This window comes from Loxodonta africana, chromosome 15 (assembly GCF_030014295.1).
Source record: "Loxodonta africana isolate mLoxAfr1 chromosome 15, mLoxAfr1.hap2, whole genome shotgun sequence".
Classification (NCBI taxonomy): domain Eukaryota; kingdom Metazoa; phylum Chordata; class Mammalia; order Proboscidea; family Elephantidae; genus Loxodonta; species Loxodonta africana.
In genome coordinates, this window is record NC_087356.1 from 43,737,237 (window position 1) to 43,881,415 (window position 144,179).

Genomic DNA, 144,179 nt, shown 5'->3' on the forward strand with positions numbered 1-144,179 from the left:
CTGTTATCTACTTCTTGGGGGAAAAGGTGAAAAATGAGTCACCTGGTGGCAGCCACCTTAGTTGCAGGGATAGACTCTCCCCAGGGGGAAGCGTCTAAGCAAATCCGGGTCAGCGATAGCATTGTCTCCTTCCATGTGAGCCTGGGGATCGACTTGCGGCCCAGGCACCTAATGTGCAGCCACCACCCATCTGCCAGGGGAGGACTGCATGCTGCTATGATGCCAAATAGGTTCAGCAGAGCTTCCAGACTAAGGCAGACTAGGAAGAAAGGCCTGACAATCTATTGTTGAAAATCAGCCAGTGAAAACCCTATGGAGCACAACGGCCCGATCCACAACAAATCATGGACTTAGTGCAGGACCAGGCAGCATTCCTTTCCATTGCATGTGGAGTCGCCATGAGTTGGAGAGCTGACCCAATTGCAGCTAGCGATGGGAAGAACAAATGTCCCCCGAGGTGGTCCAGAAAACATCCAGAGTTCCTGCTTAGTTCTGGATTTCTCCAGGAGTAAGACTGAGTGACTCCAGGGGCCGTGGTTGCCTTGGAAACTTGTCTGTCTCCACTTCCTTGGAGAAAAATGGCACAGAAATGGGTTTTGTTATAAATGCATCCAGAGAAAAGCACCAGCGAGAAACAATGTGAAGACAATCCCTTCCTCACATCTTGTCAGCTCCTGTCTGCTACTGAGGCTAAGGGAGAGTAGACAGTTTCATCTTCAGAATTCCTGTCTCCTCACCTCTGGACCAGCCGCTGTCCTCCTGAGAGACGAAGAACCTTGAACAGGGACCCAAACGGAACCATGATGTGGGTGTGTGTCATAGGCTCCTGGGATGTGTCAACAGGCCCATCTATATCCTCCCAGGTGGCAGTGCTGGAGGTGACGGATGTTCCACTCTCCAGTGTGCAGAGGGAACCAGGGAGCTAGACTGAAAGAGATTGTTACCAGGCAGAGCCATAGGGCTCTAAGCAGTCGCCCAGCACATTCCTCCTTCATTTATAGCGTAAGGTCCATGTCTTTTAGACTTCCAGAATTTGACTTACCTGTTTTTAACATCAAGATTGTTAAACCATCTTTTCCCTTCACTTTTGCCAAACTTTTACTGCAGTGATTGGTACATTTGTTTTCTTCTCATTTTGGGTATTTATTTCCTGAGGGCTGCAGCTACATCGAGCATACACATTATATTTCCCAAATCCAATTCTTCAAATATTTAATCAAGTATCAAGCTTTACGGTAGATGCTACTGGGATTACAAGAAGCAGTTTCTCTGGTAGTGTGGCCATGAACAAGGGAAACTGACCTGGCCCGACTATGGTGTTAAGTACAGAGCTAAAAACTGAGGCAGTGTGGAGGGAGGGGCTTGGAGAGAAGCAAGAAGAGCAACAGCTCTTGGTGAGGAGGTGGGGCTTCAAGTCCCTAAACAAGGCTTTGGGTGAGCGTGCAAAAGACTCCGTTCTGGTTACCTTTGCAGACTTGGGTACTGCTGGCCCAGCCAGATAACCTCCCCACACCTGTTTTCTAGCAACGACATGTTGTCGTTAGGTGCCATGGGGTCACTCAGTTACTAACAGAAAGGTTGGCAGTTTGAACCACCTGCAGCTTTGTGGGAGAAAGACCTGGTGATCAGTTTCCATAAAGACTACAGCCTAGGAAACTCCATGGGGCAGTTCTACTCTGTCACATGGGGTTGCTATAAGCAATGACACACCCAGGATTAAAACGAAAGAAAGCAGGATTATATCATGTAAGAATTTATAAACTCCTAAATAACCTGGTACAAGGGAGTAGAAAAATACTGCATTGGAATCAAAATATCTGCTACTTGCTCACTTTGTGATCCTGGGCAAACCACAGCACGTTTTGGGATCTTGCTTTCATTCTAAGTAGAACGATCATGATAACTAACGCCTGCTAAGGCTACCTGCCAGGGTCGCTGTGAGGGTCAAAAGCTCTGCAGCTGGGATTGAGTGGGGTAGGAGCTAGGAAGAAATCAAAAGCACAAATGTGTAGAGGAAGTAGCGGTTTGCAAGTGAAGTAGGCAGACCAAGAGATGAAGGAGACAGGGATGGATGACCAGGAGCCAAGCAGGACTTGGGAAGACGCACACCGGTCAGCAGCACTATTAATGTGAGAGTCTGGATAGAGTGCAGACACTTGTGAAGTGTTTATCCAGCTTACACATTGCTCATATGTTTGTGGGGCAGGTCAATGGACACCGTCTGTAAAACAGAAGTAATCACACATTTTGGCACTGGTCTTCATGGCTCCATACAGTCCATCTCAGACGCACGTGCAAAGGCAGGTGGGCCTCTGAGATCGGTGCAACTTGCATGTGCACAGTCCTTTAGTGCAGGGTCCCTTCTGTGTTTCCAGATCCCTGGCACAGAGTAGCCACCAAAAAAATGTCTCTTGGTTATGAGTCCTGTGAATTTTTAATAGGACTTGGCTCTGCCAAGTCTCTGGGAAATAACAGAGAAGCCACCTGTCTGGAATAGGTTAGAATAAATTTTCTTTTCTTTTGGATTGTTGATGAGTTGAGTTGAATTTTATTATTGTAAATAATATCACAGAAGAGTCTTCTCAATGAGTGTGTAAATATAGGATTATTTCCTCCACATATGTTCTTTACGAATAAGTTAGCCCCCATTTGGGGGCTAATTCCACAAAGTAAGAGTCAACCATACGTAATTTAAAAAAGTTTTATTAAATCATTTAGACTTGAAAGAAGTCATGATAGTTAACACACGTAAGTGCGTTCTGTACACCACCAACCCAAATGGATTGATTTCAGGAATTTTATAAATAAAAAGTAAACATATTTACAGCAAAAAATAAAAACATGTTAGTCAAGTTAGATGATTAAACTGTTATCTAGAATCAGTCTGGGGGAAGAACCAACCTAGAGGATTACATATAAGACAGTGAAGATTTCATTAGGTTTAAAAAGGCCATACTTGACGAAGTTAGTTGTAATACATGATTCATTTCCTACTACAGCTTTTTCCTCCCCAAGCCAGAACTTTTGACCAATTTACATAAAAAGCTTCATTTTCCCTTTATTGGCGGAAAAAGTACAAAAAGCTCTTACGCTCTCCCTAGAACCATCTAAGGAATAAAGCTATTTAATATCACTGTAAAACTAGCTACGGACATAAACCATTTATACAATTTGTGCTATTTGTCCTCCAAAAGAGTGCAGACTCCTAATTTCCCCACCAGGGACAAAATGGAGTCAGCTTTTTTGGGAACCAGTTTCAAAATCATCATATCTCTAGAAAGCATATTTCTAGAATAATATAGTTACCACATGTGGGCACTGCTAAACTTCTGTACTATAAAAATATTTCTGTTTTAACTCTATCTTTTTTTTTTTTCCTTCAGTTTTTATATATTTTAGAGATCGAGTCTACTTCCCTAGCCAAAAGATGAGGGCTATGGAGTTGGCCAGCCAGTTTCAAGAGACCAATGAAGAAAAAGGACCACACGTGAAAAAGCTTAGTGACAGTCTTCTGCTGGAATGTAGCAAAAACCATAAGTTGGCTCAAATTAGGCTATGCCCCCGAATCCAGTTTAAATATGACTTCGAAAAGGTAGTCCAAAATAAAACTGAGCAAAGAACAAAATCTTCAAGTCCTCAATTTTGGAAAGCCACATTCCTGAGAGGTGGGATATTCTGTGTCAGCTGTTTGGGCTGCCAGCACAACTTAAGGCAAATTACTTGGCAAAGGGCTATGGGAGGTACTTGGCTGTCTTGAATGCTTTGTTCCTGATGAGCTCATGGAGCGAGACCTCTGTCTGAGCACTGTTTTCCCTGGAAGTTCCAAATCTTCAAACACAGCATTTTCAATGATGTCTGTAGCTTCAGGTCGTTCCACAGGGGACGGAGAGAGCATGTGCTGAACCATCACATACTGAAATATAAAAATTGTTTCATGATGACGGGGCTAGGTCTAGACCACAGCACAGTCCTCTAAACTTTTTCTGTAAATATTTTAAGCTTTGCAAGCCATACAGTCTCCGTCACAACTACTCAACTCTGCCACTAAAGCATTAAGGCAGTCATAGGCAATATGTAAATAAATGGGCATGGCTATGTTCCAATAAAACTTTATTCACAAAAAGCAGCAGCAGGCTGGATTTGGCCCATGGACAAACCCTGATGAAAGCGGACATGGATGATTTTTGTGTAGCTGGTTGTTTCCTAACATATAATAAAGGGTCATACAGTAAAGAATATGATTCTTAAACAGTGAAAAAATCGCACTTTAAAAATAACTTCATCTTACAATTATATGTAACTCTACAATTGTCTCAATAAAATTTCAATTAGAAAATAATCATGCCAAAGATCCACATTTAACACTCCTTGAAGACTTTTTTTTGAGCCCCTTTTAATGTAATATATACTCTCATGAGCCACGCTGAGAATCAATTCACCAACTTTGCAAAATACGTGGTAACATAATGATTTTTAGTAAAAACGTATTTCATTTTAGGTTAGTGTATTTCTAAATATATCATTACAAAGTTCATTTTTAAGGTAATCCTTGATTCTATCTATAATGTTGAAGGATAAATTTTGACTTTTTCCAGTTTGACCATTGACACACATAATTTGCTTCAACTTAGTTATTTAAGAAAATTCACGATTTATCAATGTATAAATTTTAAAATGACATGTGTCTGTGGATGAAACATATTAAAAATAACCATAAGCTGTCGGGGGAAAAAAATTCGCCATCAAAATCAGTTTACTTTTTCCCTTCCCACTCTTCTGAACCATTTACTGTGTTACTTTGAGTGGTATAACTCCAACGCACGTGAGCAATGGAAACTAATGCTTTTTTTTCTTTTTTTAAGAAATAAGCCAGTACTTAAGACTCATCTCCAATCTCTATGATAAAGAGGTGAATGGCACTATTATATTACAACTCTTTTCTTGTGAGGGGTGTTACTGTTCTAGGTATTCAGCCTTATTTAAGAGCCTCTCTTTCAAGTAAAGGTTGCTAAAAATTTGTGCACAGGACGTCATACAGTATGGAGCAGAGAGTGTGGACTGGCGAAGCCAGGGTCCAAAGTGCCCGTCTTTGACTTCAACAAGTTGTGTGTTCTTAGGGCGGGTTCCCTTCCTCTAGAGACCTTTGATTTCCTCATCAGTAAAATGCGAAAACTGACAAGTTGACAGCTAAGGACCTCTTATGTTCTAAATACGATTCTAAAAGCAATTAAAGATGAGAATTATACGTACCTCCTGAGGGTATTTCTGAGTAAACAGTGGTGGAAATTTGAGATTTCTAACATCACTTAAGGTCTAAAGAGAAAGAAAAGTGTTACTATCTTTAAATTGATTTTGATATATAAAGCTATTTAAACAAATATATTTTCTGATACAGAAACACTAAGAAGAAAGCTTAGATATTAAACTGGTGGGAAATTTATCAATAGCTTTTCCTGATGTGATACTCTATACATAAGTGCTTCCTGAACACAGATGTACACTATCATATAATCGAAATCTAGAAAATAATTCAGATAAAATTATGTCTGAGCTGTGTATATGGTACTGACAACATATTCCTGTTCTCTAGTGGACAATAATCTTTTCTACTAGCCTCTAATCCCTGTGTATTTGATACGGAAATAGCATATTCTTTAATCCATTCTTTATTTTATTATTTCTATAGTGAAGAAAACCAAGTCAATTGTGCTAAATACAGTATAAAACTATACTTTTGAAAGTTCATTGGGAAACATATAAATCATCACTCTCTTTGTGTTCTGGTTTCCTTATTTATAAGAAATCTAGAATATTAAAATTGGATTATCAAATAAAAAAGTAATCAGGAAAATTGGAATAACAAGTTGAGGAACTTCTGCAGAGAATAATACAAAAAGAGATGGAAAATGGAAGGAAAAAAAGAAGGCCTTTATAGGATTAAGGCAGGAGCACCAGGAAAAGGAAACAGAAAAATGAGAGAATTTATCAAAGATATAAGAAAATTTGCTAGAACCAAAGGCTTCACATCTAACTGAAAGGACTTACTGTTAAGTGTAAGTGAGGGAGGAAAAAAGTCCTATCAATGAAAGGACAAAATTTCAGAACACTATCGATAAAGTCAAAGCCCTAAAAGTATCCAGAAAGGAAAATAAAACAGGTCAAAGAGATCCCATATAAAGAATCAGGTATCACAATGGTGTCAGCTTTTCAACAGCAATACTGGAAGTTACAAGGCAACGAGGCAATGTCATCAAAATTCTGAAGGAAAATTATTTCCGATCTACAATTCTATCCTCACCCAAACTATCAATTAATTGTGAGGATGTAATTAAATACATTTTCAGATACCTAAAGACTCTAAAACTTTATTTTCCACACATCCTTTCTTAGGAACCTACTAGAGAATGTGCTCCCACAAAATAAGAGAGTAATGCAAGAAAAAAGGAAAACATGGAACTCAGGAAACAAAACAGGGAGCGAACCAAGAGTAGGGAGTGTATGTCTGAATGACAACTTATAGAAAATCTAGACAGTAACCAGTCCAGACTGGATAAAAGGGCAGAAGGCTTGAGAAGAAAGACTCCAGAAAAAAAAAAAAAAAAAAAGGCTTTAATTGAGGATCGAGAAAATACTGCTTGACGTGTGACATTACTTAAAAGTTAACAACAAAGGTTCACAGAAAACTAAGCAATTGAGAAAAGGCACTTCTGGGGAGAAAAGGGTTGCATAAGAAAGAAAAGAAGTCAGAGTACATTATTTGACCTTACACAGAACAATCTTTGCGAGGGTCAAGATAAATCCTATTAATCTAACCATAAATATTTTTATATAACTACATAAATTTTTAAACTTTTTTTTATTGAAATAAAATTCACATAACATAAAATCCACCATTTTAACCACATTAAAGTGTATGTCTCAGTGGTTTTTAGTACACTTACAGCGTTGTGCCACTATCTGATTGCAGAATATTTTCATCACTCAAAAGGAACCCTATATCTATTAAGCGGTCACTCCCCATGTTCCCCTTTCCCAGTCCCTGGCAACCACTAATCTCCTGTCTGTCATATAATATGTAGCCTTTTGTGTCTGGCTTCTTTCACTTGGCACAATGGTTTCAAGGTTCATCTATGTTGTGGCATGTATCAGTACTTCACTCCTTTATATTGCCAAATAATATTCCATTGTATGAATATACCACATTTTGTTTATCCATTCATTGATGGACATCTGTGTTGTTTCTACTTTTTGCCTATTATGAACTATGCTGCTATGAACATTTGTGTATAAGTTTTCATAGGGACATACGTTTTCAATTCTCTTGAGTATATGCCTAGGAGTGCAACTCTTGGGTGATAAGGCAACTCTATGTTTAACATTTTAAGAAACTGCCAAACTGGCTGTATCATTTTATAATGCCACCAGCAATGTATGAAGGTTCCAATTTCTCCGCATCCTTACCAACATTATTGCTGGCTATTTGAGTATAGCCAACCTCTAGAGGGTATGAAAGGAGCCCTGGTAGTAAGCCGGTTAAGTGCTCAGCTGCTAAGTGAAGGGTTGGTGGTTCAGACCCTGCCAGCAGCTCCACAGGAGAAAGACCTGGTGATCTGTTCCCGTAAAGATTACAGCCTAGAAAACCCTTTGGGGCAGTTCTACTCTGCCATGTGGGGTCACTGTGAGTTGAAATCGACTCAAGGGCACCCAACAAGAGTAATAACAAGGGGATGTGAAGTGGTAACTCAATGTGATTTGCATTTCCCTAATAACTAACGATATTAAGCATCTTTTCATGTATTTCTCGGACATCTGAATATTTTCTTTGGAGAAATATCTATTCACGTCCTTTGCTCATTTTTAAATTGGGTTATTTGTATTTTTATTGTTGAATTATAAGCATGTTTTATATATTCTGGATACTAGACCCTTATCAAATATATGATTTGAAAATTTTTCTTCCATCCAGTGGATTGCCTTTTCATTTCCTCAATAGTGTCTTCTGATGTACTTATAACTACATGCATTTTGATGTCATTCTGATTCCCAATCCTTTATATATGTTGGACCTGTTTTATTTTCCTTTTTGGATACTTTTAGGGCCTTTATCTCTAGGATTCTGAAATCTAGCCATTTTTGTTTTTTCCCCCCACTTATTGTACAAAACACTTTTCAGGCCCTTTCAATTAGAAGATGTGTCTTTTGGTTCTATGGGAGAACTACATCCTGTTCTACCATGGCCAGAAGTCAATAGACAAGGTCTAAAACGGACAAATTAAGAAACGGTGGTGGTGCAGCCAACATGGTACCCTAGAAAGCCGCACCATGCTGTCCCTCTGAAGCAAAGACCTGAAAAACTAAGGAAAACAGATATAAAATGTCAATCCTGGAATCCTAAGCATCAAATGAAGGAATAAAGAACTAGATCAAACACCAAATGGAAGAAGAATCTGACAGAAAATTGAACGAAGAGAGATACAGAGTGGAGGTCCCCTGCCAATTAAGACGATACAGCATCACCATTTTGGAAAACAGCCAGCTACAACCCTGGACAGGGAGTTTGGGAAGGCAACTTCACAGAGCTCCCAACAGGAGAAAGTGTGCCCAGTAAACAGAGAAACATGCTCTCCCACCTCTCAACACTTCTGGTGAGTAACAGCAAGAACCATTCCAGTCTAGCAGTTCCCACTGCTGGGGCCCATAACATGAACCCACCTCCTTGGCCTGCCATGCACCTCTCACCATGTGGCTTTTTCCCCCTTCTTTTTTCCTTTCCTTTCTTTTTTCCACCTAACCCTATACACCACCTTCCCCTATTTCCACAGGCCCCCACTGCACCACTGTGGCCAGAGAGCCACCAGCCCGCTCCTGTGCCAGGCCCTCCCCACCCCTACCTGCCTGCTGCCATGCCATTTTTGTTTGTTTTCTTTTTTCCCCTTTCTCATTTTTCTTTCTCCCCACCTAGTCCCGTATGCCCCGACTACCTGCCCTGATATATCAAAACAAAGGATGAAAAAGATGCATATACAATCACAGTAAATAAAGAAAATAATGTCACAGAGACAGCAGACAATATCAAAACATATAAAAAAGCAGGACAAGATGGCTCCAGCAAGTGACCAAAACAAAGACTCAGATACCCGTCTGGTAGGAGGAAAAAGCAGTGGAACTACCTGATACAGAATTCAAAAGACTAATGTTTAGGGTTCTCCAAGAGATTAGGAAAGAGACCAATGCTAAAATCAAGGAACAAATAGATAAAATGATGGAAAACACAGACAAAACTGAGGAAAACAGAGCCAAAATCAAGGAAAACACAGAAAAACAATAGAAGAATTGAGAAAAATAATACAAGAACAAAATGTCAAAATAAATAATTAGAAATCATAAAAAAACAGCAACTAGAAATCCAAAAAATAAATAACAAAATTTCAGAAACGGGCACTCAATAGAAGGTTCTAAGAGCAAATTTGAAATAATGGGAGAGAGAATCAGTGAGATTGAAGACATATCCTTGAATGCCACTTTGTTTGAAGAAAAATCAGAGAAAAGAATGAAGAAAAAGGAAGAAAATCTCTTGATTGTACGTATGATCAGAGTTATGGAATGGGGGATAAAATGGAAAACACAGAGAAGACTATTGAAGATTTGCTAGCAGAAAACTCACCAAATATGAAAGATGAAAAGCTGACTATCCAAGAAGCTCAACAAACCCCATCTAGGATAGACCTCAAAAGAAAGTTACCAAGAAATATAATCACACTTGCCAAAAGCAAAGACAAAGAAAGAACCCTGAGAGCAGCTTGAAAAAACACAAAAAGTCACATACAAAGGGAAAACAATAATAAGCTCTCATTACTCAGCAGAAATTATGCAGGCAAGAAGGCAATAACATATATATGACCTTGAAAGGAATAATAATAAAAAAAAAACTGCCAACCAAGAATAATATATCCTGCAAAACTCTCTCTCTCAAATATGATGGTAAAATTAGGACATTACCAGATAGAAATAAAGGCAATTCATAAAAACCAAATCAAACTAACATGAAATATTAAAGGGAGGCCTTCAGTTAGAGAACCAACAACATTAGGCAACAGCTTGAGTCTAGAACACAGGGCAGCATCAGCCAGATACCAACTTAAGTAAAGACCTCTCGATAATAAAGCGAAAAGAGTTAAAACAGGGAAATAGAGGCACCAACCTGTAAATGACAATGTCAAAATATCAAAAGGGGAACAAACGATGTAGGGATAGAACTTTCAAATGGAGAGGAAGTCAAGGCGAAATCAAGTAATAAAAGATTGGTTCAAAATTCGGAAGATAAGGGTAAATTTCAAGGTAACCACAAAAAAAGTTAACGAACCTACTCATCAGAATATAAAAGGACAAAAGCATAAAGACTCCATAAACATAACAACCATAATAATGAAAGGAAAGAAAATTCACCAATGGAACTCAGAACAGGAAAGAGGAACAAAGAAAACATCAGCACCACACACACAAAAAAAGTACAACAATATGACTGCAATAAACTTGTATCTATTGGTAATCATACTGAACGTAAATGGCTTAAACACAGCCATAAGGAGACAGAGAGCAACAGAATGGATAAAAAACAGGACCCATCAATATGCAGTCTCCAAGAGACACACCTTAGAAATAAAGACATAAATTTATTAAAATTCAAAGGATGGAAAATTGACAGTTCCACAATAATAGTAGGAGACTTCAACATACCACTCTCAGTAAAGGACAGAACATCTAGAACGAAACTCAACAAAGATACAGAAGATCTAAAGGCCATAATCAAACCAACTTGACCTCACAGACATATACTGAACACTCCACCAAAAAGCAGGAAAGTATACATTCTTTTACAATGCACATGGAACATTCTCCAGAACAGACCAAAATTTAGGCCACAAAGCAAATGTCAATAAAATCCAAAACAATGAAATAATACAAAGCATTCTCTCTGATCAAAAAGCCATAAAAGTAGAAATAAATAACAGGAAGAGCAAGGGAAAAAATCAAATACATTAAAACTGAATTAACACCCTGCTTAAAAACAACTAAGTAATAGAAGAAATCAAAGAGGGAATCAACAAATTCCTATAATCATATGAAAATGAAAACACATCACACCAAAACCTTTGGGACACAGCAAAAGCAGTACTTAAAGGGCAATTCATAGCAATAAACACACAAATAAATAGCCAAAATTGAAATGTTAGTCCTACACCTCAAACAAATAGAAAGAGAACAGAGAGAAGCCCATGGCCACCAGAAGAATGGAAACAATAAAGATCAGAGCAGAAAGAAATGAAATCAAGAACAGAAAAACAATAGAAAGAATCAACAAAAGTTGGTTCTTTGGAAAGATCAACAAAATCGACAAACCACTGTCCAAAGTGACAAAAGCAAAACAGGAGAGGAAGCAAATAACCCAAAACAAAAAATGAGATGGGGGACATTACAACAGACCCAACTGAAATAAAAAGGATCATAACAGAATACTATGAAAAACTGTACTTCAACAAATTTGAGAACCTAGAAAAAATTTCTAAAAACACACTACCTACCTAAACTAACACACACTGAGGTTGAAAATCTGAAGAGACCCATAACAAGAAAAGAGATTGAAGAAGTAAAAAAACAACTTCCAACCAAAAAAGGCCCTGGCTCAGATGGCTTCACTGGAAAATTTTACCAAACATTCAGAGAAGAGCTCACACCAATACTGCTCAAACTACTTAAGACCATAGAAAAGGTAGGAATACTCCTGGATTAATTCTCCAAAGCCAGCATAATCCTGATACCAAAGTCAGACAATGACACCAGGCAAAAAAGAAAATTACAGAGCAATATCTCTCATGAATGTAGATGCAAGAATTTTCAACAAAATTCTAGCCAATACATTAAGAAAATCTATTAAGAAAATGTTCTGCATCCCACTTTGGTGAGTAGCATCTGGGGTCTTCAATGCTAGCAACCAGCCATCTAAGATGCATCAATTGGTCACAACTCACTTGGGGCAAAGGAGAATGAAGAACACCAAGACATAAGGTACAGATGACCTCAAGAGACAGAAAGGGCCACATAAACCACACACTACATCAGACTGAGTTCAGAAGAACTAGATGGTGCCGACCTACCACCGATGACTGCCCTGAAAGGGAATGCAACAGTGAATCCCTGATGCAGCAGGAGAACAGTGGGATGCAGATCTCAAATTCTTGTAAAAAGACCAAACTTAATGGTCTGAATGAGACTGGAGGGACCCCCGAGGTCACAGTTCCCAGACCCTCTGTTAGCCCAAGACTGGAACCATGCCTGAAGCCAACTCTTCAGACAGGGATTAGAGTGCACTATAAGACAGAAAATGATACTGGTGAGGAATGGGCTTCTCAGTTCAAGTAGACACATGAGACTATGTGGCAGCTCCTGTCTGCAGGCTAGATGAGAAGCCAGAGGAGGACAAGAGTTGGTTGAATGGACATGGGGAATACAGGGTGGAGAGGAGGAGTGTGTTGTCTTATTAGGGGGAGAGAAGTTAGAGGAGAATATAGCAAAATGTGGATAAGGACTTGATTTGTAAACTTTCAATTAAAACACACACACACACAAAAATTCTAGCCAACAGAATTCAGCATCATATTCAAAAAAATAATACACCACAAACAAGTGGGATTCATACCAGGTATTCAAGGATGGTTCAACATTAGAAAATCAATCAATGCAATCCACTACATACAGTAAAAGAAAAGAATCACATGATCATCTCAATCGATGTACAAAAGGTATTCGGCAAAGTCTAACACCCATTCCTGATAAATACACTCAATAGAACAGGAATAGAAGGGAAACTCCTCAACATAATAAAAGACATCTATACAAAACTAACAGCCAACATCATTCTCAAGGGAGAGAGGTTGAAAGCATTCACCCGAGAACGGGAAAAAGACAAGGATGCCCTTTATCACAACTTCTATTTAATATTGTCCTGGAAGTCCCAGCTAAAGCAAAAAGAGATAAGGACATCCAAATGGGAAAGGAAGAAGTAAAACTATCCCTATTTGAGGATGATATGATCCTACACATAGAGAACCTTAAAGATTCCACAAGAAAACTAATGGAACTAATAGAAAGATTCAGCAGAATATAAGATCGACATACAAAAAGCAGTTGGATTCTCAGTTATCTAGAGCTGCTGTAACAGAAATACCACAAGAGGATGGCTTCAACAAACAGAAGTTTATTCTCTCACAGTCTACTAGGCTAGAAGTTCAAATTCAGGGCATCAGCTCCAGGGTAAGGTTTTCTCTCTCTGTCAGCTCTGGAGCAAGGTCCTTGTCTTCAATCTTTCCCTGGACTAGGAGCTTCTCAGCACAGGGACCCTGAGCCCAAAGGACGTGATATTCTCCTGGCTCTTATTTCTTGGTTGTGTGAGGTCCCCATGTCTTTCTGCTCGCTTCTCTCTTTTATATCTCAAAAGAGATTGGCTTAAAACACAATCTTTTTTTTTTTAATCTTGTAGATTGAGTTATGCCTTATCAACATAACTGCCACTAATCCCATCTCATTAACATTGTTGCAGCCACAGTATCAATCCATCTCATTGAGGGTCTTCCTCTTTTTTGCTGACCCTCTACTTTACCAAGCATGATGTCCTTCTCCAGGGATTGATCCCTCCTGATAACATGTTTAAAGTATGTAAGGCGTAGTCTCGCCATCCTTGCCTCTAAGGAGCATTCTGGAATACTACACAATGATAAATAACAATAATGAATTTCTGAAACATTTCACAACATGGATGAATTTGGAGGGCATTATGCTCAGTGGAATAAGTCACAAAAGAACAAATACTGTATGAGAGTACTATTATAAAAAACCAAGGAAAGGTTTACATACAGAACAAACTTAACTTTGATGGTTATGAGGGAGGGGAGGGATGGGAGGAGAAATCACTAACTAGAATGTAGACAAGTGGTAACTTTGGTGAAGAGAAAGACAACACACAATATAAAGAAAGCCAGTACAACTTGACCAAGGCAAAGTCATAGAAAATGTCCTATATCCTACTTCGGTGAGTAGCGTCTGGGTTCTTAAAAGCTTGTGAATGGCCATCTAAGATACATCTACTAGTCCAATCCAAGGAGAATGAAGAAAACCAAAGACACAAGGAAAATATTAGTTCAAAGGACTAACGGACCACATGACCCACAGCCTCCACCAGCCTGAGCCCAGAAGAATTAGATGGTGTCTGGCTACCATGACCTACTGCTCTGACAGAGATTGAAATAGAGAGTTCTGGACAGAACGGAAAAATAATTAGAACAAAATGCAAATTCCCCCTCACAAAAAAAAGAAAAAAAAAAATAGACCAGACTTATTGGTCTAAAAGAGACTGGAGGAACCCGAGACTATGGCCCTCAGACATACTTCTAACTCGGAGATGAAGCCACTCCCAAGTTCACCTTTCAGCCAAAGATTAGGCAGTCCTATAAAACAAACAATAACACACGTGAAGAATGTGCATCTTAGTTCCATCAAGTATACCAGACCAGTGGGCAACACTTGCCCAAAATCCAAGCGTAGAAGACAAGAAGGGACAGGAAAACTGGATGAAAGGAGAGGAGGAACCTGGGGAGGAAGGGGAAAGGGGGAGAGTGCTGACACAGTGCGGGGATTGCAACCAATGTCATAAAACAGTTTGTGTATAAATTTCTTAATGAGAAACTAATTTGCGCTGTAAACTTTCACTTAAAGCACAAAAAAATTAAAGAAATAAATGGTGAAAAAGGCATAAGCTTTGGAAATATGGAAGTACCAGGGACAACAGCTAGGAAAGTTGATAGTGACGACTTTCAGAGGATGTGGAAGAAGATGACAAAGGATGACTTTTAAAAGACATTTAGTACTATCTGCATCAAAAGATAAGGTTATGGTTTATTTCTAATGGAAAAAGAAAGTTAATTATGCTTAATTTGGCAGCTTTTAATTCTTCTCTGACGAAGCACCGCCATCATCACTGTCGCCCCCCACTATATTACTCCATGTTTCCCCAGGTTTGCATTTATTACAAATTTTTTGAGGGCAAAGCATTGTTTTACTGATGAATTTAAGCAAACAGAAGAAAGAATTACACTAAATAATTTCTGAAGATCAAAGCTTTAAATAGAAGCAAATAGTCTTCAAATCCTGCCTATACTGCAGCCTCTTTCACTTCCATGTAATTAGTCTGCTGGTATTAAGAATAACTTAACCTTATTTTAAATCTCTTTCTTTTGCAAATTTTAGACTCCTTTCTTTTTCCATCTTTTTTTTGGTGTGTGTGTGGGGGGGGGGTGGTGGTGGCGGTACTTACCCTGACCCTTTCCATCTGAGTGCTGAATGGGTACAGCAATTCAAACAGAATCAGGCCTAAAGAAAAGATATCCACTTTGTGAGAGTAGTTGTTTCCATGAATCTGAAATGCCATGCAAAGAAGAAATATAAAAAACAATTAATACAGTTAAAGTATAACTGATACCATGCCATTGGTGTAATCCCAAGATTTACTCAGTCACTCCTTGATTTTAATGTAATTGTCTCTATAAAAATGTTAGTAGAGTTAATAAATCTCCCCGGTCTCTTTTCTTCAACCCACCACACCAACAGTAATTAAGCTACTCAGCATTACAGAAGGAAAGCCTGGGTACAGCTCAGAGATATGCATCAGTAAAATAGGCCAGCAGAAACCTGGAGCCTTGCAATGCAAAAAAAAAGTTTGTGGGAGCCAGTAAAAGCTGCTCATCTGCCCCGGAGGTGAAGTTTTTCAAAGCAAGCCCTATCTGATGCAAATCTCTCATTTCTAATCATCTTAGTCCTTACCCATTTTTATGAGAAAATCTTCATTACTCCAAACCACTAATCAACTGTGCTTAGCCCTCATTATGGCACCTAATTATGGACTGCTTTGCATTCTTACTTGTATTTTTCATGTGCGTATTTCTTATTCTTCACAACTAGATTATAAAGTCCTAGAGGGAAGGGAACTGCTGCTTTTGTGTTCCCACCAGCCAGCACTGGGCTAAGTAAAGAGAAGGCCCTCAATAAATACTTATTTGTTAAAATGAACAAATGAATTACAGCTCAACTACTCTATTAAACAAAGCCTTATTCAAATTAAAAGTGACCTCCTGGGGGCTCAGGAGAACCCTTTTATTCGTGACTGTTAGTTTCAGGCACATAACTTGACATTCTACAAACAGCCAAGGAAAGGTGTCGCTTTGGAAATCTCTACGCAACCATTTCTCAAGGGGTGGGGGGTGGTTACAAGATGGGTTGCCAAGGTACAATTATGCCTTTCACAAACTCCTCTCTAAAATTCACTAGGTATCTGTCCCTCTGGGCTGACTGGCTTCCTTTCAAGCAGCCAGCCTACTTGTACGCCTTTATAACACCAGGTGGGAGTTTTAGTGATCACCTTAGCTGCATCAGCCTCCTCCCTCCTAAGTGACTGACTGTAGCTATTTGCATCCTCTCTGACCTCTTAGCCCTGAGGTTTGGGAAGTACTCAAAGAAAATATGTTCAAAAACAATGCTTACAGGGATTCGAACTGCTGACCTTTTGGTTAGCAGCCTATCTCTTAACTACTACGCCACCAGGGTGTCTTTACAGGGACAGAATATAAATTGACACAATTTCATGAAGTGTAACTTGACAATATATATCTCACACATATTGACTCCCACTTAATGATCCCACTTTAGTTCGACTACCCTAGGGTACATGGAACTGTGGACAGTTATCCAAGTGATATTTCCAACAGTAAAATTTAGAGTAACTAAAGGGTCCAGAAGACGTACTGAATAAATTGCTTAACAGAGAGAATACTATTGCAGCCAAAAATGTTTCCTAAGAACATTTAATAACATGGGAAATGCTTGTATTTAATATTGTACACAAAATTTTACAAAGAATCCCAATGTCATTTTCAAAGTAAGATATGTATATAAATATGTTATGATATAAAATATAAATATAAAACTAACCACTGTTAATGTCTTAGGGTCTTTTAGTAAGTGATTATTTTTTCTTTATACCTTCCTGTATTTTCCGCATTCCCTACAGAGATGACAAATTAATATACGAGAAAAAAAGTATCACTAAATATGTTTTAAAAAAGTATAGCCTCATGGATACATGAAAAGTGACCTTTACAAAATATCTAAAAAAAATAATGATATCAAGCACAAAAACCCAAGAGGGGGCTATAACACACCTTTTAGGAGTTCACATTGATTGTTTTGGAGTTTACATTGATTGTTTTATCACTGTGTAATACTGGAATCTGGCCTGTATTTCTTGATATTACAACCAAGAATAAAGTAACTGTGAGATGTTTACTCTAAGAAGGACAAGGTCATTTAGTCCAAGAAAGATAACAAAATTAAACAATGTCTTAGTATAACTTCTAAGACTTTGGTAAGACAATTCAAACAGCCAAAGTATTTGGAAAGGCTTTTGCTCGTCCCCCTTTTATTTCTTATTGTTGTAAAAATATAGGTAACATTGAAAGGCGTTTTAAAGGGACATTTTTATAAAGTGACAGTTTCTGTAGTTAAAGAAGGTTATTAAGAAGGGGGAGTCCTTGGGTGGTGTAAGCAGCTAATGTGCTCAGCGGCTAACTGAAAGGTTGGAGTTGTTTCGAGTTCACCAAAGGCACCTCGAAAGAAAGGCCTGGGGATTTACTTCCAAAAATTAGCAACTGAAAACCCTATGGAGCACAGTTCTACTCTGACACACATGGTGTCGGTAACAGGAGTGTTAAGCCTTTCCGTTTTCCGTTCCATATTTAACTATTGTACATCTCCACGACGAGATTCCTGCAGCTATCCTTGGTTTTCCAGTACCTTCGACACCACCAAACGTAGCATCATTTGTCATCAATCTCTTCCTTTGTCAAATGGCAACCTGTGCCTCCAACAAACACACGCACATGCCTCTATGGGTATACACACATCTACGGGCATACACAATGCAACCCCAAACCAAAGGAGAGCGAACACAGCAGTGCGTATAAGAAGGCCAAGACTATCTGGTATTGACCTTCTCACTGAAACTCATGGTCACTCAACCATCAAATATTAATGAGTACATGCTATATGCTGGGCAACTGTTTTAGGTGTTGGGGATAGAGTAAAAAAAAAAGATAAACTAGGTCCCTATTTTGACAGCAAGGTATCCAGGTGGCACAAACGGTTTGCACTAGACTACTAACATAAAAGAAGCCTGGGAGGTGCAGTGGTTAAGCACTTGGCTGCTAACCTAAAGGTTAGCTGTTCTAACCTACCAGCTGCTCTGCGGAAGAAAGGTGTGGCAGTCTGTTTCTGTAAAGATTACAGCCTTGGAAACCCTATGGGGCAGTTCTACTCTGTTCTACTGGGTCATTATGAGTCGGAATCAACTCAACAGCAATACATAGTAGTAGCGGTAGTACTACCCAAAAGGTTGTCAGTTCAAAGCCACCCAGTGGTACTGCAGAAGAAAGACCCGGTGATCTGTTTCTGTAAAGATTACAGCCCAGAAAACTCCATGGAGCACAGTTCTATTCAGTAATACATGGAGTCACCATGAGTAGGAATCAACTCAAGGGCAATGAATTTGGTTATTCTGATAGCTTATATTTTAGGGAGGAAGATTAGAACAATATCAGAGAATTATAAATGCTATGAAAAGAATAAACAGAATAATGGGATAGACCCAGAGGGACGACTGCCTAAACAGGGTGGCCAGGGGCGCCTCTCCATCTGCTGAGGCTTCCATTAATAAGCAGGCAGATAGAATTTCTTTTTATTTAGTCATTCCTACTTTGGTTTTTACAATACTTAAAATGAGAAGGTATTATTTCCAGCCTCTTGAATAATGATGAATTCTTAAACACTTAAATTTTTTATTATGGTAAAAAATATATATAACAAAACATCTGCCATTCTAACAATGTTTTAAGTGTAAGTGCAGTTACCATGTTGCAATCCTCACCACTATCCGGTTTCACAAATTTCCATCCTCCTAAACAGAAACTCATCCCTTTATGTAATAACTCCCAATCTCCCTTCTCCGCAGCCCCTGGTAACCACTAATAAACTTCTGTCTCTATGCATCTTATTAGAAACTTTCTAACATCAATTCTGATACATGTTTATGTAGAAAGATGAGGAAATATAGAAAAGTCCAAAATAGATTAAAAATCATTTAAGTGCAGCGATTCTGCCTATGGCTATAAATATGTATGCAGAGTGTTTCAATCATATTGAACACAGTTTTAATTTTTCTGTCACCAAGTCCTGGCCGCCTCATTTGACTGGGATGATTCAACGACATGGGCCAACGGATTTCTTTTTCTACATGAGTCTTTATGGTTACTTGGGTTGCAAATAACCAACTGTGTAAGACGAATGGTCTCTTAGAAATTAAAATCGCTACTGTAACTTTTTCTAATTTCTAAATTTATGTATCTTTTTTCCCTTAAGTAGATTTGCTATAGAGAATTATCTGTTCTATTTAAAACCTTAAAAACAAACCGTAATTTTTTTTACTCGGTTTTACCAATATCAGTTCTTTCCTTGTTTTTCCCTTCTTTTTGCTGATCCCTCCTGCCCCACCCAAGGTACTGAGCAGAATGCGAAAATTGTAATGTGCTTTTGCAACGAAGGACTGCAAATAAATTTATCTCTAAGTAGAACTTTGATAGCTTCCTAAAAAATTTCAATATTTTTAATTTTTTCATTATTTTTCTCAATACTTTGTATGAGTATTTTTACTTCATTATTGACCTAATGGTCACTTAGGAGGGTTTTTAAATTTCCAGCTAACCAACAAAAGCAAAAACAAAACAAAAAACAGTTCCTATGTTTGCAAATATATCTGCTTCCTCATGGCCTAGAGGTTTGAAATAAAAATATATCCATTTTAAATCATTCATCAATAAGTGTTCAAACAACAAATGTTAAATAAGCCCTAGTATATTCTTTATACATCTTTCATTTTTAACCTTTGTTCTGTGAAAAAAAAAATTGCCAAATCTTAAATTTCTCTTTCATGATGAAACCTGAACATGCTTATTTATTGTCGTAACGAATATCTGGCTTTAGAATTCCTTTACGTTGTTTTGTTTTGTGCTTTGGATTTCCCTACCTTTCCTTTTCCTATAGTTGGCTTTCAGCTCCTGCAGTGACACAGAAGGTAGAAACATTGGTTTTAATCCTATTAGCTGAATTTAGGTACATCAAATGCAAATCCCTACACCTGCCTATGCTTTCCCTGTTCTTACCCTCTTGCATTTCTTGATCTTTGTTAATTTAAAATGGGAGTTACAGACCCAGCTTATTACGATGACTATACTTAAAGTTATATACCTTTTACTAAAAACACATTTTGGATTTTATATTCAATTTTAATTTAATACCCATATTTACTAGTCATTGATACTAATTGGTCTTGATGTCCATTGCCAATATTTTTATATTACCAGTTTCTCTTAATTCTTAAGTTCAATTTTAAATAGTAATACATTCACGTGGTTCAAAAAAAAGTATACAGTAAAACTTTCCCTCCCCACCCTCTCCCTCATCTGCCTGGTCTCCACCAGCCACCTCCCCTCTGCCCACTGCCTCTATAACCATTCATTTTCTGCATCTTTTCCCCCAGTTCCTTTATGTAAATATAAACAAACACATATTTATCTTTTTCTCCTTTACAGAAAAGGTACCCCACTATGCACACATTTGTGCACCTGCCTTTTTCACTTGAGGTTTTTTGCTTACACTCACCTATCTAAAATTGTCTAATTTCTTTGTACATGAATAATTTCATGGGTCTCAACTTTTTTCTTCAGAACTGTGCATACTGCTTTACTGTCTTTAGGGGTTTAGTGCTGTAGAAAAGAAGTTCTTTAGCTATAGCCTGTTTTGGTTTTTTTTTTCTACTGAAATATTTGTATTATTTTTTCTTTATCTTTGAAATTCAAGATGTCTTTTTTTTTAAGTAGAGGGTTCTTTTAAATTTTTTTAAAAAATTAAATGAAAATTTAAAATGTGAAAAAGTAATGCTTGAATAATGCAAACAATTCAAACAGTACAAAAGGCTATTATGCCACAGTAAAATAAAGCTCCTCTCCTCAAAGGCAATCCCTGCTTGTGGTCTCCAGTATAGCCTTTCAATGATAATCTAAGCTCGTGGCTCTCAAAATGTGGTCCACAGAGCCCTGAGGATCCCAAGACCCTTTCAGGGAGTCTGCCAGGTCAAGGCTATATTCTTAGTACTAAGATGGTACTTGCCTGTTCACTGTAGGTGATTCCATTTGCTCTGCTTGTACCTTAGCATGAATCAAGGCAGCAGTACCAAACTGTACTAATCCCATTGTCATTGAGCTGATCCAATTCATAGTGACCCCATAGGACAGAACGGAACTGCCCCACAGGGTTTCTAAGGCTGTAAATCTTTATGCAAGCAGACTGCCACATTGATCTCCTGCGGAGCCACTGGTGGGTTCCAGCTGCCAACCTTTTCGTTAGTAGGCAAGTGTTTTAACCACTGTGCTACCAGGTCTCCTTCCAAACTGTACTAGTAGTAATTATATTCTTCAGTGCCACACAGTTAAAAACAAAATGAAAAAAGACTGTTTCACTTAAAATGTCCTTGCTGAAGCAGTAAAAATTATTATTTTATTAAATCTCTTAAGTATACCTCTTTTTAATATCCTGTATGACAAAACGGGAAGTATTCATAAAGCATTTCTGTCCCACGCCAAAGTATGACGGTTACCTCAAGAAAAAGTACTTGTGCAATTGAGTTATAAGATGAGCTGGCCACTCTGTTCACTGGGTAACATTTTGACTTGAAAGACTAGGTGGTAGAAAAAGTATGGCTATTCAGACTGGAGTATCTGACAGCCACTTTCTCAAAAAAGAACAAACTGACGGGGGCATTTCAAAGAAAACCAACAGCATTTTTTGCCAATGATAAAGTTGAGATTTGAAGTGAAAATTAGAATTTTGAAAACATTTGCATCCCCCACTGTAAACCTGACAGCTCTGTAATCCTCACGGCCTTTTCTGATGAGATCATGGTATTAACCCATGTGATCTTTTATACTGTATAATGAAATGAGACAATGGTTGGAAGACATAAGAGGTGCATAATTCTGGGAACCTATGGTTTCCATGGAAACCCTGGTGGCGTAGTGGTTAAGAGCTATGGCTGCTAACCAAAAGGTCAGCAGTTCAAATCCACCCGGTGCTCCTTGGAATCCCCATGGAACAGTTCTACTCTGTTTTATAGGGTTGCTATGAGTTGGAATCGACTCGATGGCACCGGGTTTGGTCTTTTTGGGGGGGGGGGAATGGTTTCCATAGTCAATGTATAATGTTATAAAATTTTTAATAGGCAAAAGATCCCTTCAAAATGCAAGATGGACCAAGGAATTTAATGTGCAGAGTACAAAATGTTTACTGGCATGGTTTCAGAGTTCACTTGCTGAGTTTTGGTGTGACTGAAATAATACCACAATTACTTGAAAAAGATATTAAAATATTCCTCCCTTATCCAACTCCATATGTGTGTGGTCAGATTTTCTTCTTATACTTCAACCAAACAACATACGGTAACAGATAAATGCAGACGCAGATGTGGGAATCCAGTTCTTTTATAGATTTTAAAGATTTACAAAAACATAAGCAGATGCTACTCTTCTAATTTTGTTTTGTTTTGGAAAATATTTATTTTTCATAACAGTACCTTAAGGTGTTTTGGGCTCAAAACTGTCATTTTTAACTCAATTAATAAAATTTTACAAATGTCTTCCTTTTAATTTCTAATGGCAAATCTTGATAGATAAAACTCCTTAAGAGAACTCTTTTGGCTTCTAAACAGCTTTTATAGGTGTAAATGATTATTAAGACCAAAAAGTTTGAGCACTGCTGATCTAAGCATATATGTAAACTTGTGAATATATTAGCCTAATGGTGCGGGGCCCGCTACTCTGTTCCCAGGATGCACTGCTGCTCTGGTTCCTCTGCTGTTTACAATGCTTTTCCTTTGGAGACTAAGCATCCCAAAAGGCAACTTATCCCGGCCTATCTACCTCTATTTCCAGCCATGGTACATGCTGGAAGCTGCCTGTGAGCTACCGTAGAGGGAAACTTAGTACAGTCCTCTGGCTCTAGCTGGCTCTGAAACTTCTTCTGCATAGTTCACACAAGGTCAGACATGACCTGGAGTTAAGTTTGGAAGACGGGCATTTAAAGCCTTTTTAGTTTTTGGTTGCTGTCTGGTTCTGGTCCAGAGGGTGAGCTGTATTATATGTACTATATTTTTCTTAATTCATCCCCAATTCAGGTAGTAGAAATTACATCCTAGCTGTGTGCCTGTGGAACACTACAGCCAGTTTTCATATTTTATATTACTGGGTATTTTAGTGAGAATGTGGGAGGAGATTCATCAGATATAACTAGCTTGCTGCTGTGCTAATTAAAAGTCTTTTTTCTTCAGAAGGAAAAAAAAGAAACTCACCTGCTCTGGGCTCATATACAGTTTGGTCCCTACTTGTCCTGTGTGTCTGGCATAAGCTGGCATCGGGGTCAGAACCATCTGCTCCTCCTCATCCTGGTCCATGGCAGTCACTAGTCCAAAGTCTCCAACCTTTACCACATCGTCCATTGTAAAGAATATATTGGAAGGCTAGAAAAATAAAGCAGAAAAAAAATATAGCACGTGTGTGTTATGGATTGAATTGTGTCCCCCGAAAATGTGTGTCAACTTGGCTAGGCCATGATTCCAGTATTGTGTGGCTGTCCACGATTTTGTGATCTGATATGATTATCATATGTATTGTAAATCATAACCTCTATGAGGCACGACTCAAACTACAGGATTGGGTTGTAACTTGAGTCAATTTCTTTTGAGATACAAAAGAGAGAATCAAACAAAGAGGAGAGGCACTTCATGTCACCAAGAAAGAAGTGCCAGGAGTGGGGGCTTGTCCTTTGGACCCAGGGTCCCTGTGCTGAGAAGCTCCTCTAGACCAGGGTAAGATTGATGACAAGGGCCCTCCCCCAGAGCCGACAGAAAGAGAAAGACTTCCCCTGGAGCTGGTGCCCTGAGTTCAGACTTCTAGCTTCCCAGACTGTGAAAGAATAAATACTGGGAATCATGGCCTAGCCAAGTTGACATACATTTTGAGGGGGGACACAATTCAATCCATAATGACTACAGAAAACAAATACAAAAAAACTATATATTCTCTTTTAAATGGGCTAATATAAAATAAAAACAATTCTTTGATGCCAGCTAAGTCCTGTGAGTCAAAAAAAGGGAAGGGTAGCAAAAGGTACCAGCATTTACTAAACGTCTACTTAAACTTTTAGAGATCTACATTCCCTGGGGCCCAGTGTATCTAATCCTCTCAATCTCATTTTCCATATACTCTCCTTGGGTAAGCTTTTCTACATTTATGACTTAAGCCATAATAATTATAACGATAATAGTAATAATAATAGCAAATGCAGATCGCACTGGCAATGTGTCAGGCACTGCTTAAGCACTGTTAACTCATTTAATACTCACAACTCTATGCGTTCTCCAATTTTTCAGATGTGGACACTGAGGCCAAGAAAAATTAAGTAAATTGCCCAAGGTTACTCAGCTAGTTAAGTGGTGGAGCAGGGATTCAAGCCAGGCAGTCTGGCTCCACAAGACAAGGACTGGCCTTTTAAAATTCTGTGGTATGTCCATCACCCAGCACTGTTCTTGCCCTATGGTAGCTAATCACTAATACTTGATGAATGAATGAAGCAAGCTGATTTTCTGATTTGTGTCTGAGGGGGGAAGTAAACTACCAAGGGAAGTAAGAGCTCTTAACTGTTACCCTATGCTGTCTTTTCTAATACCCGTATGCTCAGGACCCTATGGCACATTCTACTCTTGTCACATGGAGTCACCATGAGTTGGAATCGACTCGACGGCAACAGGTTTGGTTTTCAGGTTTTATGAGGACACTGTATTTTAGGTAAAAAGAGAAGCCCAGTGTTGCTAGAGTAGAAAGAAGAAAAGTCTAGAAGTAAGTTTGGAGAAGTAGGGCTGGAAAATGCTGATGACGAAAGGAGGAGAGGGCCCAGAAGGTTTAACATTGAGCTCAAAGACTTAAGTCAGAATGCAACACATAGTTTTTCAACTGGGAATAGAAATCTTGAGAGTATTTTTTCCTAACACACTAGAAAGGTTTAAAATGAACTGGTCTTCGGAAAGGAATAAAACCTTTTTGATTTCTAAAAGAAACTAAAGGAGAATTTTTCTTCTTGAAATTTTCTAGTGCATAGACAGAAAAATTCTTAGACAACATTGTAGCACTAAGCAAATATTCACCAATACCTCATTCACCATTATAAAATCAGCAGAAGAATATTTGTTATTAGTGAAAACATAATTACACCGCCTCTCAACTTGCTATTTTACGTATATGTGTTAAATACGAATGTGTACACCAGCTAGCTGGTTTCCACCAGTGATAATCATTTTCCATATTGGAACCTAAATAGTCAAGTCCTCTTTCAGGTTAGGGGTGCCTGGCCTCCTGGCATTTGTCTTCTCCCTTCCAACCAAAATATTTCATCTCTGAAAGTTTCAGTCAGTGCAGAACCTTTTCTGGCACTTAGCTTGGGCCCAAATCCAAATCACTGACACATGAGACTGGCTTGGAGAGTTTCATGTCCCACTACAGAAAGCTGAAGTATTTTAGCAAAACTCTTTTTACCCAGTGGCCAGGTCAATGCTGAACAAAACCTCCTAAATAACCTATACTAGGGCAGGATACACCAAAAAGATTGTACTTCTAGTCCCTCTAAACAGCAAGATTAAGTCATCTATACGGTCTTGTCCTCCGCCCTCCCCAAAAAACTTGTTTTCTCTTGTAATTTTTACACTCTATCTTTTAATATAGTTACTTGTGCTTGATTTTCTTCCTCCTTTCCTCCACCATGCAAGCTCCTTGAGGGTGAGATCTCTGTATCTTCTGTAAGACCTAGCATTGTATCTTATACATAGTTAGCAGTAAAAAAAAAATAAAAAATCCAGTTGCCTTCAAACCAATGCCTACTCATGGCGGCCCCATGTGTGTGAGAGCAGAACTCCATAGGGTTTTCAATGGCTGATTTTTCAGAAGTAGATCACTAGGCCTTTTTTCTCAGGCACCTCTGGGTAGTCTTGAACTTTCAACCTTTTGGTTGGCAGCTGAACGTGTTAACCATTTGGGCAACCCAGGGACTCCATACATAGTATTTAGCAAGCACTGCTAACCATCACATTTTCTGCAGCTGAGAAGACCAAATACTCAGTCAATTTCTTTTACATTTTGGTTTTTTAAAATAAAACTGGGTAACAATTACTTTGGAAAATAGGTATTATTTCTAATTCTTATCCTTGTTACCCCAAATTCTTAAAATATACTCAAGGATTTAAAAGGATTTTAAAAGGATCAAGGATTTTTACTGCTGATTCAGAAAAAAAAAACTTTTGCCCAAATAGCAACCTTGGTGCCTAAAACAAAAGTCTGTGGTTACATAAAGCAAAATTGAAAATACTTAAAATGAGTCCAAACCTATCAGGAATTTAAGCTACTTCAATCAGAAAAATATTTATATATTCACTACACATCTACTGGTGATTGCTATAAGTATATGGAACATGGCAGAACTGAGTTAAATAAGAGGTTGACATATTTCTTTTCAAAAATACCTACTAAGGGCACCATTAACTGTGGCTTGACTGTATCCTAGTAAAAGTGAGGTTGTTCATGTTACCTGTCACAAAGATTAAAAGATTTGTATTGGTTAAACACACACATACACACATATACTAAGGAAATGCTGCATGTTTTAGTTAGAATCGTTATATAATTTAATCATATTATACTGTGACAATATTCCATATTGTATATACTGAAAATAGAATCAAAGATTAATGGCTGCAAACAATCGTCTGTTACCTTTTTCCATCCACATTCCCACCCTCTCCTTTAAAGCCCAAACAGTTCAGAAATAGGGGAGAAGCATGAGATATTAAATAATTTGCCCCAAGTCAAAGCTGGCTAAATAAGGAACCCCTGTTGTGCCTTCCACCTGAGTCCCTTCCTCATGCTACTTCAGGGCCCTAGGGGTACCTGTGACAGGCTAAGTAAAAGTCACGAAAAAACGAGATATATCTATTCATGGGAAACCCTGGTGGCATAGTGGTTAAGTGCTACAGCTGCGAACCAAAAGGTTGGCCGTTTGAATCCACCAGGCACTCCTTGCAAACTCTGTGAGGCAGTTCTACTCCGTTCTATACGGTCACTACGAGTCAGAATCAATTCGACAGTAACGGGTTTGCATCTTTTGGTTTTATCTACTTATGGTGGATTGTACACAAAGTTTTTTTTTTTTTTTTCATGAGGGGATTGGGAATGTTCTTTACAGTAAAATGAACATAAACACATTACAGAGCAGAATGTACAATTTGCCTGAAATTTGCAAAGCCTGAGACTTATTTCTACAGCAGACCCCTTAGGGCTGCTTTCCCAGGACTTTGCTCCCGATGCCTTTACTCTTCCCTGCTCATAATGGTTCCTCAGCTAAAAACTGAGAGGTACTGCAAATACAGCTCTAAATGACACGAAGTCAGACTGAACCCCCTGCATAATGTGCCACAAATACAAACCTTGAGGTCCCTGTGCATGAGTCCTTTACTGTGCAAAAACTCAACTGCCTCAGCTATCTGCAGGAAGATGTGCAGACACACGGTCCTCTCCCTGTCCTCGATGCTGCAGCGTCTGTTCATCCAGTCTTTGAGGTTTTCCTTCCTGCAGAGCTGCATCTGAATGTAAAGGTACACCTTCGGTGAACTGGGATGGAGTCTTTCAGCAGTGGTTTTAGTGAGATCTAAACTTAAAGTGGTTGGTCTTGGAGGAAAAATAGACAAAGTAGGTTCAGAAGAAGATTTGCTACTGGAATGCTGGAAACCAGTCAGTTTATTAGCACAATGGTTGCCAATACGCAGTCTGTTGGTTTTGAGCTCTTCTTTGCTGGAGGCATTATCACAGCCAGAATCTTCAAATACTATAGAAGAGGAGGTTCTCTCCCTTGACCTTACACAAGAGGCTTCAGAAGGACAGAGTTCAAAGGAGTGGCCCTCACCACTGCCATCCATAATTCCATCTTCTACCTCACAGTCCGTAAGGCAACTGTCCTGGAGGTTGTGCACTGGATCCACTGACCCACTGATGTCTCTGTGGTTAGTTCCCGAGAATTCCAGTGGAGAGAACTGGCTCTCGGATAAACTTGTCTGACCACAGGAAATCCCTCCAGAAAAAGACCTACTTCTTTGTGGTGAAGGAGCTATGATTTCAATACATTCTTTTGTGGAGGAGGGATCCATTCTGCATATTTTAACTGATGGTGCATCCACTGGGCTCGGAGAGCTGAGTGGCCAATCTGTGCTAGAAGCGGGAGGAATATAAAAATATGAGAGTGAATACATATTGATTAAATTATTTGAACTGTGTCATTTGTTTAAAGAGCTTCAACTATAACTAAACAGTTTCTAAATGACCAACAACATATACAGAAAACAAAACAAAACAAAAACCATGGCCTTCAAGTCAGTTCTGACTCACAGCAACCCTATAGGACAAGGGTAGAACTGTCCCATAGGGTTTCCAAGGAGTGGTTGGTGGATCTGAATTGTCAACCTTTTGCTTAGCAGCAGTAGCTCTTAACCACTGCACCACCAGGGCTCCAACAATATATAGATTACATAAAAATATGCTGTATGAGACAAAAAAACAGTCACATTCAATCCATTTCTTCTAAGAATTTAAATATGAAAGTTTAATTTTATACTTGGAACAGTTGGCTGGGGCTGTCATGCCAGAGCAGCCAAGGCCTTTTGTGCAAAGCATGGAGTCCTGAAGGAACAGAAGCACAGGATTCCTCAGTGGCCATAATTCTGAAGCTCTTGTCAAAATTAGGGCAGTAGCAACTCACAGGGCCTTGAGACAAGGAGGCCACTTCACTTGGTACTACCATGGTTAGTTACTGGCTGTAACTGTGAGTGTTTCTGTAGCAAGGTACCTGACACGGATCCAGCATTGCGTTAGATACTCTAGGCAGGCATTTTATTCCAGTTGTTTCCATAAATAGTCTATTTGCAGTCTGCATCCTTTTGGTTCTCATTTAGTACTTTTTAAAAACCTTCCTGCTTAGGGAAAGAGGCCCTAGAAAAGTAAAGCATTACTGAAAAAGAAGAACAAAGTGGGAGACCTCACTCCACCTGATTTTAGAACCTATTATACCACCACAGCAGGCAAAACAGCCTGGTACTGGTACAACAACAGATACATAATCCAATGGAACAGAATTGAGAATCCAGACATAAATCCATCCACATATGAGCAGTTGATATTTCACAAAGGCCCAAAGTCAGTTAAATGGGGAAAAGACAGCCTTTTTAACAAATGGTGCTGGCATAACTGAATATCCACCTGCAAAAAACTGAAACAAGACCCATACCTCACACCATGCACAAAAATGAACTCAAAATGGATCAAAGACCTAAATATAAAAAAATCTACAACAATAAAGATCATGGAAGAAAAAATAGGGACAATGCTAGGAGCCCAAATACATGGCATAAACAGTATACAAAACATTACTAACAGTGCAGAAGAAAAACTAGATAACTAGGAGCTCCTAAAAATCGAACACCTATGATCATCCAAAGACTTCACCAAAAGAGCAAAAAGGTTACCTACAGACTGGGAAAAAGTTTTTAGCTATGACGTTTCCGATCAGCATCTGATTTCTAAAATCTACATGATACTACATGATACTGCAAAAACTCAACTACAGAAAGACAAATAACTCAATTAAAAAATGGGCAAAGATACATAAGGAAAGGCTCGCCATCATTAGCCATTAGAGATGCAAATCAAAACTACAATGAGATTCCATCTTACTCCAACAAGGCTGGTATTAATCCAAAAAACACTAAATAATAAATGTTGGAAAGGTTGTGGAGAAACTGGAACATTTATACACTGCTGGTGGGAATGTAAAATGGTACAACCACTTTGGAAATCGATTTGACGCTTCCTTAAAAAGCTAGAAATAGAACTGCCAAAGGGTCCAGCAATCCTACTCCTTGGAATAGATCCTAGAGAAATAAAAGCCTTTACATGAACAGATAGATGCATATCCATGCTTACTGCAGCACTGTTTACAATAGCAAAAAGATGGAAGCAACCAAGGTGGCCATCAAGGGATGAATGGATAAATAAATTATAGTATATTCACACAATGGACTGCTACACATTGATAGAGAACAGTGAGGAATTTGTGAAACATTTCATAACATGGAGGAATCTGGAAGGCATTATGATGAGTGAAATTAGTCAGTTGCAAAAGGACAAATGTTGTATAAAACCACTATTATAAGAACTTGAGAAACAGTTTAAACAGAGAAGAAAATATTCTTTGATGGCTAGAAAGGGGGGAGGGAGGGGGAAAGGGAGAGGGGTATTCACTAATTAGATAGTAGATGATAACTACTTTAGGTGAAGGGAAAGACAACACACAATACAGAAGAGGTCAGCACAACTGGACTAAACCAAAAGCAAAGAGGTTTCCTGAATAAACTCAATGCTTCAAAGGCCAGCATAGCAGGGGCGGAGGTTTGGGGACCATGGTTTCAGGGGACATCTAAGTCAACTGGCATAATAAAATCTATTTAGAAAACATTCTGCATCCCACTTTGGAGAGTGGCGTCTGGAGTCTTAAACTCTAGCAAGCGGCCATCTAAGATGCATCAATTGGTCTCAACCCACCTGGACCAAAGGAGAATGAAGAACACCAAGGACACAAGGTAATTACGAGCCCAAGAGACAGAAAGGGCCACATAAACCAGAGACTACATCAGCCTGAGACCAGAAGAACTAGATGGTGCCCAGATACAACCAATGACTGCCCTGACAGAGAACACAACAGAGAGCCCCTGAGGGAGCAGGAGAGCAGCGGAATGCAGACCCCAAATTCTCGTAAAAAGACCAGACTTAATGGTCTCACTGAGACTAGAACGATGCTGGTGGTCATGACCCCCAGACCTTCTGTTAGTCCAAGACAGGAACCATTCCTAAAGCCAATTCTTCACACAAGGATTGGAATGGACAATGGCATAGAAAAGATGCTGGTGAAGAATGTGCCTCTTGGATCAAGTAGACACTTGAGACTATGTTGGCATGTCCTATCTGTAGGGGAGATGAGAGGGCAGAGGGGGTCAGAAGCTGGTAGAATGGACATGAAAAGAGAGAGTGGATGGAAGGAGCAGGCTGTCTCATTATGGGGGAGAGCAATTAGGAGTATATAGCAAGGTGTATATAAATTTTTGTATGAGAGACTGACTTGATTTGTAAACTTCCACTTAAAGCACAAGAAAAATAAAAAAAGTAATAGACAGAAAAAAAAAAAAAAACCTTCCTGCTTATAGCATATCATACTATGTGGGTTCATAATGGGAAATGTCTTCAGGTTACCTAAGTTTACATATTTTTTAAATGTGAGCAGTTAAAACCACTTTAAAAAGGAGATATAAACTTCTAAGAGAAAAACCAAATTTTTTTTAAAGAATAGAGACAAACAAAAACACAATATCTCATATCGAAAAAGACACTGAAGATCTCTCCGTGAATTACAATTCATAGAGCTCTATTTGCTTGTAATTTTTTAAATTCATCTTCTCAAAAACTCAATCAACTAACAAGTGGCTAGAGAATTTTTCAAAACGTGATGAGAGAGAACAGAAATCTGCTGTTATTTTTCTTTAAAAAAAATAGAAGTGGTATAGAAATGGAATTTTGTTCACAGACACAAAAAACTATTCTAAAGGAAAATGATTAGTTTTTAAGATTATGTCTAACAAAGTTACCCTTCATCTTTCAGCCAAATTTCATCCATCTTTTCTTGCCACTTCTCTGGTGGTGCTTCCAACCAGGCATTGAAATATCTAACAATTCCTGGGTGTTCCAGCTTGGCCAGAGCTTTAACTTCTCGCATTACCTTTTCCCGAGCCAATTCCCTGAAATAGAGAGAGAAAAAAAAAGACACTGAAGGTTGTTCATATCTGCAGAAATAATCCTATTCAATAGTGAAAACACAGATAGATACAAAAGAGAGAATCAAGCAGAGAGGAGAGGGACCTCATTTCCATCAAGCAAGAAGAGCCAGGGATGGAGCACGTCCTTTGGACCTGAGGTCCCTGTGCTGAGAAGCTCCTAGACCAGGGCAAGACTGATGACAAGGATCTTCCTCCCCCAGAGCTGACAGAGAGAGAAAGCCTTTGCCTGGAGCTAGCGCCCTGAATTCAGACTACTAGCCGACTAGACTGTGGGAGAATAAGTAAGCTTCTGTTTGTTAAAGCCATCCACTTCTGTTGTATCTGTTATAGAACCATTAGATAGATAACTAAGGCATTCAGTTACCAAATCCTATCACTCCTCTTCCATTCGTTAGGTCCATTTCTTTCTCATCTGTTCCCACCACTGCTGCCACAACATTATTCATTTTAGGATATTACTTCTGCAAAAAAATCTTCTAACCAATATTCCTGCCTCTGATCTTTTCTTCATAGAAGCCATCTACGCACCATCATCAGAGCCACCTTCCGCTTTGATCGTGGCACTCTCCTTAAAGATCCAACTGCCTATGGAATAAAATCTAAACTCTTTTGCTTGGCATTTAAAGTGTTGCGATTAATCTCTTCCGTTCTCTTTTCCATATTCCGTCAGTTTTACCTTTTCTTTACCCATTCTGGAACACTCACTATTCTTGATACCATCTCAGGGTGTTTGTCTAGAGTCTCTGCTCAGGCCATTTCATGTACTTGGCCACCCCTTCCTTACATATCAGTCTAGTGAGGGATAGGCTACTCTTGAATACCCAAAACAAATATCATTACCTCCATAAAGCTTTACTTCCTTGACTGCCTTTCAGATATGTCTGCTCTTTCTTCATGAGAAGCCCCTTACTAAGATAAGGCATGGGTTGCAATCTTCCTGGCATTTTAATTATGTAAGTAAATGTACAAAAGTCCAATATAGTTCAAGGCTTCTGCCCTCACCTTATACATATGAATAATTAAATTACTCAAAAGTTATATACCAAATGAAATGAACTAGTTCTGTAATACCCAAACCATCAACAGGGACTCTTATGTCCCTATCTGCAGTCAAAACACTGAATTACCAGTTAAAAGGACAGCACGGCAATTCCAATAAAAAAAAAAAAAGAAACCCATTGCTGTTGGGTTGATTCTGCTCATAGCAGCCCTATAGGACAGAGTAGAGCTACCCCATAAGTTTCCGGAGTGCCTGGTGGATTTGAACGGCCAACCTGTTGGTTAGCAGCCGTAGTACTTTATCACTATGCCACCAGGGTTTCCAGCACAGCAATTAGTGCACATTTAATCAAAAATCAATAAGAACAACACATCTGACATGGGTCTAATCTCTAAAATCTATGGAATACTTTAATACCTCAGCAATGAAAAGACCAATAATCCAATTAAAAAATGGGCAAAGGATATTAACAGACACTTCATCAAAGAAGACATTCAGGGGGCTAACAGGCATATGAGGAAATGCATGCGATCATCAGCCATTAGAGACCTGCAAATCAAAACTACAACGAGATACCATCTCACCCTGGCATTACTGGCACGAATCAAAAAAACAGAATACAACAAATGTTGGAGAGGTTTTGAGGAGACTGGAACTCTTATGTACTGCTAGTGGGAATGACACAACCGCTACAGTGATGTGGTACCTCCTTAAATAGCTAGAAATACTATACGATCCAACAATCCCACTCCTAGGGATATATCCTAGAGAAATAAAAGCCATCACATAAACAGACAGATGCACACCCATGTTTGTGGCAGCATTATTCACAATAGGAAAAAGATGGAAACAATCTATGTGCGTGTGATGGTTAAGGATGTATGTCAGCTTGGCTGGGTCATGATTCTCAATGGTTTGGCAGTTATGTAATGATATAATCATCTCCATGATGATATCTGATATAATGTAATCTCCTCCATCATGAGAGTTGCCAATCACTTGAAAGGGAGTTTCCTTGGGGGTATGGTCTGCATCCAATATACAAGGACTTTCTGGCAAAGCTCACTGGCTTTTGCTCTGCTCTGAATCCTGCATTCGGTTTGTCATCATCTGCACTCCCATTCTCGAGACTTAAGCCAGCAAGGAGCCTGCCATCTTACCTGCCAATCTTGGATTCATCAACCTTTCAAGCCCATGAGCCAGCAGCCTACCGTCTGACCTGCTGATCTTGGGTTCGTCAGCCCCTGCAGCTACGTTAGTGAGGAGAACCCTCCAGCCCAACAACTGACCCACAGACTTCGGACTTTCCAACCTCTCCAAGCATGTCAGCTATTTCCTTGATATAGATCTCTCCCTCTCTCTCTCTATACACACACACACACACACACACACATATATGTGCTTCACTGGTTTTGCTTCTTTGGAGAACCCAGCCTAAGACAGTGCCCATCAACAGATGAATAGATAAACAAATTATGGTATATATAGAGAATGGAATACTAAACAATGAGAAAGAACAATGATGAATCTGCCAAACATCTCACAGCCTGGAGGACTCTGGATGCCATTATGCTGGGCAAAATAAGTCAATCATAAAAGAACAAATATTGTATGAGATCACTATTATAAAAACCCAAGAAAAGGTTTACACACAGAAAAAAACAATCTTTGATGGTTACGGGGAAGGGGAGTGGTGGGGAGGGCAAATCACTAGCTAGATAGTAGACACGTTAACTTAGGTGAAGGGAAAGACAACACACAATATAGGGGAAGGCAACACAGCTTGACCAAGGCAAAGTCACAGAAGCTTCCTAGATACATCCAAACACCTTTGAGGGGCGAGTTACTAGGGCTGAGGGTTGGGCTTCTAGGTCACTTGGCATAACATAGTTCATATAGAAAATGTCCTATATCCTACTGTAGAGTAATGCTATTCAGCTATATGCATCCCCTCCGTAATAGAATCAGCTTTGTTCTTCCCCGAAGCATGATGGGGATGAATTTGGGATGGACTTGGGCTAAGGTAAAAGGCCAGGAGTGGCACGACTGGGCCATCGGCCAAGAGCAAGGAATGGCTTAGCAACAAGAAGGAAAACATCTGGGCCTGGATGTGGAGTCCCTGGGAACATTGACTACCCAAGGACGTGGGAGAAAAATAATAAGCCTTGGTCCCAACTGAAATGGTATATAAGCTTGGGTCCTTGCTAGGTGGTTGCAGAAAATACTCCAGCTGGCCGCTACTGGACAGCAACTGCTTGCCCGTGTCAGTAAGTTTCCCTGAATAAACGTATGAATCTGGAAAGGGCTATGTGTCAGTTCTTCGGATTATCTGCCAGGATGCACAGCGAGGGTCTTCCCTTGCTGGGGCTGTCCCCCGAAATCTACTTTGGTGAGTAGCGTCTGGGATCTCAAAAGCTTGCAAGTGGCCATCTAAGATACTTCTGTTGGTACCATCCCACCCAGAGCAAAAGAGAATGGAAAAAAAAAAAAAGACACAAGGAAAATATTAGTCCAAAGGACTGATGGACCACATGGGCCACAGCCTCCACCAGCCTGAGCCCAGAAGAACTAAATGGTGTCCAGCTACCACCACTGATTGCTCTGACTGGGATCACAATAGAGGGTCCCAGACAGAGTGGAAGAAAAATGTAAAGCAAAAATCAAATTCACAGAAAAAGACCAGACTTATTGGTCTGACAGAGATTGAAGGAACCCCTGAGGCTATGGCCTTCAGACACCCTGCTAACTCAGAAGTGAAGCCACTCCCTCAAGTTCACCTTTCAGCCAAAGATCAGACAAGCCTATAAAACAAACAACACATGTGAAGAACATGCTTCTTAGTCCAATCAAGTATACAGACCAAATGGGCAACACCTGTCCAAAATCAAAGCCAAGAAGGCAGGAAGGGACAGGGCAACTGGACGAATGGACACGGAGAACCCAGGACAGAAAGGGAAAGGGGGAGAGCTGACACACTGGGGGACTGCAACCAATCTCATGAAACAATTTGTGTATAAATTATTTAATGAAAAACTAATTTGCACTGTAAACTTTCATCTAAAACACAATAAAACTAAAAAAAAAAAAAGAGTAAGAGCTTGCCACATAGATGAGAAGGAAGGTAATGCTGAGAGCCCATTATCATAAGCATCATATTTCTGAGCCAGTAATTCCACTTCTGGAAATCAATCCCAAGGAAACAATAAACGTCGAAAGAATTTATATAAAAGATGAACACTCCAAAGTTATTTTTAATTGTAATACATTAGAAACCTAAATGCTTAACGATAAGAAACAGTTAAATAAAATATGGTATGTGTATTACTTGGACTATTATCTAGCCATAAAACACTTTTAAATACATCTCAACATGAAAAATGCTGAGAATACCATGAAGGTAGCAACAGACAAAACTGATAACTTGCTACCAATTACATATATTTATGCCCAGAAAAAAAAAGGAAATATTCTAAAATGTTAGTAGTGGTTATTGCTGGGTAGAGGAAACACAAATAGTTTTTGTTTTAATACTTTTTCTTATTTTCCACAATAAACATAGATTATTTTTAAATGGTGCTATTTATCAAAGTCTATTTTTTATAGGTATTATAGGAAACCCTGGTGGCGTAATGGTTAAGTGCTATGACTGCTAACCAAGAGGCTGGCAGTTTGAATTCAGCAGGTGCTCCTTGCAAACTCTATGCGGCAGTTCTACTCTGTCCTATAGGGTCGCTGTGAGTCGGAATCAACTCGATGGCATGGGTTTGGTTTGGTTTTTTTTTTTTGATAGGTATAATAGGAGCCCTAGTGGTGCAGTGGTTAAAGCACTCAGCTCCTAGCCCAAAGGTTGGCAGTTTGAGCTCATCACCTCTCCGCAGGAGAAAGATGTGGCAGTCTGCTTCCATAAAGATTTATAGCCTTGGAAACCTTGTGGGGCAGTTCTACTCTGTTCCATAGGGTCTCTATGAGTCAGAATTGACTTGACAGCAGTGGGTTTGGCTTGTTTTTAGAGAGTGTCTTAGGCTGGGTTCCCTAGAAAAACAAAGCCAGTGAACTGTATTGTCATGGATTGAATTGTGTCCCCCAAAATATGTGTCAACTTGGTTAGCCCATGATTCCCAGTATTGTGTGGTTGTTCTCCATTCTGTGATTTTCCTATGTGTTATAAGTCATAATCTCTGCCTGTAGTTAGAGGATTAGGGTGGTATGTAACATCCTTGCTCAAGGCACATCCCTGATCCAATGTAACCACCTTTTTTTTTTATGGTGCAAAACATTTTCTTTTTTATTAAACTTTAGATGAAGGTTTAAAGAACAAACTAGTTTCTCATCAAACAGTTAGTACACACATTGTTTTATGATGTTGGTTAACAACCCCACGACATGTCGACACTCTCCCTTCTCAACCCTGGGTTCCCTATTACCAGCTTTCCTGTTCTCTCCTGCCTTCCAGTTCCTGCCCCAGGGCTGCTGCGCCCCTTGAGTCTTGTTTTGTTCCACGGGCCTGTTCAATCTTTGGCTGAAGGGTGAACCTCATGAGTGACCTCATTACTGAGCTGAAAGGGTGTCTGGGGGCCATACTCTCAGGGTTTCTCCAGTCTCTGTCAGGCTAGCAAGAATGGTCTTTCTTTTTTTTTAAATAATTTTTACTGTGCTTTAAGTGGAAGTTTACAAATCAAGTCAGTCTCTCAGACAAAAACCCATATACACCGTGCTCACTACAACCACCTTTTATCTTACAAGAGCTAAAAGGAAAGGGAAGCAAGCAGAAAGTTGGGGACCTCATACCACCACAAAAGCAGTGCCAGGAGCAGAGGGCGTCTTTTGGACCCGGGGCTCCTGTACAGAGAAGTTCCTAGTCCAGGGTAAGACTGCTGGCAAGGACCTTCCTCCAGGGCTCACAGACAGAAAGCCTTCCCCTGGAGCCAATGCTCTGAATTTGGACTTGTAGCCTACCAGACTGTGAGAAAATAAATTTCTCTTTGTTAAAGCCATCCACTGTGGTATTTCTGTTATAGCAGCACTAGATGACTAAGGCACACACACACACATATATATGAATATATATATAGAGAAAGAGAGATTTATATCAAGGAAATGGCTCACGCAGTCGTAGAGGCTGTAAAGTCCCAAACTGAATGCAGGAATGCAAACAGGTACTTGTATCCCAATGTTCACTGCAGCATTATTCACAATAGCAAAAAAGTAGAAACAACCTGAACATCCATCAGCAGATGAATGGATAAACAAAATGTGATATATACATACATACAATGCAGTATTATTCAGCCATAAAGAGAAATGAAGTTCTGATACATGCTATGACATGAATGAACCTTGAAAGCATTATGCTGAGTGAAATAAGAGAGATACAAAAGGACAAATGTTCTAAGATCCAAATGATATGAAATAACAAGAATAGGGAAATACATAGAGACACAGTGCTCACAAGGGGTGGATGGGAGGGGAAAATAAGGAGTTATTGCTTAAGGGGTGCTGCGTTTCTGCTTTAAGGAAAAAAAAACCCATTTTTTTTTTTTTTTGTCGTTGAGTCAATTCCAACTCATAGCAACCCTACAGGACAGAGTAGAACTTCCCCACAGGGTTTCCAAGGAGCAGCTGGTGGATTAGAACTGCCAACTTTTTGGGCAGCAGCCAAGCTCTTAACCACTGAGCAACCAGGGCTCCGAGTTTCTGTTAAGGGTGACAAAAAGTATTTGGAAATGGATAGTGGTGATGGCTGTGCGACATGGTGAATGTTAGTAATGTTACTGAATTGTACACTTAAAGATGGTTAAGTGGCAAATGTTTTTTAATATATGTCTTACCACAATAAAATTAAAACAGAACACTAAGGGCAGCTTTTTTAAGTAGCTGCAAAGCAATCTAAATAGATCACACCTTCTAGGCAGCTGTGTCTGGTGGCACTTAGAAATCAAGATTCTGAGGGTCAGGAACTGTGTTTTCTATAGTCTCTATAGAATACAGGTGCTCAATAAACAGAAATTATTAAAAGTGCAGTGGCCTGAATAAGAAGGACTTACTGCCTGTGAGATCATGGTACCGACTCCACATTGACCAACAGTTTAACGCTCATTACCTGTTGGGGAGGCGGATCCTTTTGATGGCATAGTTGCAGTCGTCTACTTTGTTTCTAGCTTCAAAGACGACTCCAAATCCTCCACGACCCATGCACTGAATTGGTTCAAAATCTGTTAGATATCTTTAAAAAAAAAAAAAAAAAGTACATTAAAAAAAAGTTGGAAAATAGTTTTAAATGCTGTAGTAAAGTAATAATCAGTTCAATCTTTTTTACGATACATAAGAATGATACACTCATTAAGTCCCAGAAATTATTTCAATAAAAAGTGCAGTCTGAATTCTACTAACAGCCTTCTTTGTTCTTTTGTTCCTATAAATGAGAACACATTCTAATTTTTTTCCCTAGGAAATTTATAAATGATAAAAAGGCTTCTGTTTAACTGGGAATCACTCGTTCTTACGGCAATTGTACTACTGATCTGCCCTACCCAGTACTTTCCATCCTCTACCAAAATATATTCTTAATTCTCTAAATATTTACCCCATCTAGAATTTTGTACTCTCGGTTAGAAAATGTATTTTAATTTCATGTCATTGCCTGTATATTCGATGGGAACAAAAATCCTATTATATTTAAGTACTTTTTTAGTCAGAAATATTTCTAAGAACCAAACCTGTCTGACATTGCCTGGCTGCCTCATGAGTTGGTATGCTCATCACTAAAGGTGTTCAGACAGAAGGTACGTCCGTTACCGTCTGTCGCTTACAGACGGACTGCCACCCTGAAGCCTGTTTCTCCTTTAGTCCCTGACCTCCCTGATCTGTGCTGATGTTCCAGCCAACCAGCACCTCACTCTCTCACAACTTCGGGGATTTTGTTTTTGCTATTTGCTCTGTGGGGATGGCCTTTCCTCTTTGTACTGAATGAACCTCTATTCTTCTGGCATTCTGTTCATCTCACCACTCCTATAAATAGCCTTCCTAGACCCCTGTCCTTGTTTCTCTTTGTTTTTCCAGAGCCTGGGCACTACCTGGCAAACAGGAGGCCTAAAAAATGTCTTTTGAATAAATGCACTCATGCATGCATACTGTGGATGGTGCTCCAGCCATATCAGGGCGAACTACATTGCCTTTGGTGTCCCTTGTAAGGCTAAGTTTATTACCTTCTGATTTGTGCACCCACATTAACTTAGAAGTAGTTGGCTCAGCTGGTTAGAACATGAAGTTAAGGAGGAGAAGCAATAGATTCCAATCCTCCATGGGCCAATTACCTTCACAGGGAATGAAGAGTAATAACCTGTATCTCTAAAAATAGCTAGTGACGGTACCTCAGTACAAACCCATCTCCCCAGCTGCAAAAGCCCATGAAGTTCATGTCTTACTCCTGGAGAGCCAAGCGAATGGTCTTCTTTATTCAGAAAAACACCCATATGAAAACAGATATACCTTCTGAAGAGTAACATCTTATACAATGATTATAGATTTCATAAATATAAGTATCATCTTGTATAAGTTCCCAGCTGATAAATGATGAAACTGGGACTTAAACTCACTACTGAACCCAGAGCTCATACCCTTAACAGTGCCTAGGACATAGTAAGCACCCAATAAACATTAGGTAGTATTACTATTATCACAGAGCTCCTTTATTAAAACAAGAACAAAACAATAAACAGCCACACTCTTCACATTGAATTAAGGAAAACTGATTTAAGTTTAATTCAGTTTTAGAGTACATTATTCAAATTCTCTTCACAATGACCTTACAAACACACCTTTAACTCACCACACCCCATTCCTCCCCTGGTCTTTACCTGTCTAACTCTTACTTACTCACGATTTAAGGTTCAATTCAAATGTGACCTCACTTATGATGCCTTCCTGAACCACCACAACCAGATCTAGGGACTTGGCTTGTGGTTCATACCCAGTGTTATCTTCCCTCATAGGCTTTAAGCAATTCCAGGATAGGCCCAGTCTTTTTATTTCCCCCAAAGCCTGAAATATTGTTCTGCACACAGTTGTTCCTAACAAATGCTCAGTGAACAATGAATGGCTGTAGCAGTCATCAGGCCCCTTGTTCCTATCTCCTCTCTCACTGTTTGCTGATGCTGACGACCACTGGAGCATTAGTCAGCATCTTTGCTAGCAAGAGTATTAAAGTAGCCTTTACCATTTGTTAGTCACCTAGCAAATTTCACTTTAAGAAACTAGTTGCTAAAACAAATTAGTCAATTATCAATTTTTGATAACACAATATGAATGCAGCCTAGATGATAAGCTAAGTCTTCAGATAACCAAAACAGCTCACATTTTAGTTGTCATTTCAGTCTTTTCTGTCATAAAACCATTAGCTTAGATATTAAGCAATAAGGTTCCATGTCTTTTCCTTGTCTCCCATAGGATAAAAGTACAATATCCAAACAAAGGGGCAAAAAAAAACACACGCATTGTCATGGAGTCAATTCCGACTCATAGCGAAGGGGTAAAGTAGCAATACTCCACGTAATAAGAAAAACAAACCATAGCACCACGTAGCATAGAGGATCAACGGTGATACTGTACAACCGACGGATTGCTAACAGCTTCTTGCCTTTTATTTTAATCTCAAATTATTAGAACTGCCTACTCTTTAGCTAACCCATCTCTCTATCTTCCTTCTGCTTTTGGGAATTATGTATTTTACTGGTGTACTTTCCCCCATCTTTCTACCTTTTATTCCAGCCAAAATAAAAGATGAAGTAAATAACTGGGTCTTAAGGGGCACATGGACACTAATATCATACTCTAACAAACACAGCGATCACTCTCTGGTACTGTTAACGCCAAGCCCAGCACACTGTAGACCCACAGTAACTGAGCATCTAAAGAAGAACTTGATTTGGCAGTTGAAATTCTAAACTCCTGTAACACTCCACTTCTGTTGTTCTGATGGTACAAAACACTTGGAATGAGTTTTAAGTTACTGGAGGGTTAAGCCTATGTTTTACTTACCCAGATATTCACACATTAAAAAAAAAAAAGAGTTAAGATTTTAATTTAAAAATCATTTCTTCTCTGATTCAAATGGCTGCCATCAGAAGCATACACATGTATTTTAAGGCTCTTACCGAGATGTATATCCAGAATTTTTGATGTCATTCCAGCTACTGTCACTGGTGTCGCCATTTACAGAATCATATTTACTTTCAGTTTGACATTGAGTTTCAGATTCCTTCCTTTGCTAGTAAAGCAGAAAAAAACAAAAATCACCACCAGTACAAAGCTGAGTGGAAGTTAGCTAACAATCTTAGGTCACAAAATTACATTGAAATAATAAAGTAAATAACACTAAGAAAAATAAAACATTGTAAAATCACAAAACGTGTTTCCACTTATTATATTAAAGAACAAAGTTGACCTGCCCACTGCCCTCCCTCTAGTATCTGCGGGGATCTTGTCTTTATAAAGTGGGTGTATTATATGGACAGTATAACACGTTAACTAGGTGTAAAGAGAAAGGCTGTGTACATATGTAAGTAGGAGTACAAACTTCCAGGCAGGACCAGAATTATTTCTTTCCCAACCAATCTTGTAGATGCTTTAAAAATGCTCTCAACAACAGGAAAATGAATTTGGCATCTCATTTGCAATGTCTCTTCACCAACATCTCCTAAAATACGTCCAGAGGATGTTAAGAACTATTATGGTCAGAAGTGGGTACTGTAGTGCATTAGTTTAGCCAATGGCTCTTTCCACAAATCTTTACTGAGCACGGACTACACGTAAGAGGCTTGGGAGACAGTGGTAAAAAAATATAGACCCCTGGTCATGGTCCTCAAGATTGGATAGGTCAGTGGCCGAAAGAGATAAGTAATTAGGAATTACTATTAAACATTTTAGTAAGGGGAGTACAGGGTATTCTAAGACAGTGGTAAATCAAACTCAGAATTAAGACTTTTCAGAGGGCGTGGCAGCTAATTTCAAACTAACTGATGTCCAGGAGTTCCCAGTGTAAGGGAGAAGGAAGAGGAAGTGGGGAGCAAGGTTCAGAGGCTAGGTTGGAGGGATAAGCACTATGCGCCTTGAGAGCTTGACATACTGGAGGGACGAGAAAAGGTCAGCACGGTGGCGAGCACAGAGGAGAGGAGAGAAGTGGTTAGGGCAACGGTGGGAGGTGAATAATGAGCAGGCAGGTAAAAAACATTCAAAACCTTGCATATTATAGTAAGAACATGGACTTTATGCTAAGAGCAATGGGGAATCTGCTACTTAAAGGCTTTTAAGCCAGGAAACGTGGCCAGAGAGTTAGGGTGTCTGGAGAATGGGTTTGAGACAAGCAGAGGACCAGGAGCATGGAGGCTTGTTGACCGCTATTTAATAATTTAGAAGAGGTTTGATGGTGTTTGTGCTAGAAAAATGGAAGTTGGGATACAGAAAAGGAGACAAATTGAAGACATTTAGGAGAAGAATTTGCTAGAACTTGGTGACTGATTAGATGAGGGAGAAAAGAAAGATTTCTAGCTTTGGTAACTGAGTACGGCAGCACATTCCATTGAGAGGAGCAGGTTAGGGATGGGAGTGGGGTAGAAATGAGTACAGTCTGAGACAGATGTCTCATTTAATATACGTGTGGCACCTACTAGGCAGTTGGTCCAGAGAAACGATTTTGGAATCATTGCCATGTAAGAGAATCAGAACTGGGAAAGCAGGTGAGATCATCCAAGGAGACTTTGTGGCTTGAACAGAGAAAAGAAAGAGCCCTGAGGAATACTGATGTTCATGGAGGAGGCTGAGGAAGACAGGTCCTGAGACACACACAAGCCAAAGAAGGAAACCAGGAGAGCAAGGTATAAACCAATGAAGCTCGTTAAAAAAGGCCAAAGGGAGGCGGTGGCTGATACTGTCTAACGCTGAAAGGTGCAGTTAGATAAGGACTGAGATATAACTATTAAATTTAACAAAAAGAAGACATTCGAAAGCTTTGACAAAGGCAGCCTCAGTGGGTGGAAGTCAGACTGCAGTGAGTTGAGGAATGAACAGGAGGTGAGGAAGCAGAACAGAGAGTACAGGCAACAATTATTGTATGCTAAAACTGAAATACATTTAAAACCAGATACACACAGCACTCACATACAAGTAAGTTTCTCATACTCCCCATCCTTTGAAATAATTTAGATTCTAAGAAAGTGTCTTACTCTGTGAGGATGAGGATGGAAAAGTTTGCGTACGATAAAAGTTGTGGCTATGATACAAAACAGAATGGTTGCAACGATTTCTTTCCACCAGTGTAAGAGGAGGACAGGATCCTTTTTGCGGATATTCTTGTTGTAATTGAAGTTGTTGAGAAATCTGACGGTGGTCTGCGTGTTCCGTTTGGTCCTTTCCCTCTTGTAGTAGGGTAGATAATAACCATTATCTTCAAAAACAAACATTAAAAAGTGTTTTTAAGATAAGCCAAAATTGGCCCATCTTTGTTAAAAATTAGCTATTTTCCTTTAATTTACAACATTAATTCCTTTTTTTTGTTTCATCTCTCTTCTTTAATACATTTCAAACAGCTTCATTTACCCTACCTTTTTTCTTTTTAACTAAACAAATACACTTTCCTTTATTCCATAGGTATCTTAAATTTTCTTTATATTAAAATATAATGCTAGAAAAAATCTTAAAGGCCACCCCATTTATTACCTCATTAATAATTCAATCCTTTAAATGGAAGGAAGAATTAGACGGTACTCAATCTTTCCTCAGGATATTTTAAGTTTTCCTTTCACCTTGGTATCGTAAAATACCAAATTTTACCATTGACGTAATCATCCTTAACAAGCCTAAAGGAAAACATTCCCATCATGCACTTTGGTTCATTTCAAAACCAAACCAAACCGTTTGTCGCTGAGTCAATTCTGACTCATAGTGACCCTACAGGACAGAGTAGAACTACCCCATAGGGTTTCCAAGGAGTGTCTGGTGGATTTGAACTGCCAACTTTTTAGTTAGCAGCTGAACTCTTTTTTTTTTTTTTTTAATTATGCTTCAGGTGAAAGTTTACAGCTCAAGTTAGTGTCTCATACAAAAATTTATACAGATATTGTTGTGTGACCCTAGTTGCTTTAATGTGACAGCACACTCCCCCTTTCTACCCCGATTTCCCACGTGCGTTCAACCAGCTTTTATCCCTTTCTGCCGTCTCATCTCGCTTCCAGACAGGAGCTACCCACTGAGTCTCATGTATCTACTCGAACTAAGAAGCACACTCTTCATGAGTATTATTTTATGTTTTATAGTCCAGTCTAATCTTTGTCTGAAGAGTTGGCTTTGGGAATGGTTTTAGCTCTGGGTTAACAGAGAGTCTGGGGGCCATGTCTTCTGGGATCTCTCTAGTCTCAGTCAGATCTTTAAGTCTGGTCTTTTTTCATGAATTTGAGTTCTGCACCCAATTTTTCTCCTGCTGTCTCAGGGATTCTCTGTTGTGTTCCCTGTCAGGGCAGTCATTGGTGGTAGCCAGGCACCATCTAGTTCTTCTGATCTCAGTAGCAGCTGAACTCTTAACGGTTCATTTCAGGCTGTCAGAAATGAGTTTGTCCCAGAAAGCAGCCTATCTTTTTTGCCTTCTATTTTGCATTACTTGGGCAGATTACACAATTTCTCTTGCCTTGTCTTTTGATCAATATCAGATAAAGACCTCTGTTTCTAGTTCTACATCTTCTGTTTTTTTATCAACTTGTTGTTAGGTGTCCTCAAGTTGATTTTCGACTCATAAAGACCCCATGTGACAGAACAGAACTGCCCCATAGGGTTTTCTAGACTGTAATCTTTACAGGAGCAGATCACTAGGTCTTTCTCCGGGGAGCCAGTGGGTGAGTTTGAATTACCAGCCTTTCAGTTAACAGCCAAGTGCTTAACCATTGTGCCAACAGGGCTCTTTTTATCAACTTAAATTATACAATAATTTCCCAGTTCTCAAATCTAGAGAACTGATGAGATGTCTATGTTTTTACTAATGCAGATTTGAGAATGTTTTTATAACTAAGTAACTGTTCAAAAGACTTTCATATCTGAATATATCCTAACTTTAAAGAACTTCTGCTTACTACACAGGAATGTATTTCGCACCAAGTTTTATCTATTCTTGACCTTTGTACCAATGTCCCTTTTCTCAGGGCAAAATTAAAATAACCTCATTTTTCACAGCATTTTCACATAGCTTTGTGGGAAATACCCGTTTCTTTCATTACACAGGCTGATATTACAAAGGCTACATTACAGAGGCTGATAATTAAATGAGAGAGTTAAGAACTGATGTTTATTGAGGAGTCCCTGGGTGGCACAAATGGTTAAGGCCTTGACTATCAACCAAAAGGTTGGCCACTGGAACCCACACAGAGGCACCTTGGAAGACAGGGTTGGCGATGTGCTGCTGAAATGTCATGGCCTTGGAAGCCCTATGGAACCATTCCACTTTGCGCACATGGGGTCACCATGAGTCCAAACAGCATTGGCAGCAACTAACGACAACAACAACATTCATTAAACATTTATTATGTGCCAGGTCCAGTGTTGAGACCTTATATTCACTTTCTCATTTAAACCTCATAACGACCCAATGAAAGATAATATGATTACTTTCCTTGCCTTATAGATGAAGGAACTGAGGCAGAGAAGTTAAGTGAGCCCAACTTAGGACATGGTAAAAACGGGATTAATTTTCAAATTAATAGATAAAATTAAATAAATAAATCTCAATATTTTCAGTCTAGGAGTAATCACACTTACCATATGGATACTGTAAGATTGAAAGCGCACCATTACTGTATTCTTCATGAGAAAATTTATCATTACTAAGACATTTGTCAAATTCATCAGACCCAACCAACACAGGAGTTCTGGAAGGAGAATCTAAAAGAAAAATGGTAAAATCTTAGCTGTTATGACTAAGGAAAACACATGTGCCTGCCTCATAAAGATAATGCTCTATATTCTAAAGCTTGTGAATGGCCATCTAAGATACAACTGTTGGTCACTACGCATCTGGAGCAAAAGAGAAAGAAACCAAAGACTCAAAGAAGAAGACAGTCTACATGACTAACAGTCTACACAGACCATGGCCTCAGCTACCTTGAGGCCAGAAGAACTAGGTGGTGCCCAGCTACCACTATCGATTGTTCTAACAAGGGACACAAATGGATGGTCCCAGACAGAATGGGTAAAAAAATGTAGAAGAAAACTCAAATTCCTAAAAAAGAGACTTATTGGACTGGTAGTGACTAGAGGAATCCCCAAGACTATCGCCCTGGGATATCCTTTAAACTTGGAACTCAAACCACTCCAGGAGGCCACCTACCAGCCAAAAGACAGAGTGGCTTATAAAATAAATAATATCAGTGCAGTTCTACTCTGCACCTATGGGATTGCCATAAGCTGGAATTGACTTGAAGGCAACTAAAAACAGTAACACATATCTATTTAAGAGGTTAAACTGACTGAATTGGGAGATGAATTCACTGGAGGGGGTGATAGAAAGCGCTGCTTCTTTAGTTACTAATTAGTAGAATGGAATTATGTTGGTAGCATTCTCTGAGATGGAGAATCATGGAAAAGGATCCAGTTTTTCAAGGGGAGAGGATTTTAAGGTCAGTTTTAGACGTGTCAAGGACTTTTGAGACACCCAAGAGGCAGTGTTGAGTAGGCAGGTGGCAATGTGAATCTGAAGTCTAAAAGCAAAGTCTGACCTGGACATATGAATTTGTGAGTCAGGAGATGGTAACCGAATTCATGAGTAAGGATGGAATTGCCTGGGGACAAAGTATGGATTGAGACGAAGTGATCAGAGAGTTAAGAAGAAGGTTGGAACAGTATTGGTTCATGGAAGCCAGGGAATGAGGGTGTTTCAAAAGGAAGGCACGATTAACAGAGTTGGATGCTGCTGGCAGGTCAAGCAGTATGAGGACTAAAACATGGCTGCTAGATGTAGCAATGGTAATAGTTAATATTCCTAAGAACTATTCTGAGACATTTATGTGTATTAGTAACTTATGTATCCCTATTTTTCAGATAAGAAAACTTGAGGTACAGAGAGCTTACATAACTTGCTCAAAATCACAGAATAAGTAATTGGCAAAGCTTGGTTTGAACTGAGGGAACCTGACCTCACATTCTTGTGCTCAGCCTCTATGATATACTACTCTGTCCTAGCTATGTAGGAATCATCCCTAATTTTGTTGAGAGCCATTCAGGTCTCATGAATTGTGAAAAATCTAGATAGGAGCTGGTACCCTTCTACCTGTGTTCCCCTAGACCTTTGATCCTCTGCTTTCTGCTGGTCTCCCTTGTTGTGAACTTGAGGCCCCTCCAAGTCTGTTAGCTCATGTATAATGGCTTCAACACTTTCTGCCATGTGGGAAAACATTTGGTTGCTTTATGAGCCCTGTTTAGGCACAGAGGGACCTTGTAAGGTGATTTTAGGCATCTCATAGATATGGTGATCATTTGCTGCAGTTTGTCAAAATCTCTGTTTTTGCCTGTCCTCACGTAATTATCAGTAGCTCTCCTTTCGTTGTCAAGGGCGTCCTACTTTGAATGATAAATTATATGGTATCCTGTGATGGGTCAGTTTTATTTGCAAAGTTGGCTAGGCAATAAACCAAACCAAACCACTGCTGTCGAGTTGATTCTGACTCATAGAGACGCTAGAGGACAGAGTAGAACTGCCCCATAGGGTTTCTAAAGTTTTAATCTTGACGGAAGCAGACTGCCACCATCTTTCTCCTGCAGAGTGTCTGGGGGGTTCGAACCTCCAACCTTTCAGTCAGCAGCCAAGTGCTTTAACCACTGTGCCACCGGGGCTCCTTTGGCTTGGCTATAAACCAACCATTGTTGTAAAACTGATTCCGACTCATAGCCATCTTTTAGGACAGAATACAACTGGCCCATAGGGTTTCCAAGGAGTGGCTGGTGGATTCAAACTGCTGACCTTTTGGTTAACAGCCATAGCTCTCAACCACCATGCCACCAGGGCTCTCCTGGCTAGGCTACAGCTCTCAGTTATTCTACCAAACACTATAAAGGTATTTCCTTGAAGGTATTTTATGGCTGTGATTAAAGTCTATAATCATTTTACCTTAAGTAAGGAAGATTATCCTAGATCATCTGGGTGGGCCTGATTCAATCAGTTGAACAGTCAAGAACAAAACTGAGGATTTCTGAAGAAGAAGAAACACTACCTGTGGTCAGCAGCTTCAGCTCCTGACTGCAATTTGCAGGCTTATCTTTGAATGGCCTGCTCTGTGGATTTTGGACTTACCTAGCCAGCCTCCCAATTGTATAAGCCAATTATTTGCAATAAATCTCTTTACAAAAAAAAATAAATTAAAAAAAATACAGCACCCATGAGTGCTGTGGTCCTCTAAACAATCATCTAAATGAGACCTAATGGTCAACATTTACCCTAGAGCAAAGATGAGAAGGTAAGGGGGTATAAGGAAGTTAATTTAATGGAAACAGAACAACCAGAATGGAAATAATGAGAATGCTGACACGTTGTGAAAAGTATAACGAACGTTACTGAGTAATATGGACAGAAATTGTTAACTCTTTTCATGGTCCATGGTATATATGGTGTATCATCCACTTTTTCCAGCTCTCAGGTTCTTTGGTAGTAAAACTTTTATCACTTAAAGAATTTGTTTCCCTCCAGTGGGGATGTGCATAATGGCGAAATGTGAAAGAAACGTGAGCTGAAACAAAATAGCTGGGGTCTGAGGCTTGCAAGTAAGGACGTGCAACCAGAAAGTGTGATTGGATAAAAAATGTGTCTCTTTTGGCTTTTGTACCCCTAGATAAGCCTTATAAGCATTATCTATGGTTTCCTGTGTGATAGTTAGGGAGCCCTGGTCGGTTTGGTTTTGTCTTTTTGTGTCATATTTGGAAAACCAGGGTTCCCCATGTAATCTACTGGAGGGCGCCGCAAAAAACATCAGCAACCAAGGTCTAGTGGTAAAGACGAGAGCCCAGTAAGTATGGGTTCGAGAACTTTAAAAGTTCTGGAGTAACCATGTAGTACCAGAAAATATTTCTCAAAATTCGTATTACCAACCAAAAATTTAAACACCATGATTCAGCATGCTTCCATTAATGAAAACATATGATATCGAAAAAAATTTCAAAAGAGGAAATACGTGGACCTTGAAAGTTAAATGAGAACCCAATTTGCTACGTAAATTTTCTCCAATAATCACAACAAAATATTTAAAAAAAGAAAATACATGTGCCTCATTCATTCAATACATACTCAACCACAGTTCAGTCTGAACATGTGAAGTCAAACAAATGGCTTAAGGGTCTTGCTCTTTGAAAGCACAAGGTCTTGTAATTAAAAAATGATGTGACACATGCAAAAAAAACCCATACACACAACGTACACAAAGATAACTGAGGGAAGTAGGTGGACCAGTATTTGAATTCAATTCATTTAACTGTAAAAGAATACGATGTTAGTTTTACCTAAACATTCATTTATTTCTATAGAAGCAACTGGTGCTTCAATGAAATAATGCCCTAAATGATCATTAAAATTCATTATTAACAACTAAAATGCCTTCCTAGTTTATCAGTAAAATATAAAGTACATAATAGTTCTAATCACTATAATATTCAAAACTAGGGCAAAGACAGTCATTATTAGGCCTCTGAGCACCTTAATAATACTTATAAAATTTGATAACTGACTTACGTATTAAGGGCTTCCATTTGATTGTTGGCAAAGGAACAATTGCATTTTCGTTATTGACAGATTCCAAGGCCTTGGGATTTGTGGGGAACTTTTCTGAAATTCTGACTGATGACTGCAGATACAGCTGGCCTCTGTACATTCCTGAATCAACCAAAACATTGCCAATTATGTTTAGAATCCTTTAAGCACCAATGATTTTTTCCAAAGGTCCATTTCATTAAAAAAAAATTCGATTAATTCTGTGTATGTGCTACACAGCTCTTTACAAAGAAGGATCATGTCTAGAACACTCAGATTTGACTCATGGGTTATCCAACAAAGATAGTAGGGAAAAGGCCCATACAATGTTTCTCACAGAATAATAGTACATTTTCCATAATTAGAGGAAAACTGCCTGTAGAAATTTTCAACAGTAGGAAGCCATTGTACTGTTATGAAACTGATAGCTTAGATGAAGTGACTTTCTCCTTAAAGAAAATTTACCTGTTGTTGTTAGGTGCCATCGAGTCAGTTCCAACTTATAATGACCCCATACACAACAGAATGAAACACTGCCCAGTCCCGCACCATCCTCACAATAGTTGCTATGTTTGAGCCCACTGCTGTAGCCACTGTGTCAATCCATCTCGTTGAGGGTCTTCCTCTTTTTCGCTGACCCTCTACTTTATCAAGCATGATGTTCTTCTCCAGGGACTGGTCCCTCCTGATAACATGTCCAAAGTACGAAGTCTTACCATCCTGGCTTCCAAGGAACACTGTGTACTTCCAAGACAGACTTGTTTGTTCTTCTGGAAGTCTATGGTACATTCAATATTCTCCACCAATACCATAATTCAGTGGCATCATTTCTTCTTTGGTTTTTTTTATTCATTGTCCACCTTTCGCACGCATATGAGGCGACTGAAAATACCACTGCTTGGGTCAGGCACACCTCAGTCCTTAAAGTGACATCTTTGTTTTTCAATACTTTAAAGAGGTCCTTTGCGGCAAATCTGCTCAATGCAATACGTGGTTTGATTTCTTGAATTCCAGAGATAATGCTAACAATTCAGCTAAGTACTATTATAATGCATGTGTGGCATGTTAGTTTTTCAAATTCTTGCATTTTTTTGAGACTGAGGTATGGGCAGTACATTGATAGAACTTAAAGAATTTCATGGGTATTCTGACCACTGACACTAGTTCAAATAATTAGACTAGAAATTTCAAAATTAATTATATTAAACGTCTTCAATTGCCCAGAAGTACACCATGGTTTTGGTTTTATTTCTCAGATCAGTTGCATAGATGTATAGAAAAAAATAAACCCAATATCGAAGGTAGGAGCAAACTGATAACAGATGCAAACACAAATGTGGAAAGCTGTAGACTTGAGGATCTATGACTAATTTTAAATCATGCTATGTAATGGAAACATTTCTAAGTCTAACACATGTCTCAGAGAAAAACAATACTCTGTTAAGTAATTTAAAGTCTCAGAATTGAACAAATGGAAAAATAGCAGGAATGGAAATCAAAGAATAAATTTTTTTTTTTTTTTGAGTGTCCACCTGATATAATTAGCTCACTCTTCATCAGCATCTCTCTCCTACCCACTGTCCAGTCCCTTTCATGTCTGCTGAGTTGTCTTCGGGAATGGTTCCTGTCCTGGGCCAACAGAAGGTTTGGGGACCATGACCGCCAGGATTCCTCTGGTCTCAGTCAGACCATTAAGTATGGTCTTTTTGTGAGAATTTGGGGTCTGCATCCCACTGATCTCCTGCTCCCTCAGGGGTTCTCTGTTGTGCTCCCTGTCAGGGCAGTCATCGGTTGTGGCTGGGCACCAACTAGTTCTTCTGGTCTCAGGATGATGTAGGTCTCTGGTTCATGTGGCCCTTTCTGTCTCTTGGGCTCTTAGTTATCGTGTGACCTTGGTGTTCTTCATTCTCCTTTGCTCCGGGTGGGTTGAGACCAATTGATGCATCTTAGATGGCCGCTTGTTAGCATTTAAGACCCCAGACGCCACATTTCAAAGTGGGATGCAGAATGTTTTCATAATAGAATTATTTTGCCAATTGACTTAGAAGTCCCCTTAAACCATGGTCCCCAACCCTCGCCCTTGCTCCGCTGACCTTTGAAGCATTCAGTTTATCCCGGAAACTTCTTTGCTTTTGGTCCAGTCCAGTTGAGCTGACCTTCCATGTATTGAGTATTGTCCTTCCCTTCACCTAAAGCAGTTCTTATCTGCTAATTAATCAGTATAAAACCCTCTCCCACCCTCCCTCCCTCCCTACCTCGTAACCACAAAAGTATGTGTTCTTCTCAGTTTATACTATTTCTCAAGATCTTATAATAGTGGTCTTATACAATATTTGTCCTTTTGCCTCTGACTAATTTCGCTCAGCATAATGCCTTCCAGGTTCCTCCATGTTACGAAATGTTTCACAGATTCATCACTGTTCTTTATCGATCAAAGCATAAATCTTAAAAGGCAATCTAAGTCAGGGAATGTATTTAGGAACTAAAACTACTATAAACACACCTGAAGCAGAAAGGAACAACGTAGGAACGTAATCTAGATGTCAACATGTACCGTCACCGGATAAGAGACATCTACTCACCCAAGTAAACACTGCTCTCTGTGGCTCCTCGTGCCGCTTCTACAATGTCTTCTTCATCTTCTAGAACTTCACTGTTAGGTATGTAACTTGTATCATCAAAAAGACTAATTGGAATGACTTTGTCATCCTTAACCAACCAGGCAGATGCAATTGGAGTGCAAAACTAAAGAAAAAATGGAAAAGAGATTTAAAAGCAGTGTTTTATGTAGGAGTCACTGGGCGGCACAAAGGGTTAAGTGCTCAGCGGCTAACCACTGGTTTGAGTCCACCCAGAGGTATTTCAGAGGAAAGACCTAGTCATCTACTTTGACAAATGAGCTTTTGAAACCTTATGGAGCATGAATGAGAACTGACTCCATGGCAACTGGTTTTCCGCTTTATGAAATCTCAACTTATAAAACACTGGTTAAAATCACAAACTGCTTAAAGCATAGAAGAGAAGTCAAGAATCCCAAGTGGTGGTTATTTTCCTCCACCCAATGAGTTTGATGAAACTGGAGGAGGAAAGAACATATGGTTTTAGGTACCTGGTATTCCCATTCCAGATGTCCTCCCTTCTTGCTAAACGCCATAACCTTCCAATCGGCAACAGAGACTTTTATCACTGTGCCGGTCACAGCAGCTTCCTGTTCTTCCACATCCGAAATAATTGTAGACTCTTCTTTGTTCCCACTGGGTTTAAAGGTGCTTTCGATAAATCCAGCTCTAGTTTCCATTTCTGGAATATACCGAAGCTCAAAGTGGCCAACACTGAAATTCCACCTTAAATTTACAAAGGTTTGTTTTAGAAATTACTTTCAAATGAAATTACTTTAAACACAGAACTCTTCTAGATTAAAGAAAGTCAATGCCTTTGAATTATGGTGTTTCATGACGTGAAAAAGAACAACCCAAAACAACCTTCTGGAAAGGAGTGTGCTGATGATTTACGCCACAAGAGGGCCCTCAAGGACTTTGTGCTGACCTTTTAGGAACCTGGTTCTGAGTCTGAACTGACAACAGCAGTGGGACATACATTTTCTGAACGATAAACAAATATTCATACTGCCAAACCAGAGTGTTTTTCTCCAAACGCATCAGAGTCACCTTAAAATGAGGTAGCATGCAGTTTGCCCTATGTCTTAATTAAAGGCTGGGTACATTTCATCCAAGTGCACAGAAATTAATATATTTTTAATAAACCAATGTAAAAGGCAGGAAGAATGCATCAATTTTAGGTTTACATAAAAACATGGCCTTGAAGAGGCAATGTGATCCAGTATACTAATCTCAGTCAGTAAACTCACTGGGATTTGCAAGTCATTTAACCTTTTCTGAGTCTCAGTATTCTTACCCATAAAGTGAAAGTAATAATGTTTCCCCTACAACTAACTAATAAATAGAAAAATCACTTAAGTATTGACAGTATTATATCACTTGGATATAAAATGTCCTAACTAAGAATTCCAATTTCTACTGAAAAAAAATATACATATACACTTAAGGAGGATGGATCTTAGACTCTAGACCTTTCCTGTTCTGGTAACTCAAATTTCTGTTGAGTGCAACCAGCAAGCACTCAAACATATAAGGAAACAAAATCCCATCAGGATAAAGTAAGCCAGGTTATTAGCTGATGCAAAGCCCAATTCATGGTCCAAGGAAAGTAGAAAGAATACATTCTTAACTAAAGTTGAGAAAAGTTTTCAAGACAGGAAACAGAATTATATTGCATCAGATTAGAGAAAATCTGAAAGTCTGACTCATTTTCTAAAGATAAAGATCTAAAAAAATATTTTTATTACATAAGCAGTTTAAAATTTAAATATTAAGTTAAAAAAAATCAAGCACGTGGTTTAGACCCAACATATCTAATCTACTTATTTTTTAATCACATATCTAAATGTAAAGATTACATAAGGAATTCATTATTGGAAGAGGATTTGACTAAACATGATATTTCAATAACTCTAAGAAAATAGACTACAATTACTATTTTTAAAATTTGAGGAGTGAGACAAACTAAGAAACCTGCTAGATAGAACTAACTATAGAGTTAAATAAGCCCAAGCTGAAAACGGAAACCTGGCTGCCATGAAAAATATCATTAACTTAAGACTAAACTAATGTACAGTCATTGTATGGGACCCCTATTGGTTACCACATATTGAAACATACAGTGAAAAGTTCAGTTCAGGATTTGTTAACCATGAGGACATTTTTAATTTAGGACCTATATTTCTCTTAAAAGACTAGTTTGCTTTTAGGGCAACAAAATAGTTCAGAAAATCTCCACAAAAAAAATCTGATGACTTTTGGTGTTAGGTATACTTATAAATGATATCAACATCAACATTATCTGATACACACTTCTCATTGCCACTGCGAGGTCCAACAGCTCTAACGGTTTTCTGGGTGCGCTGCAGAAGCAGGATGTCTTCTTGTTCCATTTCATCACTATCCCATCGGCGACAACCCAAAGCTGAGCAGATATACCTCACCTGAAAAGACAGACACACAATCAGTAAAGGACACAAGTTACAGGAGATCAGAGACATTAAAATAATCTCCATAATTTGTAAAAAGTAAAAGAAAACTGAGGAAATGTGTAAGAAGTAACCAAGTAATAAGCACCATTTAGGTTACTAACTCCTGCAGTGAGTTATCTAGAACCAAAAAAGTGCCAATAAACATTTATTTCAGGGAATGATTTTAAGAATTTAGATAGTTTTAATCTTAGTTTATAGATCCATGAAACTAATCAAGAAGAAATGGATAACTAGTTGTGGTATCTTATCAATAACATTAAAATTCCAGGTGAATCAAAAAAATAAAAATAAAAATAAAAAACTCAAAGTTCCCATATAACAGATACATTTGGCTTTAAATTTTTAAACCTTTTCTAATAGCTTTAATATTTAAAAGTAACTCCTTCAAAACTTGATTAAAAGAAAATGGAAGACTCTTCTTACGATCTGAACTAAAAGCCTCACAGAAAGAAGCCTACCTGCCCGAATACCACAGCTCTGCAGCAGCACATGAAATCAAAAGCACATGATCAAGGTTCAATCTCGTTGTTTTCCAGTTGAGAACACTGAAAAAAACAGAGATTGAAGCGCTGGCTCAAAACACGGCCAGACAAGAGCGCTTGGCTTCCGCAACACAAAGCAGACGCTGGTGGGTAAAGAAGGCAGAACAGCATCTGCAAAAGCAAGAAGGTGCTTCGGATAGCTAGGCATCTAATACTTACATAAGTAGTAGTGTGAAACTCTATTATCTAATTCCATTCCTCACTAAAAGGGACCAAGGCTCCTCAGAGAAATGGTTGATTCCAGGGCTGGGGCAGGGTAGGTACAAGACGAACCTTATCATCTTATCATTCCAGAAAGTAAAGATGTGTGCAAAAAATGATAGAGGCATGGCACAGGATATAAGAGTCAGCTTGAAGGAGCTCTCACCAGCCAAATAAGATTCAATAAGGAATCTTAAAGGTTTGAAAAACTCAAGGGTAAAAAGAGCATTTTCTCATTCTTCCCCGTTATATTCTAAGATATAATAAAATGTTAACATACATATATATGTAAAATGTTTACATATCAAGATGTTAATGAAACCAGGAACATTTCATTCTGTTATACATAAAGGTCACCATGAGTCAGAGCTGACTTGATGGCAACTACCAATAACAAGAGGTAAAGAAAATATTTTTTAACTTAGTAATGAGGTCACTTCTGAGGTTAGGAAAGCTGTACGAATGGAAATGTGGGGCCCAAGGTTGAGAAGGGGAGAGTGTTGACATGTCACGGGGTTGGCAACCAATGCCACAAAACAATATGGGTATTAACTGTTTAATGAGAAACCAATTTGTTCTATAAACCTTCATCTAAAGCACACATATATACATGTATAAATAAAAAATATTTTGACCCCTGTTTAAAATCTTACATTTATTTTACAGTTAAGTGATATTCTTGTTGAGAAATGCATATAAGTAGGAGACGCAGAATCACAACATTTTCAGTGCTTATCAACCCAGTATGGTAGGTCTCATGGATGATACCACTTATTTTTTTTTAGAACATTGTGTGTTTTAGGTGAAAGTTTACACAGCATATTTGTTTCCCCTTCAACAATTTATGCACAAATTTTTCCGTGATATCGGTTGCTATCCCTGCAATGTGTCAACACTCTCCCCATTTTCACTATGCCTTCTCCATTTCCATTCCTCCAGCTCCCTTGCCCCTCTTTGCCTTCTCATCTTTAGTTTTGGGGACATGTTGCCCATTTGGTCTCATACAGTTGATTGTTCTAAGAAGCACATTCCTCAAGGGTTTTATTGTTTATTTTATAGGCCAATCTATTATTTGGTTGAAAGGTGACCTCCAGGAAAGGCTTCAGTTCCAGGTTAAAAGGGTGTCTTGAGGTGATACTCTCAAGGGCTATTTTGATCCTTTTTGAAAAAGATACTTTAATTAGTTGCTTCTAATATGAATTTGGAGCTCTGGTGGTACAGTGGTTAAGCATTCAGCTGCTAACCAAAAGGTCGGCAGTTCATATCCACCAGCCGCTCCCTGGAAACCCTATGGGGGCAGTCCTACTCTGTCCTGTAGGGTTGCTATGGGTCAGAACCCACTCGACAGCAACAGGTTTTTTTTTTCATATGAATTTATATTATAAGACACAATCTTAGAAGGAAATTATATTATGGTTATATTCCAAGAGCTAATACTAGAAGAAGTCTAGGTTATTCACAGCGTGATCTAAGTCAGATCGACCTTGAAAGTTTCTTAACCTTTTAAAGCCTTGGTTTTCTCATCTGTAAAATGAGTATAAACTTTCCTCTTGGGTTATTATAGGATCAAACTAAATAAATAAATGAATAGAAACAATGATTCCATTATCAAGATTATTACTAGTCTTCAGAGGACTCTTCATCTGTCAAAATGGGGAAAATATGTAAGGCTTAGGAATAGTGTAAAGATTTACAATTAATGTATGAAGAAATGCAACTGAAACACATTTATTGGCCCATTTTTATTAAAACAAATGAGATCCTCAGGAGAAAATTATAGTAAACCTCAAAGAGTAATATTATAGTTTAAGATATTATTTCTTCTATCCTTATTTATTCTGATTTTCCCCAAAATAAATTCAACACTTTTACTCACCTTTCCACTGTATGCACTGAGTCCATATGTAGTGAAAGACTTCCCTCCAGCCAAAACAACATCATCTCCATATTTATAAGAAGATTCGAGAAGCGACTCCACTGTGAAAGGAACTGTCTCCATGCTCTCACGGTCGCGGTCCCACTGGAAGAGGTCTCCATCCAGGGAAGGAATGATCATCTTGTTCCCAAATACCTAAAACAAAAGTGAACTTTAAAAGGGTCACAAGTTTACAATAAGAGTAGTAACTAAGAGTCGGGGTTTGGGGCCTGATGTACTCCAGCTTCCTTCTGACTAACAAATGAAGCAGCACAGTCCATCAACCAAAAGTAATTTAAAAGAACTGCCAATCACTCCCAGGGCCTACAAGTAACACTCGAGTATGGTTTTTCTCAAACTCTGTTCTATGGGGCAATACCAAAACTAAAAACCAGGGTTTCCAAGGTGTGGCTGGTGGATTTGAACTGCCGACCTCTTGGTTAGCAGCTGCGCTCTTAACCACTGCACCCCTAAGGCTCTATGGGGCAGCAGTGTCCCATACTATAGGTGAGCTACCAAAAGCGTTTGGTGGTCAAGTAAGTTCAGGAGGCGGTTACTACAGGACTTCCTGTAGCCATTAGTATGCTGATGTACACTATGATTTCGTGGTAGTCATAGTGTAAGCAGTACTTCCCAGGCCAGTTTTATCCAGGCCAATTACTATCGCAGACTTGGATACTGGTATCCACTGAACACAGGTTTGGAAATGCTGATTCAAGCAGTACTCCATCCCCTCTTTTATTTGCCTTCTCAAATCTGCACTAAGCCTGGTAACTAAGCTTACTGGTTTTATGCTGTGTTTGCCCTCCTTTTAACAATGTTTAGTGATGGCCTACTATGTGCCAGGCACTATTCTGATGTTTGAGATAGATTCGTGAGCAAAACAAAACAAATCACTGCCCTTGTGGAGCTTAAACCCTGGTGATGGGAGACAAACAACATAGTAAATAAATTACAGAGTATGTTACGTGATAAACATCATAGGAAAAAAATAAGGAAGGACTGGAAAATTGGGCGGGGGGGTGTTAATGAGCTCAGAGTAGGTTCAACTGAGAAAGTAACATTTCAGCAAAGACCTAAAGATGAGAGGTTAATCCTCCTGACATCTGGGGATCATCTTTTGCTGAGGCCCTAAGGTGGAAATGTCATGTTTGAGGAATAAGGAAAACAGGCTGTAGGGGCAAGGGTGGAGAGGGGAGAGTAGGCAGAAGACAAGAGTCGATGGTGGCTCTGATTAGGCTGACAGCATCAGAGGTCTGAAGGTGGTCAGATATGGGATGTAACTGGAAGGTAAAACCCATTGTTGCCGAGTTGATTTCAACTCACAGCAAACTGGAAGGTAAAGCCAACGGGACTTCATGGGGGAATGCTTGCAGACCATGAGCAACAGAAAGGATTACAGGGTGACCACTAGGATTTTTGGCCAAGAACATGAGTTACTCATGAGTAAGACACATAAATTTTAGTATATGGCATTGTGACACGGACTTTCGGCATTTAAAAAAATATATAATTTGACTAATTTCAGTTAATGACACAGCTATTTGCCTAGTCACCCAGGCTCAAAACTTTGGAAAAAGGGAGTATGAAAGAGTAGGGGTTGAAAAGGACTCTGAACAAATGTGAGCCTCGTGAACTTCCTTAAAACATTTCTCTATGCATTTTTGTTGTTGCTGCTGTTGTTCCTTAAGCAGCAGAATCATTTCTTTAAAGGGAGAGTCACTTGAAATGTCCCACACAACCACTGGGACTTCTAACATGGTGCTCAACTTGCACATTCTCCCTGTCCACTGCCCTGCCCCCACACCTCTGGGTTTCTAAAGGACAGGTTGAAAGCCACTATTCTAATCTACTTTCTTTCATTTTTAGTTCAAATCCTTGTTATCCCCTGCCTGACCTCTCATAATAGCCTCTTTACAATTCTTAACTGGAAATTTCCTCAGTCCAACCTCTAAGTATCTTCTAGATTAATCTCTGAGACAGAGTTTAAGCTTGTTATTACACTACCCAAAAATCTTTAACAGCTCTCTATTATCGTCTTACTAAAGACCCCAAATCCTAAGTCTGACATTCAAAGTCCTCTAAATATGACCTCAAACAACCCTTCTGTGCTTGCCTTTCACTTCTCACCATGTGGGGGAAGCTGGGCATCGTTACTTAAGCGTGGCATATAATGTCACTGTCATTGCTCAAGCTCCCTTGTCACTGTCGATGTCACTTCTTCTTCCTGGAACGCCCTTCCTGTACCAACTCTGCCTACTGAAATCCTAGCTGGGTTCAAGCTAGCATCACCTATGCTTTGAACTCCAAGAAAATTTTGGTAGTATAAGTTTCCTGATAAAAATCTTCTCAATCCTAATACTATACTTTTTGCTATAACTATAAGCTGAAACACTATTAAATTCTCAAAAATTGTTTACTCTCCCTCTAAGAAACATTCACCACGTATGCTAGCGTTCCCACAGTGTTTGTTAAAGAAATATACTCAAACCTAGAGCCTAGATCTCATTATCTAATTCCATGGCCCACTAAAAGGGACCAAGGCTCCTCAGAGAAATGGCTGATTCCAGGGCCGGGGCAGGGTAGGTAGGAGATGAACCTTTACCATCTTATTATTCCAGAAAGTAAAGACGTGCTCAAAAAATGATGGAGACATGTCACGAGGTTATAACAGTCCTCTTAAAAGAGCTCCCATTGGCCAAATCTGGGACAATTTAAGCACCAAAATAATTAAGCACAGTAATGAATTACAAACCATTGGGGAAAAAAAAAGGAATTCATAAGTCCATACCAATAGCAAATAGATAAATACAGAGGAGAGAAAGTAGTGTTCCTGCTGCAGCAAAACACCAGATGCCTACTGGTAGATGTGAAGGGAGGCTGGAGTTGGGAAAATCAGCATTTTGCAATCATCACAGGAAAGACTAGATCAGGCAAGAATCAGTAACAGTGATGGAAATTTTGATGAGGATATATGCAGACATTTACACAGTCTTATAATGTCGCCCCACAAATTGCTTATTAGCTGTAAGAAAAAAAAAAAACAGTAATTACACATTAGAGAATTAGAACAGTATCTTGACTGGGTAAAGGAAATTAACATCATTAATAAACGGCAGACGTGATGCTCTGAGAAAGGACACTACATCAACCCATGTACTATTCCAGCCAAGAATATACAACCTGCACCTAATCAAAGGAAACACCAGAAAGCACAAAATAAGGAAACTTCTGCTTCCTGAAAAAGTGAACAGGGTCTATAGTCTTCAAAAATATAAATGTCATAAAAGACAAAGAAAGGTTATGGAACAATCCAGATTAAAAGTGGCTAACGTGATAAATACAGAAATGTAATACCTGGTCCTAGACTAGATTCTATACTAGGGTAGAGGATGCAATAAAGGACATTACTAGGTCAGCTGACAAAGCTGGAATATGGATGGTAGATTAGGTGCAGGTATTGTATCAGTATACACTTATGAAGCTGATAACCGCACTGGGATTATGTAAGAGAATATCTCTACTAGGAAATACAAACTGAAGTAGGTATTTAGGAGTATAAGGCTATGATGCATATTTAACTTACCTTCAAATGGTTCAGAAGAAAAAAGGGGGGGGGCAGAGAAAGGAAGAAAGAATGTGTGCACAGGCACAAAGGACAGGATTAACAAGGTGTAGATAGGTGAATCTGAGTATACAGAGTTTTTTTTTTTTTTGTATTCCTTTTATTTGTGTGGCTTTTTGTAGTTTGAAATTAATTCCAAATAAGAGAAAAGAAAGGAAACGAAGGCCATCCCAGAGCCTTGTGGGAGCTCTGTAATTTTAACTCAGAATGCTTCACCATGAAATAGAAGGTGTACCACAATTCTGCATAAAGATTTCTAATTACTACTCTTCACTGAAAAACATTTGATTTTCAATAAACTCTCAAATGCTATTAGTAAGTACCCCACCTAATATTACCTTAGAGTTTCAGTATTACTATTATAATCTTTACTTTCTTGATAACAGCAGATAACATATTTAACTTTAAAAAAAGTTCTATTTATCTTTTGCAGAATGTCCAGATTGAAACTGTCATTAAGAGTAAATCTCGAAGCCTGCCTACCCTACAATAACAATATGATCTCCCATTTCAAGGTGCATATCAGTTAGAAAATCAAACACGTAGTATTCTCTACCTTCCATAATAAGTTAGGTATTCTATATTCTATTTACTAGAACAGTAAGTTCAAATGTGATAGTTATTTTTTTTAAAAAGAGATTTCAATTGTCCAGTCCTATCAAGAGTTGTAATAGGTTAAGGTACACACAGGGAAAACAGGTGTGCAACACTAAAGGAAAGAGGAAGAAGCCTGAGTGGGTCTGTAAACAGAGGGCATTTATTTTGACTGTTTCCTCTTCCATTAACAAGCTCTTTTCCCCTAAAGCAGTAGCAGGTCCTCAGAGAACACAATGGCTCCTAAGTGCAAAAAACAGCTGTTGAACTAATAGTGAGGAAAGTTCATATTTGCATTAACGGTGAACTATGTGCTGCCAAAAGTAGAACACAAATTTATGACTGCCAATTAAAAAATACGGGTTACAGAATTAAGAAGTCTTGATATGACTGACCACAGTGAAAATTGCCTCGTTTTAGAAGTTAACTCTTCAACAGCACTAACTCAATGAGACAAGTGCAAAAACCAAAAGGAAACGCCATTATGATTCAATACTGAATCATCATATTGTATTTCTGGATGATGGTTTTAAAAGTTCACTTTTATGTAGCTGCTCTCCACTAATTGGCTGCCTATGAGTCACACGAATGGTTGCTAACCTTTCCACCAATCACCATGAAGTCTTTCAGGCTGCATATGTGAAACCAGATGGTGCTTTTCCTGGAGAGCCACGAGAAGGGATATATGCATACAGCTCAGGTAAAGGGATGACATCACCCCTCACGATAGCATTACCTCACCCCTCAGCATAGGAATGAGTCACCCGGGTAGTCAGCTGCAAATCTCTTGGTAGAAAAAAAAGTAGGTTACCGCGGCGATGCGTTTTCACATTCCACTGATCTCCCCACGTCAACAGCTCTTTGTTCCTACTTGCTGCTCTGCATCTCAAACTAATTCTGTGGCTTGCTTCCCCCGTCAGTCATTTTTAAGAACATGTAAATCCTTGTTATTTTCTCTAGATAAGAGGTATTTATTTCTTCTACTTGTTTCTTTCTGGCCATGATTTTAAAATAAAAGGCTTGTCACATTGGCTAGCAAACTCAGTTCCAAGGATTCAATCAGAGTATCTGTGCAATCACAAAGCAGTTCACTAAAGTAATTCAATTTTTTTTTAATTTTATTTTATTGTATTTTTAGTAAAAATCCCCACAGCAAATTAGATTTCCATGTAACAATTACTATGCATATTGTTCGGTGACAGTGGTTACATTTTCCACATTATGTCAACATTCTCATTATTTACGTTCTGGTTGTTCTGTTTCCATTAATCTAGGCTCCCCCTCTCCCCATCTTTGCTTTAGGGCAAATATTGACCGTTGGCCTGGTATAGATGATTTTTTTTTCTTTTTATTGGCTTCTTTTTTAAAAGAGCACAGTACTCATAGGTGATATTGTTTACTTTATGAGCCAATCTGTTATTCAGCTGAAAGGTGACTTCGAGAGTAGTTTTAGTGAAAAGTTTAAAGGGTATCTCGGAGGAATTGTTTCGGGGGTTCCTCTAGTCTCTACTGGTCCAATAAGTCTGGCCTTTTTCAAAGTAATCCAATTTCTATATCTGAACAAAATCAAAGTAGCATACTTAATATAAAAGTGACACGTTACTAGGGACTGCTATCTAAAATTAGAATGTCAAAATAAGGACTCTTAACTTTCAAGTGGCAAAAGGAACTTCAATTGAGAAAGGAAGTACTAGTATTAAAATAAAAACTCCCATCAATAAAAACAAAAATTCCTCTAATTTTATAAATTTTTTTTTCATTTGTTTATCTTTTCTACCCAACCATCTCCGCTCCCACCTACGCACACACTTTTGGGGTATGTTCAACTTTAACTTATTACAGAAAATTTCAAACATACAAAACACAAAGAGAGTAGTACAACACACCCCCCGTACCTATTATCCAGTTTCAGCCATCACCAACATTTTGTCAATGGTTTCATATATCCTCCATCGACCCACTATGTATTTGTTTATGAGAGTATTTTAAAGCAAATCTCAGACATCGTGACATTTCTCTTATAAATGCTTGGGTATTCATTGCTGAGAATGTAACTACTATGCATTATTACAACTAATAGAATTAACAGTAATTCCATAAAATAATTTAATATTCGAATTTCTCCCATTGTCTCAAAGTTGTATTTTCCAATTGGTTTGTTCCACTGAAAAATTTGGAGTATACTGACATATTATATTTGATTCTTTTTTCCTTAAGAGCCCCTTTTTCACGCATTGAAGTCAGCTTGAGAAATCAGCTCGTTTGTCCCACAGTATGGATTCTGTACATCCTTTAACTTGTGCCTTTTTCCCATCCATTTCCTGAAAAGTGTAATTAGATCTAGAGCTTTGATCAGATGCAGGTTTTTTTTTTTTTTTTTTAATAAAAATACTTCACTGGTGGTGCCATGTATTTCCTATTTTATCAGTGGTTGGCAAACTACCTCTCATAGGCCACATCCAGCCTGCCTCTTGTTTTTGTAAGTAAAATGTTATTGGAATACAGTCATACTCATTCCTTTACATACTACCTATGATTGCTTTCACTCTACAATGGCACAGTTGATTAGTTGCAACAGAGACCATGTGGCCCCAAAGCCTAAAATTTTACTACTACCTAACCCTTTACAGGAGTCCTGGTGGCACAGTGGTTAAGCACTCAGCTGCTAACTAAAAGGTCAGCAGTTCGAACCCACCCACTCCTCAGGAGGAGAAAGATATGGCAATCTGCGTCCATAAAGATTACAGCTTTGATAACCCTGTGGGGCAGTTCTACTCTGTTCTATAGGGTCACTATGAGTGGAATCAACTAGACGGCAATCGGTTTGGTTTTTTTGGTTAGCCCTTCACAGAAAGAGTTTTCCAGCCCCTATGGTGGCACAGGAAACCCTGGTGGCGTAGTGGTTAAGAGCTATGACTGCTAACCAAAAGGCTGGCAGGTCAAATCCACCAGGCGCTCCTTGGAAACTCTATGGGGCCGTTATACTCTGTCCTATACGGTCGCTATGAGTCGGAATCAACTCAACGGCAACAGGTTTGGTTTTTGTTTTACGGTAGCACAAAAGCTAAGCACTTGGCTGCTAACTGAAAGGTTGGGGCTCTGAACCCACCCAGGGGCTCCACGGGAGAAAGACGTGGCAATCTGCTCCTGTAATGATTACAGTCTAGAAAACTCTATGGAGTAGTTCTTCTACTCTGTCACACGGGAAACTATGAGTCGAAAGTCAACTCAATGGCACCTGACAACAACATGTTATATCGTATCAGAAGGCACACAGTGTTTAGTGATGTTACTTTTAATCAGAGAGTTCGGGGGAGTCAGCCTGATCCCTCTATTTTAAGTGTCCCATCAACTTTTCACCATTTTAGCATTGCTTGATGATCTACTATTTCATTAAAGGGAATAAAATAATGATTTCTAATTCTATCATTCTTTCTACATTTATTAGCTATAATTTTTCTATAAAGAACTTTCATTTGGTTTTGAAAGGAGGTTTGTATACATTAATTAGCATTTTTTCAGGTAGTGACTCAGACTTTAAGCAAACTCAAATACCCAAAGTCATACCAGGAAGTCACCCATGGACACAGCAAAAGCAGTGCTCAGAGGCCAATTTATATCAATAAATACACACAACCAAAAAGAAGAAAGGGCCAAAATCAAAGAACTATCCCTAAAAATTGAACAAATAGAAAGAGAGCAACAAAAGAAACCCACAGACACCAGAAGAAAACAAATAATAAAAATTAGAGCTGAACTAAATGAAATAGGAAACAGAAAAACAATTGAAAGAATTAACAAGACCAAAAGCTGGTTTTTTGAAAAACTCAACAAAATTGATAAACCATTGGCCAAACTGACAAAAGAAAAACAGGAGAGGAACCAAAAAACCTGAATAAGAAATGAGATGGGTGACATTACAACAGACCCAACTGAAATTAAAAGAATCATTATCAGATTACTATGAAAAACTATATTCAAATTTGAAACCTAGAAGAAATGGATGAATTCCTAGAAACACACTACCTACATAAACTAACTCAAACAGAGGTAGAGCAACTGAATAGACCCATAACAAAAGAAGAGATTAAAAAGGTAATCAAAAGCTCCCAACAAAAAAAAGCCCTGGTCCAGACAGCTTCACTGCAGAGTTCTACCAAACTTTCAGAGAAGAGTTAACACCACTGCTACTAAAGGTATTTCAGAGCATAGAAAAAGATGGAATACTAACAAACTCATTCTATGAAGCCACCATCTCCCTGATACCAAAACCAGGTAAAGACATTACAAGAAAAGAAAATTATAGACCTTCAACCCTCATGAATGTAGATGTGCAAAAATCCTCAACAAAATTCTAGCCAATAGAATTCAACAACATATCAAAAAAATAATTCACCATGACCAAGTGGGATTTATACCAGGTTTGCAGGGATGGTTCAACATAAGAAAAATAATTAATGTAATCTACCACATAAACAAAACAAAAGACAAGAATCGCATGATTTTATCAATTGATGCAGAAAAGGCATTTGACAAAGTTCAACACTCATTCATGATAAAAACTCTCAGCAAAATAGGAATAGAAGGAAAATTCCTCAACATAATAAAGGGCATTTATACAAAGCCAACAGCCAACATCACCCTAAATGGAGAGAGCCTGAAAACATTCCCACTGAGATCAGGAACCAGACAAGGATGCCCTTTATCACCACTCTTATTCAACATTGTGCTGGAAGTCCTAGCCAGGGCAATTAGGCTAGATAAAGAAATAAAGGGCATCCAGATTGGCAAGGAAGAAGTAGAAGTATCTCTATTTGCAGATGACATGATCTTATACACAGAAAACCCTAAGGAATCCTCAAGAAAACTACTGAAACTAATAGAAGAGTTCAGCAGAGTATCAGGATACAAGATAAATATACAAAAATCAGATGGATTCCTCTACACCAACAAAAAGAACATCGAAGAGGAAATCACCAAATCAATGCCATTTACAGTAGCCCCCAAGAAGATAAAATACTTAGGAATAAATCTTACCAGAGATATAAAAGACTTATACAAAGAAAACTATAGTACGCTTCTGCAAGAAACCAAAAGAGACTTACGTAAGTGGAAGAACACACCTTGCTCATGGATAGGAAGACTTAACATTATAAAAATGTCTATTCTACCAAAAGCAATCTATACATTTAATGCAATTCTGATCCAAATCCCAAGGACATTCTTTAATGAGACCGAGAAACAAATCACCAATTTCATATGGAAGGGAAAGAGGCCCCAGAAAATAAGGCATTACTGAAAAAGAAGAACAAAGTGGGAGGCCTTACTTTACCTGATTTTAGAAGCTATTATACCGCCACAGCAGTCAAAACAGCCTGGTACTGGTACAACAACAGATAATGGACCAATGGAACAGAATTGAGAATCCAGACATAAATCCATCCACATATGAGCAGTTGATATTTGACAAAAGCCCCAAAACAGTTAAATGGGGAAAAGACAGTCTTTTTAACAAATGGTGCTGGCATAACTGGATATCCATCTGCAAAAAAAATGAAACAAGACCCATACCTCACTCCATGCACAAAAACGAACTCAAAATGGATCAAAGACCTAAAAATAAAATCTAAAACGATAAAGATCATGGAAGAAAAAATAGGGACAATGTTAGGAGCCCTAATACATGGCATAAACAGTATAGAAAACATTATAAAGAACATAGAAGAAAAACTAGATAACTGGGAGCTCCTAAAAATCAAACACTTATGCTCATCCAAAGACTTCACCAAAAGAGTAAAAAGATTACCTACAGACTGGGAAAAAGTTTTTAGCTATGACATTTCTGATCAGCGCCTGATCTCTAAAACCTATATGATACTGCAAAAGCTCAACTGTAAAAAGACAAATAACCCAATTAAAAAATGGGCAAAAGATATGAGTAGACACTTCACTAAAGAAGACATTCAGGTAGCTAACAGACATATGAGGAAATGGTCATGATCATTAGCCATTAGAGAAATGTAGATCAAAACTACGATGAGATTTCATCTCAGTCTAACAAGGCTGGCATTAATCCAAAAAACACAAAATAATAAATGCTGGAGAAGCTGTGGAGAGATTGGAAAACTTCTACACTGCTGGTGGGAATGTCAAATGGTACAACCACTTTGGAAATCTATTTGGCGCTTCCTTAAAAAGTTAGAAATAGAACTACCATACAATCCAGCAATCCCACTGCTTGGAATATATTCTAGAGAAATAAGAGCCTTTACACGAACAGATACATGCACACCCATGTTTATTGCAGCACTGTTTACAATAGCAAAAACATGGAAGCAACCAAGGTGGCCATCAAGGGATGAATGGATAAATAAATTACAGTATATTCACACAATGGAATACTATGCATCGATAAAGAACATTGGGGAATCTGTGAAACATTTCATAACATGGAGGAACCTGGAAGGCATTATGCTGAGTGAAATTAGTCAGTTGCAAAAGGACAAATATTGTATAAGATCACTATTATAAGAACTCGAGATATAGTTTAAACTGAGAAGAAAACATTCTTTTGTGGTTACTAGAGGGGGGAGGGAGGGACGGTGGGAGAGGGGTATTCACTAATTAATTGGTAGATAAGAACTACTTTAGTTGAAGGGAAAGACAGCACACAATACAGGGGAGGTCAGCACAATTGGAGTAAACCAAAAGCAAAAAAGTTTCCTGAATAAACTGAATGCTTCGAAGGCCAGCGTAGCAGGGGCAGGGGTCTGGGGACCATGGTTTCAGGGGACATCTAAGTCAACTGGCATAATAAAATCTATTAACAAAACATTCTGCATCCCACTTTGAAGAGTGGTGTCGGGCATCTTAAATGCTAGGAAGCAGCCATCGCAATTGGTCTCAACCCACCTGGATAAAAGAAGAATGAAGAACACCAAGGACACAAGGTGATTGTGAGTCCAAGAGTCAGAAAGGGCCACATGAACCAGCGACTACATCATCCTGAGACCAGATGAACTAGATGGTGCCCAGCTACAACCGATGACTGCTCTGACAGGGAATACAACAGAGAACCCCTGAGGGAGCAGGACAGCAGTGGGATGCAGACCCCAAATTCTCATAAGACCAGACTTAATGGTCTGACTGAGACTGGAAGGAACCCAGTGGTCATGGCCCCCAGACCTTCTGTTGCCCCAGGACAGGAACCATTCCCGAAGCCAACTCTTCAGACACGGATTGGACTGGACAATGGGTTGGAGAGGGATGCTGGTGAGGAGTGAGCTTCTTGGATCAGGTGGACACCTGAGACTAGATTGGCATCTCCTGCCTGGAGGGGAGATGAGGGGGTGGAGGGTGTTAGAAGCTGGCGAAAAGGACACGAAAAGAGAGAGTGGAGAGAGAGAGCAGGCTGCCTCATTACGGGAAGAGTAATTGGGAGTGTGTAGCAAGGTGTATATAGATTTTTGTGTGAGAGACTGACTTGATTTGTAAAATTTCACTTAAAGCACAATAAAAATTATTTAAAAAAAAAAAAAAGAAGTCACCCACGCACAATAAGACTGAAAAGCAAAAACCTCTCAGGAGAGTTAGTGAGACCAGTGTGTTCCCTAGCCACAGAATAGGGAAAGGATCACACTGGCTATGATAAAGCTAAGTTCCATGTACATGCAAAGAAGCAACAGGAGTAAAAGGGGGAAAAGGGTAAGAAATAAGGAAAGAAACGGTGTGGTAAGCTGCAGACTCATGAAGAGTGTAGAGATAAGGAACAGTGAATGTAGATTATGAGGGAAAAGGATAGAAAAACATCAATTACTCTAGAATATTTACTATAGGGGCATATATCCCTGTCCCACCTCAAATCTAGGGAGCACCTCTAGAATAGTGCAGTAACTGATATTCACAACGATGATTCTAAGGAATTAAAGACAAAATTCACTAAGATTGGGAAGACGTAAAACACACGGAAAATATTCCATTAAAAGTGGTAAACTGTTGACTTTTTTGTTATCTGGAAATTCCCTTTGCCCAGAAGTTATTTTCCTTGTCATGCTAGCTGTTTTGCAAATCAAAGCTGACTGCACCTCTTCCAACAACACCCCTTCCCAGGATCCCTGACTGCCCATTAACTCACTATGTGAGTTGGACAAAAACGAAGACTTCATTCACCCTTTTACAAAATTTCTCACATAACTTCCTTACTTGATCCTCATAATCACTCTCCACAATGACCTTAAAAGGTATTTATTTTTTAGTCTCCAAACTACTGATTAATGTTTCCACCATTTTTGGTGTCCATAAGCCTTCTTTTTTTTCCTACTCCTTTCCCCGTTCCCCCAACTCCTCCACAATCAAAATGGAAAGGGTTTTTGGACACTTTCTTTTGGAGAGAACTACTTTTAGAGAGACTCTAATGAATGAAAGGGTTGCCTCAATCCAGTCCGTACATCACAAGCCAGTTACCTCTCGTTGTGAAAGTATTTATATTTATAAATATTCATAAAGTATTCACATCAACTAGCAGTTGGGGAAATCTGGAAGAAAGCAGGAAAATCCCTAAAATCCTATTAAAACCAAATCTATTCTTGATAAATATTTTTCTCTCAGTTTTCTCAGGACACTTAATTGTTTATGTTGACTCATCCTACTCTTAAAAAAAAAACCCAAAACTCAAATCTGTTGCCGTTGAGTCAATTCCAACTCATAGTGACCCCATGGGATAGAGCAGAACTGCCCCACAGGGTTTCCAAGGAGCAACTGTTGGATTCAAACTGCTGACCTTTGGGTTAGCAGCCAAGCTCTTAACCACTATGCCACCAGGGCGTCCTACTCTAGCTGAACTTTAAATGTCAAAGATTCAAAAATTTGGCTGTAGGTCTTCTTCTCACCCTATCCTCCTTCAAGGTGATCACTCTCCTCAGTTCCCATGACACTTAAAATTCTATCTTCGGCCCAGACCTTTCCTCTGTGACCTCAAGACCCATGTCATCAAATGCCTCCTTAACGTCACGGTCACTCCAAACATCATACTCAACGAACTCATGTTCTTCCCCTCTACATGCCCCCTCTACAGGCATTCTTAACTCACTACTAAATCTTCCTCTGGTGTTTTAATTTCATAAAGACTTTCCTCAACTTCTCTTGAATATACCACTTTACTTCACTCCTTTTCTATTGTTACCACCCTCATCCAAACCATTAGAATTAAAATAGCTAATGTTATCCCCCATGGCTACTACTACTACAGTCTCCTAACTAGCCTCTCCACTTCTGCTCCTGTTCCTCTCTTCCAGTCCATTCTCTGTAGTCAAAGTGACCTCTCCCACTTGAACAATTCTGACAGTTTCCCAAGGCTTGGGATAAAATTTTAAAAGTTTAACATGGCTTACTAGATCTGCATAACCTGGTCCCATTGTTGTCATTTGCCATCAAGTTGGCCCGCCACTCGCCACTCGTGGTGACCCCATGCACAATGGGATGAAACCCTGCCCAGTTCTCTGCCATTTCCCCGCTTGGCTGCAGATCAGATCATTGTGATCCATAGGGTTCCACTGGCTGATTTTTGGAAGCTAATCCCCAGAACTTTCTTCCTAGTCCATCTTAGTCTGGAAGCTCCACTGAAACCTGCTCAGATCACAGCAACATACAAGCCTCCACTGAGAGACAGGTGGTGGCTCTGCATGAGGTGCACTGGTTGGGAATCTAGTGGTGGCAAGAATTCCACCACTCAACCACACTGCCCCCGACAGCTTGGCCCTAGCCTCCTTCAATAGGCTCATCTCTACTGTTCTACTCTAACCCTCATTCTTGTTGCCATCCTCTCCTTCTTTCCATTTCCTGAGCACACCATGATAATTCTTGCGATGCCTTGGTACAGGCTATTTTCCTTCTCAGAGCAATTTTTCCCCACCTCCACTGCCCCTTACTTAGTCAGTTCCTTATCATACAATCTCAGCAGTAAACATTTCTTCTAAGAAGTCTTCTCTGACTCCCCAGACTAGGTACGTCAGGTATTACTGATATAGTCTTAGCACTCTGTACTTCCTTGTGGCAGTTATCATACTCAACTACTTTATAAACACTATAATTAATTATTTCATATCTGTCTCCCAGCTGGCTCTACACAGTGCCATGTAAATTCCATGAGGGCAGGAACTCATTGCTGCACCTCAGTGAACAACCCTGCATGACCCCTTACCCCACAATGACGAGTTCAGTTTTGGATGTGTTATGGTCAGGTACCTTTGACTATTCCATTGGGAGAGTTTAAGATTTAAGAGGCAGTTAAGTGCTAATAATGTCTATAGCAGCATGCTAAGTATGCTAAATAATGATGTCTTTGAGTAATTATTCTTGATAAAGCACATGAAGAATTATAATTATTATTACAAAAATGCAAATACATTGTTAAGTATTGAGGTATTTCAAAAAGCATGAAATACTGGAGGGGCAAGGAATAAGTCCAAAAATATACAATTGAGTCTCAGCTTTACTACATCAGACAAATCTCTGAATCTTTCTGAGCCCCAATTGTCTCACTTGAAAAATGAACATTAATAAGAATATTTACTTTTCAAAACTCTTTTAAGGATAAAGTAACAATGGATTTGATATGGCTTTGTAAAAACTATAAAGTGCTTATCACACAATAGTTGTTACGTAGATGTAATGATTCAGGGCTGCTATTTTGAACCTCCAATGTAATTTCTGTGTGTCTGTGCATGTATATGTAAATATGTGTACTTATTAAAGAAATAAGTTAAAAACAAAAATATAGACAATTAAAAAATGACTGGCTACCTATAATTCATCATCAGTCTTCTTTTATTCTCTGTAAGGAAATTTCAGAAAAGCAGTATGGGTCATTAACACCAAATTTCAAATATAATACAAACTTTCAGAATTCAAAGAGCTTTTGGTTTCAGAATTCAAATAGCTACACCAAAAGTAAATTCAAGAAAGAAGTAGACAGAAAACTTAATTATGCTACGTCAGTTATTTCCCAACCATGTGTTTACAACGCCCGTTTAAAAACAAACCTCCAAAACCAGATAAAGATAAATTCCATATAAGAAATACATCAAACTGTTACCAGCCTTTGACTGATCAGAAATCTCTATCAGCGGAGATTCAAGATGGCAGTATAGTCAGATGCACCACACTGTCTCTCTACAGCAAAGACTCAAGAAACAAAGTGTAACAGATACAGACGACAACCCCAGAACCCTGAGCATCAAATGAGAGGGTTTAGAATTAGGTCAAACACCAGCTAGAAAAAGAAACTGAACAACAGTAGCAAATAGGGAGAGATACAGAATAGAAGTGCTATGCCAGACAGGCTGGCACAGCGGGGCCATTTTGAGAAACAGCGAGCAGCAAGGCTGGTTGAGGGGCACAGGAAGACAACATTATGGACCTCCCAACAGAAGACAGAGAAACTGTGTCAACATACCCAGAGTAAAGTACAGAGAGCAGGACATGAAGGGAAAGTATAGGAAGAAAGACAAGAGCTTCAGGAATCTCAGTGTACACAAAGCAGGGAGTGAGCCAGCACCCAGAGACAGGGCAACTCTCCAGTGGCAGTACCTGACGGGCAAGATGGTGAGCAAGGAGCAAACACGATCCCCCACCCTTTTTCTTCTCTCTCCTCCCCTCCCTGGCCACTTGCTCTACCCCTCTCCCAGCAGAGACAGCTCCTGCTTGACCCCCGGCTACTCACCCCACCCCTCCTCTACCAGAGAGACCACCTGTGTGACCTCTGACTCCCACCCTGCCCCTCATCTGCCCAGGAGAGTTGTCTGTATGACCCCTGGCCACTCACTTCCATCCCTACCCTGCCAAGGAGAATGCTTGTTTCCCCTGGCTAACTGCCCTGCTCCCCTCCAACAGAGGGAGTACCTCAACATCCCCCAGACACATGCCTGGCTCTTTGCCTGTAGCCCGCCTACCTAGTGACTGTGAACATTCCCATACTGCCAGATAGCACCTGCCCAGTACTCCTTCAGCTGTCCCACACATATGATGAACAGCAACGAGGGCTCCCCTGCCTGCCACTGGGACACAGCAAAAGCAGTGCTCAGAGACCAATTTATACCAATAAACACACACATCAAAAAAAAAGAAAGGGCCAAAGTTAACACCTTAACCCTACAGCTCAAACAAATAGAAGAAGAGCAGCGAAAGTAGCCCACAGCTACCAGAAGAAAGGAAATAATAAAGATTAGAGCAGAAATAAATGAAACAGAAAAACAACTGAAAGAATTGATAAAGACTATGAGCTGGTTCTTTGAAAGAATCAATAAAATCAACAATAAAATCAACAAACTGCCTGCCAAATTGACAAACTAAAAAAAGGAGAAGATGTAAGTAACCCAAATAAGAAAAAATGAGATGGGCGACATAACAAGACCAACTGAAATAAAAAGGATCATAACAGAGTACTACAAAAAATTATACTCCAACAAATTGAAAAACCTAGAGGAAATGAACAAATGTCTAGAAACACACTAGCTATCTAAACTAACACAAACTGAGGTAGAAAATCTGAACAGACCCATAAAAAAGAAGAAATTGAAGAGGTCATAAAAAAACTAACAACAACAACAACAAAAAGCCCTGGCTTGTACGGTTTCACTAAAGAATTCTACCAAACATTCAGAGAAGGGTTAACAATACTACTCAACCTATTCTAGAACATAGGAAAGGGAGGAATACTTCCAAATTCATTCTATGAAGCCAGTATAACCCTGATACCAAAGCCAGGCAATGACACCACTAAAAAATAAAATCATAGACCAATATCCCTTAATAACATTGACACAAAAATTCTGGCCTATTGAATCCAACAGTGTATCAAAGAAATAATACATCATGACCAAGTGGGATTCATAACAGGTACACAAGGATGATTCAACACTAGAAAAATCAATCAATGTAAACCACCACATAAATAAAACAAAGGAAAAGAATCACACAATAATCTCAACAGATGCAGGAAAGGCATTTGATAAAGTCCAACACCCATTCCTGATAACAACTCTCATCAGAACAGGAATAGAAGGGAAATTTCTCAACATAATTAAGGGCATATACACAAAACCAAAAGCCAACATTATTCTCAATGAAGAAAGACTGAAAGCATTCCCCCTGAGAATAGGAACCAGACAAGGATGCCCTTTACCACCACTCTAATTCAATATTGTACTGGAAGTCCTAGTTAGAGCAATATGACAAGAAAGGGAAATAAAGGGCATCCAAATTGATAAGGAAAAAGTAAAACTATCCCTATTTGCAGAAAATATGATCCTATACATAGAAAACCCCACGGAATCCACAAGAAAGCTACTGGAAGGATTCAGCAAAGTGGCAGGGTACACGATCAACATATAAAAATCAGTTGGTTACCTCTACACTAACAGAGAACTCTGATAAAGAAATGAGGAAGACAATACCATTTACAATAGCTCTTGAAAAGATAAAATACTTGGCAATAAGCCTAAACAGGGATGTAAAAGACAAAGAAAGAAAACTACAAAACACTACTGCAAGACATGAAAAGAGACTCTTCATAAATGGAAAAACATACCATGCTCATGGATAAGAAGACTTAACATTGTAAAAATGTCAATACTACCCAAAGCAATCTATAGATATGATGCAATCCTGATCTAAATTTCAACAACATTCTTTAATAAGATGAAAAAAACTTAACACCAACTTTACATGGAAAGGAAAAAGCCCCCAGATAAGTAAAACATTACCAAAGAAGAACAAAGTAGGAGGCTTCACACTACCTGATCACAGAGCCTGGAACAATGACAGACACATAGACCAATGGAACAGAATTGAGAACCAAGAAATAAATTCATCCACCTATGGACATCTGACCTTCGATAACAGGAAGAGATGTCTTTTCAACAAATAACACTGGCAAAACTGGATATCTAGTTGCAGAAAAATGAAGCAGGATTCATATTTCACTCTAGATACAAAAAAACTCAAAACAGACCAAAGACCTAAATGTAAAACCTAAAACTATGAAGTTCATGAAAGAAAACACAGAGACAATGCTAGGGGTCCTAATTTATGGCATAAATAGTGTATCGAGCATAACTAAAAATGCACAAACTCCAAAAGATAATCAAGATAATTGGGACTTCCTAAAAATTAAGTACTTATGTTTACCAGAAGACTTTAAGGGAGTGAAAAGAAAACCAATAGACTGAGAAAAAATCTTTGGCAATGACATATTTCATAAAGGTTTCATCTCTAAAATATACAGAATATTGCAACAACTCAAAAATAAAAAGACAAGCAACCTACTTACAAAATGGACAAAGGACATGAGCAGACACTTCACCAAAGAAGACATTCAGGTGGCCAACAAATACATGGAAAGATGCTCGCGATCATTAGCCATTAGAGGAATGCAAAATAAAAACCATGATGAGGTATCATCTCACTCCTACAAAAATGGTGCTGATCAAAAATTCAGAAAACAATAAATGTTCACAAAGTTGTGGGAAGACTGGAACTCTCATAGACTGCTGGAAGTAATGTAAAATAGTATAACCACTGTGGAAAACGATATGGCACTTTCTTAAAAAAAACTAGAAACAGAAATATGATACGATCCAGCAATCCCACTCCTAGGAATATATGCTAGAGAAATAAGAGCTGTCACAGGAATAGACATATGAATACCTATGTTCATTGTATCATTATTCAAAATAGCAAAAAGATGGAAACAACCTAAGGGCCCACCATGAGATGACTAGATAAACAAATTATGGTGCATACACACAAGGGAATACTCTACAATGATAAAGAACAATGCTGAATCCAAAAAAATTCTCTCAACATGGATGAACCTGGAAGACATTATGCTGAGTAAAACAAGTCAATCACAAAAAGACAAACATTGTATGAGACCACTATCATAAAAATCCAAGTAAAGGTTTCCCTCCATTGCCCTTGAGTCGATTCTGACTCAGCAACCCTATAGGACACCACCAGGGTTTCCAAGTATAGGTTTACACACAGAAAAAACAATCACTGATGGTTATGAGGGATGGGAAGGGTGTGTAAGAGAAATTACTAACTACATAGTAGACAGGTGTTAACTTTGGTGAAGGGAAAGACAATACACAATACAGGGGAAGTAAGCACAACTTGACCAAGGCAAAGGACAACACTTAGAGGAACACAACGGAAAAAAAAAAAAAAAGGCAACTACAGTAAATACTATAGCATATATAACCCTACAACACCAGTAAAAACAAATAATAACTTACAGGCAGATACTTATGCTGAGTTGGGGATGGAACGTGTATAGGAGTATACTCATGTACATACAGGTCAGGCTGTGGCTATTTTTACATACATATTTGTATGTACAGCATGTATTTTCATATATATAATAGAGGGGGCCCAGTCATAGAAGCTTCCTAGACATATCTGGACACCCTGAGGGATCGAGTTGCTGGGGAACATGGTATGGGGGTGGGGGGGCATCTAGGTCAACTGACATAACATAATTCGTAAAGAAAATGTTCTACATCCTACTTTGGTTAAGTGTCTGGGATCTTAAAAGCTTGCTTAATTCTTCCTTTCCTTAACCTATAGGCAACCTACAAAACAAAATACTTCAAGGGAAATTAACAAACTAGCTTGTTAGGCATACTTTTAACACACATGATGAAAAACAACTGATTTTAATAACTGACTCTGACTTCACTCATGTTAACATACATTCATGAAGTAAATAATGTGCATAGAAGTTAATTTCCTAAATAATAGGGTCAAATCAATATCTGTTTGGAAACACGCATTGCTGGAATAAAGTGGTTTAGTTCACAGAATTGCTTTCAGCCATGCTAAAGGACTAACAAAATAAAATTAAGTCAAAGCACTGATTCATTTCTATAATTAAAAGAACAGCAATTAACCTAACCAATTATTTAAATATTGGCTTTTTTTTTACATGATTGACAGTCACTTTTCAAAACAAACTGCCATCTCAGCTCAAAATGTGCTAGACGATGCATAAAATGAAAACTGCAAGATTATCCGGACAACTTTCAGTATAAGTTGGAGAATCTTTAAAAGAGAACATAAGTCCTCTTTTAATAAAGCAATACTTGAAAAAGAGTCTACTAATGGGCTGTTTGTTAGCAAGTCAGTGACCACTGACGGTGTACTTATTCCAAAGGGGTCACTTTAAATCCGAATCGACTGGACGGATAATGGGTTTGGTTTGGTGCCTGTCTAGATTCCCTAGGTGGCACAAATGGTTTACACTGGACTTCTTAAAGGTTGGCAATTCAACCACACTCAACAGCCTGGCTTCCATTAAGACCACAACCAAGAAACCCTATGGAGCAGCTGTACCGTGTAACACATGAGGTCACCACGAGTTGGAATCGACTTGACGGCAATGGGTTTGGGTTTTTTTGGTATCAGTCTGGGGGAATGCAGCCTGATATTGGGAGGGGAAGAGGCTGGAGAGCACAGGCATCATAGTTGTCTGTTTCTGCACCTGTCTGAAACAGAAAGGCACTGTCCCTTGGGGAGAAACATGCCGAAAATAAAACAAAACCCCAAACTCTAACTATAGATTTGTAAGAGTTGTTTGTTCCTTTTAAGAGAAAAAAAAGAGAGAGAGATAACATCTCTGCATTTTAACAGAAAATAAATATGGTAATTCTAGGTACCTATTTTTTTATTTACAATTATAACATAGATTCTAAATAAAAATAAGAAAGGTCTTTGTATTTATGAGTGTGTTCCAAGACATGGAGAAGTAGATAGTTACGGATATAATAGCTAATTAGATTTGGTGAAGTGTGATCCAAGTGTCACCCAGAGGCCCTAAAGAAAAAGCTCTGATAACGCACCACAAAACAAAATTCAGAACAGTCCACAAGGAGCCAGCGGCAAATCTCCTCAGTGTTTTCTCAAGGTTGAATCTGCATATAAATTACCAGAGGAAAGCAAATCAGATTCCACCTCAGGTGGTCCTTCTGACAAATTAAAAACAAAATTCTTAGCCACCATTAGTTAACGGCTCAGCTACTAACCAAAAGGTTGCAGTTAGAATCCATCAGCTGCTCCTTGGAAACCCTGTGGGGCAGTTCTACTTTGTCCTATAAGGTCACTATGAGTCGGAATCGACTCAAAGGCAACTGGTTTGGTTTTTATTTACTGTCAAAAGTATTAGCCTGAGAGCCTAGGGCACATCTGTTAAAGCTAATAGAGTGAACCTCAGGTTCGTCGTTTATCCTAACACACACACACAAATTTAGCTTGGTTTTATATCAATGTTCACTTGAGGAAGTTTACAAATACCTAGTCAGCAAGAAAGATACACAACTCAGATCTGTGTCCCAAGGCACTTCAGTCGCCCTGCAGCATAAAAGTCACTCTAAATATAACGTAAAACATTTGTTTTCAATGGAACTGTCAATCTTATCCTCAGAGAACTTATTTTCTGCTAACATAATCAAAACACCATTCTAAGGAACATAATAATACACTGTTGTATGTGCATGTCTTTTGGATCAGAAAAGGTTAAGGATGCCATCTAAGATATTCTACTGGTCTAACCCCTTTGAGAGCAAAGGAGAATGAAGAAAACTGAAGACACAGGGCAAAGATTAGTCCAAAGGACTAATGGACCACAACTACCATAGCATCCACCAGACTGAGTCCAGTACAACGAGATAGTGCCCAGCTACCACCACTGAGTGTTCTGACAGGGATCACAATAGAGGGTCACGGACAGAACTGGAGAAAAATGTAGAACAAAACTCTAACTCACACACACACAAAAAAAGACTAGACTTACTAGCCTGACAGACTGGAGAAACCCCGAGAGTATAGCCCCCAGACACTCTTTTAGCTTTATAATGAAGTCACTCCTGAGGTTCACCCTTCAGCCAAAGATTAGACAGGCCCATAAAACAAAAGGAAACTAAAGGGGCACACCAGCCCAGGGGCAAGGACTAGAAGGCAGGAGGGAACAGGAAAGCTGGTGATAGGGAACCAACATCGAGAAGGGAGAGTGCTGACATGTCATGGGGTTGTTAAACCAGTGTCATAAAATCAGAGGCCAGTTTGTTCTCTAAACCTTCATCTAAAGTACAATAAAAAAGAAAAGGTTAAGGACAACATCAGAGTAGGCCAGAGGCAATGAAATATGCACTTAATGGTAATTTCTGATGAATTTGTGCTCTATTTAAAAAAAAAAAAATTATTGTGTTTTAGGTGAAAGTTTACACAGTAAACTAGGTTCCCATTTGACAATTTTTATACAAATTGTTCTTATGACATTGGTTACAATTCATGCTCTATTTTTAAAAGAATCCTTAAATGTAGTAAAACAGGATGTACGAAAATTCCTCTAGATAACTTATTCGAGTGTTTTACATATTTACGACTGTATGTGATTCTTAAAGTTAGAACAATCTTTAGAGATTCTGTCCAATCTCATAATCTTAGAGAAGGAAATTAATGCTCTACTGGAGTAAATCATTTGACCAAGGTCATATAGCAAGTTAATGGAAGAATTCTGACTGGAACTGAAGCTCCTAAGTCCTAGGTCCCTCCTCTACCATACCACACTGTTTCAAAAGTTCCTGTCCTGGCTTTATTACTCCAGCAAAAGTATATGGATCCATAAACAATTCCTCCATCATTAAAAACTTAAAAATCATTATACAGTCTATCACATCTTCTTTCTTCAGTTTCTCCTCATTATGTTAATGTTGTTGTTGTTAGGTACAGTCAAGTCTGTTCCAACTTATAGCAACCCTATACACAACAGAAGGAAACACTGCCTGGTCCTGCACCATCCTCACAATCATTGTTATGCTTGAGCCCACTGTTGCGGCCACTGTGTCAATCCATCTCATTGAGGGTCATTCCTCTTTTTCAATGACCCTCTAGCTTAATAAGTAACGTTAATAATTGCGCAGAAAATACATCTTCTAGGCACTCTGCTCTTCTGGGTTTAACTTTTTTAAGACGCTACTCTTTTCTGCTTTGAATTTTTTTTTTTTTTGATACCATGTGTTTTCATTAATGGAAGCATGCTGAGTCATGGAGTGTGTTTAAATTTTTGGTTGGTAATATGAATTTTGAGAAATATTAGTGAGAATACATGATTGGTAGGTGCCCGTCTGTCCCACTGGTCATGGGTGGCAGGATGTAACTCAGGGTGCCTTCCATTTGGGTACATTAGGCATCTCTGATTTTGCCTGATACACCAGCTATTTTGCTTCAACAAATGTTTCTTTTGCCTTTCACCATTACACAAGTCCCCACTGGAGGAGAGCAAATATTTTCAGAGAGAAAAGCAGAGTCCCAAGAAACCTGAGAGGTGGAAAAAGTAGGTGGACAACCATAATCCCAATGGTCATGAAACAGTTTTAATCTGTTTCATCTACATACACTCTTGATGAAAGTTTTGAGAAACCGACACTTTAATATAGAAGTTCCCCAAATGGAGTCATGGATCTATTTACTGTCACCCAGGTGACACCTGCTGTATCTCCACACCAACTCCTTCTGTCTGCTGTGCCTAACTCTCTTCCCTACACTACCCTTTTCTACTAAACTCTGGGCTTGAGACAGAGAAAATTAACTATTTCTCACAAAAAGTCAGAGTCTTTCATAAATTATTGTAGTGATGCATTTAGAAAGGTTTTATTACTTTATGCATCCAATTTAGAGCATTTCAAATGGAAGTTTTTAATCCTCCTTTTGTGTTATTTTGTCTAACTTCTGAAGATAACTTCTGTGTTCAACACACACCTTGCTAAAGAGATGACTCAAGCTTACAATAACTCCTTTCTCCTTGTAAATGTTTATAATAAAAAAAAACCAAACACAGTGCCATCGAGTCAATTCCGACTCATAATGACCCTATAGTTTATTACAAATAAAAAACCCAGTGCCATCGAGTCGATTCCGACTCATAGTGACCCTATAGGACAGAGCAGAACTGCCCCATAGAGTTTCCAAGGAGCACCTGGTGGATTTGAACTGCCGACCCTTTGGTTAGCAGCCATAGCACCTAACCACTACGCCACCAGGGTTTCCATATTACAAATACTCATTCTTAGAATATTTCTTTTATATATTAGATTGATGATTCTCATAAGTGTGGTCTGTGGACTCTTCCAGTAATCCACAAGGTCAAAACAGTTTTCATAAAAAGGTCTTATTTGCCTTTTCACTGTGTTGTGACATTTGCACTGATGGCATAAAAGTAATAGTGAACAAAACACTGGGGCCTTGGGTGAATCAAGTACCAAACTACACTAGCTGTCACTGCATCGTTCCCTGTCACACACTTACAGCAAAAAAGAAAAACAAAGTTTCACTTAAGAATGTTCTTGATGAAGCAATAAAAATTATTAATTGTATTAAATCTTAATCCTCGAGTACATATCCTTTTACTATCCTGTGTGACTAACGGGGAAGCATGCATGAGGCACTTCTGCCACATACTGAAGTATATGCATCTTGAGGAAAAGCACTAATGTTACTGAGTTGTGAGATGAATTTGCTGCTTTGTCCACGAAGCTCCATTGTTACTGGAAAAACTGACTCAGAAAAACTATGGTTATGAGACTTGGCTATTTGGCAGATATTGTGTCAGAATTAAACAAAGTGGAACCTCTTACTTCAAGGAAAACAAATGACAGTATTTGTGATACAATTCAAGTTTTCAAGCAGAAGTCAGGATTTTGGAAAACCTGCCTCTACCGATGTGAGCTTGACAGCTACCAATATTTAAAGTCTTCTCTGATGAAATCAGTGGTCAAAGTAACAAATTTGATTTTTTTAATATTCCATAAGAAAATAGGCCAACATGTGGAAGATCTGAGTAATAACTCAGTGAGTCAATATTTTCTAAATGATGTTACAAAATCATGCATGGGTAAAAGATCTATTCAAAGGCAAGACAGACCAAGGAATGCTTATATAACAGAGTTCAAAACGTTCACTGATATATTTTCAGATTCCAAAGTGCAGTCAACCTTTAAGAAACGGCCACTTGTTTTTGTGTAGTATCCAAAGTAAATAAATAAATAACCACAGTTATCTCAAAAGGTTATTAAAATATTTCTCCCTTTATGTAGTTCACCCACAACTACGATGCAACCGATTGCATGTGGAAGCAGATACGAGAATCTGGTTGTCTTCTATTAAGCCAGAAGCTAAGAGATTTGCAAAAATGTAAAACAATGTCACTTTTCTCATTAATTTTTTTAGTTTTAGAAAATATGGTTACTTTTCAACAAAATATGTTACATATGTAGTCATGCAATGGGTTTATATCTTTTAATTTTTAATATGGTAAATACTAGTAGATATGACCTGTGAAAACAAAAGCTCTTTGGAACCCCCAATAATTTTTAAGAGTGTAAACAGGTCTTGAAGCCAAAAAGCTTGAGACCCACTGTCCTAGATGACAGTCTGAGACTGTAAAGGGGAGGTACATAAAACACAGGGAAAGGGCTCCAGAGCAGGCAAACAAGTCTTGTTCTAGCCCAGCCTTTACTATCTAGTCAGTCGTGACTTCAAGCTAATAATTTCTCTGAGCTTCAGTTTCCTCTTCTACAAACTGAGACCAACATATTGGCCTGAGGAAGATCACCGTGAGGATTAAAAACAAGAAAACAGTTGCCGTGGAGTCAATTCTGACTCACAGTGACTCCACGTGTGTCAGAGTAGAACTGTGCTCCATAGGATTTTCAATGGCTGATTTTCCAGGCCTTTCTTCTGAGGCACCTCTGGGTGGACTCGAACCTCCGACCTTTAGGTTAGCAGCTAGCACATTAACCATCTGCAACACACAGTCCCACTGAAACGGGTCCAAGAACTTGGGGCAGCAGTAAAAGCTAGTAAACCTATCATGTTATCACAATGGTTTATTTTCTCCTATTTTTTTTTTTTAAAAAGTAGAAAATGTAAATCTAGATAATACAAAGAGGTCTCAGAATTTTTTCCTGGGTGGAAAAAATCTGGCCAGAGAGCTTTTCATTTACTGCTATGAAAGGTGACAGGGTAACCTTTTTGAATATGATTACAATTTAACATTTCAAAGCATTGTATCCAAAGGACCTGAGGTTGGGGATGTGAGGGAAGGAGGATACTTGAAACAAGAGGGCCCTAATAAACCAGAGAAAATAGTAAAGACCAAAAATGCTGAGAAAGCTGAACTGTAGTCTTAAAAACAGCTAATTGCTACTGGTAAGAAAACCTTCCAGTACAACTAGCTGATTATAATTTAAACACACTCAATGGCACTTGGGGTATTACAACTACTGGCGTTCTACCATGCAATCTACCTTCTTGCACGTGTGTATATTGTATATACGTACATGCTTTACACCACAACATGCTGTACTGTTACCTCAGATGTAAGCGACTTACAATCTTCCAATCTTGTGGATCATTTATGTCTAGTTTAAAAATAAAGCAAAACATGCGTATCCAAATATAATCCCAGCAGCACACAAATAAACCTTTGTTTTCATAGTAATTCATTTGAATACCATACCTGATTTAAAATTTTTTAATGTCATTTACAACTAAATTGCTGTTGGAATTAATAATTTATAACACAACAGGAGTTCGCTGCTCCCAGAAGATATTTTCAGTACGCTGCTGTGAGTTGCCACCGAGTCTGTTCTGACGCATGGCGGCCCCATGTGTGCGGAGTGAAGCCACTCCACAGGGTTTTCAAGGCTGTGAACTTTCAGAAGCAGGTCGCCAGGCTGGTCTTCCAAGGCACCACTTAGGTGGGTTCAAACTGTCAACTTTCAGCTAGTAGTCGAGCACGTAACCATTTGCATCATCCAAAGCTACACCTATTTTCAGTACACTGTCTGACAAACAGTAGGCACTCTGAAAGTCTAGTCAGGGCTTAGCACACAGCAGATGTGGGTTTCGGGCAGCAGTGCTAATCCCCTAGGTACCCACCTAGGTGCTCCAGAAAAGAAACTCAGGCTGGGTTTACCAGAGAGCCTTTGAAAGTCTTTTACAGATGGGTTGTTGTAATTATAGCTGCTGTTGAGTCAACCCATCGGAGGATTCCATTGCAGTATTCAGGTCATTCTTAAGCCCTTCTCATTAGGTTTTGTCTTTTCCAAACTTAGTATCAGCTAGTAAGCTTTTTGAAAGGGAACAACTGATGTTGAAAGAAAAAGACTACCCTAAGGAGTGTTGTATAGCAACAACTTATACAGCAGAAGGCTCAGGGCATTCTGGAAAACAGAGGTGACTGCTTCAATGTTCATATTCAGGAGTCTGAATTATTTTAAATGATTTAAACAGTGGAGCACGCTCCAGAAAAGAAGAGAGATTTAATCAATCAGAGTTAGCCTAGAGGTAAGGAAATAAACACAACCTCACTTTAAGCCTCCTCACAATATATCAAGGCAGGCCAAGGCCCTGAGGCCCTAAGTTCCAAGTCTTGGAGTCCTGGGCCAGAATAGTTCTGGAAGCAAGGTCTCTCTGGATCTATGCTCTTTCCCCTCCATCATTCTAGAGGTCAGAATTATTAACACAAGTTTTCTGCAAATAATCAAGTTTGTCTAAAATCATATTCCAAGAAAACTTCAGAAAATTATGCTTACAATGAGGATTTATACTTGAAGGAAAGTATAGGGAATAATTTATGGGATTTTACAGCATGGATTTCTAAGTAGTAAAATTCAGTTATTTACATTTGTTGTCTTATTCCTAGGAACCCTACAATGTTAGTACTGCTACAACTACTATGAAGAAACTATAATAATGCTACACTTAGTGAGTTATATTGACATAGCAGACAGTATCCTCAGTTACTCATTTGCAGCATTAACTCATTTAATACCCAAAACAATCCTACAAAGTAGGTGCTATTATCAACCCCATTTTACAGGGGAACTGAGGAGCAGAAAACTTAAGGAATTGCCCCAAGGGAACTCTGGTGCAATGAATTACTTAACATGACCCTTCTAGCTATGGTCTTGTAAATCCCACCCAGTGATTGGGTAGGACTGTGCAGATGGAAACCCTCGTGGTGTAGTGGTTAAAGAGCTAGGCTGCTAGCCAAAAGGTCAGCAGTTCAAATCCACCAGGCACTCCTGGGAAACTCTATGGGGCAGTTCTTCCTCATCTCATAGGCTCGTTATGAGTCCAAATCAACTCAACAGCAATGGAATGGATAACTGTAGGCCACCAAATGAGCTGGTTGGTTTTGCTATCTATCCCACAGAGGCAGGAAAGAGAAGAACACAACCAAGGAAAAATAGCCAGGAGTCAGCACATCCTTTGGACCTGGGATCCCTGCACTGAGAAGCTCTTGAAATCAGGAGACAGAGAGCGCGCGCTTCAGGGACACTGAAGACAGCGAGACCCAGCAGCAGGAGATGGCATGGTGGGCTTCCCAGCCCACGGAGTGAAAAAGCTGAGTGTCTTTGGGCAGAGGCCAAGGGCCAGGGAGAGGCATGCCTGTGAGCACGGCTAGGAAGAAGCTGTCCTGATGGAAGAAGCGTATCCTGAGTGTTCCTGAGCCTGAATTGTAACCTGTACTTCCCTAATAAACCCATAATCGTGAGTATAGTCTGTGAGTTCTGTGTGGCCGTTACAATGAATTATCGAACCCAGCTGAGAAATAACACCGAAGGAGGGAGGGTTGGTATCAGAATTGGTAAAGATAGTGGAGAGAGGAGGCATGCTTGACCTCCGCCTCATAGGAATTGGCCGTGGGCTGCTGATCTTGATTCTCCTTCCCCTTTGGGAAGTTAAAGGAGGTCAGACACTGACCCCATGCCACATTTACAGGGACACAGCTAGTAAGCGGCATACAGGCCTCAAACCCAGGTAGCTGGACTCTGAGTCCCAGCTCTATAAGCAAATACATGCTATCAATATTAGCAATTGCTCATTATAACTAAGTTTTCTGGTCAACATTTAATAGAAAACTCTTACCTCTGGTTTGCTAAGGCTGGATGAAACCAAGGAACCAGATCCCACGTCCAAATCCCATTGCTTTTTACCATGGTTCTCAGGATCCAGTGCAGCAATTCGTCCATCTAAAGTGCTGATAATTACTAATGATCTGTAAATTTAAAAAGTAACAGGACAAAACATTAAAGATATCTAAGATACTGAGCACTTACTCCACACACTCAAAAAAAGCCACCCCCTTCCCAGGCTTTCATCCCATAGGCAAGAAGAGAGAGCCCACCTCCCTCACAACACTTACGGTCTTGCCCCCACTACCTTACCCAAGACTAAGACGATCTCAATACGTCCTTTAGATGTTTATGTCACTTATGAAAAGTCCCAGACTCCTGGGTCACCCTCATTTCCACATCCTAATTCTCATGTGGAACTCAACATCCCCTGCCCTCTTCTCTACATCTTCCCAACTTCGAAAACCTCCCCTGAAATGCAGTCTCCTTTGAATACTCACTTACCTTCTAGTTCTAACAGAAACCTGACTCTCTCAGAGGACACTGCTTTCCTATAGAAACAAAGAGAAGTGTTTTTCTCCCATAATCCTGGACCACTGAGCTAGCAATGGGTTAGCTGTACCCCTTGCTCCTCATAGCAATGCCTAGACCTCTTCTCTCCTCTAAAAATCCTCGCATGATCTGCACGTGATTAGATTGTTCCAACCATTACCCCTCCTAATAGTTATCTACTGACCCTTGGGTCACCAGCTCCCATTTCTTGTGGTGTTTAGCTCCTGGTTCACTGTCACTACCTAACATAATTCTGTCTCAATTCTTTGCACTTTCATTGTCTGCCTTGCTTCGGCCACTGCCAGGGTCAACCCTACACATCGTCATTACCAATCACTCTAACCCACCTGCCCCACTAATATTTCAAGCACCCTACCCCCATCACTACTACCCTCCTTCCCAGCTTGTTTCCTCCACTTTGCTAACCCCAATAAACCTCTGACCCCACTAGAACCTACAGGCCATTGACAGTCTCACATTTACTCTGATCTTCACCACCATCATGCTCTCATTTCTTTCTTCTTCAGTTTAAATTCCACAGTCCTTCATTATAAGCACTTCCTTGCTTACACACCCTCAGCTCCCTATCCCCTCTCGCACTGTCACACTTGACTGGAAGAACAAACTTTGGTTAAATCCAACTTTCTGCCTTTCCCATTCCTGTACCTGTGCACTTGAAGATGGCTGAAGAAAAAACCTAACCATGCTGACTGGTCTCACTTGAAATTCATGACCACTAACTTCAAAACAGCTTTTAATGATGCTCAACAATCAACATACTTCCCTACCCTATCCACTACCTCAGCGTCCTAGGTAACTTGCATTTCTCCTCTCTCTTCAAACTTCCAATGCCACCTCTTCTAAGCTCATGCATCTCCATAATGATGCTTCCTATTTAACTGAGAAAACAGAAGTAATCAAAAGAGATTACCTTCTACCACCACATCTATCCATTTATCAGTACCTGTACCCATGAATTTTACCTCCTTTCCCGTTACTGCAAGAAGCCCTGGTAGCGCAGTGATTAAAGTGATCAACTACTAACCGAAAGGTTGGCAGTTTGAAACCACCAGCGGCTCCATGGGAGAAAGATGTGGCAGTCTGCTTCTGTAGAGATTTACAGCCTTGGAAACCCTATGGGGTCACTAAGAGTTGGAACGGACTTGATGGCAGTGGGTTTGGGTTTTGGTTCCTGTTACTGCAGGACAACTTTCCATACTCCCATTCACTACCAACACCTCCTCTTAAGCAACAGATCTCCTCCTTCATACATGAGGGCTCCCTCCAGTAACTCTCTCCTCTCACGCCTGCATCATTAATTATTCCCTCTCTATGGAGCATTCCTATCAGCATTCACACTTGCTATGATCTCCCCCTACTTAAAATAATGAAAATTCTGTGGATCACAACTGTCCAAACTGCAACTGATCGTGAAGATGGCAAAGGACAGGGCAGTGTTTCGTTCCATTGTGCACAGGGTCACCAGGAGTTGGGGGCCAACTCAACAGCAGCTAACAACAACAAAGGCCAGATCAGGTCAAACAAAATAAACCACTCCACCACTTCCAGATTCCATCCATTTCCTGCTCCCCTTTGCAGCAAAACTCCTTGAAAGAGCTGTTACATCATAGTCTTCAAACCTTCTCCCTCCCCTTCTACCTCGAACCAAGCTTTTGCCCCACCACTCCACTGAAAATGTTCTTGTCCAAGTCATCAATGGCCTTCGCATTGATAAATTCTGTGGTCAGGTCTCAGTTCTAGGTTCATTTGACCACCCAGCAGCATTTGACACAGTTACTGCTCTCTCCCTCCTTCCATGAAACACGCTCTTCAAATGGCTTCCTGGATGCCATACACTACTGATTTTTTTTTTTTTTTTTTTCCTTCTTCTTCTTTGTATGCTACTCCTCAGTTTCATTTTCTGGTTCCTCCTCATCTCTCCTCCCTCTTAAAATATTCTCTACCAACATGTAATTTTTTTGGTGATCTCATCTAGCCTCATAACTTTAAATACCATCTGTATGCTGACAATTCCTACATTTATATCTCTGGTTCCAGGCTTCTCCCCTGAGCTCTGGATTGACATATCCGACTGCCTACCAGATTTAGACTGTCTAACAGGCATCTCAAAGTTTACAGACCCAAGTCACTGCCACCATACTGATTCTCCCAGTTCATCGAACACAAAATGCACCATTTTCCCTGAGGGTTTTTGCAGTTGTTCCTTCTGTCTGGAATGTACTCCCCCAAATACATAGCAGGTTCTCAATAATTTTTTTTTCAATAAAAGAATAAATTTTACAGCTGCTCCATGAATTTACTAAGTATATTTGTCTGCTTCAAAGATCAGGCAAATTCCTAGCAGGCATACTTATGTTTCTGGTTAGAATTATAAGACACAACTTTATCTGTCTCACTTGATGCACGATGAATATAAATTCAAAATAAAGCTACAATTTGACAAAAACGAACCAGTTCAAGTAAACCCATATGAAACTTTTCAAAGGACAATTTATCCAATGAATAAATAAAATCATTAACTTAATTTAATTAATTTAATTCTCATTTTGAACTTTCCAAATGATAACTCTTGGTCTAATTTGTAAAAATAAAGGCTTGTGCCACATGACACACCCCATTAATTGAGATAACAAATGGAAAGAAAGGGAACTCAACTTCCCTCTCTACATTTTATCCTTCAGCTTTCTAAAGAAATCTGTTGGGAGTTGGAGGGGATGATACTTTGAGCAAGAAAATTATTTTATAATGAGGGTATAAAAAATTCATATCTTCGATGTGCCACTTTAAAAATAAACAGTAACATCCGAGTTAGAGATCAAGGATTGAGCCAAGTTAACTCTTTCTCATTGTAGAATACCTAATTTGTATGTTCTATCATCATTAACCACAAATAAATGGTTGAATGAAAAAATTCTAATTGAAACAATATTCAGCATAAGCAAACAGTGTTAATCCATTAAAAATCAAGGTGACCAGTGAAACACTTCAGATGGGTTTCTTTTTAATTCAGAACCAACATTGTTCATTTAACACCCTACGAATTCTACATAAAACAGCAACAATAAAAGTTATAGTTTTTCTGAATATGTGGCTACTTGTATTCTAAAGAAAGAGCCCTGATGGTGCAGTAGTTAAGCGCTGAGCTGCTAGCCGAAAGGTCAGCAGTTCAAGTGTGCCAGCAGTACCATGGAAGAAAGATGTGGCAGTCTGCTTCCTTAAAGATCACAGGAAATCCTGTAGGACAGTTCTACTCTGTCCTATATAGGGTCACTGAGACAGAACTGACTTAATGGCAACAGGTTTGGTTTTTTGGGGTTTTGTATGTTAGTGATATATTCAGAAGAGAATGATAAAATCTAGTTCTCATTCTCGAAATAAAGAAAAACCCAACAATAAAATATATACATGTATGTCACGTCTTATCTTGTACATATAAGAATACGTTTTAATAAGTAATTTGGGGTTCAGTATCATTCTTTCACTGAAAAACTATCACAGGGGTGAATGTAACTAAGTCAAAGATTGTTTTTTTTTACATAGTCTATAAATACAAAGACCTTTCTTATTTTTATTTAAAATCTATATTATAATTGTAAATACATACCTAGAGTTACTATATTTATTTTCTGTTAAAATGCAGAGATGTTATCTCTCTTCTCCCTCTTTCTTCCTCCCCTTCCCTTAAAAGGAACAAACAACTCTTACATGGAAACCCTGGTGGCATAGTGGTTAAGGGCTACGGCTGCTAACCAAGAGGTCAGCAGTTCGAATCCGCCAGGTCCTCCTTAGAAGTTCTATGGGGCAGTTCTACTCTGTCCTATAGGGTTGCTATAAGTTGGAATTGACTCGATGGCAGTAGGTTTGGTTTTGGATTTTATTCTGTTTTTTAAAATAAACAAGATATTCTCAGATTCTTTACTATAAAGTATGTACAAATTTGAGCAATATTTAAAAGAAATACAAATATGTGAGCAGAAACAATTAAGTACCCCACTCTCTTAACTGCCACTGCCACTTAATATAATCTGTTCTTAATTAGATTTGTGCAGAAAAACCCACTGCCATGGAGCCGATTCCAACTCATAGCGGCCCTATAGGACAGAGTAGGACTGCCCCATAGAGTTTCCAAGGAGCGCCTGGCAGATTTGAACTGCCGACCTCTTGGTTAGCAGCTGTAGCACTTAACCACTACACCACAAGGGTTTCCAGCAAGGGGTACCCTTTATTTTAACCCCTCTTAATGGGAATAACAGCAAGACCTTAACAAGCTCTATCAGATGTTTAAAAAAAAAAAAAAAAAATGCTTCGTCCTCTCTTCTGCTACAAACCAGCCTTAATATTCACTACGGGTTCCTTCTTCTACAAGCATGTCTCTGGAAGGGAGGTGCCACTTCTGTGGCTGGATTTGAGCAGCATTACCAGGACAAAAAGGAGTCCTAAGGTGCTACAGATAACCCACTTAGCCACTAACAGAAAAGTTGGGAGGGTCAAGTCCACCCCAAGGCTCCTTGGAAGAGCGGCCTGGAGATCTACTACTGAAAAATCAGCCATTGAAAACTCTATGGAGCATAGTTCTACTCTGATACACATGGCATCGCCATGGGTTGGAATCAACTCGATAGTAACTGGTTAGAAACACAAAGATATGATACCGTATCTAAGAGTCTAAGAGACATGTTCATTGACATACTATTGACATACATAATAGACTGAGAAAAGAATCAAGTAGACAGATATTACTGCAAAACAAAGTCCTCAGGCTAAATCAAGGTAATCAGAGGTCAGCATTCACATAAGACATTTAGAATAAACGTCAATTAGATACGAAAATTGGGCCCCCAAACCAACAAAAATAGAGTCAGTAGAAGACCATTTTTCTCCCCATGATCTATGGTTTCTATGAATTGAATCAAACACCTTTAACTCTTTCAAGAATTGAAGGACCTGCAGAGGCAGCATTTCCAGTGCACATCTTCACAGCTCCGCCCTTACTCTCCTCCTGGCTTCACTCAGCACGTTTTCCATGGGTAAAATATGGCTATTTCACCTGTCTTGGCATAATTCAGATTTGTCAAGTCATAAGAATAACCTGGAGTTCTTGCTAAAAACCGTTAACGGTTCACAGATGCCATTCTAAGGGGGAGGCTGGGAGGTCATAGCTTTAACAAGTACCCTTGATGAGTCTTGTGATAATGGGGCAGTTTGGCAAACAATGATTTACTTCAGAGCTATTTCCTTAGAATAAAAATAATAACGTATTGCCTAGAGGAACAAAGCATATTGATCAACTCCGCCAGGAAACTCCTTTGAAACCTGTATTTCTCACACCTTGCCTTTGTTTGGATCATTCAATTCCAAGTACTGTTCTCTCACGCATAATCCAATTCTTTGAAGCTACACTCAAGAAAAGTTTTCAGTGACTTCTTATTTGCCAGATCCATTCACCTCACCAGCTCTGTCCTCAAAGCAGCAGCTAAGACAGTGGCTAGCTCTTCTTTCTGGACATTCTCCTTTCCCTGGCTTCTACAGGACCGGTCCCTCCTGGATCCCCATCTACCATTCTTATAGCTCTCTGGCCATGGAGTGCCAGCTTTTTCACTTTTCTCTGTTCTACATGCTCCTCCTCAATGGCCAATGCCCACAGCTTCGACCCCATCTATAATAGAACAGCTCCCAAACCTACACAGCATGTACATTTCACCACCCCTCTCCTGACTCTAGTTCTGCATTTTCAGCAGGGCCTACTTGTTATTGCCACAACACATTCAGGACTTCTCTCCCATGACCTACTCCTATTTTCTTTCCCTTAACAGCATAGCCTCCTACCCTGCCACCTAACATTTCAATCAGACATGGCTCTACCTTCTCCCTCACCCGCCACATCTAGATATGAGCGATGTACTCTAGCCTATTCCTGAAGCTTCGCTGAAATCTTTTCCTGCTTCCTTACCACTGCCCTTGCCCTAGAACAGATTCTCATTTCTCATCAAAACACCTTCAAAAGAAACTCAGAAAAGGAGGGTGAGAATGGCTGCACAACTCGAAGAATGTAACCAATATCACTAAAGGGTATATATAGAAACTGTAGAATTGGTATATGTTTTGCTGTATATATTCTCAACAAAACAAATAAAATTTTTAAAAAAGATTAGTATGTATGGATAAGCCATTTTAGATTTAAAAAAAAAAAAACTTCAAAAGCCTTTACGACATATTTTCCTGCCTTAGGACTCTTTCCCCTCTGCCCTTCTGACAGTTACATTCCTGTAACAGTGATTCAGTAAACTTCCAAAGCTCCCCTGTACTCACTGAATACAGGCCACTCTGCTTGGTATGGTGCATAAACCCTTCCATAATCTTGTTTCAATCTATTTTTCTAATCTCATCTACATCTTTGTCTTAGTTACCCAGTGCTGCTGTAACAGGAATAATACCACAAGTGGATGGCTTCAACAAACAGACATTTATTCCCTAACAGTCTAGTAGGCTAGATGTCCTAATTCAGGGTGTCAGCTCCAGGGTAAGACTTTCTCTCTCTGTCGGCTCTGTCATCAATTTTCCCCAGGACTAGGAGCTTCTCAGCTCAGGGACCCCAGGTCCAAAGGACATGAGGTCCCCCTGCCTCTCTGTTTCCTTCTCTCCTTTGTATCTCAAAAGAGATTGGCTTTAGGCAAAACCTAATCTTGTATATTGAGTCCTGTCTCATTAACATAACTGCCACCAATCCCACCTCAATAATATCATAACCCACCCACTGCCGTCGAGTAGATTCTGACTCATAGCGACCCTACAGGGCAGAGTAGAACTGCCCCATAGAGTTTCCAAGGAGTGCCTGGCAGATTTGAACTGCTGACCTCTTGGTTAGCAGCTGTAGCACTTAACCACTACGCCACCAGGGTTTCCTAATAATATCATAGAAGTAGGATTTAAAACACATAGGAAAATCACAGCAGATGACAAAATGGTGGACAATCACACAATACTGGGAATCACGGACTAGCCAAATTGACACACATTTTTGGGGGACACAATTCAGTCCATGACAATCTTTTCCCAACCCAGTCCCCTCTCTTCCCTATCCCTACTCTACTACCACACCACACACACAGAGAGAGGTTTCTAACCTTTTCTACAAAGTTTCCTTGCTAATTTATTTTTTGCCCCATGTCTTAGATGATTTCATCCGCCAACTGTGTATCAGTTAGATTAGTTCACCCATCTACAGAGGAAATATTTAGGTACCAATCAAAATATTCAAGGTTTCTGGAAAGAAATAACTATAATGACTACATTAGATTTTATATAAATCTAGCTCAAAGCAAGGAAGCTTGACTTTAATCAGCTTTCTCCTCATTAAATGACCAATTTCTTATTTTAAAATACAGTAAGTCCCCTCATTAAATGACCAGTTAGCTTACTTTAAAATACAGTAAGTCCCCAGGTTATGAACTTGTAACTTGCCCTTCAATGTTATATAAATTTGCCTTCACTTTGAAACAACTGAACCAACTTCTATTCTCAACAAATTCTTCATCACAATCACCTTCGCTTGCTGCACGTGCAGTTTTTAAATCACTGAAAAGGCTTTGAGCCCTTTCTTGCACTAAAGTAAGGTGAAATAAGAACAGTACGCACCGCTCCGGCTTATCTATAAAATCAACTTAAAGACACATTTAGGAACTGCATGTACAGACAATCTTATGGGTCTCTATTTTTATCTTTGCAGATCCATAGAGGTGCAGGTCACCTGGCTTGGGAGCCACTGCTCCGTACTCACTTTGTATAAATCTCTCCCTTTCTGCACCTTTGCGCATGTTATCCTTGTGGTCTAGACTTCGATCTCACAGTACTTTTACGTCACTTATTACCATTATAGTCAATTCTTTAACCCAAGTATTACCATAAAAGTTAATTCTTTAACCCAATTCTCACCCTGCCATTCTGAGCTTCTCAAGGACAAGACCAGTGCCCTGTTTATCTATCCTTAGCCTCTAACAGTGCCTAACCCCTAATAAAACGCAATGTTTACTGAATGAATAAACCTTGGCAGGCCACTTCATCAACATAAAACAAAACTGAACTTTTCCGAAACTTTTGAGCCAAAGTTTGAATTCAGATTTTCTAACTTTAATTCTATCATTCTGTTAACTGTAAGTTTGCATAACTGGCGACTACTATATTATGATAATATGCGGCTTTTTCTTTCCAGAAATCTCATCGGGATGTCATTTATCCTTTTACAGCTCTGACTACGCCCTCGATTTAGCAAAAATGACCTTATGCCACAATGAATATCCAATGTTAAAAAAACTGTTTGCTTTGACTTAAGTCACTAGGAATACCTGCCTATTTATTATTAAATTGATCAGATTTCAATAAGCATATGCTGAATTCCTTCATGAAATAGTTTTAAAGGGCTCTTTGCCTCTGTAGAAATTTCCCAAGTGAAAGAAGCACATAGAAAATCGTTATATTGATTGAATAGTTTCTACAGTAATGACTGCTTGTTTTTAAATGTTGTAGTTCCCTTCTTAGAAAATAATGCTGTTGGTGTAGTGGTTAAGTGCTACGGCTGCTAACCAAAAGGTCGGCAGTTCAAATCTGCCAGGCGCTCCTTGGAAACTCTGTGCGCCAGTTCTACTCTGTCCTATAGGGTCGTTATGAGTTGGAGTCGACTCAACAGCACACGGTTTGGTTTGGTTTGGTTCTTAGAAAGCAAAAACAAAACTCCAGAGTTAAAAATGATTTGTTTTTTGGTTTTTTAGTGTATCTAAGAATCTTCTACCCAAACATACACACTCACTAGAGGAAGCATATGTTTTCATTTAAAAAGAAATTAGTACTACTTGGACTTTATTTCCTAGTCCTCACCTACTAAGTAAATCTTCAAATCGAACTTCCTTTATTTAAACATATCACAAGACTAGCCATGCCCCAAATCAAAACAAATATAATGTCAAAACTTATCAACATAACTTTGATATGTCAGCTAGACCTTAAGGAAAGAAAAGCTAACTTTGCAATATTACAGGCAACATGTGAGTGACAGATGCCCTTTTCCTGCTAGATTAAAACATTTTTGGAAGCGCTTTCTGTTTTAGTCTATGAAACATTTTTAATCAAAATGGTTATTTACAAATAAAACACGGTAAAAAAAAATTTAATCTTCCCCTCCCCATTTACTAGTTCTGTAATTTACGAGTTCTATTCTCTGTATTTTAAAACATTTTGTCACAAAAATGTGCAAGCAGCTCCTCTGTTACAGAAAAGAAAAGGCAGATGGCGTTCCCGGTTAGTATTTAGGGACTGAGGAGCTAGGTGGAAGCTACGGTTCACAGCAACTGATGGAGGCAGGCGCCTGAGAGCACAGGGAGCTGAGCTGCAACAGAGAGCACAGACTCCCCAGCCTTTCTGAGATTACACCCAGAGCCCAGGCATCAATCAAGCTAAAAAGACAATTGCAGAGAAAGAGTATGGTCATGACGTGCCCAAAGTATCCTTACTTTGGCTTACGATTTGCTTCAAAAGTTATGTATAGATTGTTCTTTGAATGTGGTTCTTAGTCAACTTTCGAAGTCTGGAGTCAGAAGAGGGACTGGAGTTATCAGTTTGGACTAGATCACTGAGTTCTCTTCAACAGTGAATTTTGAAATCTGTTATTCAATGGCCCTATTAGGGTTTCTTTGTTTGTCTGTCTGCTTGTTTTTTAGCATGATTGTAAATCTGAAAATCTAAGGCAGATTTCTGTACCTGTTTCATATCAGATCAGTTTGTCAAAAGAGAGAGGAAGAGAAAGGAGAAAATACCTTACACTTGCAAAGTGATTTCATGTTTTATCTCATTTAATCCAAAAAAATCCATTTACAGATGCACAAATTGAGGAAGCGCCATAGATTAATGTCAAATTCACCAATACATTCGTTAGAAGGGAATGAGAGGTAGGGAGAAAAGAATATATACTTTGCAAATGAGTATGATACGATAAACCTGGTTCTTTATAACTTCTGAGGTTGTCAGAATGTCCTCAAATTGAAGCTGTCCACCCCACCACCAAGATCCCCAAGTTACACTTGCAAATTTGCTATCTGGGTTAGAATCACGGAACTGGCAACTCATGATTATGCCAGCGTGCGTCTAACACCTAGCAGTGAGCTCAGACGGAGTTCTTCCCAACTTTCTGCAGTGACTCTTCCATTTAAATTTCAACTAAATGTAATGTTCAATTAAACTGACAACAAGGTCGCTACAAGAGAAGCAAGTTTATTTGAGCTATTTTAAAGGAAAATTAGTTTACTCACTAATTCTCAGGCCTGAGATGCAGAGGAAGCATTTAGAATGAACCCAATTAAGAGCTGAAAATTCAGTCAAGGGAAAAAAAAGAACCAGCAAGTCTCATATTGCTTCTTGAGCCTCAAAAGACAACATGCAAAAATAAAGATCTTCATTCCCCACCTCCCTCTTAAACAGTTTTGCAAGGACCATAGTTCTTCGCAGCTGTTTGTAATAAACGCTTGGTTAATTCAAATCTGTTTCCCTAATCCTCCTTCTTGAAACAAACAGGATATTGGTCTATTATTATGGAACTGATAGTCTCCGTTTTTTTTTGTTTTTTGGTTTTTTTTTACTGTTCCTTTTTTTTTTTTTTCTTTAAGAGCACTTAGAAAAGCTTTATAAACTTTGCATATTTATCTCCTGCTGACTATCAATTTACTTACCCAAGGTTTCTCAAACTTTCCACACTATATCAAGTTCATACTACCAGACAGACCCCTAAAACCAGAGCCATCTCTTTCTTGCCAATTCTGTTTGCAGATCATTCACTCTCTGCTGGGCAAATTTTCTATTTTTGCTCTTCTTGTTTCCAAGAAAGAAGTGGCCCTCTTGCTTGCCTATTAGATCCTCTCCAACTACCTTCACCTGCTCGTCCCTTCCTTTAATTTTCAACCTGTCTATGCAGGCCCCCTCCTCTCAGACTACAAATAAGATCAGAGGTCCCAATCCTAAAAATTGCTTCCCACCAGATTTGGCAGTGAGGGAAGGGGAAGAGGGACAGAAAGAAAGGAGCCCTTAACCTCTCACAATCTGAGTACTATCTCTCTCGCTCATCACCACATCCCTCATTCTCCTTGGTCCTCAGCCTATACGTCCATCCCAGCCAGCTCTATCTATTTCCATCATCGGCTCATCTTTCCTCCCCGGCTTCTCACAGCTTCAATATTTGCCGTGACCTCTCTCTCTCTCCAATTCCTGTCCCTCCTGTCCACCTGCCTACCAAATGTCTCCATCTGCATGTCCCGTCAAAGTCACCATCTCAACACCAAAAACCTTTTAAACCTTTTCTTTCCTGCTCCCCTAAATCTATCAATTTTCTTACACATGCTCTCATCTTTGGCCACCCCACCAATCTCTGGACAGGGGTGCCAAGGGAGAAGGAATCAGTTCATTTGCCAGGAACCACATTTCTGCCTCAAGTATCTCTCCACTCTGTCTCCTTAGTTCTGTATCCACTATACTAAAATCTCTCATCTGAATTACTGTAACACTCCCATTTCAGTGTCTTTACCTCAAGTTTTCAGTACACACTGTTGCTAGAGAATATACCTAAAACAAAACTTTGATCGTGTCTGGAATTCAAGATACTCTATATGATAAGTCTCAAACATAATGTGCATGCCAACCACCTGGTGATCTTGTTAAAATGCACATTTTCACTTAGTGAGCCTGAGATGGTGCCTGACTCTGAATTTCTAACATGGCCCTAGACAATGAGGGTTATTCCTGAGGATACATATACAATATGGCCCCAGCCTATTTTTCTGCTCTCACCTTCTATTGCGCTCTGCCCAGCACATAAGTGTGTGTCTGTATCTCTCATACACAGAGACCACACATACACACACAGAGAGATGTACAGAGAGAAATCAGCCCCTAAACATAGTTTCTAGCATCTGTGCTTCTTGCTGTTTCCTTAGTCCACTGTCTGTCCATCACAATTCGACCAACTTTTCAAGAACAAATCATTCTGCCTTTTGGTTCAGCCTTTTCTTATGTTCTCACCTACATCATTGACACATCCCACCTTCTGAATACCACAAAAACCTTGGGACACCAATGGCACTTAATTTGCACTCTTTCTGTTCTCTTTTGGGATAATGCTATTACACCAAAAACCAAGACCAAGCCTGTTGCCACTGAGCTGATTCTGACTGGCAACCCCGTGTGTTCAGACTAGAACTGCTCCCTAGGCTTTTCTCGGATATAATCTTTACGAACAATGCAGATCGTTGGGCCTTTCTTGCATGGCACCACTGGGTGGGTTCAAACTGGCAATCTTTCAGTCAGTAGTCTAGTATAAACTGCTTGTGCCACCCAGGGACTCCAATGCCATTACAGATGCCCTCATTTTTCGCTCACTGTAGGAAACCCTGGTGGCACAGTGGTTAAGTGCTACGGCTGCTAACCAAAGGGTTGGCAGTTCAAATCCGCCAGGTGCTCCTTGGAAACTCTATGGGGCAGTTCTACTCTGTCCTATGGGGTCGCTATGAGTCGGAATCAACTTGACAGCAGTGGGTACAGGGTTAAACAATAAGCTCCTGGAAGGCAGGGGCTATCTGCCTAACCTCTGTATCCTCAGGGCATCTTGTGTTGCTGAAAGTGCCAATAAGTACTTTCGGAAGTGGCTTTGTATCCCAAGAAAAACAAATCACCTCACTCTACCACATGTAATTTACTTTGAGCAGATGCTTCAGAAGTTTCTTTAAGGCAAACAAAAAACACTCCTCCAGGAGTGTTTCTTAGGTTCCAGCAGAACCTAAGAAAACTTTGTTAAATATTTGCTGCTAAAAACAATCCAAAAGCCACTAAAATGTTCAAACGGTGCCTAATACTTACCCAATTTATAGTGGTCTCAGGTACACGGATCAAGCTTCTGACATAGTATTTTATTAAAAATTAAATCTAATTTGTTATATTCTAGTAATTAGTACATTATAAGTGCACCATACTTACTAAATGCAGATTTTAGCTCTCCCTGGTTTAAATTACCTAATGCTCCTTTCATGCTTCCATTTACTAAATGGGACATGACTTTCTCCCTGGGTGTATTAAGATAACTGTCCACAAAACACTTTACGATCAAAATGCCTTACATTTATGTCTAGACTTTGAAAAGTGCTTTAAATCATGCACCATGAAGTAACATTATTAAGGCTAAAGTGTCCTGAGCCGAGACTCCTTTTTACCTATTTATACAGTAAAAAAAAAAAAAAAAATTTAGTAAATATTTACTAAATATTTAGTAAACTTTCTAAATACCAAAGAACTGCCAATATTCAAGAACTTACCCATAGCTCTCGAACTTCAGTGAGAGTCTGAGGGTAAGTCTGGACTGCTTGCTAAAATGCAGATTCCAGGTTCCTACCCGCAGCAAGTCTGATTCGGCAAAACTGGGGTGGGGCCCCGAACACCAAACGTTTAACCAGCATCCCCGGTGATTCCGATGCAGGTGTTCCTCAGATCTCACTCGGGAGAACTACTGACCTCGGCCCTCCTCTGGGGGCACTACCGTTACAACAAAACCAAACCCGTCGCCGTCGGGTCGATTCTGACTCATAGCGACCCTATGGGACAGATTACAGGGTTGTGTGTACAAGGAAATCTCTCGAAAGCCCTTTCCCAAAACAGCGGTCAAAACAGCACCGATGTGAGGTGATTCGCTTAAGAAAACATCGGAGAAAAAGTTCCTTGTAGAACGAATCAAGCCCGAAAACAATGACAGAGAGAAAGTGGCGTTTCTTTCCCACCCCGCCAGCGAGGACCCGGCGCTCGACAGCGAAGCCCGGCCAGTCGCTGGCCCGGGGCTGGAAGAGGGTCGCGGCCCCGCATTGCCGGCTTCCACTGCCCACCGCCGGCTCCCACTGCCCACCTCCGGGTCCCCATGCCCACCTCCAGGTCCCACTGACCACCGCCGGCTCCCTATGCCCACCTCCGGCTCCCACTGCCCACCTCCGGCTCCCCATGCCCACCTCCGGCTCCCACTGCCCACCTCGGGGTCCCACCGCCCACCTCCGGGTCCCACCGCCCACCTCCGGGTCCCACCGCCCACCTCCGGGTCCCCATGCCCACCTCCGGGTTCCACTGCCCACTGCCGGCTCCCACTGCCCACCTCCGGGTCCCACTGCCCACCTCCGGGTCCCACTGCCCACCTCCGGGCCCCCATGCCCACCTCCGGGCCCCCATGCCCACCGCCGGCTCCCACCGCCCACCTCCGGGTCCCACCGCCCACCTCCGGGTCCCACCGCCCACCTCCGGGTCCCCATGCCCACCTCCGGGTCCCCATGCCCATAGCTGGCTCACGAGTCGTCCTCCGCCGGCCCCGGATTCCGGCGCTCCACGCCCCCTCCGCTCACATGCGTAAACAAGTACCTCCCGGGGGTCCGCGGCCCCGGCGCCCAGCCCGCGTCCCCTCACCTGCCCCGCGGCCGCAGCGCCGCCTCGTCTGCGGCTTCCGACTCCCGCGGCTCTTGCTCGCCCGCAGTGGCTGGCAGCGCCTCGGCGTCCTCCACGGTCACCTCAGACGCAGTCACAGCCCCCGCCGCCGGCACCCGGGCGGCAGACGTGGGAGCAGCTGCGGCCCCGAGGCCGAGCGCCGCATCCTCTGACAGCGCAGGGAGGTCGCGGACGTGCCCTGCGGCCACCGTCCCGGCCGTGAGGCGCAGCAGCAGCAGCAGCAGCAGCAGCGCCCGCGAGAGCAGCCCCGGGCAGGTGGCGCGCTCCATCAGCGGCCGGCCCCGCGCGCGGGCATGGATGCGCAGCCGCCGGCGCCCTCCTCTCCAGCGGCTCGGAGCCCCCTACCACGGCGAGGATGCGCTAGGAACCCCACCGCCGCCCTGACTGCCGGGACAGCCAGCCGAGTTCCCCGGGCCACGTCTTAGCCCTGCCTTCTGTACTGTCACCTGACTGACAGCTTCCCTCGGATATCGCCCATTGAGCGAACTGGCCGCGCGCCTGTCCTCCGATTGGCTGTGGCCACCGCCACTCCGGAGACCCTGTTGGGGAAGGTGGGCTTTCCCCGGTGGTTCGCAGCGCGCGGCCCAATCAAATCATACTTTCGTCGCCCGATGCCTCGCCCTCTTCCGGGCTCTGTAACCCAATGAGAAAGGCCCCTCCCCGCAGCGTTCTTACCGGACTGGCGAGCTCCGGAGCGCCGGCACACTTTCCCCGAAGCCGATTTGCCATCGCGATGGTTGGTCTCGCCCCCAAAGCGAGGCGCTGGAGAAGACTTGGAAGCTCATTGGTGGAAGCGGAGGCCCCACCGAGGCCTGAGATAAAATTTTCTTGATTGGCTGGAAGCTGCACTTAATACGTGGCGGATTCTGACTGTGAAGAGGGACGTCCCTAGTGAAAGGAAGAGTGGGAGGCAGGTCCCTGGTGGCCGGGAGCGGCCGACCTTCAAGGAGCTGTCGTTGTGGCTCTTCTAAAAGTCTGGTCAGTTTAGAAAAACAAGCGAAGCATGGAAAATAAGTGGCTGAACAAATGGCCTGGTCCATGGATGTGGAAGGGGTGACCCGTACGGGTTCAAGAGACGAGCCTACCAGTGGCCGCGAAGATGCTGAGAATTACAGCTTGTAGATGACAGTGACCTAGAGATACCAGTCTGCCCGACAAGCCTCCTTCATAAAAGGAGAAGGAACTGAGGCCTTGTGCACTCACGTAATTTCTGTAAGGTCCCGTAGCCAGTGATTTACAGAACCGTGACTTTAATTCGAGTCTTCGTGACTCCGGACTGGTGGATCGTGTACCTCACTATAGGGCTTACCAAAGCGGGTGATGAAAGGGCAAAAGGCCAAACTGGAGGAGATTTGATTGTTCACCTACGGAATTTGAACTTTTCGTGTAACAAATGAGGGCACTGAATATTTTTGAGCAGATAGTGGAACGGTATGAATTAAGATTGGGGAAGATGCTTCGCGTCATCAGTGTATTCAGAAAGAGTAGCAGGGAAGAAGCTTGAAAGGTGAGGAGACTTAACTGGGAGCGTTTGGCCCCCATCAAAGCACAGCTAAGAATGTTTTAAATGTTCTCTATTTACATACAAACATCTCCCGTCCCAAACTCACGCAGACAAACAAAAACCACTTTCCCCCTCAGCTTTCACATTTCCTTGCTCCTCTGTACTGTGAAAGCCTTCAGATTTTTATACAGAGAAGCCCTGGTGGGGCAGGTGGTTGAACTACTCTTCTCCCGTTGTCAAACTCTAGTCTGACTTTCTTTCCCTCAAGTCCACGAAAACTGGCCTTGCTGAGGCCACCATTTCTAAATTTAAATAATATTTCTCATTCTTCATCTTATCAGCTGTATTTCACCCAGTAACTCAGTCTTTATGAAAAAATTTTCACTGGTTTTCCTGATTCCACATAGGGCAGGTCATGGTATTTACTTTTTCAAAACCCTCTTATGGTGCCCCAATTCACACAGGATAAAAGCCAAAGTCCCTACAGTAGACTACCAGGTGCCACACAATCTGGCTTTCACTCTTTCACTGACCTCAACTACTACTGAGCAGTATGCCCACTCCATCCTACCCACGCTGACCTCCTTGCTGTTATAAAGCTAGCCAAGCAAGTCCCACCTAGGGGGTTTTCATTTGCTGTTTTTTCTGCCTAGGAAACTCTTCCCAGGATACCCACAAAGCTTGTTCCCTCACTTCCTTCAAGATTCTATTCAAATGTTAACTTCCCAGGGAAGCTTTTCTCACTATCCACCTAAAATTCACATATACCCTCCCCACCCCCTCGCTTCTTATGTTTACTTATCTCCTTAATTCATAGATATTATGATTTACGTATTTGTATATTGTCTGTCTCCCTCCACTAGTATATCACTTCTGTGAGGATTTTCACACTGATATATTCCAAGGAAGGACCCCTGGTGGGGCAGTGGGTAAGCACTTGACTGCTAAACAAATATCAGTGGTTTGAACCCACCAGCTTCTCCTTGGGAGAAAGATGTGGCAGTCTGCTTCTAGAGATATTACAGCCTTGGAAACCCTGTGGGGCAGTTCTGCTCTGTCCTATAGGGTCATTATGAGTTGGAATTGACGGCAACAGGTTTGGAATTTTCTGGTATATTGCAAGGGCCTAAAACAGGGTGTCAGCCCCTGGATTTGTTCTAACTGATGATATTGAGCTTTCCCATCATCTCTTTCCACAGATGTGGTCGATATGATTCCTGTATATTCCACCTGGCGAAGTTCATCTGTATAGTTGCCATTTACGTTGTAGAAAAAGGTATTTCCGATGAATAGGTCGTTGTGTGGCAAAATTGTATCGTGATATCTCCGGCGTCATTTCTATCACTCTGGCCACCAATGACCTATTGAATGGAAATACTTTTTTCAACTACATAAGCAGTGACTATACACACGGACCTCACCAGATGGAATACACAGGAATCAAAACAAGTACATCTGTGGAAAGAGACCATAGAGAATCTCAGTATCATCTGTCAGAACAAGGCCAGGGGCCGACTGCAGAACAGGCCATCAATTGCTCATATGTAAGTTCAACTGAAGCTGAAGAAAATTAAAACAAGCCCACCAGATCCAAAGTATGACCTTGAGTATATCCCACCTGAATTTAGAGACCATATCAAGAATAGATTTGACACATTGAACACTAATGACCGAAGACCAGACGAGCCGTGGGATAATATCAAGGGCATCATACATGAAGAAAGCAAAAAGTCATTAAAAAGACAGGAAAAAAAGAAAAGACCAGAATGTATATCAAAAGAGACTCTGAAATTTGCTCTTGAATGTAGAGTAGCTAAAGCAAATGGAAGAAATAATGAAGTAAAAGAGCTCAACAGAAGATTTCAAAGGGTGGCTTGAGAAGACAAAATAAAGTATTATAATGAAATGTGCAAAAATCTGGAGTTAGAAAAACAAAAGGGAAGAACATGCTTGGCATTTCTCAAACTGAAAGAACTGAAGAAAAATTCAAGCCCCAAGTTGCAATATTGAAGGATTCTATGGGCAAAATTTTAAATGACACAGGAAGCATCAAAAGAAGATGGAAGAATACACAGAGTCACTGTACCAAAAAGAATTGGTCAACGTTCAACCATTTCAGGAAGTGGCATATGACCAAGAACCGATGGTATTGAAGGAAAAGGTCCAAGCTGCACTGAAGGCACTGGTGAAAAACAGGGCTCCAGGAATCAATGAAATAAAAATTGAGATGTTTCAGCAAAAGGATGCAACACTGGAAGTGTTCACTCGTCTACGCCAAGAAATTTGGAAGACAGCTACCTGGCCAGCTGAGTGGAAGAGATCCATGTTTGTGCCCATTCCAAAGAAAGGTGATCCAACGGAATGTGGACATTTTTTAACGATATCATTAATATCACACATAAGTAAAAATTTGCTGAAGATAATTAAAAAAGGGCTGTGCCAGTATATTGATAGGGAACTGCCAGAAATTCAAGCCAGATTCAGAAGAGGAGGTGGAACGAGGGATATCATTGCTAATGTCAGATGGATCTTGGCTGAAAGCAGAGAATACCAGAAAGATGTTTACCTGTGTTTTATTGACTATGCAAAGGCATTTGACTTTCTGGATCATAACAAATTATGGGTAACATTGTGAAGAATGGGACTTCTAGAACACTTAATTGTGCTCACAAGGAACCTATACATAGATTAAGAGGTGGTCAGTCATTCAGATAGAACAAGGAGTTACTGCTCTTAATCTGAGCTAATAAATTAGGAGTCTCCTTGCCACCTGTCATAAATCGAATTGTGTCCTCCCAAAATATCTGTCGGCCTTTGGCTATGATTCCCAGTACTGTGTCATTGTCCACCATTTTGTCATCTGATATGATTTCCCTGTGTGTTGTAAATCCTGTCTTTATGATGTTGATGAGATGGGATTAGCGGCAGTTATGTAAACTCAGCCTACAAGTTTAATCTACAATTTAAGCCAATCTCTTTTGAGATATAAATGAGAGAAGCGAGCAGAGAATCATGGGAATCTCATACCACCAAGGAAGGAGCACCAGGAGCATAGCACATCCTTTGGACCTGGGGTTCCTGCACTGAGAAACACCTTGGCCAGTGGAAGATTGATGACAAGGACCTTCCTCCAGAGCCGACAAAAAAAAAGTCTTCCCCTGGAGCTGGTACCCTGATTTTGCACTTCTGGGCTACTAGACTGAGAGAATAAATTTCTGTTTATTAAGGCCATCCACTTGTAGTATTTCTGTTATTGCACCACTAGGTAACTAAGACACCACCTATAAATGGACCTGAAGTTTTGTTCATTCATTTTTTTCACTCAACATTCAGGGAGTACCACGAGCCACCTACAAGTAGTGAGAATAAAGATATGAACAAAACAGTCATGGTCCCTGCCCTTCTGAAGCTTAAAATCTAGTTATGGAGATAGATATTAATAATCACTCAAATAGTTACTGTCTTAGTTTCCTAGGGCTGCTGTAACAGAAATAGCACAAGTGCGTGGCTTTAAAGAACAGAAATTTATTTTCTCACAGTTTGGGACACGAGAAGACTGAATTTAGGGTGGCAGCTTTAGGGGAGTCTTTCTCTCTGTCAGCTATGAGGGAAGATCCTTGTCTCCCTGTATTCCTTGGTTCCTCTTAGGTCTTCACATGGCATCTATATTCCCCTTCCCCCACATACTGTCCCCCCCCCACCCCCACCCCACTTCTTGCTTCTGTGTCCAGTCTGTTCTTTGTTATAAACTCAGAAGGGATCAAGTTTAGGACACAACCTACACCGATATGACCTCATTATCATAGCAGGGAGAATTCTATTCCCAAACATCCATGGGTATAGTGATTAGGATTCCAAAACGTAAATCGGGGAGGGGACACAATTCAATCTATAACACTTATATTATTGAAACTAAGATAAGTGCTATGGTGAAACAGGCACAGGCAGAAAAGCAAAGCAATGCAAAATGCCAGTAACAAGAGACAAGCTCTATACTCAGGGTAGTCCAGTGAATCACTTAATATGGCCCTTCTAGCCATAGTCCTTATAACTCCCACAAAGCGACTCAGTAGGACTATGCGAATAAGGTATATGGGAACCCTAATGAAGGGATTGGTCAGGTTTTTTTGTTTTCGTTGTGCGTTGGGTGAAAGTCGATGGCTCAAGTTAGTTTCTCATACAAAAATTTATATACACATTGTTACTTGACCCTAGTTGCTATCTCTATAATGTGAAGCACACTCCCCCTTTCCACCCCAGATTTCGCGTGTCTGTTCAGCTGGGTCCTATCCCTTTCTACCTTTTCATCTCGCCTCCAGACAGAATGACCAATTTAGTCTCCATGTTTATTTGAACTCTTTTATCTATTTGAACTAAGAAGCACACTATTCATGAGTATCATTTTATGTCTTATTGTCCAGTCTAATCTTGGGAGAGTTACCTTCAGGAAAGGTTTTAGTTCTGGGTTAACAGAGAGTCTGGGTCCTTGTCTTCTGGGGTTCCTCTAGTCTCAGTCAGACCATTAAGTCTGATCTTTTTATGGGAATTTGAGTTCTGCACCACACTTTTCCCCTGCTCTGTCAAGGACTGTCTGTTGTGTTCTCTGTCAGGGTGGTCATTGGTGGTAGCCAGGCACGATCTTTAGTACTTCTGGTCTCAGGCTGACGGAGTCTCTGGTTTATGTGGCCCTTTTTGTCTCTTGGGCTAATACTTGCCTTCTGTCTTTGGTGTTCTTCATTTTCCTTTATTCCAGGTAGGCTGGGACCAATTGATGCATTGTAGATGGCCGGTCGCAAGCTTTTAAGACCCCAGACACCACACACCAAAGTAAGATGCAGAACATTTTAATAAACTTTGTTATGCCGATTGAGCCCCTGAAACCATGGTTCCCAGACCCCCGAAACCATGGTTCCCAGACCCCCGCCCCTGTTACTCCGTCCCTCAAAGTGTTTGGTTGTAGTCCAGTTGTGCAGACTTCCCCTGTATTGTGTGTTGTCCTTCCCTTCACCTAAGGTAATTCTTGTCTACTCTCTAGTTAGTGAATTCCCCTGTCCCTCCTTCCCCACCCACGTAACCATCAAAGAATGTTCTCTTCTGTGTTTAAACCCTTTCTTGAGTTCTTATAATAGTGGTCTCATACAATATTTGTCCTTTAGCAACTGATTAATTTCACCCAGCATAATACCTACCGGCTTCATTCATGGCATGAGATGTTTCAAGGAGTCATCGTTTTTCTTTATCGTTGCATAGTATTCCATTGTGTGAATATCCCATAATTTGTTTATCCATTCATCTGTTGATGGGCACCAAGGTTGTTTCCATCTTTTTGCTATTGTGAATAGTGCTGCAAGGAACATGGGTGTACATATATCTATTTGTGCGATGGCTCTTATTTCTCTAGGATATATTACAAGGAGTTGGATTGCTGGATCATATGGTACTTCTGTTTCTAATTTTTAAAGGAAGTGCCAAATCAAATTCCAAAGTGGTTGTACCATTTTACATTCCCACCAGAAGTGTATAAGTGCTCCAGTCTCTCCACAACCTCACCAACATTTATTATTTTGTGGTTTTTGGATTAATGCCAGCCTTGTTGGAGTGAGATGGAATCTCATTCTCTAATGGCTTTTTTTTTTAATGGCTAACCAGAGAAGGTGGATTCTTTGAGGTTTTCTGTGTATAAGGTCATATCATCTGCAAATAGGGATACTTTTACTTCTTCCTTACCAATTTATTTCTTTATCTAGCCTAACTGCTCTGGCTAGGACCTCTAGCACAGTGTTGAATAAGAGTGGTGGTAAGGGGCATCCTTCTCTGTTTCCTGCATTTCTCTAATTGCTAATGATTGTGAGCATCTCTTCATATATCTGTTAGCTACCTGAATGTCTTCTTTAGTGAAGTGTCTGTTCATATCTTTTGCCCATTTTTTAATTGGGTTATTTGTCTTTTTGTAGTTGAGTTTTTGCAGTATCATGTAGATTTTAGAGATCAGGCGCTGATTGGAAATGTCATAGCTAAAAACTTTTTCCTAGTCTGTAGGTAATCTTTTTACTCTTTTGGTGAAGTCTTTGGATGAACATAACTGTTTGAGTTTTAGGAGCTCCCAGCTATCTAGTTTTTCTTCTGCATTGTTAGTAATGTTTTGTATACTGTTTATGCCATATATTAGGGTTCCTAGCATTGTCCCTATTTTTTCTTCCATGATCTCTATCATTTTAGATTTTATATTTAGATCTTTGATCCATTTTGAGTTTGTTTTTGCACATGGTGTGAGATATGGGTCTTGTTTCATTTTTTTGCAGATGGATATTCAGTTATACCAGCACCATTTGTTAAAGAGACCATCTTTTCCCCATTTAACAGTAGGGCCTTTCTCAAGTATCAGCTGCTCATAGGTGGACAAATTTACATCTGGATTCTCAATTCTGTTCCACTGGTCTATGTATCTGTTGTACCAGTACCAGGCTGTTTTGTCTACCATGGTGGTATAATAGGTTCTAAAATCAGGTAAGTGTGAGGCCTCCCGCTTTGTTCTTCTTCTTCAGTAATGCTTTACTTATCTGGGGCCTCTTCCCTTTCCATATGAAGTTGACGATTTGTTATGCCATCTCATTAAAAAATGTCGTTGGAATTTAGAATCGGGATTCCATTGTATCTCTAGATGGCTTTGGGTAAAATTGACATTTTCAGTGTTGAGTCTTCCTATCCATGAGCAAGGTATCTTTTTCCACTTCTGTAGGTCTCTTTTGGTTTCTTGCAGTGGTATCTTGCAGTTTTCTTTGCATAGGTCTTTTATGTCTCTGGTTAGATTTATTCCTAATTATTTTATCTTCTTCGGGGCTATTGTATATGGTATTGATTTGGTGATTTCCTTTTCCAAGTTCTCTTTGTTCGTGTAGAGGAATCCAACTGATTTTTGTATGTTTATCTCGTATCCTGATACTTTGCAAAACTATTAGTTCCAGTAGTTTTTAAAAAAAATTAAACAGTTTATTTTATGATAATTGTAGATTCATATGCAGTTGTAAGAAATAATACAGAGAGATCCTGTGTACCCTTTAATCAGTTTTCCTCAATAATAACCTTTTACAAAACTATAGCACAATATCACAACAAGAATATCGACATTGATACAGTCAGGATACAAAATATTTCCATCACCACAAAATCCCCGTATTGTCCTTTTATAGCCACACCCACTTCCCCCCCACTCTCACCTCCTCCTTAACCCCTGGCAACTACTAATTAATTTGGTATTTCTAAAATTGTGTCATTTAAATAATGTTATATAAATATATCCATACAGTATGTAACCTTTGGGATTAGCTTTTTTTTTTTTTTTTCAGTCAGCATGATTGTCTGGAGATTCACCCAGGCTGTTTCCAGTAGTTTTCTTGTGCATCCTTTGGGGTCTTCTCTGTATAAGATCACATCATCTGCAAATAGGGATATTTTACTTCTTCCTTACCAATATGAATGGCCTTTATTTCTTTATCTAGCCTAATTGCTCTGGCTAGGACCTCTAGCACAATGTTGAGTAAGAGTGGTGGTAAGGGGCATCCTTCTCTGGTTCCTGATCTCAAGGGGAATGCTTTCAGACTCTCTCCATTTAGGGTGATGTTGGCTGTTGGCTTTGTATAAATGTCCCTTAGTATGTTGAGGAATTTCCTTTCTATTCTTATTTTGCTGAGTTTTTATCATGAATGTGTGTTGAACTTTGTCAAATGTCTTTTCTGCATCAATTGATAAAATCATGTGGTTCTTTTGTTTTATTTATATGATAGATTACATTGATTGTTTTTCTAATGTTGAACTATCCCTGCATACCTGGTATGAATTCCACTTGGTCATGGTGAATTTTTTTTTTTATATATATATATTGTTGAATTCTATTGGCTAGAATTTTGTGGGGGATTTTTGCATCCATGTTCCTGAGGAATATTGGTCTGTAATTTTCTTTTTTTTGTGGTGTCTTTAACTAGTTTTGGTATCAGGGTTATGCTGGCTTCATAAAATGAGTTTGGGAGTATTCCATCCTTTTCTATGCCCTGAAATGCCTTCATTAGTAGAGGTGTTAACTCTTCCCTGAAAGTTTGGTAGAATTCTCCAGTGAAACCATCAGGGCCAGGGTTTTTTTTGCTGGGAGTTTTTTAATGACCTTTTCAATCTCTTCTTTTGTTATAGGTTTATTTAGTTGTTCTACCTCCGTTTATGTTAGTTTAGGTAGGTAATGTGTTTCTAGAAATTTGTCCATTTCCTCTAGATTTTCAAATTTGTTGGAGTATAGTTTTTTATAGTATTCTGTTATGATTATTTAATTTCAGTTGGATCTGTTATGGTATCACCCTTCTCATTTCTTATTCAGGTTATTTGCTTTCTCTCCTGTTTTTCTTTTGTTAATTTGACCAATGGTTTACTGATTTTGTTGATCTTTTCAAAGAACCAGCTTTTAATCTTGTTAACTCTTTCAATTGTTTTTCTATTCTCTATTTCATTTAATTCTCCTCTAATTTTTATTATTTCCTTTCTCCTGGTGCCCAAGGGCTTCTTTTGCTGCTCTCTTTCTACTTGTTCGAGTTGTAGGGTTAATGTTTTGATTCTGGCCCTTTTTTCTTTTTGTATGTATACGCTTACTGCTATAAATTGACCTCTGAGCACTGCTTTTGCTGTGTCCCAAAGGTTCTGGTGGGATGTGTTTTCATTCTCATTTGATTCTGTGAATTTCTTTATTCCATCCTTAATTTCTTCTACTACCCAGTAGCCTTTGAGCAAGGTATTGTTCAGTTTCCATGTATTTGATTTTTCTTTTCTTGGCTTTTTCTGTTATTGATTTCTACTTTTATGGTCAGAAAAGATGTTTTGTAATATTTTGATGTTTTAGATCCTGTTAAGGCTTGCTTTGTGGCCTAATATGTGGTCTATACTGGAGACTATTTCATGTTCATCGGAAAAGAAAGTATGTTTGGCTGCTTTTCGGTGGAGTGTTCTATATATGTCTATGAGATCAAGTTGGTTGATTGTGGTATTTAACTCTTCTGTGTCTTTATTGAGCTTTTTTCTTGATGTTCTGTCTTTCATTGAAAGTGGTATGTTGAAGTCTTCTACTATTATTGTGGAGCTGCCTGTTTCTCTTTTCAATGCCTTTAGAGTTTGTTTTATGTATTATGGAGCCCTGTCATTGGATGCATAAATATTTATTATGGTTATGTCCTCCTTGTGTAAAAACCCAAAAAACCCAGTGCCATACTGACCCTTTGGTCATTATATACTGTCCTTCCTTATCCTTTGTTACAGATTTTACTTTAAATTCTATTCTGTCAGAGAGTAATATTGCCACTCCTGCTCTTTTTTGATTGTTGTTTGCTTGATATATTTTTTCCATCCTTTGAGTTTTAGTTTGTTTGTGTCTTTAAGTCTAAGGTGTGTCTCTCGTAGGCAGCACACAGATGAATTGTGGTTTTTTTTTTTTATCCATTCTGCCACTCTGTCTCTTTATTGGTGCATTTAGTCCCTTTACATTCAGCGTAATTATTGATATATATGAGTTTAGTGCTGTCACTTTGATGTCTTTTTTTGTGTGTGTGTTGGTGACAGTTTCTTTGTTCTACTTAATTTTCTGTGCTGAGTCGTTGTTCTTTATGTATTTTCTTTTCATCGTTGTTGATTTTGTATTTACTGAGTGTTTATGCTTTTCTTGTTTTTTATTTTGATGGGTAGGATTGTTAGTTTCTTTTGTGGTTACCTTAATATTTACCTCTATTTTCTAAGTTTAAACCAATTGTTTATTTCTTTATATCACCTTGACTTCCTCTCCATATGGAAGACCTATGACTGCATTTTTAGTCCCACTTTTTTGTTTTAATGTTGTCATCTTTTACATATTGACGTCTCTGTTTCCCTATTTCAGTGTTCTGGCTTTGATTTATTTTTGTGACTTCCCTATCTGGGTTGATATCTGGTTGCTCTGTCCTGTGTTCTAGTCTTGGGTTGTTATCTGATGTTATTGATTTTCTAACTGGAGGACTCCCTTTAGTATTTCTTGTAATTTTGGCTTGATTTTTGCAAATTTCCTTAACTTCTGTTTATCTGGAAATGCCCTAGGTTTACCATCATATTTGAGAGAGTTTTCTGGATATATAACTCTTGGCTGGCAATTTTTTTCCTTCAAGGCTTTATATATGTCATCCCATTGCCTTCTTGCCTGCATGGTTTCTGCTGAGTAGTCTGAGCTTAGGCTTATTGACTCTCCTTTGTAGATGACTTTTCTTTTATCCCTAGCCACTCTTAAAATTCTCTTTTTATCTTTGGTTTTGGCAAGTTTGATTATAATACGTCTTGGTGACTTTCTTTTGGGATCTATCCTGTGTGGGATTTGATAAGCTTATTGGATAGATATCTTCTCATCTTTCACAATATCAGGGAAGTTTTATGCCAACAAATCTTCAACAATTCTCTCTGTATTTTCTGTTATTACCCCCTGTTCTGGTACTCCAATCACTTTTAGGTTATTCCTCTTGATAGAGTCCCACATAATTCTTAGGGTTCCTTCCTTGTTTAAAATTCTTTTATCTGATTTTTCATCAAATAATTTGGTGTCAAGTACTTCTATGTTCAATTTCACCAATTTTGACTTCCATTGCCTCAATTCTGCTCTTATCACTTTCTAAGGAGTTGTCTAATCCTGAAATTTTATTGTTAATCTTTTGGATTTCTGTTTGCTGTCTCTCTTTGTTTTCTTGCAACCTGCTAAATTTGTCATTATACTCTTGAATAACCTTCTTACATTCCTCCCTTGCTTTGTCTGTGTGTTCCTTTGCTTAGTCTGCATTTTGCATGATCTTCTTCCTAATCTCTTGAAAAGCCGTGTGTATTAATCTTTTGAATTCTACCTCCAGTAATTCCAAGGAGTTCTCTTCCTCTGTGAGGTTTCTTGAGTCGTTGTTGTGGTCACTTGCTGAAGCCATCATGGTCTGCCTCTTAATGTGATTTGATATTGGCTGTTGTTTCCGAGCCATCAGTAAGTTATTTATTTATTTTATGTTTGCTTACTGCGTCCAAACTTCTTGTTTTGTCTTGTTTTGATATGCCCAGATAGACTGGTTGTGTAAGTTAGTTTGACTTTTGGCATCTTTCAAGTTCTTACCTCCTGTCACCAGGTGGTTAGAGCTATTACTAGGTATGTGAGCCCAGGAGTCCATTTATTTTTCTCATGTGGATTCAGCTCAGGAGTCCAGGTCCTTAGTCACCAAGTGTGTGGTGCAGGCTCTCACCTACAGTTCTAGACAGGAAGAGGTGATTGGAGTAGGCACAGGTATCTGGCTGCAGTAGGGGATCATGTGCTGAACAAGGCTGGGTGCTTACGGCTGCCCCTGAGTGCTTGGGTAGAAAGTGTGTCCCTGTTCCCTATAGCTTGTAAGTGGGTAGATTTTGCAGCCAGACTTTGGGCACCCAATGCTGTTGACTGTAGAGACTGGGAGGCAACACTTCTTCTTGGACAACTGTTGTGGGTGGCTAGATGGAGTAGGTGAAACCACCAGTCCTCAGGCCCCTGATGTCCCTGCTTAATGGGCAGGGTAGTGTCAAACATCATGAATCTGCCACTCCCCCTTATAGCTGTTGCAGATGAAAATCGACTTTAGGTATACACCCTGTTGTACTGGGCTAATGAGCGCCTATACTGTCTAGGCATAGGTGAAAGGCGTTCAAAGTCTGTGAATCCCTTATGCCTGTGCCTAGGCAAAGGGGCTGTGCCCACCCTGAGTTCCTGGCTTAGGGGAACTGGTAGATTATTTTTTTCTGTTTGTTAATTTGTTCCCTTTCCACAGCTGGGAGAATGGCTTTGGGCATATGATGGATCCTACTTCTGGCCCAGGGGGCACAGCAATCACCGAAGCCAGACCGGGACTCAGAGCAGAGCAGGTACAGGGCAGGTAAATGGGAGAGGTACTTCCCAAAGGGAGGAAGGGTTATTTTGATCCGTGTGGTAGTTTAGATGCTTGTACTTATCTTTCTTTGATTAAGCACCGCTTCTCCCTGGTTCCAGAGGCTTGAGTAGATTCTCTTTGATGTTCAGGGCTCCTAGATTATCACATATAATCAATTCACTTGTTTTTTCAGGTCTTTATTGTAAGAGAGACCACAGACAGGAGGCATCTGACTACTCTGCTATCTTGCCCCCGCCTCGGAATTGGTCAGTTTTACCATCCCACTACGCTAAAAACAAGCCATCCCAAGGGTGGGAGGGGAGGATCTCACCACCTCAAGAAAGGAGAACCAAGAGTGGAGCATGTCCTTCAGACTTGGGATCCCTGTGCTGAGAACCTGGAACAAGGAGACAGAGAGAGAGCTTGTAACACTGAAGAAGCAGCAGCAGAGAAATGGTGACAGTAGAGGCAGGAGATCAGCTAGAGACTGACAGAGACAGCGCAATGGGCTTCCCAGTTTCCGGAGGGAGAATGCTGGGTGCCTTCAGGCAGGAGGTTTGTTGGCATAGTAGGGTTCCTCTGGGCACTTGGTGGAGCTAGGTTTGTGGATCCATTGAGCTAAGCACCTTTGGGCTGAGGCTTACTGGTGGAGTGGAGTGCCTGTGGGGACTCATCAGCAGAGGTTAAAAAAAAAAGCTTTGTAAAACTTACTCAAGCAGGACAGTTGCCAAGTCAGGGGCTGAAGGGCCAAGGACCAGGAAGAGACCTGCCTGCCGGCATGGCTGACAAGAGACTGTCCTAATGGAAGAACTGTATCCTAAGCATTCTGGAACCTAAATTGTAACCTGTTACTTCCCTAATAAATCCCATAATCTGAGTCTGTGAGTTCTGTGTGGCCACTGCAATGAATTATCAGATGCAGCAGAGAAGTAGAGAATGCCGTGGGAGGGACGTTTCTTGTTAGAATTAGTAAAAAGAACTGGCAAGAAGAGGCATGTCTGACCTCCTTCCGCCTCATACGAATCAGCCTTAGGCTGTTGATTTTGATTCTCCTTCCTCCTGTGCTGCTAACCAAAGGGTCGGCAGTTCAAATCCACCAGGCGCTCCTTGGAAACTCTATGGGACAGTTTTACTCTGTCCTATATGGTCGCTATGAGTTGGAATCGACTCGAGGGCACTGGGTTTGGTTTTTTTGTTGGTCCTCCTTGTGGAGTAAGAGGAGATCAGATGCTGCCCCAAACCATTTTTACACTCAGGGAAAAAAAATGCTAATGCTTCCATTATGGAAAATGAAGAAAGTCCTGAGTCAAGATCAGCTAACTGGGAAAATAACTTGAAGGAGGGAAAAGAGAGTCTGCCAGGTTTAGAACAGCTTGGAAAGTCATAATGACTGTATGGAAGTTCTGAAGTCTGAGGCTGAGTGCTTCAGGAAGATGTAAGGACGTTGGGATCAGGCATGATAGCTGGCCAGAGACTCTGAACCAAGAAAATAAGCTGGCACTTAGGTACCCTGAGCCAGGGCTTCCCAGAGCAATTAGGATTCCAAAGTGAGCATGGTCCAGAAGGTCAGCAAAACAGGTCAGAGATTTAGAAATGTTCGGCTCAGTTCATTAACAGAGAAAGTCTGTATCTGTTGGGATTGTACTTTATTGTAAATAACAAAAACCCTGCCATATGATTTAGTAAATAATATTGGAACCATTATTCCCCGTTCTTGAGCATAGAAAATGTGACCCAGCTGGAGCTGGGCTCACAAGGGCTCACAAAAACTCACAAGGATACATCAACTGGGTTTGGAGGTATAAAGACAATAGCTAAGATAATCTTAGAAAATATCTTTTTTTTTTTCGGTAAGCCAATCAAACAGAATACAAAAGACTTTCCACTCATCTTTTTCTGTTAGCATTTAGTGAATAGAAAATTTGTTGGACCAATGAAGACCCTCCTGACTGTCAGTTAGTGAAACCTGTACCAATGATTGTTAAGAAAGGCAATTCAAAATGTAAGATCACGGTTTCTACCTATCTGTGAAAAGGTGAAGCTTCCAGTGGTTTTGCTCATTTGTCATGTTAATGTATACTGATGATTCTGTAAAGTTCCTCGGACTCGGACAGGCGGGGCTGTGGCAGCATGCTTGCCCATTTTCCCAACCTTGCTTATTCGGTAATATTCTTTGGACCTGGGCAGACATGGCTGTGGCAGCATGCTTGCCTGTTTTCCCATTCTTGCCTGTTTTCCCATTCTTGCCTGTTCTGTAATATTCTTTGGACCTGGGCAGACATGGCTGTGGCAGCATACTTATCCGTTTTCCTACTTCTGTCTATTCTGTAATATCCTTTGGACTTGGACCAGACATGGCTCTAGCAGTGTGCTTTCCGTTCTCCCACTTTTGTTTGTTCCGTAATATCTCCTTGGACTCGGGCAGACATGACTCTGGCAGCATGCTTGTCCGCTTCCCACTTTTGCCTTTTTGAATATATGCTGAATAAAACTTTCTTTTTACTTTACTAAACTTTGTGATTTTTTTACGCAACAATACATATAGTGGCTGAAACAAGTAAGGAGTTTATTTTTCTTGTTGACACACAGCTCCACAATGATGCCTTATTTAGACTTATGCTCCTTCTATTTTTTCATCCTTAATGCTTATGCCTGTCATTTCATGGTCTCAGGATGGCAACTCCAGTGTCATTTCTTTGTTACAGGCTTTCCTGGAAGCACTACTGTCTTAGCTACCTAGTGCTGCTGTAACAGAAATACCACAAGTGGATGGCTTTAACAAACAGAAATTTGTTTTCCCACAGTTTAAGAGGCTAGAAGCCTGAATTCAGGGCACTGCTCTAAGGGAAGCATTTCTGTCTTTGTCGGCTCTGGGGAAAGGTCCTTGACTCTCAGCTGCTGTTTCCTGGTTCCTTGGAGATATCCATGTGGCTTGGCATGTGTCTTTCCATCTGTTTGCTTAATCGGTTTCTTTTATATTTTGTAAGAGATTGACTCAAGACACACCCTACACTAATCCTGCATAGTTAACATTAACAAAACAAAGACAACCCATTCCCGAATGGAATCACAACCACAGGCATAGAGGTTAGGATTCACAACACATATTTCTAGGGGACACAATTCAATCCATAACAACCACTGAGGGTGGTTATTTAACCATGCTGCAAGGGAAGCATATTGCCACTCCAAACAAAATTAGAGTTCTGCTAGTGAGGATGAAGGAGAATTTTAAATCAGCTTTATTGAAATATAATGTATGCACAATAAAATGTACCTATTGAAAGTATATCCTTGGGTGAGTTCTGACAGATATATACACCACAATCATAATAGAGACACTCCCAACATCTTCAAGAGTTTCCCCCTTTGCAGCCAATCTCTCTGTGAATCTCAAGCCCCCAGGGAATCAAGGGTCTGTTTCCTATCAAAACAGATTAATTTGCATTTTCTAGAATTTTTAGTAAGTGTAACTGTGTAGTATATACTCTTTTGTGTCTGGCCTCTTTCACTCAGTGCAATGTTTTCAAATTCATTCATGTTGTTGCACGTATCAGTCTTTTGTTTCTTTTTGCTACCAAGTAATATCCCATTTGTGGACACGCCACATTTGTTTATCCATTCACTTGTTGGTGTACATATGAAGTATTTCTAGTTTTTGGCTATTATAAATAAAGCTGGTATGAACATCTTAGTGTACACATAGGCTTTTATTTTTCTTAAGTGGATACTTAGCAGTGGAAAACCTAGGGTCATGTAGTAGGTGAATGTTTTAAAAAATCTGCCAGTTTTCCAAAGTGGTTGTACCATTTTACATGCCCACCAGTGATATATGCAAGTTCCAGTTTTTCCATATATTCATAATATTTGGTATTGCCAGTTTTTTTCATTTTAGCGGGTTTTTTTTTTTTTGTATAATACTACCTCATTTCTGGGCTTAGTTTGCGTTTCCCTGGTGACTAATGATCCTGAGCGCTTTTTAATGTGCTTATTAGACATGTGTATATATTCTTTTCCGAAGTGTCTATTCAGAGCATTTGTAAAGAGGAAAACTTATATGGGTATGCACCCAGCATAGCATGCCATACAATGAAATCTACAGTTACCTTTGGCATAATAACGCTGTGTAAGAAATCTCCCAAAAATGCAGTGGCTTAAAATGACAAAAATTTAAACTCACGCACACTTCCACCCAGCAGAAGCACAAGAAAGCTGAGTTGAAGCCTGCAGGACCTCTTGAGGCTAGGGTCAGAACTGGAAGACTGCTACTTCAATGAACATTCCATTGGCTAAAGCAAGCCAAGGCCCATGACTGGGCCCAACGTCAGTACAAAAACCAAGCCAAACCTGTTGCCATTAAATCAATTCTGACTCATAGCAACCCTATAGCACAGAGTAGAACTGCCCCATAGGGTTTCCGAGGAGTGGCTGGTGGATTCAAACTGCGGCTTTTGGTTGCAGCCAAGCTCTTAACCACTGCGCCATCAGGGCTCCCCAACACGGGTGGAGCAGAAAAATATACCCTGCCTCTAGTGAGACTAACTGGAAAGTCACTTGACGAGGGGCAGAAACAGAGGATTTTGGACAACAAAAATGTAATCTACCACAAGTGCATGCTACAAGAATAATTGGCTGTATCTGTGCCTAAATGTAGCATGAACAATTACTTCAAGGAGGTGGAGGTATACAGGGTGAGATACCACTTCATGCCTATTAGAATGGTTATTTAAACATAAATAAATAAGGACAATGTTGAGTGCTGACAAGAGTGCAGAGCACCTAGAGCTCTCAGACAATGCCGGTTTGAATACAAAGTGATACAGATATTTTGGGAAAGGAAACCCTGGTGGCATAGTGCTTAAGAGCTACAGCTGCTAACCAAAAGTTCGGCAGTTCAAATCCACCAGGCGCTCCTTGGAAACTCTATGTGGCAGTTCTACTCTGTCCTGTAGGTTCGCTATGAGTCAGAATTGACTCAACGGCAATGGGTTTTTGTTTTTTGTTTTTTTTTAAATTTTGGGAAAACGGCTTGGCTGTTTCTTAAACAGTTAAACATGTACCCAGCATGCGATCCAACAATCTCACTCCTTTGTGTGGACATATGTTTTTATTTGGATGATAATTTTTTAAAACTTAATATAATCACAGGATCACCTGGCTAAAATCTCTTTGCACCCAAGCTTGCTTTTGTGTTTGTCACATTGGCACCAAGTAGTCCTACTTTAATTGTCACAGGCAACTGAAGAAAAATACGCTATGGATTTATATATGAAAGATTTATTCTTGCCAAATAAAGACCAAAAACTTTGGTGTCCTCTGAAAGCAAGTGACCCACAATGATTCGGATAAAATTGATGGAAGAATTGAATCCTCACACAGCACGTAGTTTTCCAGCGTGCCAGACCGAAAACAGCCTGCACCGTAGCTGCTGGCATCACGCTAACTTTCAGAGAAGCCCTGTCATTTCATTGAGCTATCATCTGTTGGACATCTGACGTAATAGGTGGTTTTAGACCTCATATCCCACTGAGAATTAATGTAGATTCTAGATTGAAAATTTTTTGAAGGTATCAAGAAGTAACCAAGTAACACATAAAAATCAATTGTGTTTCTATATACCATTAATGAACAATCAAAAAGAGATAATTTTTTTTAATTCCATTTATAGTAGAATACGAAGAAATGAAATGCCTAGGAATAAATTTAACCAAGGCGGTGAAAGACTTGTACACTGAAAAGTACAAAACATTGATGAAAGAAATTAAAGAAGTCCTAAATAAATGGAAAGACATCCTGTGTTCATGAATTGGAAGACTTAAAATTATTAAGGCAATACTACCCAGCACAATCCATAGATTCAGTGCCATCCCTGTCAAAATTCTAACGGCTTTTCTTGCCGAAATGGAAAAGTCAATCCTCAAATTCATATGAAATTTCAGGAGGCCATGAAAAGCCAAAACAATATTGAAGAAGAACATAGTTGGAGGACTCACATTTCCTGATTTTGAACTAACTACAAAGTTACGGTAATCAAAACAATGTGGTACTGGCATTAAACCAGTTGTCTTTGAATTGATTCCAACTCATGGCAACTCCATGTGTGTCAGAGTAGAACTATGCTCCATATGGTTTCCAATGGCTTTTTTTTTTTTTTGAAGTAGATTTCCAGGCCTTTCTTCCAAGGTACCTCTGCATAGACTAGAACTTCCAAACTTTTGGTTAACAGCCAAATGTGTTAACTGTTTGCACCACCTAGGGACTCTGGAAACCCTAGTGGCATAGTGGTTAAGAGCTATGACTGCCAACCAAAAGGTCATCCGTTCAAATCTACCAGGCACTCCTTGGAAACCATATAGGGCAGTTCTACTCTGTTCTATAGGGTCGCTATGAGTCAGAAGCAACTCGACGGCAATGAGTTTATGGGTAGGAACTCTTTACACCTACTGTTGTTGTTAGGTGCCGTCAAGTCAGTTTCGACTTAAAGAAACCCCATGAGACAGAGTAAAATTGCCCCATAGGGTTTTCTTGGCTGTAGTCTTTATAAGAGCAGATCACCAAGTCTTTCTCCCATGGACCCACTGGGTGGGTTTGAACCACCAACCTTTCAGTTAGTAGCTGAGTGTTTAACCGTTATGCCAACAGGGCTCATTATAACATCCACTGTTGTTGCTGTTAGGTGCCATCAAGTCAATTCCTAGGATGGCTAAAATAAAAAAGACAAACAATAACAAGTGTTGACCAGGATATAGAAAAATTGAAACCTTCATACATTGCTGGTGGGATTGTAAAATAGTATAGCCACTTTGGAAAACAGTTTGACACTTCTTAAAAATGTTAAATATAGAGTCACCATAACCCATTGCCATCAATTCAATTCTGACTCATAGCAGTCCTATAGGACAGAGTAGAACTGCCCCATGGGGTTTCTAAGGCTATAATCTTTATGAAAGCAGATTGCCACATCTTTCTCCTGTGAAACAGTTGATGGGTTCAAACCTCCAACCTCTAGGTTAGCACCTGAACACTTAACCACCTTACCACCATGGGTCCTTAGAGTAGCCATAAACAAACAAACAAAAAAAAAACCAAACCTGTTGCCTTCAAGTCAATTCTGACTCATAACAACCCTATAGCACAGAGTAGAACTGCCCCATAGAGTTTCCAGGGAGTGCCTGGTAGATTCAAACTGCCGCACCTAGTAATTCCATTCCTAGGTACATATCCAAGAGAATTGAAAACATTTGTCTCCCCACAACAACTTGTATATGATTGCTTCTATAATATTATTCATAATAGCCAAAAAATGGAAACAATTCAAATGTCCATCAGCTGATGAATGGGTAAATACAGTGTGGTATAGCCATACAATGGCATATGATTCAGCCATATAAAGGAATGGAATATTGATACATGCTACCATATGGATGAATCTTGGAAATGTGTTAAGTACAGAAGCCAGTCATAAAAGGCCACATATTTTATGATTCCATTTATATGAACTGTCTGTAATAGGCAAGTCTATAGAGATAAAAAGTAAATTAATGTCTGTCAGGAGCTGGGGGAAGGGGATGATGGGGAATGATGTTAATGGCTATGGAATTTCTTTTTGGGGGGATGGAAATTTTAAGAAATTAGATGGTGGAAGTGTTTGCACAACTCTGTGAATATCCTAAAAATCACTGAATTGTACACTTTAAAAGGGTGAATTTTATGGTATATGAATTATATCTCAATAAAGCTATTACTTAGTAAAAATTAAAAAAATTAATTAATTGAATTTTAGAATTTAATACATGGGAAGAGAGAATTAGTGAACTGGAAGACTTCTCAGGAAAAAGTATTCAAACTGAATTACAAAGAGAAAAAAAAGGAAAACAGAAAAGAATCTGAGAGATGTAGGGGCCATTGTGAAAAGGTCTATATATGAAATATATGTCATTGAAGTCTTACAGAAGGAGCAAGATGACAGAAGCAATGTTTGAAGACATACTGAGAATTTACAAATATTGGTGAAAAACATCAAGCCCTAGATTAAAGGATTTCTATGAACTCCGAGAGTTGAAATACAAAGAGAACCACACCTAGACCCATCATAGTGAAACTGATGCAAACCAAAGATAAAAGGGACAATCTTTTAAAAGAAGCCTTAGAAAAAAAAATGCACATTGCTTTCAAAGGAACAGCAGTAGGATTGACAGATAACTTTCCAAAAGACAAAGAAATGACATGTTCAAAGTACTGAAGGAAACTGCCAACTTATACTATCCTCAATGTATAGTATTTTCATCTTCAAAAATAAAAGTAAAAAAAAAAGCAACCCCTGAGGGAATTTGTTGTCAGCAATCTTACTGTAAATTATATACTAAAGGGAACTCTTCAGATGGAAGTAAAATGATCCAAAATGGAAATCTGAAATGAAAGTTATGAGAACTAAAGATTATTGGAAAGGCTAAATTGGGGGGTAAGTATAAATTAAAATTTATTGTTTCATAAAGCAATACTACAGTTAAACTCGTCAAAGATCTTTTCATTGTCTGGGAAAGTAACACACTAATTTATAAAAATATAAATTAGGCCAAGGATGCATGTTATAATCCTAGGGTAATCACTTACAGAATGTGTAACTACCAAGCTAATGAAGAGGGAAAAAGGGATAGTAAAAATATGTGATTTATCCAAAGTGGGCAAGAAATGGTGGGGCGGAGGGGAGGGGGAACAAAGAAGAGATGGTACAAGTAGATAAAAAGAATAGTAACTAGTAGGTTTAGGCCCCAATATATTAATAATTACATTAGATATATAGGAGATAAGTACTCTTCTTAAAAGGCAAAGCTTGTCATGCTGGATAAAAGAACAAAACCCTATATGTGGTTATAAGACACCTTAGCTATGATGTGTACATGGAAAAAGATGTACATGCAAACAATAGCCAAGAGAAAGCTGATGTAGCTATAGTAATTGCTGGCAAAATGGATTTTAATTTAAGAACGGCTAGTAGAAATAAAGAGGGATTTTTTTTGTGTGTGCATGTTTGTATTTTTTTTTTTAATTTCTATTGTGCTTTAAGTGAAAGTTTACAAATCAAGTCAGTCTCTCATACAAAAATTTATATAAACCTTGCTATATACTCCTAATTGCTCTCTCCCTAATGAGACAGCACACTCCTTCCCTCCACTCTCTTTTTTCATGTCCATTCAGCCAGCTTCTAACCCCCAAAGAGGGAAATTTTATAATGATAAATGAGTTAACACCAAGATATTTTAGTATTTCTAGGCCTGAGGGGTTTTCCAGGACATGGTACATTATATTTTAAAACAAGGCAAGTTTCAGCCAAACTGGGACAAGTTGGTCACCCTATATAGTGGCCAATAGCCCAGGGATCCTATGTGTCAAAATAAGTCCTAGGGTTCCTTATAGTGTCTGACTTACCCTAACACCTTCTCCATTCACACACCCACCCCCTACTCCAATCACACTGACAACCCAATTTATAGCTCTGTTGCCTGCCTTCACCCTCATGGACTGTTACATCTACTGTCCTGATAATCGGTTTCTCTCTCTCTCTGTAGGCCATGACTCCTAATTCTTTTAGGAATTTGCCTTAGGGTTTTGTATTAAAAAGTAAGGGAAGGGAAAAAACCAAAAATAAAGTAAAACAAAACAAACAAAATGTGTGTGTGTATATATATACACACATATTTTTCCCCCTTCTTGAGAAGAAGAAAACAAATAACATGGTTGCCTCAGGAAAAGAGAATGGGGTGAGCAAAGGGCAAGAGAGGGAAGACAGGAAGGAGACCTTTTTTTTGGCAGCTTTATTGAGATATAATTCACATATCATACAATTCACCCATATAAAACATAAAATTCCATGGTTTTTAATATAGTCACAGAGTTGTGCCACCAGGATTACTACTAAATGTACATCCTTTTTTTATCTTTTGAATTAGAAATCATGCTAGTGGATCAGCTACTGCAACTTAAAAAAACAAATAAGTAAAGTTAACAATATAAACAAAAGTCCCTATTGCCCTTATAGTCTTTCATGCAACTGAGCAGTAGCTTGTAAATAAATTTAGTGTTTTTTATTTGTTTCATGCATTCATTCAATTCTTCAACAAATATTTTAAATACCTGGACAGTGCCAGACTCTGCTAGGCACTGAGGACTCTGTACTCACAAAGTAACCTTGTCCTGGGCCCTTGTAGTGTTCATCTTATATGTTTCCAGCAAAATTGGTAGCCCCTTGGAGGGATACCTGATCTGTATTTCCTTTGGTATTCTGCACCCCTCAGGTAGTTATGGACATACATTTGGTGGTCATGGAATAAGCCAAATCAAACCATTGATACAAAATCAATTCTGACTCATGGAAACCCCATGTGTTACAGAGTAAAGCTGCTCCATGGAATTTTCTGGGCTATAATCTTTATGTGGGTTAATCTATATAGAAGAAGATTACCAGGCAGGCCTTCCTTCTGAAACACTACTGGGTGGGTTCAAACTGCCAACCTTTCAGTTAGTAAAGGTTGCCGAGAGCAAACTATCACACCACCCAGGAAACTCCTCGTGTGACAGATGTGATAAAAAATAAAATAGGGCCCAAGGCACATCCCAAAGAGAATGCTCCCTCCAGATTTTCACTGGTTGGATAACTTTTGTTGCCAACAATCAGAGGATGGACGGAAGCTCATCTAAAGACCATGGCCTGGGATCTAGATTCTCCCTCTGGTGCCTCCCCAGGGACCCTGCCTCTTTGCTGGAAACTGATTCAGCATAGCTCTCTGACAGCATTTTCAAGAGCACCAACCACTCATCGTCAAACATGGCACCCCAGGGTAAGACTGTATACAAGAGTGTGATTACACACTTAGTCTCATAACTTTCTCCAACTTGGTGCTTACATTATCTTCAGTGTCCCTTCTCAATTCACTGTAATTTTCTACAATGAACCTTTATTGACTGTGTATTTTTTAAGCTAAAAATAAAACACTGCTCTCATGTTACTTCCTACCAAAACCTTCCTTGACTCTTGGCCCCACCTCCCCATGGTAGTTTTGGTTCCCTTCTCATAGTTTCTATAAAGCCCATGCTCACCTCTAGCAGAGCATTTACCATAAGGTATTCTAACCACCTGTTTATCTGCCACCCCCTTGACTGTGATTTCCTTAGGGCAGGTGTTGTGCCTTTCATAACTAGTCCCTAGGGCCTAGCACAGGGCCTGGTGCACAGCAGGAGATTTTATCTTTCATCTCCCCTAAGTTTTCTGCCTATTAATACCCACTGCAGCCAACTCTATCCCCACAACACCTATTCTCAGAGAACCTGAAGACAGCTCTTCCCTTCAATCAACCAACATGCACTTGCTAAGCCCTGACTACCTGACACTGTGGGAGTCCCTGGGTGGTACAAATGGTTAGCACACTTGGCTGCTAACCAAAAGGCTGGAGGTTCTAGTCCACCCAGAGGTGCCTTGGAAGAAAACAAACAAAAACCTGTTGCCGTTGAGTTGATTCTGATTTATAGTGACCCCGTAGGACAGAGAAGAACTGCTTCATAGGGCTTCCAAGAAGCGGTTGGTGGGTTCAAACTGCCAACCTTCAGATTAGCAGCTGAACACTTAACCACTGTGCCGCCAGGGCTCCCCTTGGAAGAAAGGCCTGAAGATCTACTTCTGAAAAATCAGCCATTGAAAACTATATGGAGCGTGGTTCTACTCTGACACACATGGGGTTGCCATGAGTCAGGATCGACTAGACGTCAAAAAACAAAGACAACAGCGTGCAATAAATTATGCGAAAATGAGAGTTCCAGAAGGATTTGATTTTCATATCTGTCATGGATTGAATTATGTCTCCCCAAAAATGTGTGTATCAACTGGACTCGGCCCTGATTCCCAGTATTGTGTGATTTTCCTGTATGTTGTTAATTCTGCTTCTAAGATGTTAATGAGGGAGGATAGGTGGCAGTTGTGTTAGTGAGGCAGGACTCAGCTACAGGACTGGACTGTGTCTTGAGGCAATCTCTTTAGATATAAAATGTAGAAGCAAGCAGAGAGGTGGGGGCGGGAGGCAGGGGAAGGAGAAGGGTACCTCATACCGCCAAGAAAGCAGTGCCACGAGCAAAGCATGTCCTTTGGACCCGGGGTTCCTGTACGAAGAAACTCCTAGTCCAGGGAAAAGATTGATGAGAAGGCCGATAGAGAGAGAAAGCCTTCACCTGGAGCTGACACCCTGAATTTGGACTATTAGCCTACTTTACTGTGAGAAAATAAACTTTCTGTTAAAGCCATCCATTTGTGGTATTTCTGTTATGGCAGCACTAGATGACTAAGACAGTATCCATCTCAGGAATGCTAGAAGCCAAGGCAGCTCCTCAGGAATATTATTTAGAGAAGAGCTATATCCCACTGGAATGAAAGGTAAAATAGGGACCAGTGGCAAGGGAGATTAGGACTGGAACTAGAAATATCTCATTCTAGGTTTGCACAGAAATGTACAAAAATGACCCTGGGATAACTTGCATTACAAGAAAGCAAGAAAGGTATCAATGGTGGGTAGAGTCATGTGTAAATGATTGGAGTTCCAAATTGCAGAGGCTCCTCCCCTGGAAAAAGATAGGACATTGTGACCACCAACAACTGAAAACTATCAAATATGTTTAAATCCATAATCTCAAAATGGCACTCCCAAAATATGTCACTTTTGGAGAATTCTAGGGAATCTCATTAGTTTTATGACCAGAAAAAGTGTGTTAGTGTGTATCGGGGGCGGGGGGGGTGCATATCAAGCATTTCTATACAGGCTATATCACTGAGTAGCCAAATATGATGAGGAAGTTTACTCTTTATAGAAATATTCTAGCTGACCAATGAAGAAGTAACGATAGAGTTGGAAAATCACCATTCTGTATCCCTCAAGAATTAATAGATCTCAGGCCTAGAGCTGAGACAATGACATCACAATAGAGAGACAACCAAATGTAATATATCTCCTGACAGAAGTACACAACACAGCTTATGAAGTCATCTAGCTACCAAAACAAAACATCGATCAAACCTGTAGATATATAACTACCAGTTCACAGGGGAGACAGGGGACAGAAGTACGTTTTGAATGACTCCACAGGAATGCAATAAGAAAATTCAGACTATGAGAAACTTCACAAATAAATGACAAAGGTTGCGGGGAGAAGAAGGAAGACGGGGGTCTATAAATTAAAAGAGACTTAAGAGGTACTAACCAGCTTCTATATATACAACTATGAGAAAGGAGTTCATATAGCAAGCCTGAGACTGCTATCCTTAGAAAGTTCTGCTTGAAGGTGGGCCCTGGGCTGGCATCTGGGAACTTGAATTTCACCCTAACTGATTCAGAGTGGCTCAATGTGCCTAAACTCTTGGTGTCAATAATATGGTTTACACTGAATTTCTGTTTTCCTTCTGGGAGTCTGGAATTTTGGCAGGTGCTAGGCTGAGGGGCCTTTGTGACCAGGCCCAATAAAAGAGCAGTGGGTCTCTAATGAACTTCTCTGGTACACAGCATTTCACATGTGTTGTCACAATTTGATGCTGGAGGAATTAATTGTGTCCTGCGTGATGCCACTGGGAGAAGACTCTTGGAAGCTTGCTCCTGGTTTCCTCCTGACTTTGCTCCATGCACCTTTTCCCTTTGCTGATTGTGCTCTATATGCTTTCTCTGTAATAAATCATAGCTCTGTGTACGACTACATGCTGAGTCCTATGAGTCCTCCTGACAAATCACCGAATCTGGGGGCGGCCTAAAGGTCCCCAGAAATAGCACCTTATTTAGATCTTGATTTAAAAACAAAACAAAACACTTTGGGGAGAAATGTGAGATAATCAGGAAAATTTGAACTCAATATTGATAATACCAAGGAATTATTATTAATTTTTTAGATGTGACAATAGTATTTTAGGTATGCTTAAAATGAAGTCTTTATCTTTTAGAGATACATCTGGAAATATTTATGGATGGAAAGGTGATTTCTGAGATTTGTTTCAAAATAATCAAGAGGGAAGGGTTGGAAATGGGTAAGAGTATAGATGGAAAAGATCGGCTGTTGAGGCTGGGAGGTGTGTCTATAGGGCTTTGTTGTACTATTTTCTCTTCCTTTGTCCATGTATGAAATTTTCCATAATAAAAAGTTTTTTTTAATTTTTTTTTAATGTGTCTTAGAGATCTTTTAATTTCAGTTCATAGAAAGTTTCCTCATTGTTTTTCACTGCTGCAGAGTATTCTACCATATGGGGGGTTTCAATCCTATGTGGATTTGCTTACACACTGTCTCTAGACCCTGACCCTCATGTCACATGTAACTCCACTTAAAACTGCTTTCAGCTTAGCTCCTGAAGGCTTCTTCCAAATCCCCAAAAGAAAAAACTATTAGCCTAAAAGATCTGTAGTTTCAGCCATTCCAGATCAGGTGAAAAATGCAGTTTTCTCCTAGAAGTTATCCTACTGGGGGCAAAATGAGCTGGGACAAACAGTGGAATAGAGACAGAGAGTTGTTGGCACAGGAGACCCAGGGGTTAGAGCTGGGTCAGAGGCTGGAGTGGAATGAGCGTGAAATCAGAACACCACCTTGCCAGGAGCTCCAGGTCTTTGGGAAACCAGTGGTGAACTCTGTGGCCAGGGGACAGCAGGTCTGCCTTTCCAGGGTAACCTGAGTCTGTGGTTTGTTGTTCTTGCACTGTTTTAAGAAACTGACACTAAGACTTTAGGGAAATCTGCCAGACAGGATTCTTCCTTGATGAGCTGCAGAAACCAACTCTGACCATTTTAAGATAAATTTTTAAAAAATGTATATATATATATATATATATATATATATATATATATTATTGTTGGAAGGCTGTGGGACAGCACACAGAGTTAAAGGAAAAGCTGAACTGCCAAGCGTCTGAAAGTACAAGAACCAAGGTACCATTTGGAGGATCTAGGAAGTAGGACTCAACGGACCATCTCTTCTGAGATAAATTGTTGGGAGTGAATCACCCCAATCATCTTCTCTCCTGGAGTCATTCTGTCAAAGTTCACATTCCCTGGAGAGACAGTCAGTTGACCTATCTTGGATTATGGGTCCTCAGTTGGGAGGGTAGGGCATCTTGATCAACAGTCCCCTCATGATTCACACAGTGGGTGGGGAGGCGAGTGATTCCACAGGGAAATCAGGATTCCACTCTCAGCTGATGGGGAACAGATGCTGGGTGGACAAAACAACAGATGTCCCCTACTGAGGAGAGAAAGAACTCTGGGGTGGGACCTCAGCTCCACCTGTGGAGCTGAAGGGTAAACTTCTTGGCCTACAGCCTGGGCCCTTGATTTTGTCTTAGGTGGTGACGCTTGAGAAACAAGGGCTACCAAGAGAAATAGAGGACTGTTATGGATTGAATTGTTCTTCCCAAAATATGAGCTGGAAACCTAACCTCTACACCAGAGGCACCTTGGAAGGTAGGCCTGGTGTGCTTCCAAAAGGTCACCACTTTGCAAACTCTAAGGAGTACAATTCTACTCTGCCTACTTGGGGTCACCGTGAGTCAGAATCTACTCAAAGGCAACTAACAACAACAACAACATACTTGTGGTTATAATCCTGTTTTGGAATTTGGTTTTTGTTATGTTAATGAGGCCGTGACAGTGTGGGGTGTGTCCTAAACCTAATCACTTCTGAGTTATATTGTTGTTGTTGGGAGCTGGTGAGTCATTTTCGACTCATGGTGACCCCAAGTGTGCAGAGTAGAATTGCACTCCTTAGGGTTTGCAAAGCTGTGGCCTTTTGGAAGTAGATCGCTAGGTCTTTCTTTGTAGAGTTGTGGGTGGGTCTGAACCACCAACATTCTGGTAAGCAGGCAAATGCTTAATCATTGTGCCACAAGGGCTCCTTTCTGAGTTATAAGGAGCAGCATAGACACAGGAGCAAGGAAACACCAGGGGAAGGCAGTTGCTATCTGATGACCACAGAGGCAGATGAGTCTACAAGTCCGGGAACTCCAAAGGTCACCAGCTCCAAGAAGCTGAAATTGACAAAGGACTTCTCCCTAGAGCCATTCGCTGAATTCAGACTTCTAGCCTCCCGAACTGTGAGAAAATGGATTTTTGTTCTTTAAAGCTACCTACTTGTGGTATTTCTGTCACAACAGAGCTAAGAAACTATGACAAGGACTTATTACTGCCAACGGCTTTTCCTGTTTAATGAAGGTCTGAAAACTCCTTGGACATTGAAACGTATGTTTTACACTAATTAGAGAAGATAAGGAAGATGAAAGGTTTCTGGACAGGAGGACACATAGTGACTTACAATATCTCACTCATGACAAGTTATCTCTTGGCCCAGTTACAGAGGCTGTGGGTTTTTTGTCCCTTTCAGTTCACCTGCACCACCAACTTGCATAAATCCCACTATTTGAGAGGCTCGTGCTGCCTATGGAGAGTTGTTGCACTGTGATGCTGACTGGTGAAAATGTAAAATAGTGCCCTTCACTTCTGATCGTAAACAAGAACATATGAGATAAACTCGGAAGGGCAGATTAAGGTGAGAGCCAAGGAAGTCGTTAAACTCTGGAGTGATTTACCCAGGCAGCTAGGGATTTCTTTCTGTAGACATATTCAAATACACAATAAAATGTTTTCTAGCTAAATATTGAACTTTCAGGATGGCTTTTCAGATGTCTCCAGTCCTAACGCTTTTTATTTTCTCAAGAGTCAAGCAGTGAAAACAGAAAATACAATGTGCCTTTCAATTATAGCTTTGATGTCACTTTGGGTATATGACATAATTTCTGGCTTTCACATTCTGAAGCTTGGCTGCTGAGATTTGGAGAACAGGTATTACTATTAGTCATGAATGTCCAGAAAGACTTAAAGCCTTTACACAACGGTGAAGAGAAGCCCAGGAGACGGCCTTATTAAATTCCAACGTTGCTTTACGCACAAACATACTGAGTCATGTTTCCTGGCTTCCGGCAATCTCCTGACTTCTTCCTTCAGTTCCATTTTTTCCTCTTTCTTTTCTTTCCTACCTCTTCTTTTCCTATCACATGTACATTTATTTTCATTAGACCACGGCATTAATGGTGTCGGGGACATATTTTCAGTCTCAGTTAGCTTTGACTAGGCACAGTAGGAAAAGTAAATATTTACCCCTATCTCCACCACCATTCTATGGTTATAGATTAATTCTCATAAAAAAAAAATACTCGTTGCCATCAAGTCGATTTAGATTCATAGAGACCCTATAGTTATCTGAAAAAACAATGCAGTTGGTCATAAAGAAGGTTGGTGGAAAGAATTTGAATCAGCGCTCTTAGTTATCTAGTGCTGCTATAGGAGAGATACCACAAGTGGAGGGCTTTAACAAAGAAACGTTTATTCTCTCACAGTTTCAGAGGCTACAAGTCTGAATTCAGGGCGCCGGCTCCAGGAAAATCTTTCTCTCTCTGTTGGCTCTGGAGAAAGGTCCTTGTCATCAGTCTTCCTGTGGTCTGGGAACATCTCAGCGCAGGAACCTCAGGTCCTCAGCACTCTGCTCCCAGCGCTGCTTTCCTGGTGGTATGAGGTCCCCCTGTCTCTTTGCTCACTTCTTTTATATCTCAAAGAGATTGGCTTAAGGCACTATCTATTGTTGTATATCTTACCAATGTAACTGCCACTAATCCATCTCATTTCATCACCGTGACAGGATTTACAACACAGGGAAATCACATACAATGGTGGACAGTCACACAACACTGGGACTCATGGACCAGCCAAGTTGACAGATATTTCTAGGGGACTCAATTCAACCCATGACAAGTGCTGATTCAGAAGTAGGAAAATAATTCAAAGTGTGCCTGCTGTTAATCATGAGTCAGTAATGTCATTTTCACATGTATAATAAAAGTAGCATTGGACTGGGAGTCAGAAAATGAGATATAATCTTGACAGCTGCTTCCAACTCAAATGTCATATGGCTCTACATTTTTATCTGTCTGCACGTCTAACCCCTGCACATTGGTTTCTTCTTGTCTTCTTCTCCATTGCTGTCAAGTTGATTCCAACTCATAACAATCTTACAGGACAGAGTAGAACTGCCCCATAGGGTTTCCAAGGAGCTGGGGTGGATTCAAACTGCCAACCTTTTGGGTAACAACTGGACACTTAACCACTGCGCCACCATGGCTCCTCGTCTTTATGGTGACTGGCTAACACCACCAACACTCCAGAAGCACACGGGCCAGATCCTGTACCCAGCCAGGTATGGCCCATTTTCTGTACCAGGGAGATAAGGGCCCAGATGACACGGTGGTTCTAGCTCTCTCTCGTTAACTGCAGTGTCCTCAGCTCCTGAGCACCACCTGGCATATAGTAGGCACTCAGCAAATATTTGTAAATGACAAATGAATAAGTAAATCAATAGAATAAATGGTGTTGCCCGGACTGTTCTGGAACTGAGAACATGGGGACTTCCACCCTTAGCGCTGGGTTTAATGAGTGTCCGGAAAAGGAGTTGTTCAGTAAAGATTAGCTATATTCCACTCTTTATCCCTGTCCTCCACCGGCCCAAACCTTAGTGAAATGATTAACAGAGGGCCCAGCAGATGGTAGGTGTCGACCAGCTTAATTTGTCCCTCTGGTGTGTCTTTAGGAACTCGGGCTCCTCTCTTTAATGTTGCACTGTCTGCGTTCTTCCAGGTAAGATGCTTCCCTACTATTCTTTTCCAAGCAGTGTGCAGCTTCCTGAACATAGTTTCTGAATTCTTCCTTTCACTTTGAAAGCTGCTTCCTTGCAGCTCCTGAATCCCCAAAGCAGGAAGCTACAGGGTCTGGTCAATGTGTTCTTGGTAGGGGGACAATCACAGAACCCTGGAGCCCCAGTTTCACTCAGAGGGGCCAATAGTGACTCTGACGTCTGTTTTCCTGACACCCCTGGGGCAGATGTGACTGTAGTCTGGCTGCTGGAGGTGGGACCCAGAGAATGGGCGCCTTTACCAGCGTATCCTGGGAGGACTGGCGGAAGCTGGCAAAGTGAGATGACAGAGAGGCCGTGAGTTGAGTTTCCTCTACCTTCTGCCCTTGGCCTGATGGTCACTTTTCTCTTTGCTAAAGTGGGCAACGGGACTCTGTTTAATAAAACCTTGACCTTAAGTGCTGAAAAAAGGCAGAAATAGGCTCTGCCCTTCCACGTTCATCAAAATTGTTTTGTTTTTTAACTTAAAAACCTTAGCACTCTATTAGCTTGAATGTGTTCAGTATAGCCTTAAGCAGCTCAGCAAGGAGGAGCAGGAGAAAGGCCAAGACAGAGAGAAGCCCAACAAAGGGTTTGTCTGTCCCTGGAGAGTGCAACCAGTTAACTTTCCAGGCTGCTAACTGAAAGGGTGGAGGCTCCAGTCTACCCAGAAGCACCTTGGAAGAAAGCCTTCGTGAAAAACAAGCCATTGAAAACCCTATGGATCACAGTTTCTACTCTGACACGTACAAGGTTGCCACGAGTTGGAGTCGAGTCCACAGCAACTAGTACAACTGGTAAGGATTCTCTGAGGATAGGAGAGAGAGAACTGTGTTTCTGAAAGGAAACCTTTGAATACAGCAACAGACAACAGGTCAGGAATGGAAGAGCTTCTGGTAGTATAGGCAGCTACTTAACTCTCCGCCAGCCCTGACCACACAGACAGCTCTACGCAGGTGTTTGGTGTGTTTCTCAGCTTGTAGAGGCACTAGAAACTTTTTTTCTTTTTGGTTTGCCATGTTGGCTCTCATGGCGACCTCATGTGTTACACAATGGAACTGTTCCATAGGGTTTTCTTGGCTGTAATCTTTACAGATGCAGTTTGCCAGGCCTTTCTTCTGTGGAGTTGCTGGGTGGGCTCAAACCACTAATCTTTAGGTTAGCAGCTGGTTCCCAGAATCAACTCGATGGCAATGGGGTTTTTTTTTTTTGCTTTGTTTTGTTTTTTAATGTTGGCTAAAGGAGGAATCTATATCAGTCCTCTCCAAAGCAAAACCATACAAAGAACCAAAATTGTAAAGAGGGAAGATTTAGAAAAAGTCCTCTAGCTGTCAACCCCAGATCCTACAACTGTATCCTAGTTCAGGGTAAGTTCAGATCCTGCTTCAGAGCTGTAAGGATGTCACAGAATCTGAGAGCACTATTACTTCTTTTTTAAACCCAGAAAACCCTTTGCACACAAGTACCAGGACAGGACCTTTGGATGTAAACCTTTAAGGCTTATAACAAAGTCAGTAAAGCCTAGGGACTAGAGTTTCTTGGAACACAGGAAATAGTTGTAAAGTGATCTTCCTTTAAAGATACTTTTCCTATTACTCCCCACTGCAAACCTTTCTGGTCCTTTTGCTTGCAGAATAAACCCCCTAGTCTGACGTGAGAGGCTCTTTGCAATCTTCCTCCTTCCTCTACAGCTGAATCTCCCACAGTCTCTGCTCATGGGTGTGTTTCTGCCAAACCCACCATTCCTGGGACCCAGCGAACCCCTGACCGTCTTTTGTTCCTTGATTTTATTGACTTTACTATAAGATTTAAAGGTTTACATCCAAAGGTCCTTTCTCAGGTGTGGTATGGAGCTGGGCACACTCTGCCAGGGTTCTGGGTCCTTGCAGTGACTTTCCTCTCAGGCAGCTGGACCCTCCCTGCAATCTGACTTTCACTGGGCTCAGGCCCTAATTGCGGACTTAACTCAGCCACAGCAGAGTGAAATGTGAAGTGGACAGAGCCCTTCCCTCAAAACCATCCAACTAACCCTTTGTTACATGAAATTTTGTACTTCTATCTCTAAAGTCCCTTCTCCAAAGAGTGTCTTCATTCTTGAAAGACTAGACACTTCAAGTTGAATTATTATAAACTTAATAGAATGCCAACACGGAAATGGGAGGTGAGTTGCTGGCCACTAGTCAGCAGCAGGAAGGCTGCCACATGATCCGGTAGCTTGATGCCTGAAAGCCTGAATTCAGAGCACAGAAGAAGGTTTGGGGGTGTCAACATGTAATAGGAAAAAGATGGGTGGTACGAAAAGTGAGGGCAACCTGTGTCATACTCTGTGGGTCCAGATAGGGAGAGAGAATAAGTGATTTGGTTAACTCTCAATCTCTAATTAAGACTATTTTTTTGTATCTTATGGTTTCATCTACTAAATATTCCCCAAATTTCACTCATTTCCTCTCTCCCTATTCTGATATCCTATCTTTTTTTTTTTTCTTTCAGTGTTTCCTTTTCAGAGATGCCAATGCTAGATCCTTTTTGGAAGCCAGACCCCTGTCAGTAAATAGTGTCTGATGACCAGCCGCCCAAACCACTTTCAATACTTCTTGTTCTTTTTACACAATATACTAGCTCGGGTATCTTAGTCATTTGTGAAATATTAACATTTCTTTTCTAATTCTGGCTGCTAACAATGCATTATGCCAGGATTGGAGGGGTGGGATCACCTAAATCTTAAGTCACTGATTGAAAATGGTCCCATTACGGTAATGTAAAAGCCGGAGGCAGATAGGACATGCATGTCACATGGGAACTGAACAACACCCTTTACCTTCCAGTCTTTGCAGGTGGGATCTGACCAGCTTTGAATGAGGATCCAGGTGTATTCAAAACCTGCAAATGTTTTTGAATGTTTATCTTAGATAATGCAATTTGTTGATGTACATGCCTTATAACATATAACACACACATCCAACTCAGCAAACATTTCCGGAAAACCACTATGTTAAAAAAAAAAAAATTGTTATAACATGGGTCTATCTTAGAACTAAAAACCAAAATACCAAACCCACTGCTGTCAAGTCAGTTCTGACTCATGGCGACCCCAAGAGTGTTACAGAGTAGAACTGAGCTTTGCAGGGTTTTCTCGGCTATAATCTTACTAAAGCAGATCACCAGACCTTTCTTCTGCAGCCTCCTGGGTGGGTTCAAACCGCCAACATTTCAGTTAATAGTGGAGCACAAACCATTGGCACCAGCCAGGGACCCTGAGAGCTAAACCAAAGCTTTAATTAACCACACCTTCCCTGGGTCCATGACTGGAGCCTGAGACTATCATCATAATGGAGATTGCTCTAATCCAAAAAGCCTTGATTGTGCAGTACATCTTATGAACATGACCACTGAAAATGTTTGTACTGATTATGAAACATTACTGGTGTTGTTATTAGGTGCCATTGAGTCTGCTCTGACTCATAGCAACCCTGGTACAACAGAACAAAACACTGCCTGGTCTTGAGCTGTCCTCATGATCGTTGCTATGTTTGATCCCGTTACTGCAGCCATTGTGTCAGTGCATCTCATTGAGGGTCTTCCTCTTTTTCATTGGCGCTCTGCTTTACCAAGCATGATGCCCTTCTCCAGGGACTGGTCCCTACTGATAACATGTCCAAAGTATATGAGACGAAGTCTCGCCATCCTTGCTTCTAAGGAGCATTCTGGCTGTACTTCATCCAAGACAGATTTGTTTGTTCTGAGAGTCCATGGCATATTCAATAATCTTCACCAACACTCTAATTCAAATGCCTCAATTCTTCTTTGGTCTTCCTTATTCACTGTCCAGCTATTGCATGCATATAAAACATAGTAAATTGTTATAAAACATAGTACATTGTTAATTTGAAATTTACTTCTGTGGCCATTTAATGGACATATGTAATGTTCTAGGTATTGTGCTAAATATCCAAGAAGTAGACTTTAAGAAAAGAGTATAGTCCAGTTTGCAGCTTCCTTGTCTAGGAATTTATTTCTAGTGGTAATTTGGAAATTCTAATTTTCAGCATCTTTCTGATTTTCATGGTCTCTCTAACTAAACAGCAAATCCTTGGAATAGCCAACATAACGCTGGGAATCCTTGAGACCCTCAGGGTGAGGGTACTGGCACCCAACCTCAGTGACACAGTAAAGTAAGAACAGTATAACCACTTAGTACTGAGGCCAGAGTACAAAGCCCTAAGCAAGGGTTTCTGGGAATTGGTTTGCCAGAATTGTATTTCTAAAAGCTCCTAAATGGTGCTGATGCTGCTGGTTTGCAAATCAAACTCGAGTAGCAAGGTCCCAGACAGTCTGGGTAGCATACCAAGACCTCAGATGAGGGGTAGAATCAAGATGAAATACAGGTAGGATCCAATCCCAGGTGCAGCTGATGCTGGTGGTTGGCTCCCTCCACATCTATTTCACCCTTTTTCTGGTTTACCTTCCTGTACTTTAGAGGCAAGGTTCTGGGGATGTATGACACCATCCTTGGCCTCACAGCTGAGTGATGGGAACAGACAAATATATTGGTGACTAAAATACAACGGTCAAATTATCAAGATGGGTGCATCAATTAGGACTATGTTGAAAGTGACAGTGGCCTCTAATTCAGAGAAAGATTCAAGCATTTATCCTGCATTTCTTATACAAATTTTATCTTAGGATAATCAAAGAGTAGACAAGGGAAAGTTTATCTTTATAGACATGTAAATGGGATCGCTTAGGGCCCAAGTCATACACAAGAAAAGACTCTAGCCCACTGAGGTCGGAGAGAGAGTAGTATTGTTTTTACAATGTCTTATGATCAGTACAGACTTGATTTAGGTTTTCTCAAGGGAGGTTGGAGGAGTCCCTGGTGGTGCAAACTGTTATCCACTCAGCTGCTAACTGAGAAGTTGGCAGTTGGAGTCAACCCAGAAGGAAAGCCCAGTGATATACTTCCAAAAAGTCAGCCATTGACAACCCTGTGGAGCACAGTCCTACTGTCACACATGGGGTTGCCATGAGTGGTGTCAACTCAATAGCAACTGATTTTTCAAGGGTGCTTGGACTGTAGCTCAGCCACCCAGCCCAGCTGCTGCCATTCTCAGGTGCTTCCATTCTCAGGGGCTATCAACAGCAGAGCTATGAGTCATTATCATGGGATGCCTGCGTCTGTTCCCACCCTGGGTTCTCGCCAGATCAAACATGCTGATTGCAGAGGCAGTTGGCCGTGGAGCCTTGAGCCTTGTTTACCTTGGAAAACCAGCACACTCCTGTAACATTTCCATTATTGATTTACAAGCTGTGTCCAGACACAACTCACTGGCTCCATGCTGGGGCCCATTTTCCTACTCACCTGCCCCACTGTCCTCCTTTGTTTCCAGCATCATTGAGAAGAATCATCCAGGAATTTGCCTTCTTGGCGCATGTGATCTGCCTTTGTTCAATCCCCAACCCATTAACTTATTTCATGCATTCATTTGATGGATGCCCTTAGCCATGCTTGACCAAGTGCTCTTCTTAGCAGAATGCCAAAACCACAACCCATTGCTGTCGAGTAGATTCTGATGAATAGCAACCCTATAGGACAGAGTAGAACTGCCCCACAGGGTTTCGAAGGCAGTAAATCTCTACGGAAGCTGACGGCCACATCTTTCTCTTGCTAAGCAGCTGGTCGGTTTGGGTTAACAGCCGAGCTGCCTAACCACTGTACCACTAGGGTTTCTAGCAGAATGCGGAGCTGTGTAATCCACACCCTTTTGCTGGGGGCAGGGGACTGGAGGAGGCATTGCTGAAGACCTACCAGTTGCTGTCAGGACAATGTTGAACTCATGGCGACCCCATGGGTGCCAGAGTAGAACTGTGCTCCATAGGGTTTTCTTTCATTTTATTGTTGTTTAGGTGAAAGTTTACAGGGTAAATTAGTTTCCCATTCAACAGTTTATACACAGCTTGTTTTATGACATTGGTTGCAAACCCCTGAATGTGTCAGCACACTCCCCCTTCCTCCCTGGGTTCCTCATGTCCGTTCACCCAGCTTTCCTGCCCCTACCATCCTTCTGAACTTTGCTTTAGGGCAAACGCTGCCCTTTAGGTCTGTATAGTTGACCGTTCTGAAGTGTACATTCCTCAATGGTGTTATTGTTCATTTTATAGGCCTGTCTATTTTTTGATGAGCTCTGGTGGCGCAGTGGTTAAGGCACTAGACTGCTAACCAAAAGGTTGGCAGTTTGAAACCACCAGCGTTTCCATAGGAGAAAGATGTGTCGGTCTGCTTCCACAGAGATTTACAGCCTTGGAAACCCTATGGGGTCACTATGAGTCAGAATCCAAGGCATATAACAACAACAACACAGCTATAATGTGATATCTAGGAATGATATCAGTTCCAAGTTTGAACGGTGTCTAAGGGCCATAGTCTCAAGGGTCCCACCAGCCTCTATCAGACCAGTAAGTCTGGACTTATTTATGAGTTTGAATTTTGTTCTACATTTCTCTCGTACTCTGTCCATGACCTACTATTGTGGTAGTAGTAGTAGCTGGGCACCAACTAGTTCTTCCGGTTTCAGGCTAGTGGAGGCTGTGGTACATGTAGTCCATTAGTCCCTTGGACTAATTGTTTCCTTGAATCTTCAGTTTTCTTCATTCTTCTTTGCTCCATCCAGGTGGGAAGAGACCAATTGTTGTATCTTAGATGGTCACTCACAAGCTTTTAAGACCCCAGTCATAACTTACCAAGGTAGGATGTAGAACATTGTCTGTATGGATTATGATACACCAATTGACCTAGATGTCACCTGAGACTATATATGGTCCTTAGCCCTCAAGCCCAGTATCTCAGTCCTGAGAGGTGTATGGTCATGACTAAGAAGTTTTTATGACTGTGTCCCTTGTGTGCACTATTGCTCACATGGGTATATTTGGAGCACATAAACACACACACGTAGGCGGATGTACTTTCATTCACCCTCCCAGCCCTGCTCAGCTTACATATCTACCTATGTATATACTCCCACATTATAGTTAGTTATTACTGTCGTTGCAGGATTGTATATGTATTGGTATTTACCACTGCTGCCTTTTACTCTTCTGTACTTTTCCGTGTCTTCCTTTACCTTGATTATGTTGTGCTGACTTCCCCTATACTGTGTTATCTCTCCCTTCACCAAAGTTAGTAAGAGTCAACTACCTAGTTAGTAGTTTTCCCTCTCCTCTTTGCCATCCCTGGTAACCATCAAAGAATGTTTCTGTCTGTGTGAGAACCTTTCCTTGACTTTTTATAATAGTGGCCCCATACAATATTTGTCATTTTGTGATTGATTATTTCACTCAGCATAATGTCTTCCAGGTTCATCCATGTTGTGAGATGTTTCACGGATTCATTGTTATTCTTTAACGTTTCCTACTATTTCATTGTGCATATGTACCACTGTTTATCCATTCATCTATTCGTGGGCATTCAGGCTGTGTCCATATTTTTACCATTGGGAATAATGCTGCAATGAATATGGATGTGCATATGCATATTTGTGTCACAGCTCTCATTTCTCTAGGGTATACACTTAGCAGTGGGATTGCTGGATAATATGGTATTTCAATTTCTAGCTTTTTAAGGAAGTGCCATATCATTTTCCATACTGGTTATAACATTTTACATTCCCAGGAGCAGTGCATAAGTGTGCTAACCTCCTCCTAGCCTCTCAAGCATTTGTTGTTTTCTGTTTTTTGATTAGTGCCATTATTACTGGTGTGAGATGGTAGCCGATTGTAGTTTTGATTTGTATCTCTTAGGCCCCCGTGAGTCTGTCAGTTTGCTGTACTGTGGGGACTTGCATGTTGCTGTGATGCTGAAAGCTATGCCCACGGGTATTCAAATACAAGCAGGATCACCCATGGCTGACAGGTTTCAGCTCAGCTTCCAGACTAAGACAGACTAGGAAGGAGAATCCAGCAGCCTGGTTCTGAAAAGAATTAGCCAGTGAAAACCTTTTGAATAATAGTGGAAGGTTGTCTGATGTACTGCCAGAAGATGAGCCCCTCAGGTTGGGAGGCACTCAAAAAGACAACTGGGGAAAAGCTGCCTCCTTAAAGTAGTGTCATCCTTAATGACATGGATGTAGTCAAGCTTTCAGGACCTTCGTTTACTGACGTGGCATGACTCAAAATGAGAACAGCTGTAAAAATCCATTAATAATTGGAATGTGGAATGTACGAAGTATGAATCCAGGAAAATTGGAAATAGTCAAAAATGAAATGGAATGCATAAACATCAATATCCTAGGCATTATGGAGCTGAAAAGGACTGGTACTGGCCATTTTGAACCGGGCAGTAATATGATATACTATGCTGGGAATGACAACTTGAAGAGGAATGGCTTTGCATTCCTCATCAAAAATAACATTTCAAGATCTATCCTAAAGTACAATGCTGTCAGTGATAGGATAATACCCATACGCCTAGAAGGAAGACCAGTTAATATGACTATTATTCAAATTCATGCACCAACCACTAAGGCCAAAGATGAAGAAACTGAAGGCTTTTACCAACTTCTGCAGTCTGAAATTGATCAAACATGCAATCAGGATGCGTTGATAATTACTGGTGATTGGAATGAGAAAGTTGGAAACAAAGAAGAAGGATCAGTGGTTGGAAAATATGGCCTTAGTGATAGAAATGATGCTGGATATTGCATGATAGAATTTTGCAACACCAAAAACTTCTTCATTGACAAATACTTTTTTTCACCAACATAAATGGCAATATACTCATGGACCTCACCAGATGGAATACACAGGAATCAAATCAACTACATCTATCGAAAGAGACCATGAAAAAGCTCAATATCATCAGTCAGAACAAGGCCAGGGTCTGACTGTGGAACAGACCATCAATTGCTCATATGCAAGTTCGAGTTGGAACTGAAGAAAAATAGAGCCAAAATACAACATTGAGTATATCCCACCTGAATTTAGAGATCATCTCAAGAATAAATTTGATGCATTGAACACCAATGGTTGACGACCA

The 144,179-nt window shown here is 40.0% G+C and overlaps 1 protein-coding gene across 2 annotated transcripts; it reads right to left on the reverse strand.

The window, feature by feature from the left end:
- Positions 1-3,318: 3,318 nt before the first annotated feature.
- Positions 3,319-103,281, reverse strand: EIF2AK3 (eukaryotic translation initiation factor 2 alpha kinase 3). Of its 2 annotated transcripts, XM_064268821.1 has the most exons (17): positions 102,959-103,281; positions 87,930-88,059; positions 58,685-58,879; positions 55,887-56,017; positions 54,065-54,299; positions 53,538-53,700; positions 50,938-51,078; positions 46,983-47,105; positions 44,405-44,625; positions 42,338-42,450; positions 39,286-39,408; positions 31,997-32,146; positions 27,737-28,514; positions 23,558-23,725; positions 15,368-15,469; positions 5,251-5,313; positions 3,319-3,913 (listed from the first exon to the last, which is right to left on the reverse strand). In XM_064268821.1, exons 1-17 carry the CDS (start codon positions 103,264-103,266, stop codon positions 3,707-3,709), a joined length of 3,351 nt encoding a protein of 1,116 aa, XP_064124891.1. In that variant the 5' UTR covers positions 103,267-103,281; the 3' UTR covers positions 3,319-3,706. The 2 variants fall into 2 exon arrangements, 1 of the variants encoding a protein (XP_064124891.1); XR_010317970.1 differs by lacking the exons at positions 3,319-3,913; positions 5,251-5,313; positions 15,368-15,469 and adding an exon at positions 26,781-26,841 and having other exon boundaries at positions 23,619-23,725.
- Between the last annotated feature and the right edge of the window lie 40,898 nt (positions 103,282-144,179).

Excerpts from the sequence above, each read along its gene's own strand:
- EIF2AK3 (XM_064268821.1), bottom strand. The coding sequence starts at position 103,266 with ATGGAGCGCGCCACCTGCCCGGGGCTGCTCTCGCGGGCGCTGCTGCTG. Across the intron at positions 51,079-53,537 it reads AGAGAGCAGTGTTTACTTGG|GAATGTACAGAGGCCAGCTG; the intron begins GTGAGTAGATGT and ends TGGTTGATTCAG. Across the intron at positions 47,106-50,937 it reads CAAATGGAAGCCCTTAATAC|ATTCTCCTTCCAGAACTCCT; the intron begins GTAAGTCAGTTA and ends TTTTTCTTTTAG.